This window comes from Beta vulgaris, chromosome 4, assembly GCF_026745355.1.
Source record: "Beta vulgaris subsp. vulgaris cultivar EL10 chromosome 4, EL10.2, whole genome shotgun sequence".
NCBI lineage: Eukaryota > Viridiplantae > Streptophyta > Magnoliopsida > Caryophyllales > Amaranthaceae > Beta > Beta vulgaris.
In genome coordinates this window covers 4,379,364-4,523,542 of record NC_079205.1, presented here as the reverse complement: position 1 = coordinate 4,523,542, position 144,179 = coordinate 4,379,364, and the positions used below count along the sequence as shown (strand labels likewise).

At 35.8% G+C, this 144,179-nt stretch overlaps 9 protein-coding genes, 2 long non-coding RNA genes and 2 other non-coding genes across 18 annotated transcripts; 4 read left to right on the top strand and 9 right to left on the bottom strand.

The window, feature by feature from the left end:
• Positions 1 to 18,269: 18,269 nt before the first annotated feature.
• Positions 18,270 to 22,728, bottom strand: LOC104900769 (uncharacterized). 4 transcript variants are annotated; one of them, XR_008968912.1, is made up of 6 exons: positions 22,465 to 22,728; positions 20,883 to 21,094; positions 20,655 to 20,805; positions 20,421 to 20,539; positions 18,831 to 19,186; positions 18,270 to 18,618 (listed from the first exon to the last, which is right to left on the bottom strand). It is a non-coding gene; the product is annotated as an uncharacterized LOC104900769 (long non-coding RNA). The 4 variants fall into 4 exon arrangements; XR_007273148.2 differs by having other exon boundaries at positions 20,655 to 21,094; XR_008968913.1 differs by having other exon boundaries at positions 18,270 to 18,612; positions 20,655 to 21,094.
• Positions 22,729 to 24,701: 1,973 nt separating this feature from the next.
• On the bottom strand, positions 24,702 to 25,868 carry LOC104891650 (fatty acid desaturase 4, chloroplastic). Its single transcript, XM_010677373.4, has one exon. The coding sequence runs from the start codon at positions 25,783 to 25,785 to the stop codon at positions 24,862 to 24,864; it is 924 nt and encodes a 307-aa protein (XP_010675675.2). The 5' UTR covers positions 25,786 to 25,868; the 3' UTR covers positions 24,702 to 24,861.
• Positions 25,869 to 50,300: 24,432 nt separating this feature from the next.
• Positions 50,301 to 52,038, bottom strand: LOC130590933 (uncharacterized). The gene is made up of 2 exons (XR_008968834.1): positions 51,660 to 52,038; positions 50,301 to 50,631 (listed from the first exon to the last, which is right to left on the bottom strand). It is a non-coding gene; the product is annotated as an uncharacterized LOC130590933 (long non-coding RNA).
• On the bottom strand, positions 51,264 to 51,345 carry LOC125497217 (small nucleolar RNA Z101). Its single transcript, XR_007273851.1, has one exon. It is a non-coding gene; the product is annotated as a small nucleolar RNA Z101 (small nucleolar RNA).
• On the bottom strand, positions 51,442 to 51,533 carry LOC125497216 (small nucleolar RNA Z101). The gene has a single exon (XR_007273850.1). It is a non-coding gene; the product is annotated as a small nucleolar RNA Z101 (small nucleolar RNA).
• A 2,056-nt stretch (positions 52,039 to 54,094) lies between the features above and the next one.
• Positions 54,095 to 58,852, bottom strand: LOC104891652 (cellulose synthase-like protein E6). Its single transcript, XM_010677374.4, has 8 exons — positions 58,163 to 58,852; positions 56,656 to 56,757; positions 56,391 to 56,534; positions 56,044 to 56,256; positions 55,834 to 55,933; positions 55,525 to 55,703; positions 54,924 to 55,271; positions 54,095 to 54,831 (listed from the first exon to the last, which is right to left on the bottom strand). The coding sequence occupies exons 1-8, from the start codon at positions 58,778 to 58,780 to the stop codon at positions 54,277 to 54,279; spliced, it is 2,259 nt and encodes a 752-aa protein (XP_010675676.2). The 5' UTR covers positions 58,781 to 58,852; the 3' UTR covers positions 54,095 to 54,276.
• Positions 58,853 to 73,652: 14,800 nt separating this feature from the next.
• Positions 73,653 to 82,265, top strand: LOC104891653 (hypothetical protein). The gene is made up of 7 exons (XM_010677375.4): positions 73,653 to 74,387; positions 75,683 to 75,823; positions 75,910 to 76,275; positions 79,132 to 79,377; positions 80,605 to 80,697; positions 81,019 to 81,219; positions 81,846 to 82,265. The coding sequence occupies exons 1-7, from the start codon at positions 74,079 to 74,081 to the stop codon at positions 82,059 to 82,061; spliced, it is 1,572 nt and encodes a 523-aa protein (XP_010675677.2). The 5' UTR covers positions 73,653 to 74,078; the 3' UTR covers positions 82,062 to 82,265.
• A 1,789-nt stretch (positions 82,266 to 84,054) lies between these two features.
• LOC104891654 (protein FATTY ACID EXPORT 6) lies at positions 84,055 to 87,071 on the bottom strand. The gene is made up of 3 exons (XM_010677376.4): positions 86,693 to 87,071; positions 84,849 to 84,936; positions 84,055 to 84,383 (listed from the first exon to the last, which is right to left on the bottom strand). Exons 1-3 carry the CDS (start codon positions 86,889 to 86,891, stop codon positions 84,311 to 84,313), a joined length of 360 nt encoding a protein of 119 aa, XP_010675678.2. The 5' UTR covers positions 86,892 to 87,071; the 3' UTR covers positions 84,055 to 84,310.
• Positions 87,072 to 88,051: 980 nt separating this feature from the next.
• LOC104891655 (uncharacterized) lies at positions 88,052 to 89,595 on the top strand. Its single transcript, XM_010677378.4, is given in 2 exon segments — positions 88,052 to 88,800; positions 88,802 to 89,595. Coding segments are annotated over 2 exon segments (1,155 nt in total). The 5' UTR covers positions 88,052 to 88,248; the 3' UTR covers positions 89,405 to 89,595.
• Positions 89,596 to 91,299: 1,704 nt separating this feature from the next.
• Positions 91,300 to 94,138, top strand: LOC104891656 (CRS2-associated factor 2, mitochondrial). Its single transcript, XM_010677379.4, has 5 exons — positions 91,300 to 91,851; positions 92,761 to 92,888; positions 92,988 to 93,213; positions 93,294 to 93,421; positions 93,493 to 94,138. The coding sequence occupies exons 1-5, from the start codon at positions 91,377 to 91,379 to the stop codon at positions 93,604 to 93,606; spliced, it is 1,071 nt and encodes a 356-aa protein (XP_010675681.2). The 5' UTR covers positions 91,300 to 91,376; the 3' UTR covers positions 93,607 to 94,138.
• A 113-nt stretch (positions 94,139 to 94,251) lies between these two features.
• LOC104891657 (purple acid phosphatase 18) lies at positions 94,252 to 99,354 on the bottom strand. The gene is made up of 5 exons (XM_010677380.4): positions 99,062 to 99,354; positions 96,788 to 97,456; positions 95,378 to 95,566; positions 95,208 to 95,296; positions 94,252 to 94,772 (listed from the first exon to the last, which is right to left on the bottom strand). Exons 1-5 carry the CDS (start codon positions 99,209 to 99,211, stop codon positions 94,553 to 94,555), a joined length of 1,317 nt encoding a protein of 438 aa, XP_010675682.2. The 5' UTR covers positions 99,212 to 99,354; the 3' UTR covers positions 94,252 to 94,552.
• Positions 99,355 to 102,266: 2,912 nt separating this feature from the next.
• LOC104891660 (uncharacterized) lies at positions 102,267 to 122,744 on the top strand. 3 transcript variants are annotated; one of them, XM_057393877.1, is made up of 8 exons: positions 102,267 to 102,587; positions 106,600 to 108,219; positions 108,307 to 108,466; positions 109,466 to 109,620; positions 114,484 to 115,178; positions 116,039 to 116,821; positions 118,728 to 121,816; positions 121,933 to 122,189. In XM_057393877.1, exons 2-8 carry the CDS (start codon positions 106,671 to 106,673, stop codon positions 122,036 to 122,038), a joined length of 6,537 nt encoding a protein of 2,178 aa, XP_057249860.1. In that variant the 5' UTR covers positions 102,267 to 102,587; positions 106,600 to 106,670; the 3' UTR covers positions 122,039 to 122,189. The 3 variants fall into 3 exon arrangements, with proteins under 3 accessions (XP_057249860.1, XP_057249858.1, XP_057249859.1); XM_057393875.1 differs by having other exon boundaries at positions 102,269 to 102,587; positions 118,728 to 122,744; XM_057393876.1 differs by having other exon boundaries at positions 102,269 to 102,587; positions 106,569 to 108,219; positions 118,728 to 122,744.
• A 1,507-nt stretch (positions 122,745 to 124,251) lies between these two features.
• LOC104891661 (probable disease resistance protein At4g27220) lies at positions 124,252 to 138,116 on the bottom strand. The gene is made up of 2 exons (XM_048642627.2): positions 137,949 to 138,116; positions 124,252 to 127,919 (listed from the first exon to the last, which is right to left on the bottom strand). The coding sequence occupies exon 2, from the start codon at positions 127,879 to 127,881 to the stop codon at positions 125,839 to 125,841; it is 2,043 nt and encodes a 680-aa protein (XP_048498584.1). The 5' UTR covers positions 127,882 to 127,919; positions 137,949 to 138,116; the 3' UTR covers positions 124,252 to 125,838.
• Between the last annotated feature and the right edge of the window lie 6,063 nt (positions 138,117 to 144,179).

The window sequence follows — 144,179 nt, the reverse complement described above, 5'->3', positions numbered from 1 at the left end:
TTTGTTCACTAGTTCCCTTGACAACGGTTTTGTAAACGTATCCGCCAAGTTCAAACTAGACCGAACAAAATTAATAGTTATACAACTATTCCTTATCATTTCCCGCACATAGCTATGTCTAACTCCAATGTGCCTTGACTTGCCATTGTAGACTTCACTATATGCTTTAGCTATGGTTGATGCACTATCACAATGGATAGCAAGAGGTGACATTGGTTTCACCCATAAGTCCACCTCACTCAACACATTCCTTAGCCATTCCGCTTCTTGGCAACAAGAAGCCAAAGCAATGAATTCCGATGCCATAGTGGAATCCGTTATACATGTTTGCTTCTTGGATGCCCATGAAATGGCACCTCCTCCAAGAAGAAACACCCAACCACTAGTGGATGAATAATCTTCCTTATTCGAAATCCAACTAGCATCCGAGTAACCTTCTAAGATAGAAGGTTCTCTTTGTATGTTATGACATAATCCAAGGTCTTATTCAAGTACCTTAACACTCTTCTCAATGCTTGCCAATGCAACATACTAGGATTACTAGTATACCTACTGAGCTTGCCAATAGCAAAGGCTATATCCGGCCGAGTGCTAGTCATAGCATACATCAAGCTTCCAATTAAGCTTGCATACTCCAATTGTGAAATTGGAGTACCACTACTCGGAACCAAGTGAATACTAGGATCCATAGGAGTAGCAAAATGAGTCGAATTTGACTCATTATACCTCTTGACCACTTTCTCAATATAATGAGATTGTGATAAAGAAAACGACCCTTTCCCTCTTATTATTCTAATACCTAGAATAACATCCGCTTCACCCAAATCTTTCATGGAGAAGCTAGAGGAAAGGAAGACTTTGGTCTTTTCCACTTGTTCCAAATCAGTCCCAAAAATAAGCATATCATCAACATATAAGCAAATTATAACTCCTTTACCGTTATTATCAAATTTGCTATATACACACTTATCGGACTGATTTATTTTGAACCCACTAGACAACACAACTTCATCAAATTTTTGATGCCATTGCTTAGGTGCTTGTTTAAGACCATACAAAGATCTAACTAATTTGCAAACTTTAGTTTCTTGACCTTTAACCACAAACCCTTCAGGTTGATTCATGTACACTTCCTCCTCCAATTCACCATTAAGAAAAGCAGTTTTTACATCCATTTGGTGAATTACTAGACCATGAATCGCAGCTAATGCTATCAATAGTCTAATAGTAGCTATTCTAGCTACTGGAGCATAAGTATCAAAGTAATCGATACCATATCTTTGCCTAAAACCTTGGACCACTAACCGGGCCTTATGTTTTAGTATGGTTCCATCGATTTTCTTTTTCCTTACAAAAATCCATTTACAACCTAGGGGTTTGCAACCGGGAGGTAAATTAGCTAAAATCCAAGTGTGATTACCCATTATAGAATCCATTTCATCATTCACTGCCTCTTTCCAGAAAGCAGAATCATGAGACTTCATAGCCTCATCAAAGGACCTAGGATCCTCCTCCATATTGTAACAATATGAAATTTGAGTCGAAATTGACTCCCTTGACCCTTCAACTAAATATAGTTGAAAATCCGGTCCAAAAGATTTCTCTTTTCTAATTCGTTTACTTTTCCTAATTTCCGGTGTTGTAGTATCATGATCATTTGAAATGTCATCTACAACATTGGAACTAGTACTAGGTATCATGTCCTTTGGTCTTGGAATCGATGAGAATCTAGTCTCATCAAATATTGCATCCCTTGACTCTATCACGGAGTGAATAGAGACAAAGTCATTGGGCTCAATGACATAAAACCTATAGGCTTTGCTATGTACCGCATAGCCTATAAAAATGCAATCAATTCCTTTTTCACCTAAAGTTTTCCTTTTAGGTTCCGTCAATTTGACAATTGCCCTACAACCCCATACCTTAAGGTAATTGAGATTAGGCTTTTTATTACACCAAAGTTCATAAGGGGTAGTCTTATTCCTTTTATTAGGAACTCGATTTAAAATGTAAATGCAGTTAAAATTGCATCACCCCAAAAACCGTCATTAAGACCCGAATTAGAAAGCATGGTATTAACCATTTCTTTTAGGACCCTATTTTTCCTTTCCGCTATACCATTACTTTGAGGTGAGTATGGGGCGGTTGTTTCATGAATTACACCAATGGAACTAAAATAACTTGGATTATAATATTCACCACCCCTATCCGTTCGAAGTCTTTTAATCTTTTGATTAAGTTGGAGTTCCACTTCGATTTTAAAGGTCTTAAACTTTTCTAGTGCTTCATCTTTAGTAAATAATAAATATATGTAACAAAACCTTGAAAAATCATCAATAAAAGTTACAATATATTTTTTTTCCTAAAGAAGGTGAACTATGAAAGTCACACAAGTCACTATGCACCAATTCAAGCAATACCGTTTGTCTAGTCACACTAGGATAAGGATTTTTTGTAATTTTATTTAGCACGCAAGTGTGACACTTCTCTAACTTTAAATCGAAAGGAGGTATAACCCCATTTTAGACATGTCATATAATCTACGATAATTCACATGACATAAACGATTGTGCCATAGAGAAGAAACATCAAGCATGTAAATAGAACTAGTACCAATTTTATTATCAATACTAAATTTAAACATTCCATTACAAAAGAAACCTTGTCCAACAAAAATACCACCCTTGGAAAGTACAAATTTATCCGACTCAAAAACAACTTTAAAACCATACTTATTCAAAAGACCTCCTGACACAAGATTCTTCCTAACTTCCGGTACATACACAACATCCCGGAGAGTTAAAGTCTTTCCCGAGGTTAACAACAATTCTACTTGGCCTATGCCTCTAGCCTTTACCGTAGAATCATTCCCCATATACAAGATTGGACCATCATCCAAATCTTTCAAAGACTTGAAGAAATCCTTGTTATTGCACACATGTCTAGAGGCTCCCGAATCTATCCACCAAGAATCATCAACCTGCACACACATAATTTCAGAAATCATAGCAACAAAATGCATTTCTTCAATTACATTAACATGTGCATTGTTACCTTGGTTTTGAACAACACTAGGTTGTGTGTTCTTTGTCTTCTTCTTGTTGTTAGAAGGACAATCCCTCTTAAGATGAGGACCATTGCATATCCAACAAGAGAGGGTCTTCCTCTTCTTGTTTGCAACATTGGTTTTTGTTGTTGTTGTTGTTGTTGTTGTTGTTGTTGTGGATTTCTTGGTCTTACTAGACCCACCAACCTCTACCAAATTAACGGTAGATTTAGGAATACTAGGAGTAGTATCCTTAACCCCATCTTGAGCCCGGATCCCCTCTTCAATACGAAGATGAGTTCCTAATTGCTCCATGGACATGTCTTCCTTTTTATGTTTTAAAAGATGTTTTGTATCTTTCCAAGAATTTGGTAATTTGTCAATGATTGAGGCAACCGCAATTGCCTCATCCATCACCATACCATGTGATCTTATTTGGTTCAAAATATGATGAACCTCATGGAATTGCTCCATAATAGGCCGATCATTAGTCATTTTAAAAGAATTAAAATTACTAACAAGGAATTTCTTACTTGAAGCATCTTCCGAAATGTACTTGGCCTCAAGAGCATCCCAAAGTTCCTTTGCACTCTCCACATTTTGGTAGAGATCAAACAACGGGTCGGTGAGAGAGTTGAGAATATGACCACGACAAATGTAGTCATCATTCTCCCACTTTATCCTCTTCCTAGTAGTCTCAAGAGGCTCTTCCTCTCCATCTTCCGGGAGTGGTGGCATAGGAGTTGATAAAACATACACCACATTCAAGGGGTCAACAAGAAGTGCATCTTCTTTTGCCACCTCCGATACCCACCCCCTCAAACTTATCCAACTTTTGGAAGTTCATAGTCATGTCCTTGAGTGATTGAGCCATATCCGAAAAGAAAGAGAAATTAAACTAATAGATTGTTAGAGTGATCAATGAGAGAACCGGATATCCACTCCAAGGCACGGAAACTACGCTTTCCTATTAGTTTAATTTCGCCCCTCTAGGATCACCGGGTTAACACGAAATAACTAATGAGATACAATGGAGAGAAACAATCCACTTAGATGATCTTCTAAGTGAATCAACAAGAACTTGTGTTTTTGTTGTGAAGAACACTCAAGAGAAGATTGCAAGGTTTCTCTTAAGCAAAGCAAGAAGTATTTTAGAGTATAGAAAATCTGATTTTTCTTCTAACCCTTCACTCATAGGAATCCAAAGGTTATATAAGCATAAACAACCTTTCATTGACTAGAGTGGTTAATCACATAACCCCCATCTTAATCACTCATCAAAGGCCTTTAATCTACTGATTTAAGGACCTTAAAAGTCATTAAAATGATCAGCATAACATCACAACGGATATAAAACCGTCAAGGCATCTTTTCGTATTCCAAGGCAGAAGACGCGTCGCGACTCGCGAAGAAGCTCGCGAGTCGCGACTCGCGGCCAGTCTTCTGTCTCCCTTGGTTTATCAATGCGTTTTTACCACTTGATGAACTCTAATCTTTTGCATACTAGACCTCCTTCTCTTCTAGTATATACCCATATGAGTTTCAAACCTATTACCCTATAAATGTTCCAACATAAATTACTTTTACGGATATTAAAATTTAAAAATGCCATATATGACAAAACCGTGATTTACCAAATTAAAGGAGAGGAGGGATTATATTTTTTAATAATTTAAGAATTAAAGTTAAGTAGCTATAAGTTCTGAGATTAGCACTTTTATGAATATTATGATGAGGAATTGACGATTAAATACAATATTTATTTTAGTGACCTTAATAAAAGTACGATCTTACATATATCAGAGCTTTTTTGCGTTTTATTTTTCCATTTGGGGTTCAACTACAACTAGCACGCCTTCTCTTCACATAGGTTCCCTTAATCCTTATTGACTAAGTGCATTATTATCTCACAAAGCAGCAAAATTATAAATACCGATCATTACATCTCTGGTCTTATACATAATATTCCGATCCATGGATATAATATTTTACTTTGCGTCCAGCACTGCATGAATTGGCATTACATGCATGATTTGTTAAACTTGGTAGTGTAACACGTGAATGACTCGGTGACTTAGCAACAGGAGTTGGTGCTTCTCCGGTGGAGGGTGGCTGAGCAACTGGAGATGGCGCCGCTGTTTCGGTCGAAGGCGGTTCAGCTGAAGGAGATAGAGCTTTCCCGGGTAAAGAAGGCTGAGGAGGACAAGTTCCCCCGTCGCAACCCACATAATTCTCATGAGCAACCAACGTTGTACCTGTGGTTGTTTTCAAGAAACCCCAAGAGAAGTGGAAAAAATTGTTTTAATAACGAGTACAAATCTTATTGAAAAAAATATATACCACTGTCTGAAATTAATTGTGATTTTTAAATTATAATGGTGAGAGATTATACTTGAACAATAATTTTGAAAAGAGTACAACAAATTGATGGACCCTCAATAGAAGGTTGTAGAAACAATAATGATATGAAAGAGGGTATGTCGAAAGTGTTTGATCTTATGAACGATCATAATTTTCCTATGCCATAAAAGAATTTTTATATGTATTTTCTTAGTTTGATTTCTATTGGATATCGTATGACATTAAATCAACGAATTGTTATTTTTAATTTCAATTTTTTTGGATAAGTGTAGTAGTTGTATAAGTCTACAAAGATACCCTAATATGAAAGTCATTGAAAATTTCGAACTAGTACAATCTATTAATGCATATGGAAATTTTTATTGGTTAAAGTTTATTATTTGTTTACCACAAAACTTGAATGGTTATTGCTTATAGAGGGAGGAATTAATATTTTAAAGAGAAAAAGTCTTAGTCACAAACAATGGGAGGTCTATTTTTAGACTCACATAATTCTCTTTTAATTTTTTTGATAATGGGAAAAATTGCATTATTTTAGAAGTGACTTCTGAACAAGTTTAAGCACACAATTCAGGCATATATATGTTGATGGTATGAAATAAACAATTATGGGAACCAACACAAAGGTTTAATGGGAGCTCGTTTGGTTATCATTGGAATTTAATTTTCATGAGAAGTAAATTTCCTTGTCTATTTCCAAGAAAATGGCTTTTGGTGTTTGGTTGAGCATAAGAATTTGTAATTGACACAGGAATTTCTAATTACTAAGGGGGATTGGTGATTAATTTCTTACATTTCATAGGAATTTTCATTTTCTTGAAAATTCTATTTCCCATGAATTCTCTATTTCCAGCATACCAAACAACTATCCTATTTTGTATTTATCCAAATTTCAATGGAATTAGAAGTGAACCAAATGACCTCTTAATATTGACAAATACACAATGTTATAATATTAATACAAAATTTAGAGTATATTTCATTCTACTACTACCAACATATTAGAAAAGAATACCAATGTAGATGAGAACCAAATTTGGTACTTGAGGCCCATGACCTAGCTTAGCTATACTTTCTAGATGTTCGTTTTTTTACTTATGTTTTGCGTTAGTTTCTTTCCATCCTGTAAGTTTTCATGTAGTAAAAAAAATAAAAATAATAAAGTAGTAGTATATATTGGTACTAAAGAATGTTTTCGATCAGAATACTTCTAATTGTACCCAAAAGTGTTTAGTTAGTACCAACTACCAACTAAACTTGTAAGAGTCTAAGTTGGACTCCTAAGATAGTGATTCGATCAATAATCTTCATGATTAAGGATAAAGAGATGAATTAATAATAAAGCATATGTATAATATTAGTAGTTGGCAAGAATTGATATATAAATTACCGGAAGAAGTTGTAAGGAGTAAGCTGAGCATTAGGATGGGGAGAAACGCAAATGTCTTCATTTTAGATCACCGTTAATTAATTTTGAACAGATTTATATAGTTTGGTTTGTGTTTATCAATTGTTACGTTGTTGCTATGCGATTATGTGACGAAGATTGCTTGAACAACAATCTCTATTTATATTGAAGGTTTGGCTACTTGCTAATTTTTTGTGTCTTGCGCAACGTGACAAATTGAAGATCATTTTGGGGTGACCACTAGTTAATGCAAAACCAATATCTGGTAGATTTTGATATTTAAAACTATTAATTTTTGACTTCCATGAAATCCATGTTATTAATACGAGTATACAACCCTTTTTAAAACTATTAATAAACACACAAAATCTCATTAATTTGTGAACTTCCTATCTATAGGGATATTGTGCAACTGCATAAAATTAAGGAAAAATTGGTATTAGGAATCGCGACGTTTACATGTCTTTTCAGAATAATTCCAACGGTTGATTATTCCAAAATAATCCCAAAGTGCTTTCTTAAATAGTCCGAAGTATTCTTTTTTTTTTTTTTTTTTTGGTGAACCATACCCGGTTTCCGAAATCCATTTTGGATCCCGACTAATCCGGATTCGAGCCGGGTCAGGTCCCAATTGGGGGGAAAGCTCTCCCAACACACTCTGCTGCGTTCCCAGGGCTCGAACCCGAGACCTCTGGTTAAGCTAGAACAACTCCCTTACCAGTTGATCTAAGCATGTGTTGGTAGTCCGAAGTATTCTTTTACATACATATCAGCGATTCAAAGTATCTCAAATATATAAGTGAAGGGGGGAGGAAGATGATGTCCCCTTACAAAAAGTTTGGTATTACCTTTAATGAATTCAAATTACAATATATATTTGCTTCTTCCTACTTGCTACATATATTGAACAAGTTAACAATGAAATGAAATTTGAAATTTCGATTTAATACTCCCTCTGGACTTTATTAGTTTACCCCTTTCTTTGGGCACATTTGTCGAGACACTAATTTGAATCTTAATATCTCTAATTTTCGATAAGCAAAAATTACAAAAAGTTGATATTTGGATAATACACATTGAGACGAATCCAACAAGATCTCACATGACTATATTTTTCCTTAAATACAAATTACAAGAGATAGTCAAAGTCATGTATGTGAATAATGTCAAAACGGGTAAACTAATAAAGACCAAATGGAGTATTAAATTAAGGAGAATAATTTTCTCTTCTTAAATATGTGTGAAAAACTCTGATAAAAAATTAAATTAACAATATAACTTGATTGACACAATAACAAGAAATAATAAATAAATTGAATTTCATATTAATAATTATGCTGATAATATTTTAAAACCTAAATGTTGATTATTATTCGGTAATCTCTATTATATAAATCAAACCCTTCCACTTTATTAATATTCAACGATTGAACCTAATAACACAAATTCTTCCACTGTATTTAAGCGCAAGTTTTTTTTTCTGCTTTACATTTTCTTCTTTCAAATATATTTGAATAATGATGAGTATTAAATAACTAAAAAAACCAACATAACATTATACTCTCTTCGTATTTTTTTATCTTTCATACTTTGACTTTGCACGTTTGCCAATGCATTTATTCAACATTAAATATCTTTCACTACATACTAGTAAAATTATAATAATTGAATATTAACAAAATACTCATTAGACGAATCAAACAAGACCTCACATGACTATATTTTTTCTTATATATTGAGAAAAATATAAAAGATTCTCGTTAATTGTGAATAGTGTCAAAAGTAAAGATGTCTAGAGAGAGAAAGAAAGAGAGAGAGAGAGAGTGAGAGAGAATAGCCGTGAGAGAACCCCCGCTCCCTAACCACCACCCCCCCTCCCTCCACCTCCCTTTGAAGCCTGGACTAAAGTGTATCGAAGAAAAGCAAAGAGGCCTCGCCCAGCTGGCATGGCAGCCAAAACCATCTTCATTAACCATCTTCCTCTAGACACCCGCCCCTCTGACCTGAATAGTCTTTTCTGCAAATTTGGGCCTATAGTCCACATTGTTGTCCCCTCTTCATCAAAGCCATCAATCAAATACCGCTATGCTTTCATCAGATTCTAGGACTCAAATGCTCAAAAGGCGGCCATTATGGAGTTTCATGGTGTTAAACTGGAGGGTCGAAGACTCCTAGTACAACCTGCAAAATCTGAAACCTCAACCAAACCACCCCCCACCCATCTAAACCACCCCAAACAACAAAAAAAAAAAAAAAACAATCAACCAAAACTTAAAACCATCCCTGGCCATCATCGCCCCTATTCATCCTCCTTGCGAGACCACCGCTCTTACAAGGATGTTTCCTCCTCCCAAACCCATCCTGCCTATGCCAACCCTTCCATTTCACATCCTTCCCCCCAAATGCAGCCCATAACATTGAAGAACCCATCCCTGACTTCTTTGTCGAAAACCCCAGTGTCTCAAAGATTGCTAGTACCAAACTTCTTGGTGAAGCCACTGTCGAAGCCAGAGACAACCTCTCTCCAGCAGAAGTAGAAGACGAACCTACTCTGGTCATAGAGGGGTCCATTCTATATGATAATCAAGAATTTCACCAAAGGAGTATTTTTGCTGTGGCTATCTCGTCCCAAACCTCAGCGGAACTCATGGAAATGTTTTTGGCGAAAGGAGTGTTTGGTATGTCTATCAAGCCCGTGGGTGGTTTGTTGCATGTTATCACCTTTGAATCAGTCGAAGAAAAAAAGGCCATGATCGCCAGCAAATGGCTGGATCAGTGGTTTGCAGTGATTCGGGATATAGATGATTCAGTAGCCCCGCAGTGGAGACAGACGAACCTCAGAATCCATGGAGTTCTGTTTGTGGCCTGGAACTATGGAAATTTTCATAAAATTGCAAGTATCTACGGGAGAGTTATCTCCATTGACTACTCCAATTTTGACTGTGCAAAGGTTATGATAATCACAGATTGCATGTTCAAAGTCAATTGTAAAATCCATTTGAAGATAGAAGACCCTTTCTTCCCAATTCATACCTTCGAAGATGACTCACATCCCCATCACTTACCTTGCATGTATGGGTGGTGACAATCCACTGAACATTCCAGGTAACAATCCTAACTAAATTGATCAGGTTGACCATAACCATCCAATCCCAGACTCTTCACCTTCTCCTTCTAGCCCAGTCGTGTTCTCCGGGGGCATGATTAGTTCTCCTCGGAAACAGGAGAATGATTTTGAAAACATGCTAAACCCCCCCTCGAGTCACATGCCTTTAATGATGGAATACAAAATCTAAACTCTCCTCAGAACACTTTTCTTGAGAACAGCCCCCCATTATTACCAAATAATGAAAAGTCTGAGAACCAATCAACAACTCTGACAAAATCCCCTATCAAATCCACTGACCTATCCTTAGCCAACTCGAAAAAATCTCAGTCTGTCCCGTCAGCCTTAATGGGCTCAAATACTTCCACTCCAGTAAAGTCCAACCCAAAGCCTCCGAAAAAACCTCCAAATCCCAAAAATCCAAAACATTTAAGCCCAATTGCAACCTTCAATAAGTTCTGTCCCCTTTCTAAACCAAACAAAAATCTCCCTTCCTCATCCTCCTCTATGTCTGGGATCGTATCCCCCTCTCAATTAAAAAAACAGAAACTGCAAAAAAGCAGGCCCGTAAACTTCTCAAAAAAGCCAAAAAACAAAAACAAAATCTCTCCTCCACCATCTCTAACCATCCCCCTTCTCAGCCTTCCCCCAGCTCCTTCTCAAAAAAATATGATGTAAATTTTCATAAAGTCACACCCACTGATGTGATGAACCTTGCCACTTAGTTGGTCTCTCGTTTCAAGGCCCCTCCTCAGAACTCTTATCTCGAATTGAGGCAGTTTTAAGGAGTCAAAAGCATGATTGGGACTCTAGTCTCCCATGAGCAATGCCACTTCTCTAAAAATTTACCCCCATTCCCAATGAAGGTGATTTCATGGAATATTAGAGGGCTGAACGCCCGCATCAAACGCAGTTGCTTAAGAAAACTGATAATCTCCAACAATCCAAATGTTATCCTCATACATGAAACAAAGATGGAAATGATCAACAGTAAGATCTTAAAATCCTTCTGGAATAATGATCATCTTGACTTCCTTTTTAGCCCATCAAATGGAAATTCAGGAGGTATTCTTACCATATGGGAGCAAGATTTCTTTGAAATTTCCTCACACAAGATCGCCACTCATTGGGTGGCAATGCAAGGAAAAATTAAATGCTCGAATTTCGAAGGCTGCATCATTAACATATACAACTCCTGTGACATTGATACCAGGGCCGCAGTCTGGCATGAAATTAGAGAATTTTGCACCTTCATAAACAAGCCATGTTTCATTTTGGGTGATTTTAATGAGGTTTTGGACGCCGCGGATAGAGGCAGTAACTTAGCCTCCCAAAGGGGTATTGACGACTTCTCAAGCTTTATTCATGACCTTCATCTAACAAAAATACCACTCTCAAATGGGTGGTTCACTTGGTTCCGCGACCCATCTAAGAGCAAGCTAGACCGCCTTTTTGTTAACCCGGATTGGATATCCTCCTTCCCCCACCTTCAAGCCTCGCTTTTAAAAAGATCCCTCTCAGATCACTGCCCACTTTTGATCAATTCCTCACCAAAAAACTGGGGACCCAAACCCTTTAGATTTCAGAACATGTGGCTCTCTCATCTGGGTTGTTTAAAACTCATTCAGGAAGTTTGGCTGAATAGTGGTAATGCTCAGCTCAACGAGAAGTTTCATAATGTGAAATGTAAGTTAAAAGACTAGAACTCCAAAGTCTTCGGTCATATTGACCGCAACATCTCTGTGTTGGAAGACACGATCCACAGACTTGACCTTGAGTGAAACTCCAAAACTCTTGATCAGGATGAGTTAAAAGAAAGACGCCTGGCCCAACAAAACCTGTGGCTATGGCTAAAAAGGAAAGAACAATTGTGGGCCCAAAACTCGAGAGCTAAATGGCTCAAGGAGGGAGACAAAAACACCCGCTATTTTCACACCCTAGCCTCTATCCGAAAAAACCGAAACACTATAACCTCATTAAATATTGATGGCACTAACATTTCTGATTGTGCAGGTATTCAAAGAGAAGCAGTAAAGTACTTTAAAAATATTTTCAAGGAGTATTTCACATCTAGGCCAGTTTTTAATGGACTGAATTTCAAAAGATTATCTCACCAGGAAGCCTCTTCCCTCAACTGCCGCCTTCTCTAGGCAGCAAATTGATGATGCTATGGCCTCTTGCAACCCGCAAAAAGCCCCCGGGCCTGACGGTTTCAATTTCAGTTTTATAAAGGAGTCGTGGGAGTTCATCAAAGAGGATATCTACAAGATGGTTGATGATTTTTGGTCAAATCAAACTTTGCCAAAAGGTGCGAATGTGGCTTGGATCGCCCTAATTCCCAAATGCGAGAATCCAGATGGTTTGAAGGATTTCAGGCTAATTAGCATGGTTGGTTGCTCATACAAAATTATTGCCAAGTTGCTTGCAAGGAGACTCCAAAAGGTTATGCCTTTCCTTATCGGCCCTCACCAATCCTCCTTCGTTAAGGGTCGTCAAATTCTGGATGGAGCCCTCATAGCAGGAGAATTGATAGATTCTTGCAAGCGGAGGAAATCAAAAGCCACAATATTCAAACTGGACTTTCACAAGGCGTTCGACAGTGTTTCTTGGAGTTACCTGGATTGGACTTTGGATCAAATGGGATTCCCACCTCTTTGGAGACCGTGGATCAAGGCTTGTTCCATGGATGTCGCGGCTTCTATCATAGTGAATGGTTCCCCCACTGTTCCATTCAAGCTACATCGAGGTCTTCGTCAAGGGGACCTCCTATCACCTTTCCTCTTCGACCTTATTGTGGAAACCCTTAGTCTGTTAGTCCAAAAAGCTACATCACTGAAGCTTTGGGAAGGGGTGGAGGTGTGCGAAAATGGGTCGAACATCACACACCTTCAATACACGGATGATACAATATTGTTTGCCCTCTAAATCTGAGTTATTTATTGAATATCAAAAAAACTCTTATTTTGTTTAACCTTGCTTCAGGTTTACAAGTAAACTTTCATAAGAGTTCTCTCATTGGAATCAACGTGGAGGATGGATGGTTAAAGAACGCAGCCAACTGCCTCTTGTGCAAGATTGGCGCTATCCCCTTTACTTATTTAGGCCTCCCAATCGGGGGTGCCTCTTCTCGGCTGAGTACATGGGACCCTATCATCTCCCGTATGTCAAAGAAGCTTGCTTCATGGAAGGGAAAATGTTATCACTTGGAGGAAGGCTCACTCTCATCAAAGCTTCGTTCTCCAATCTGCCGCTCTACTTTATGTCTCTTTTCCCGGTTCCTAAGGGAATTATTGAGAAGATAAGCAAAATCCAGAGACAATTTCTATGGAGTGGAAGTGATAGGAGATCTCTATCTCTGGCGCCTTGGAACATGGTGGAACTGCCAAAGCAGTTGGGTGGCTTAGGCATGGGCTATTTGTTTCACAGGAATTTTGGCCTCTTATTTAAATGGATATGGAGATTTTTTATGGAACCTTCAGCTTTATGGAGGCGTGTCATTCACGAGAAATATGTTTACTCACCATCTTTCACTATTCATGATTTGTTTCCCATCTCAAAAGGTGGGCCTTGGCAGTCACTATGCAACTCCATCCTCAACTTCCCAAATGCAAAAGACTTCCTCAAATCCAGAATAAAATCCAAGGTAGGAATGGCGCCCACACTTATAAGTGAGAAAGATAAAAAAATACAAAGGGAGTATTAATTTAAGAAAAACATATTTAAAAAATTAAAAATAATTATAAATGTCTGTTCGAATCAAAAAAAATTGTAACACTGATGAATAACCAATTGAGAAAAAAATACGTTAATATAATGCGTATATATAGCGTGCAAAAAATACTAATGTTCATGGACAATCACGATTGATAGGTTTCCCGAGAGGATGTACCGCCTCATTCATGTTCATGGACACATCATTTACCATCACTAGGAGTTCAATTAGAACCTTATTTTTACAAATTTTAATTGGTCGTTCGTCGTTTCATTGTGGAACCTCAAAGGCTCCTTTTTTTCTTTGACCGGAAAAACACGTTAGCATTTTATTAAATTGGAGAATCATCTGTTACAAAAACCCCAACATCAGCAGGGACGATATAATTTGCCTAGTTTCTTCAACGTAACATCAGTAGTAACATTACAAAATACTAGAAAAATGACAGAGAAGTGTTATTTGCGGATAAAGGAAGATGGTGCTCATTAAATGATGGGTTTATGAGCAAAATCGGAGCATTTAATAAGTAGCACAGTAAAATAACTTTTTTCTACTAGTGTAGTGTTACATTTTGAAAAATTTCTTTAAGAATATATCTTCATGTATGGAATTTCAACCATTTTCCACTAAAAATTCTACGTTATGAATTATATATGACTAGTGATAACGTTGTATTCCTCTTCGAGTTAATTTCATATCGATGATCTATAACTAAAATTGAACCTAGCTCTTTCTTGGTCAATAATCAATGATCGACAAATTGCATGGACATATCTGAATAGATACCAACATGTGAGATTTGTTAATTTTGTAAAAAAGGGTTGCAACTTCTTAATTGGTTTCGTGACATTAGAGTATATATATTTGTCCTTGTTAATTTGAAATTACGTCTGAATTTGACTAATATATGATGTTAATCGACTTCTTACTTGATCCATTTTTACTTTCTAATTACAAAATTACTATTTTAAATTGAATGAGGAAAAACAGATCGAAGGCAACAAAACAAATGGCTCTTCAACTAAAAATCAATTAGATTTTTGCCAATAATATGATGTTAACCTAATTTGAAAAAATTTCTAAAAGGTGGAGGAGGGTAGAGAGACGGGGACAAAGAAGGAGAGAAGGCGACAAGAATTGAGAATTGAATTCATGATTTAATTTGCATCCTGCATCGACCGTTACGAGATATGATAATTTGTTTTCTAAAGGAATATGTCTTCTACAATTGTAGACTCGTATTGGTCGTAACAAGACTTCAATATTCGGATGATGTATAAAATCGGAAGAACCCAACTTTTTCAACCTTTACACTATGTTCGTTCTTCCACCAACAACTTTAATACATACTCTATTCCATCTATTTAGCGAAGAAAAGTAAAAACAGGTAACAACAAAAATTACAAAGCATATTGCCTATTTACCTCAATCTGTTTTTGAAAGTAATACACAGTGACAATTTCAAAAAGGAGGAAGCTAAAAAAATTGATTTTGCATATTAACATATCTATACGCCAAATGAATTACCCTAATATTTACATACCACAACAACACATATTCATGTCAGGAACAACCATACATCCTCCAGCTTGACCATAAGTTGTGAGGCAATCAGAAGTACAAGTCTCATCGTCACATGTATTCTCCGTCAAGAAACACGGCGGTTCGCCTTGGCCGTCGTTGCCATCTGGTGCTAGCCCTGGAGCTCCAGTAGGTCCATTTTGGGCTTCTATTGGTTCCCATATTGGTAAGAAATCTGCGTAGGACTGAGCTAAAGTAGTGCCTGTAAATTTGATCATTTTCAACCAAATTAACTTTTACATGTTATATAACAACATTTATATTATGATAGGTAAGGAAAACATATGAATGAGTATAATTGATGGGTATTTACCACAAAAACTAACAAGGAATGTTAGTGTCAATACTAGAGGGAGAATCTTCATTGTTGGAAGATATCAAAATTTGAAGTTTTATTTAATCTTGTTAGATACCCTAGATTATATGCATGAAAAGTTTGTTTTCAAAAATCTTTATATATACTTGGAAGCATTGCCAACTTTGCAACTTATTGTGTTCCTTGAAAACAAGAGGGAGATAAAATAGTAAATGTTGTTTTACCATTTATTGAGAGGTGTAGGAATTTGAGTTTATTATCCCCTCATATTTTAGAATCTAAAATAAACTTATGAAGTATGAATATGTTAGCTTTTACTACAAATATTTATATGAAGGAAATTTGTATGAGAGGTGATTTAAGCTAAGATATGGCATAATTTTTATAGAGGTGGCGTGAGGGATGTTAATTGGGGGTGGTGTGGAGGATGGTCCCTACGCACCCTCACCTGTCCAAAAAAATCAGCCCCATCCCCCGCCCCACTAGTCATTGCAGGGAAATTGGGAGACCATCTTCGCCTTAATGGGTACATATTTTATAAATCATCATCGCCCTACCACTCGCATGGGTACCCACACCTATTTCATACCCGCCCCAATTATATATCCTATCAAACACGTTATGTAAGTACCGCCACAAAGTAAAAGGAAAAAAATTATATCTAATCAAAACTAAATCTTATATTAAAGGAGAATAATAAATAATTGGTTAATTTATTTAAGAAAAAAGAGTGATTTAAGGTACAAATTTATCTTTAATATAACAGATATAAGATGAAAATAGGTGTATATGGAGGAGAAGCCAGGGTGGGCAGGAAAGGGGCGGATATTATAACATAAAATCCGTACCTACTCCAATGCTCATTGTGGGCACGTTTTTCATCCCCATTCTCGGCCAAACCTAAACTAATTCCGCCCCAATTGGGTAAGGATGGAACATGTCTCGTGCTTGACCCACCCCACTGACATCCCTAGGTGGCATGATGTTTCAACAATTACAAAGGATGGCTCTATTGACTTTTGTATGACATAGAATTTAGTGACTATGGAAATTTCTATTGACCTAAATGGTCTTTTTTTAAGAAGAATACCCTTGCAACAAGGGGGAAAATTGAAAATTCTTTTTTTAAAATGGTGAAAATCAAATCCCTATCACAAAGGTAGGAGGGTATCACAGCCAGTAGATCAATCTTGATCCTGTCTAGTACTCAAATGTTAATAGAGTGATTAAGGTGTATTAGAAACATCTAGCACAAAACCCCAAGTTTTATATTTACGAGTTTGATAAATACTGTAATAAATAATCAATAAAGATAATTAAAATTATTAACCTAGTATTTTTGACAAAAAAATTACTCTCTCATCTACCCTATGTGACTTACTATGTGTGAACCCAAGCTCCCTAGACTAGAGGAGGAAGAAGAACTGAAAAATCATAATTGGTCTCTAATTCCTACCTCCAAATTTCCGTCCACCTAATGGCCACCATGTAATTTACTTAATCCTTCAATTACCATCAATTGTTTGTCATGGATATTTGAAAAACAAATAATACTTGTATCTCATTCATTCCAATGACCCCCAAAAGATAATATACTTTAATTTATGAGTTGGATTTATTTTATAATTAATATAGTTTAGTCTAACTTAAATAAAACAATCATATCTCTGATTCAGATTATGCTACTATTATATTTGTCAATGGTAATCGCTCCAAATAGTCCTCAATATATTGATAAAGTACAAACAGGGCAATATTTTATTTTTGCTCTGTTTGTTGTAGATCAAATAAGACAATTGTGTTTGTCTTCCTTGTTTTTGAGCAAAGGGGCAAAGTATTGCCCTTTCTGATGATCTAGAGGGCAACTTTATTTGCCTTAGTTGATGAAGCAAAGAGGGCAAATTTTTTTGCCCTTTTTTTATTGGATCAAAGAGGGCAAAAACATGAGTTTTGCCCTTGAAACCTAATACAACGGGGCTAAAAGGGCAATGGAAGGGCAATTTTAAAATTGTCCTCGTAACCTATGAAGGCAAATTTTGTATCAAAGATGGCAATTTTAATTGCCCTCTTTAAAGCTGTTTGTTGTAGTGATATATATCTATCTTTGCCTAATTGGTTTTTTTATTTGACGGGATCTTTGCCTAATTGTTATTTTCTCATTTTCATGTTGATCTCTTCAAATAAACCTCATATTAGCTCTTGTCACTACAACAAACAGCTTCAAAGAGGGCAATTAAAATTGCCCTCTTTGATACAAAATTTGCCTTCATAGGCTACGAGGACAATTTTAAAATTGCCCTTCCGTTGCCCTTTTAGCCCCGTTGTATTAGGTTTTAAGGGCAAAACTCATGTTTTTGCCCTCTTTGATCCAATAATAAAAGGGCAAAATTTTTTGCCCTCTCTGATTCATCAACTAAGGCAAATAAAGTTGCCCTCTATGATCATCAGAAAGGACAATACTTTTGCCCTCTTTGCTCAAAAACAAGGAAGACAAATACAATTGTCTTATTTGGTCTATAACAAACAGGGCAAAAATAAGATATTGCCCTGTTTGTACTTTATCAAGCGGGGCAAAAATAAGATATTGCCTTTTTTCTACTTTATCAAGCAGGGCAAAAATAAGATATTGCCCTCTTTTTACTTTGTCAACCCCTGCTAGTCATCCATTAACAAGATAGAAGTTGGGAAATTTTGCAATTGCTAAAACTGTAGGAAAGCGCGTACCATTAACACCAGATATCACGTAATACACCTTGCAATTTCTGAAATACCACATGTCTCAATAATAAGAACACAGTCTGATGTATCTACACTACCAGATCACTATTTGACATTTTCTGCACCAACTAAGCTTTGTAGCGGCTAAATCTTTACACTCTCAACTAAAATGTTCAATGTACAAATCAGATACCACATAAAACCAGAAAATTCTAGACGAATCACATTTTCTGCACCTGAGACTGAGATAGTCAGGAAGAGTCCACTAACATTTCTTCATAGCAAGAGCACCATGCTGACAAGTCACCAAAAAATGTGAGCCTCAGGAACTCGGTCACAAGATCTCTTCATCTGCTCTATAAAACTGATCCTGACAATAAACAATTTCATACAACATATCAATATATATGCAGTTCTCAATAATCCATAATACAGCAACAAGTTCAAGTCCAAGTCCATATTCGGTACAGCTAAAGCCTAAAAGCTCTTATTGAACACTCAAAAGAATCAAAAGGAAACAATTATTTTACACATGACGAGCAAAAGCAACAAAAAGAATAGAGTTTGAATTGGAGACATTACCTGATCAAAGCCCAAGTGAAGTCATAATGACCTCAATCTTCTTTTCCAGTCTTTCCTCTCTTTCTTTAGCCTCCTTTTCCTTTCTCTGACTTTCAGCTTTTAGGAAATCTATTTCAGCTTGCATTGCATTGTTATTACCTCTTAGTTGTTAAATCTCAGCCTCCAATTCTGCTTTGCCTTTCTTCCCACCCTTGTCCACCACCGGATGTCCTTTACCAAGGCCTCAGGCATACCCCGAGGCCCGAACAATGGCCAAGCACCTTCATGTAAGCCTCGTCTATGGAAAGATTATCTATGCCATTCTCTTGAATTTCTTTCTCGTGTAACGTTTTAAATTCGTTGAACTTTGCTTCACCCTATTCATCAAAACTACCATCTTTATGCCTTCGGTAATCCATCAAAAAATTCATGATGATAGTAAAAATGTGGATTATTTGAAAGATAAAGATGATGATAGAACAGAACAGAACATGTCTACTGATCACAGAACATTACAGAACAGAAGAGAAGGAAGAAGCCATTTATGAGTGGGAGTCAAGCAGTAGGAGAAAGGCAGAGTTTCAGCTGGACAAGCTTGAGGTTTTTAACTTTTTTTACTACATACTACATCATTAAAAATAAAAGAAGTTACAGCATGATAATCTATTCCGTTTTGTATATTTACTAATATATAAAACAAATATTTTCAGTTAGAATGTTATTAAGTTTGTCTTCATGTTTATTTTCGAAAATATCAGATGTTTTATAGTTTCATTTTACAAATTAACAAGTAAATGTTATGTACTACCTGGAAAGTTACAAGTTTACAAAAATGAAACTCAAAGTCGTACATGAACTAATATGAAAGTCAAAATGATTAAAGTAGAAAACCGGCAGGTATAAGTGTATGATCCAATAAATATTAGGCCAAACTTCCATTTTAAGCCATTAGAAAAGAAAGGTAATAAGACAATTTTTTTTATTAGATTTCAAACTTTCTCATGTTTCTCAGATACTCTCAATTAAGAGTTTATCCTATAGAATTCTACAAGGTCTTCTAATGTGCTTACAGATTTGAGATACTATTTATGGTTAGCGATCATGTATACGCCAAGCAAAAGATTCTATACTGTAGGTTGAACTTTGCAGCTTATGATAGTTTCTTCAAGAGCAAACAAATATCATCAAGCTTAACTTTACCATCAAAATTAAAACCAATACTGCAATATAATAAGTAATTATGTATGTAAGTTTTTTATGTGGAGGAGTTGATTATCATACAAGCCTTATTATGTCACCTGTAGGCAGTTGAGCTTAGCTCCTGCAACATTCACCGTCATTTTCAGTAGAGGAGAGAATTACTCCATAGAACTTACGGTGCAACCTCCATATCCCCAAGACTCAACTCAATGCTAAGAATCTAACCCCATCTACTGTCTAACATAAAAGGACAAGTCCATACATGATACATCTAATAATTTTGCCAATAAAGTCATAGCTTTAGGACATTTCATTTCTTATAGGAGGAAGGGAAGCCCAGATTCAATCAAGCATGCTAAAATTGACATATCATTTGCTCAATAGGACATGAATTATGCTGAAATAACTTACTGTTTTGTTTTTCTCCACAATTTCAAATACATTGGGTCATTATCATCTTTTGTTTGCGTTACGGTAGTAGAAGTAGATGTATTTGCTTCAGAGTCATCCCCATTCTCGGCCTCAACCTCCTAAGTAATGAAAAGTACATGAAAGATGAAACCATGTTGTTAAATTTCTACTTTTGGACTACATATTATGAGAGTTTAACTTAGTCAACCCTTTAAAAACTGCTAACTAAAGTACCTAATATAACCATTTCAAGCTGAAAAAGTTTATAGCTGAAAAAATGGGTATAACTTAACAACTCGTATATAATCCTAGCTCTGGATTTAGCCCCGCAAGCTGATTGTATCTTCTTTGAAAGTGCATTTGCACAATTCTTTTCACTTCTTTCCTAAATATCATAAGACAATTAAATTTCCACCTTGTTAATATATCAAATATTCATAATTTGCGCTTCATGAGGCTTACCATCTGTTTGCGAGTGCTCCAGTAGTTATAAACCAGCCACTTCCATTGGTTAAGATCAATACGTTGTGGGCAAGCATGTTCTGCTTCCTTTAGAGATTTGCACTTTGAAAAATGATCACTCTTCAATCTCTCTCTCCAATGCCTATAGAGGCTTGAACATTGTGTCTTTAAAGCATCCGTAATGTGGCACCTTCACCCAACGCAAATTTTGCCTATACACAATAATAACACACATAAATATATGTGCACACATGCCACTGCTACAATCTACTCCAGCTGTGATCTTCAATCACTAGTATATGTTCTGCATTCTTTCTGATAAATTAACACAGTTACAACGTGCAGAAGAACATCATGTTTAAATTTTCCATGAGACATAAGCCAATGTAGCTTATTGATCTGGGTGACATCTGCAGCCTTGATTCTTTTCTTTTTTTTCAATGTAAGTAAAATGATTTAGAACTATCAATGGACAAGTAGTGACCATATATCTCTGCCAGATTCTCCGTTTTGTGTGTGTGTGTGTATGTTCATGCACAGATAAGATAAGAGGGATACTAGACCAGTTTATTCCTAATGGAGTTGAAAGGTCCACTTCGTTTCATTATATCTTGGACTGTAATGGACAGAAACAAAATGACCTACTCAACTACATGTGATCTTTATTTTATAGTAGCAATGGTTTAACCAAAGGAGGCTCAATATTGTTCTAGATATAAAGTTATAAAGTTAATGGTTTCCTAGTGTAGCATACATGTCATGTATGGGATATACTGGTCAAACATTTACACTGTATGCATATGGACCTTACATGCTCCTTCTGGAGAACATAAATCTATTATAAACAAAGTACATGAGTTGAAAGGATGATCATCATGTTCAAATGTGGCACCTTCTGTCAGCTGCCTTTACTAACAGGAAAAAGGAAACTATATCTGGTAGAATAAACATCTCAAGAACACAAAATGCATGAAAACGGAAGCATACAACAGAATTTTAACATGAGATTTTGAATCAAAGTATGGATTCTGCAGGTTTATTGGAGTAGAATTTGGAATTTTATTTTCAATTTGAGGCATCTTAATATGAGATTTTGAATCAGACATGAAGAATTTAGATTACTAAAACAAATAAACCAAATGAAGTAATTTCAAGAAAGTGAATCAGATCAGATGTCAGAACTCAGATAAACAATTAGAAACAATAAGAAAAAAAAAATAAGTGATTTAGAGATTCTAATTCTGCAGATTTCAGAGAAGAATGAAGAAATTCAGAACACAGAATCAGATAAAAACAACTCAAAGGAGGAAGAACGAATTGCAATAACATTTAAGGATAGATTTCAGGAAGTAATTTCAGTATTCTCAATCAACGATTTCAATCAATCAATTTCGTATAACAAGAACGAAAAAACAAATGGCCTAATCACTAAATATAATCGATTCATAAAAATCATTATCCAATCACTAGACCTAAATTCGTCTGATTTTGTGGGGAAAGTTAAGAAATCACTTACGAAAACTACTATTGCTGAAACAATCATCCATACGCATAATTTAACAAGCTGAATTGAATGATTTACCTGAAGATTGCGAAGAAAAATCTGCGAGAAACGTCCAAACGTCCAAAATTGCGAAGAAAAATCTGCGAAAAATCCTAAAACTTGTAATGAAGATGAACGGTTCCCTTTCAATGTTCGATTGAAAATTACGATTGAAGATTTATGCCAAAATCACTGGAGATTGAAGATTTTTTGGGACAAATTTTGTAGATATTCATACTTTGTTGTTTGCGGGAAGTTTACGAATAGAACATTTTTAACAAAGTTTGTAGAACGTTCTGAGTGTCGGACTATAATGACTTTGTTGTTTTAATATATTTTTTTTTTCCTTGACTCTTATCAAAGACGGCAAAACTTATAATTGTTGTTTTAGGTTAATATTAAATAGGGTAAAACTTTAAATTGTTGTTTTAGTTTAACATCAAAGAGGGCAAAATTGCAAAACCGTCTTCTTAGTTGGTATCAAACAGGGCAAATTTGAAATTGTTTTCTTAAGTGATAGCAAACAGGGCAAAACAATATAATTGTCTTCTTAGTTAATATCAAAAAGGGGGAAACATTTTTGTCTTCCTTGATACTATTAAATAAGGCAATCAACTAGTTGCCCTATTTTATTCAAATAAATTGCCCTCTTTGATCACATTTCTTGTGGTGTGTGTAGTGACATTGTGACAAAGGGTCGTGGAACCCTGCCCTTTCAAGTAATTGCATTATGCTTTATGCCCTCTCAAGCCATTGCCTTGTGTTCATTGTTATTATCTTTTTTGCCATCTCATTACAATTACTATTTTCTTATGTTCATTGTTTGTCCAATTCTCAAGTGTCAATATCCAACTTATCACTTTCAACACAATTCGATTTCATTCGTAAATACAATAGTTTTGGAATTAAAAAACATTATTAATTTTCCCTTTCACCCCTTACTTTTCTAAAATTTAAGATAAATACATTATTGATAAGCTCGGCGTATCTTTCTTATAGTGGATAAGGTAATATAATAGCTGTGCTTGGCAATATTAGCTGAAAATAAACTCAAATTGATAAGTTAAGTGAAACTGATAAGATAAAGCTGAAACTAATAAGGTAGTTGATTACCTTAATTGTTCGGCAAAATTAGTTGCTTGTATTGATAAATTATTTTGGCAAAATTAGTTGATATCAAAATTTTAAAAAGATTTTCCAAATTTCAGTCACCTGATTTTTGAAAAGGTAAAAAATTAACTTATCATTTAAGTCATTTTAACCATCTGAAATTTTATTTTAGGTACTCTCCGAGTAATACTAATCATTTGAGCAACTAAAATATGTTTAATATCTCATCATTTAAGGTAACTAATATGTTTCCCAGTTAAAACCTCTCTCCTCACTGTACGAGTGCATTCATCATAAACCCGAGTGTATACCATATACATGGTACATTTCAAAGCTATTTTTTGCTCATTTGAAAGTATACCTATTATGTGATTATACTCATTTTGAAGGTTTCAAATAAGCAATGAGCAAAAAGATAACCTTATGAGTACCATGCTCATGGTACACACAGATTTATGATAAAAATTGTATTATTGTACTCCTTAATAGCTTTTGTTACCATATATATATATATATATAACCTTATACTCCATGTGAGAGTTTGGAGACTTTGTTTTTTGAATTTTTCCGTAATTCAAGATTTTGATTTGTTGATTGAAAATTGTAACAGATGTCAAGACTTCATTTACAATCACTTGAATTAAATGCAGTTCTACTTCAAAACTACAAAAGATCGATAGACCCCCTTGCAGAAGGCTGCATCAGACATCGATGTGAAAGACGATGGTTTTCAGAAGTGTTAGATCTATTCAACGATCGTGGTTCTGTTATATTAGAATTGTATTTATTTTATTTTGATATGTATTTGTTTAGTTTCTACTTCTTTTATAAACGTCGTATGACTTTGAATCAATGAATTAATGTTAATTTTGTAAAAAAAAAAGTGCGTAACATTCTCATCGTAAAAGATAACTTCTCCTAATATCTTCTCTAGTTCTCTATATCAGCATTCATTATTCAAGAAATATAGTTTTCATCACCTCATAAACAAAAAAAAAAAAAAAATTAAAAAATACACCTTTATAGTTTTGGTAATTGGTACGGTATTTAGATATTGACCTTGCGGCAAAGGTCGACTTCTACCGACTAATGTTTTGTGAATTTGCATCCAAATAATATAAGATGAATAATCAAAATCGGCTATGATACACGCTGAATGGCAGATATAAAGAAATGGTCATTATAATTAACGTAATATACTTTTCACTATGATTTTATTATATACAATAAATTGGAGAAAAGACTTCATCAATTATTATTGTACAAATTACAATGTTCAAAAGTATTTTGAGAATTTAAAATAAAATAAGAATTTAGAAAGAAACTTTACTGAGTCAAGGAAGAGGGTGTAGAACTCTCCTCAATCCATTCCAAGCTAGGCTCACTCCAAGATCTTGGCCTCAATCCTAATTGAAAGAATAATACCATTTCAAGTACCTCAAAAACCTTATTTTCATCTAAAATTTTGTTCCAAACTCCACTCACTATGCAATAATTACAATTATAAGGAGATCGGTGATGGTCAGCATGTTGTGTACGTGACACTAGTACCCCCAAATCTTGCAAGGCTACAACTATTGGGGGTAACTTGCTCTTTGTTGAGTGGGACCATGCATGAAATTGTTGACTAAACATGATACAACCCGAGAACGATCCGATAAATGCCATTAGGGTCGGGTCGTTGAAGACGAGGTTCATGGGTAAGACTGTGAAGGTCATGACCCGGGCTAATGCATGGAGGTTGTTGGCAAATTGACGCTTTGTGATGGTCCAAGGCCATTTATGGTGTCCTTGGAAGGCATCAATTTGGGACCCAAATATTGGGGTTGTAGCATCTCCATAGTTGTCAATTCCCCAATGATAAACTCCGGACCCGAGATCAGCCAAGACGTACCCGGCTAGACTAGCTAAAACGGGCTCAACCCATATATGGGAATCGGCTGAGGCTATTATGGACTTTGCTAGAGCAACTAATACAGTAGTACAACCACTAGCCAACCAAGCTCGATGGGCCCACGTGGATTTTAAGGTTGGATCATCGGGCCTGGGTCCTTTTGGGGTTGGAACTTGAGATGGTGTAGGAAAATTATGACTTGGTTTTACTACAAGGCGGGTCGGACCAAGGTTCGGCTTTACCGGGGTTGTGGCTGTACATAGTACCCGAGTCGGAATGTGGATGATCCGGTAGGTTTTCGTAGCATATTGGTATTGAGATTTGAAGAAATTATTTTGTTGTGGTAGGATTGACATTGGACATTTAGATTGAGGAGGGCCTAAGCCCTTAGGGGATAATATAAGTTAGTATGGTACCTTAAATAAGTGGACATAAGATTGTGGAAAATAAATACACGTAGAACAATAATAAAGAAAAACAAATGTGGTTGGAGTTATGAGATGGTAACGTGTGGTGTGTGAGAACTAAAGAAGTGATTGAGTATTGTGGTAAGAAGAGAAGGTGCGTGGGACTATTGAATGTCTCAAATATTAAATTTTTTTATGGTGAACTGGGTGTCACTCGTTTCTTGAGGTTATTCATTGATGATGATGTCAATTTGAGATCCTTATTGCTTGTTGGAGTATAGTATGTGCTTGTTACAACTTGCCAAGAAAAAAAAGAACGAAAGAGAAATGAGATACGGGAATCCTTTAATTTGTCAAACTGTTCGTCTTTGGTCTACATTTTAGAGTAGAGATGGCAATGAGTCTTGGATTTGACCTCGATCCATTTATAAGGGTTTGGTCCAGAAATTTTAGACCTAATGGGTCTGGGTCGGGTCCGGGTCTCGGAGAGTATGGGTCGGATCCACATATGCTAGATCCAGACCCGATCTGTAAACCCATTTACATATTAGAATTTTTTTTTACCGAAACAATAAGGTTTTTGTGAGTCGTGACTTTGTGAACTCGTTAGTTTTGTAACACAATCTAAGATTTGTAACTTCGTAAGTTGTAACATTTTCTGAGTTAAAATTTAAAATTTTGTTTAGATAATGATTTAAGATTTAACCATGGATGCACACTTATATATTAGGGCGAAATTTTTTAATTACATATATTAAAAAATATGATGAAAACTTAAAACTAAAATGAACCATTTAGGACCCAGTTAAGACAGTGAACCCACTAGATCCAGCGAATTTGGGTATGGGTTTGAAAAATCTAGTCCCAACAGATATGGGGTGGGACTGGATCTGTAAAAAATAAACGATTCTAGGTATGGATCCAGGTAGACCCGCCCTATCGTCATCCCTGCTCTAGAGATGCTATTGGAGCATGTTCTAGGCGAATAAAAGGTAATATATCCGATATAATAACATGATACAAACCAGACACAAGATGAATTAATGTTGTAATTTTTCAATTGTTTATCTAAGTGGATTTAATAAGAGTTTTACCGTTTAATAAATGTATTGAATTAGTATTGAAATTTGCAACCCCTTTAATGACATATTTATATTTTGTCCACTTTTCTTACTTGCAATTTGGAGCATGATACAAAAATTTAGGAGCAAAAATATTAAAAAGGACTCTATGTGCTAGGAAACAAATAGAGAGAATACAATATCCAAAATGTCAATGTTATAAGTAATATTTTTTATTTTTTTTCAAATTTGGTAAGATAAATTACATCAACGTCTTCTCATAGGACACCTAAATACAACCTACCCCAAAACCCCCTGATGAGAATCGAACCCACAACCTGTGGGTGGAAGATGGAAGGGCTTACCACCCTTCCACTCCCTCATTCTCATGCTATAAGGGGGTGTTTGTTTGGAGTATTATTAATAGAGTGGAATGGAATGACATCCATTCTATTGTTTGGTTGGGCATATTTAGGATAGAGTCTCATACCCAAGGGTATCTATCTCCACCCCATTCCCCTAGAATCCCAATCTCCCCTCCCTCCCTAAGTTTCTAACTCCATTCCTTTCAAGTTTCAAACCCTAATTGTGTGGAAGGGGGAGAGAGGTTAAATTCTAGACAAGAGACACCAATCGTCCCGACCATCCTTGCTCGCCGTATTCCTCCCGGCGCTGGCGCCGACGCTGAAGTCCTCTTACCGGCATTTTTCGGTTTGATGATGTCGGTTTGTCTTCAAATTGTTGGTTGAATTAATATAAGTGTCAATGATTTTTGGGATTGAGGTGTTAATTGTTAATGGGTACTCAACGTGGGTCAATGTCGGCAATGTGATTCATTTTTCAATTTCTGTCTTCTTTTTCTTACTTTCTGTCTTTTTTTATATAATTTTTTGTCTTTTTTTTAATATAAATTTATGTCTTTTTTATATATATATAGCAGGTATAATTATATATTAAAATAAAATATGGATAGCATAATCCATTTCAAAAGTGAACCAAACAGCAGAAATGGACATTGAATCCATTGCAGGATTGAACCAAACAATTTGAAACTGGTATGGGGTTCTGGATCCATACCACCCTGGTATGGACATCCATACCATTCCATTCCAATTCAGTGAACCAAACAGGCCCTAAGTAATATGCAACTTCATAACATGTAAAGTATTACAAGTAAAAAAGACAAAAGAAGTACATGTTTAATTACAAAAATTTCTATAAAAAGCAAAAGAAAAGGAAAAATTTAGTCTAACAAAAAAATTCTAAGGGTTCTTAACCTCAATAGGCTCAATTTGGTTTTCTTTTTATTTCGAATTTTACTTCCTTGTCTTTCTTCCTTTGATGCGTGTAGTATTCAATTTTAATTCCCCATTTCACCAAAAAAAAAAAAAAGTAGTATTCATGTTTTTTTTTTTATCACATTGGGCTTGGCCCACTTTTGCAATTCTTGTGCGTTAACAAAGGAAATCCAAATCTCCTTTATACTAATTCTTAATCCATATTAAACCATTAGGAATTCTCTTTGAATGTTGGTGCTGTTGCTCCCTTAGTACTTTTGCTATGAATAACATCCTGCCAACAAATAAGCAATTAGTGGAGGTTTACATATGTATTCATTATTTGTGACAATAACACCCATAGATCCTTTATTATTGTCTAGTAAAAATGCAAGTTACTACTTATTGATATTATTTAGGGGAAAAATAAATAGATATAAGGACATTATATCATATAATATTTCCCAAGTAATGCTAAAAGAGAAAAGAGTTTTGATTTGATATTGATTTGAAAACCATTAACTTCGGATGGGCCGGAAAAATCGCTAATTCAATTGGCTCATTAGACAAAATAATTTATTTGATTTTTTAAAAAACAATTCCTATGTAATTAAAAATTTAAAATTTTATTTGACTTTTTTAACAAAAATTATTTGGTTTTTCCGTGTATATGAACTAAACCGCTAATTGAATTAGTAATTTACCTTATACAACCACTAATTGAATTATCTCAGTTACCGATTTACCTTAGAACAACATTGAATTAAATTTTTTGCCTTGAAAACAAACTCTGAGACTTCTCCCCTAATATAAATTATTTTCCAAAATAGTGTAAAGTCGGATTTTTTTTGCCTATTATAATTCTCTAGGAAAAAAATTCAATCAAATCATTACCTCCTAATAACAATACTAGCTTTTAACCCGTGCAAAAATGCACGGGAGGCCATATTTATATGAGATATTATAAATTATTTATTAGACAAAAAGACAAATGTTATTAATGTCAGCAACATTTTTGTTTAATGAGATTGATTGAAATCAAATTGAATTGACAACACATTATGATAAACAAACAAACAATTCACTATCTAAATTGATATATAAAAATTGGGTCAATTACAACTCAATACACGATTTAAACATTTTGAGAAACTTCCTTATAAACCACATTGGTTGAAACAGATGAGTTGCCACAATCTTTATCACATATTAAGATTTTCATACCCTTTTTGCTTGTAACTGAAATAGTAACATATAATTGTCCGTGGTTGAATACATAACCCAGCTGAAAAAAATGGGTAACTTTATTCCCTAAATGCGTCAATTTACTTATACAAAGCTGACTTGTTTAACATTAAAAGTACCCATTCTGAATTAAAAATACAGTAACCCATTTCGACGTGAAAGTGACTTGTTTTGACCAAAGTGAAATACTCTGACTAAACTTATTGTACTCCCAGTACACATAATAGTAATTGAATATAAAACCTACTAACCCTAACACTCTAATCATCCACCACTGTTTATACACTCTCGTTCCTCATTCCTCTTCCTCATTCTCTATCTTTTCCTTCAAAATTGCCAACTCAATTTTTTTCATACCGAAATTGCCAAAAATTACAACCTTAAATTTTTGATCTATTTTATAACAAATGATATTTCGATTTTTTGCACCTAAAAAAATACTTAATTTTTATCAATTCTATTTTCAGTTGTTTGATATTTGAGATTCGATATTATCTATATCATTTACGTATAGTTGTGATTGTTACTTGTGTTCAATCAGATCGAAAAGTTGATTAATATTTCACCTCAAATTTTAGTTTTATAATATTTTAAAATATGTTCCTTAAATCTTGTGTAAATAATTAAATATTTAGTAAGATATTGATGACTTAAAAGTCTGACATTGTAATTTATCCTATATACTAAATATAAATTAACAAAAAATAAAGTATAAAGACATTTTCCAATTCAATTTATTAAAAAATAAGTTTGACTTATTACATGTATAAACAATATATTTCATTATTTATATCTCACATCGACTGCTCCTTACAAAATTGAGATCAAGATTTCGAGCACCAATCAGTGAATTTCATAATTATAAAACAGGTAGTTTGCTTAAAGAAACAAAAACTTTATAATTTATATTAAATAAATGAATAGAGCAACATGAGTAAAGTAGAAGTTATAGGTTTTATTATTATGTTCCAATGAACTTGTTATCATGAATTTTCTAAGTTGTAATACCTATGTTCGATTTTGATTATTAAGTTAATATTAAACTATTAATTAAAATTGGACCTCGATGTGGAAAGTCTATGGATATTATGCCAAATGTGTATGGTGTGATAATATAACTCATGTATATATATATGTTATCTCGTTAGCAAGTGTATTAGCCTAGAGAAAAATTGATTGAATATTTATGGTTGCACCCACGCATTACGATCGGTCCCATAATGTCAGAAACCACAACATGGTTTGCATATCAGAAGTTGATGATTTAGAAGTTAAAAATTGATAAATAAATTCATATTAGTTTAGAAAAATAAATCCAAAATGTTAACTATCTATAAGTTCGACTAAAAGTACTTCACAAAATCAAAATTTTACATTATCCACGTTGAAATATCAATTTTTGTTTATTTAATTAAAGGAATGTAAAAATCCTTTTAATCTATTAACATTAATCTAATAAGCTCCTTTTCTTTTAGTTTGAAATTTAATTATGGATTATGATAACATCAGTTACGTTTTAACTTTTCATGTTTATTAACTTTAATGAACTTGTAATGAGCCTTCAGTTTTATACTACACTCATGACAATAATCAAAATAGACAATAAATTTAATTATATTATGCCTTAAAAAATTCACCCAACTTAAATGACTAAAATAATATAAATATTACTTCTATCACATTATTGATAGGGTAAACATATAATCTTATGTATAAAGTTTGATGAAAATTAAACAATTATCTCAAGGCTATATGTATTCCATCATCCCACTCAATAAAACTCTATGTAAAAGCCTTGTTTGTCTATCATTAAATAAGGCTAAAAGTCTGGGTAAAATACAACTTATTAATACCCGTAATATATATATATATATATATATATATATATATATATATATATATATATATATATATATATATATATATATATATATATATATATATATATATATATATATATATATATATTATCAATCAATTTTGTTGAGCAAAAAAAAACAAATTGATATCTAATTCCACATGTTAAAGAAACCCATAATACATTTATCGACTAATTATAACCTCAATGACATATTAAGTTATATGTTGACGAATTGTAACCTCAATGACATCTTAATTCGCACATAAATTCATATCTAATATGAGTTTATGATATTTAGATTTGTACAGAAAAAGTACAACTTAATTTAAGTTAGTATAGTTCATTTAAAAATCAACTATTTTGCATATTGAATTATTCCATGTAAGTTTCATAAGATAACCTCAATAACCTAGCTCTTTCTTTCCAATTGTGGCAATATGGATGTAACCACACAAAAAGGTGCATAATCATTTTCAGCCATTTGCGTTTATAGAAGAAAAGTGTATGTAAGCAATGAATTGGTGAAAGCAATATATGTAAACATTTATATATGATCACATAATTACTGCTATACGAAATAATTTAAGAAAGAAAGGTATAAGCATCAAGCAATGATATGGTGAAAGCAGGATGGTTGAAAAATTGGGGACTTTTATTTTATTTTTTCCTTTACTGATTTTTGTAGACTGAATATCATTTCATGTATATTTATAGAGCTAAATGAAGGGCTTTATAATAAATTCCATATAAAAAAAAACCTCCCATAAAAAGAACAGGCAATTGGTGCATTGATTGATTATGATTGTCAATCAGTTATACTAATCGTATATGCAAACCTGTAATAATTGACATTATTAAAGAAGGATGATGCTCACTTGCACTCCTTATCGCAAGACACGTGGCATGTAGCAGCAAGAATCATGACACGTGGCAAAATGTATTGGTTAATTGCCATGTGGCAAGAATGAACCTTGTTTTATATATATATATAGAATAGATATGATATATATATAAATTTCTTAAATTTGTTAATTAGAATTTAAATTGGTCAATAAGTTAATTATATATACAGAAACAAAATCATTCAAGATGATTGCAATACTACCTAATCTATATTTGTATGCTATATGATCATACGTTGATTGCATACCTATATAAAAATTCAGCCTAAATCTTGTAATTCAATGCAAATCAAACGAAATCAATGGGTATAAGAATGTGGCGTATGGACAAAGCCATGACACGTGGCAAAATAAAATGAAGAATGATTGTGGGCATAACACGTGGCATTGATGTCTAAATAGATGACAACTCAGCTCATTTTTCTAGGTTTATATAGATATATAGATACTGGAACGTTAAAGAATAGTAAACATGAATGGATACAAATTGTAACAAATCGGACACAAGAATTGCACATTGGGGCCATTTACTAGTGGGAAAACGGTTTACCTAGAACACTAAAGTTGCGGTTTAGTTTAAAACGAAGCACATACAGAGCTACGGAATAATAAATAATATACTCCAGTTAATCAAAAATCGATATTATCCCTCCATCTTCATTCGTGGGATTATTCACTTGGCAGTTTTGTCCTTTTTTATTTTATATATATTAAAAAAAATATAGTCATACGAAATCTTATTTGATTCCTCTTAATGTGTACTTTTTAAATATAATTTTTTAATAATTTCTCTTATACATAATTCAAGATATTAAATGGTGAGAAATGATGGCGGTTGACATCAAATCAGTTATTAAATGGTGAACAGTAACTGTCAAATCAGTTACTTTTTGAATTTTCGACATGTACACTGGATGTAAGGGGAATGTACATTGGCTGTCAAATCAATTACTTTTTGCATGTTGAATGGTGCATTTCATTCTTCTTGCCTTGCGTTTTGGAGCTGGTGTAGGATGCTCATCCTACACCTCGGTCCAGGATCTACTAATTGCAATTCTTGTGTCCGATTTGTTACAATTTGTATCCATTCATGTTTCCTCTTAATGTGTACTTTTTAATAACTTGGTTCTATATAACCCTAACCATGAACTAATTAAGGACTAGATGAGATAGTGATGAGGTCTTGAGGAAGATAGGAGTATAGGACGAGTGACGACCAACAGGAGGAGATTGAGCATGAAATTGAATTGAAGGCATTAGCGACTTCTTGTGTTCGTCACAAGGAAATTGAGCTTGAAATCGAAGGATTTGGTCGACGAGAACTGAAAGAGATTAAGAGCATGTTTGTTTCACTATTTTTGGGGTCAAAGAAACGGTATCAATTACCGTTTTCCTTCATTCTTGTTTGGTTCAACACTTATCAACTCACTACCTTGCTGGTAATGAACTCTCTCAATTTGTTACCTTTCCCACCCCTTAAGTAAAAAAATCCATCACTTTGTGGTAATATTATTATCGTTCTCTTTTCATTCCATTGCTTAAACTAACCAAACACCTAATGAAAGTAGCCATTTTTATTACCATTCCTCTCATCTATTTGTTTTCATTCCCTTTTCATTCCATATTTAAACCAAATGACCCATAAGAGGATAAGATTCTTGCTAGCACTTACGGCTCCACTTTTCCTCTCAAATTGGACCTCGATTGTCAAATTCTTTCTAGGTGTTATTTGCAATTCCTTTCCTTCCTTAAGTGCCAAGTTTTCTTAATAAAATTCATGTCCCCCTTTTAGGTCACTACAAAAAAATTCTATTTAGAGACGGACAAAATCCATCCCTAAATAGGTCAAATCCGTCGCTATATGGGCTTAGAGGCGGATTTTGAGACGGATAATGTCCCTCTCTAAAACCCTCGTCGCTAATTCGAGTTAGAGACGAATTTCGGAAATTCGTCTCTAAACTTTAGAGACGGATTTTCAAAATTCGTCTCTAAGTTTGGAGACAGATTTTCAAAATCTGTCTCTAAATTCACTGAAAATTTAAAAAATAAACAAAATTGACAACAAGATATTTCCTAATATTATCGTGATTATATTTAATCACCTACTATTACCTACCCAGTTCGAGTTGATCTCATTGCCAGTTCGGAATATCACTCAAGTAACCCCGGTTCAGCTCTACAAGGGAAAGGATAAGGGGAATCCGCAATCACAAGAACCGCTGTTCGTAGGAATCGAACTTGTGACCTCAAAGAAACGAGAAGAAGCTCCAACCAACTACACCAAATGCAACTTGTATACTTCTCTACGTAATATTGGTAATACGTAGAAGAAATATTAGAGATGGATTCAAAAATCCGTCCCTAATTTAGAGATGGATTTTTAAATCCGTCACTAATGTAGAGACGGATTTTCAAAATTCGTCCCTAAATTAAAGATGTACAATAAAATAATCATATCTAAATTTAGAAACGGATTTTAAAAATCCGTCCCTAAATTAAAAATTCCGTCTCTAAATTACAAAATTGCAATAAAATAGTTATTTTTAAATTTAGAGATGGATTTTTTAAATCATTCTCTAAATTTAGAGACAGATTTTTGAAATCAATCCCTAAATTAGAGACGAATTTTAAAATCATTTTAAAAACCTGTCTCTAAATTAGAGACGGATTTTTAAAATCCGTCCATAAATTAAAGAAGTGCAATAAAATATTCATATTTAAATTTGGATAGAGACGAATTTTTAAAATCCGTCTCTAAATTTAGAGACGGATTTTCAGAATCCGTCCCTAAATTAGAGACGGATTTTAAAAATCCGTCCCTAAATTAGAGACGGATTAAAAATCCGTCCCTAACTTAAAGAGAGATTTTAAAAACCCGTCTCTAAATTAAATAAGTGCAATAAAATATTCATATTTACACTTAGAGACGGATTTTTTAAATTCGCATCTAACTTTAGAGACGGATTTCTAAAATAGAGACGAATTTTAAAATGATCCGTCCCAAAATTAGAGACGGATTTTTAAAATCCGTCTCTAAATTAGAGAAGTACAATAAAATATTCATATTTAAATTTAGAGACGGATTTTTAAAATCCGTCCCTAAATTTAGAGACGGATTTTTAAAATCCGTCCCTAATTTAGAGATGGATATTGATAATCCGTCCCTAAATCTAAAGACGGATTTAAAAATCCATCTCTAAATAAATTTAGAAACAGATTATCAATATTCTTGTCTCTAAATTAGAAACGGATATATATCCGTCGCCAAAAATCCGTCGTTGTATGAGCTTTTTTGTAGTGGGTCCCCCTTGCAAAAAAATACAAAAAGAGGACCTTCCTGCTAATGTAGGTTGGTTCCCCAATATTGTGGCACACCAATAATAGAGGAAGTTTCCCATAATGAAGGCAAATAGCGAGTCGCCACGTGTAAAGTGAGTAGGATTAAAATCCCGCATGATGTGTGAATCCTAGCAGCATGTGAGTTATTTTTTCTAAAAAAAATTAGTGCGCCAATAATAACATGACACTTGTCACACGGTGCATGCACTAGAGGACGGACGAATGAGGACATGCCATGTGTTGCTGCTGCAACTTTTACAACGGTTATATTACTGTTTACAAAAAAATAAATAATTTTTAAAATATAATGAATATATATATATATATATATATATACCAAAGTCCATATTTTGTTGTCCTCTATAAATAGAGACCAATCTTGATATGTTATCAACACTTTAAAAAATTCATAATTTCTCATTAAGTATTTCATAAATATTATATGTTTGATAATTATGGATCATAATCATCCTAATTATGGAATTAGATATCAACAAAATGCAAAGAACCGACAAAATCCAAATTACCAACAAAATTCAAATTACGAACAAAATCTAAGTTCCCAACAAAATCCAAATTTCCAACATGATTCAAATTACCAACCAAATCCAAATTACCAACAAAATCCAAATTCCCAACCAATTCCAAGTACTCCTTTTGATCCAAACATAGTAAACAATCCTCGATTCCTCGCAATGTTCCAAGCCTTTGTACGCTAGAATGCTCTTCAAAATTCTTCATGTGGCATGAATCTGGGAGGAGACGAGAGTAGCAATAGAATGCCGTTTGAAAACCAATCTCCAACACAATCCCTCGGTGATGATGAAGATGAAGTTCAGTTGAAGTTCAAAAACCGGAAGTAACTAAAGGTAAGAAAGCAAAGCATGCGAAGGACATGTGGATTGCAGAAGAAGATAAACACTTGGTGTCAGCTTACCTTAATTGTTATGATGATACCGAAAAAGGAATAGATCGGGAAAAAGGAGCGTTATGGCTTGAAATCAAAGAGGCATAGGACGCAGCAGTTGCTAAAAGATCGAATGTCATGCACAAAAAAACCATGAAAACTATTAAATGGCATTGGGGTCAAATCAATGAAGGTGTTACTTTATGGGTAGCACAACTTGCGATAGTTGAGCGTATGCGAGCTAGTGGTGAGGTCATTAACGACATAGTGGCTAAATCACATGATTTTTACAAACAAAAATGGGTGATACATCTTTCTAATATTATCATTATTGTTGGTTACCAATGCACCCAAGATGGATGTCTGGTAGAGATTCATCCGTTGTGAGCGATGGGAGTTCTAAGAGATCAAGCGCTGATGCTGGAATACTTGCATTCGAACAATCTGAAAAAAGTGAAAGGTGTTGCAACAAGCTTGGATGAATTCAACAACACTTTAAGCGGTAAGCAAATTGCAACAGTTATCTTAGAAACTATTGCCGATGGTGATTTTTGGATATGACACACATTTTTTGGAACACCTGGAACTTACAATGACATCAACATGTTGCAACAATCTCCGATGTTCGATGATTTATATCAAGGTAAATAGCCCCTCAAGTGAACTTTACAGTCAATGGGAACACATATATATACCAAAAGATACTATCTAACAGATGGGATATATCCTAAGTACTACTTTGTGTCCTTGCCATTCGACTCTCAATGAATCCCGTGGATGAGTTGTTCACTGAGCAACAAGAATCGGTACGAAAACATGTTGAGCGGGCCTTTGGCATTCTTCAATGACGTTTCACTATAATACAAAGACCAGCTCTTGTATGGGATGAACACTTGTCATGTGAGATAATATTGGCTTATATAATACTTCGTAATATGATTATTGAGGATGAGCGAGATACATATCAGAATTATAATGACATGTCAAAATTTGAGCAAGAAAATAGGACAATGATTAGTAGATCAACACGTACAAACTATTCTATGCAACCTGGTCGATTTAATGATATTGGAATGAAATGATATATGAAAAGGCGAGCTGATTCATGGGAAAGAAATGTGCAGAACGCCTTACAGTGAGACTTGGCTCAACATATTTGGTAACATAATCACCTGTCTACCGATGACGATTGAAGATCTAAATTATTGTAATCTTTTATTTAAAATTAATTATATGGTACTTTGTTTAACTTCATCTATGTTTTTAAAATGAATTTATGGTTTTTTTGGCGTATTTATTTGTCATAAATATCAATGTTAAAATCGAGTAACTTATTGTAGTTAGCAATTAGTGTAATTGTCAATTTAAACAGAAATTATTAAAAATAAACGAGTAAATTAGTGTAATTAAAAATAATTTTTTTCTTAATGTAATACAATTAATAAATTAATTAGAAGGTAATTATTTAATTATAATTATCATATTTTCATTTAATAAATTTTATCTAAAATAAATGTGATAAATTGAATTATTTTATTGATATTGGTGAGGTATGGAAAGTAGGAGAGAGAACAGGTGATGGGATATGGAAAAGTAGGAGAGAGAAGGTAAATGGAGAGGTTAATGAGTGTAGGTAAGAATTGTGAAATGGGAATGATAGGTGATAAAGTTAGTGGAAAGGGATGTGAATTAATGAGGCGAGGAGAGAGAGAAATAATGCGGAGCCTCATGAACGTGGATATGCTCTTAGAAGAATGTTTTATAATGAAAAGGTAAACATATAATGATCGATCCCTTATCCTAGGACGAAAACTTAACACTATTACAATAAAATACTAAAAGAAAGAGATAACTTTTGCTGAAAAAGAAAACAAAAACAAAGAGACACTTAAGTTACCCGAAGGGTGTATATATGATTACTTTATTACATAATTTTAATAATCAGATGAAAACTGAGAAAAACACATGAGCCAAACAAATGTATGTGGATTCAACCTCTAAATATTTTTTTATGCATAACAACAACAAGCAGAGACACCTGGACCAACTCTATAACACACACTTCTATTACAAGGCAAGAAGAAATGACATGGATTGGAGCAATCTGAAACTCGATAACATCCTTGTCGAACCTTTATTGATGATAATCCCGGTGCTGAAGCCATTTGATAATCTAAATGATCTCTAATTGACATCCCTATTTTAAATAATATAAATTAGAAATCAAGTGAACACAACAAAATAAAGTGTTAGATATTTGCAAGGAATTTAATTTAGCAACAATTAATAATAACATAAAATATCCTACCAGGATGACTAATAAGTAGTAGCACCAAAAAGAGTGAAAACAATGTAGAACTCTTCATGCTCAAAAACTTCTCAAACAAATGCTATAATTTAAAAAATGTTGAAGTGTAGAAAATATGTTACCATGGTATTCAATATATATAATTGACTTTGACAAAACTAGGTGAAGATTTGGAAGGAAATCTTTTTATTTCTTTCACTTTTTTCGTGATATATTTCCTTTTAATTACTATCACAGATAGGAAAACTTGATTTCCTTCCTTTTTGAGAAAATTCCTTCTAATCTTTTTTATTCAACTCACTAGTTATTATTAAAAAACTAGTATTAGTGTCCGGGTGTTGCTCCGGGTTCGTATTATTTTACAAATTTGATATACATTTTTTTTCCATTCCCATGAAAATATATATTAAGGAAAACTCAACATTTAAAAGGTACAAATATAATAATGTGGACACTTAAATCATGATTAAAAGTTGGTTGAGATGGTAATTTTATCATATATAATTGCAAGAGGTCTTGGGTTCAAATCTTGTTGCAAGCTAATTTTACTTTTGTAATTAACATGATTTGTTACTTGGACAATTCTAGTGGAGTAACAAAGGTGCCACGTGGCGTGTATACATTGCGTGGAGGTGCCACGTAGCGTGTATACATTGTCACGCACACCTTTTAATATATTTGTATAGATACATGATACACATGAGTGTATCATCAGCGCTAGCGTGATCCTTCCTCTGTTTCCTAAAGATCTTCCCTCTTTTCGTTTAAGTGCGTTTCGAAAAGATCTTCCCTCTTTTACTTTATTCCTTATTTAGAATATTTTTCCCCTTTTTTACCCTCTCATGTGCCGATCATATGGTCCACCATTACATTATTAAATCAATTTTACTCCATTTGTCTCTTCTACCTTAACTCTTATTTATTTATTTATTTATTTATCTTAACCCCGTTGTCTCTCCTACTTTACCACCCCATACCCCATACAAATGGATCCTCCTTGGTATCTGTAGGAACAGTAACAAGGAAGATCCTTAGGAAACGGATGGAGTATACCCCAAGGCTATTTTTTCATCAACTTAATGCGAGATTAAGAAATAAGAGGTAAGTAAAAACATATCATTATCAGTATGAAATCAACACAAGACATTCCTCCCTAGGGTGGATTACCTGAAATATACAAATATCTAGAGATTCAGAACATTGTTTTTATGTTTTCATAGAGCTAAGGATATATTAAAGACCTAAATTTTCACAAATTTTAGGATTAAGGAATTCATTTTTTAATGTTTAGGGTTATGGACCTTAATGGATGAAAGTTATACTTCGTTATTTTTTCATACACTGAGTTTAAATGATGAATTGCCATTTACCACTTTAAACAAAATAATTAATATATTGCACATTTTAAATGATTGTTGCAATCAACCAAAATAAAAGTAAATTAAACAAAATCTCTCCACACGCAATACAACTAAAAAAATATTCCCTGTGTTTTTTTAAAATAGATGACCCACTTTAAATTTTACATCACTACGTTTCAGGGTACTTCGATGAATATTGGGATAAAATTGCCACCACTACATTTCAATATTTTGACCAGGAAGCTAGGTGATCGCAGGATCTCTTATGGAAGCTAATTGTGTAGAGTTGGTGTGTTGCTTTCATTGATGTTGTAACTGTTGTATTTTTCATCAAATAATTTTTTCTTGCCTTTCAAATTATACTTTTTATATGATTTAACCTATGACATCGATATGAAAAAAATTAAAAAAATGAGAGAGAGAGAGAGAGTGAGAGAAAAGGCCCTAGAGCGAGAAACCCTAATGACTGGACCATCGTGAAACGACGGAAAGAATCAAACACCACGAAAACCTTCCAATCAACCACCAAGACCATCTTCATTGACTTCCTACCTCTAGATATCAAACCCCATGAACTGGAAAAATTATTTTCATCATATGGAACCTTAACACTCATCGACATCCCCCCCTCATAAGACCAAATTGACGGCACAAATACGCGTTTGTTAAGTTTCAAATCAGCCAATCTCTCCTACTCGCCATTAGAATGGAAAATGGGGAATAATTCACTCAAAGTTTTTCCTGCAAAGTATGAAAAGCCATCGGAAATATCCCAGCTACAACACCCAACACAAAAACCTTCTCGCACCTCCACTGAATTCAAGCCGGTACCTCGCCAAATACAATCCTTTCGCGACCACCGCTCCTACAAAAAAGCCTCTTTGACAAAACCAACCCTCAAACCCCTCACAAATCTAGCCCAAACGACCAACCCACAAATCCCATTAAACTCAGATCCGAAAAACTCCACCTTCCCCTCCATCTCCTCATGTCCAGATAACTATGCCCTATTGTGATGTGGAGCCGCACCAAGACTTTTGGAAGCAAGAAATGAGCTCCCACATAATTATGAGCTTTAAAGTACTGGGTGAAGATACATTTGACGTAACAAAAAATGTTGAAATTGGTGAAATTGAAGGAGACTATGTATGTGTGATAAAAGGGGAGAGAAAAATAAGGACTAAGAGGAATTACTTTGCAATAATGTCATCGGGGTCTCATCCTCACCCCTATCATCAGAACTCATCCTAGACCAAAGTCTGGCAGAAGGTGTCCGATGCCTGACAATCAAACCCATGGGAGGTATGTTACATCTCATATCTTTCGAGTCATTTGAAGATAAAAATGTATTCATGGAATGTAAATGGTTGTTGAACTGGTTCTTGGAGCTGGGAAATGTTAATGAAATGAGTGCCTCCCTTTGGAGAGAAACATGGATCCATATTTATGGCGTTCCTTTAATTGCTTGAGGCTACGACACTTTCTACCAGATTGGGTGCGTCTATGGGAAGGTCATGTTAGTAGATTACTCCAAGTTATATTATGCAAGAGTAATGGTAGTTACAGACTGTCTTTTTAAGATTAACAATAAACTCCTCTTCGATGTGGAGGAGCTAGAAAAGATTTAGTATCTTTGTCTTTGAAGAAAAGGATCAAGCGCCTCTACATGGTCGTCATGAAAACATCATTTCTTCAAAACAGTCAAAGTCCCCAGATTCTTCCCTTGCAAACTCTGAAAATGCTTCACCTCCCAAAAGCATGGTAAATCCCACCAATAATGACATAAAAAACCAAAAAGGCGAGCTGATGCATGGGAAAGAAATGTGCAGAACGCCTTACAGTGAGACTTGACTCAACATATTTGGTAACATAATCACCTGTCTACCGATGACGATTGAAGATCTAAATTATTATAATCTTTTATTTAAAATTAATTATATGGTACTTTGTTTAATTTCATCTATGTTTTTTAAATGAATTTATGGGTTTTTTGGCGTATTTATTTGTCATAATTATCAATGTTAAAATCGAGTAACTTATTGTAGTTAGCAATTAGTGTAATTGTCAATTTAAACATCAATTATTAAGAATAAACGAGTAAATTAGTGTAATTAAAAATAATTTTTTTCTTAACGTAATACAATTAATAAATTAATTAGAAGGTAATTATTTAATTATAATTATCATATTTTCATTTAATAAATTTTATCTAAAATAAATGTGATAAATTAAATTATTTTATTGATATTGGTGAAGTATGGAAAGTGAAGAGAACAGGTAATGGGATATGGAAAAGTAGGAGAGAGAAGGTAAATGGAGAGGTTAATGAGTTTAGGTAAGAATTGTGAAATGGGAATGGTAGGTGATAAAGTTAGTGGAAAGGGATGTGAATTAATGAGGCGAGGAGAGAGAGAAATAATGCGGAGCCTCATGAACGTGGATATGCTCTTAGAGGAATGTTTTATAATGAAAAGGTAAACATATAATGATCGATCCCTTATCCTAGGACGAAAACTTAACACTATTACAATAAAATACTAAAAGAAAGAGATAACTTTTGCTGAAAAAGAAAACAAAAACAAAAACAAAGAGACACTTAAGTTACCCGAAGGGTGTATATATGATTACTTTATTACATAATTTTAATAATCAGATGAAAACTGAGAAAAACACATGAGCCAAACAAATGTATGTGGATTCAACCTCTAAATATTTTTTTATGCATAACAACAACAAGCAGAGACACGTGGACCAACTCTATAACACACTTCTATTACAAGGCAAGAAGAAATGACATGGATTGGAGCAATCTGAAACTCGATAACATCCTTGTCGAACCTTTATTGATGATAATCCCGGTGCTGAAGCCATTTGATAATCTAAATGATCTCTGATTGACATTCCTATTTTAAATAATATAAATTAGAAATCAAGTGAACACAACAAGATAAAGTGTTAGATATAATTTGCAAGGAATTTAATTTAGCAACAATTAATTATAACATAAAATATCCTACCATGATGACTAATAAGTAGTAGCACCAAAAAGAGTGAAAACAATGTAGAACTCTTCATGCTCAAAAACTTCTCAAACAAATGTTATAATTTAAAAAATGTTGAAGTGTAGAAAATATGTTACCATGTTACCTATATATATATATATATATATATATATATATATATATATATATATATAATATATATATATTATATATATATATATATATATATATATATATATATATATATATATATATATATATATAAAGCTAGAAAAATTTGCCTATGTGTCAAGCTATTACTCATTTCGCCACATGTCATCATTATACTTATTCTCATTTTTTTAGTGCCATGTGTAAAATGGATCAATTACAATCTTTTAAATTTGGTTAGTTTCACTCATCAAATGGAAGTACTTTACAATCATATTAGTTCGTGTATAATTCCGGCACAGTTGCTAACTAATAATAAACAATGTTAATATTGATATAACTTACCATTTTACATTATCATTTATGTAACTTACCTGTAGTCGTAGATTTTGATTTATAATGTAGACAATTTATTTTGGAGTTGCGGGATTGATAATTTTCACAACTTTTTATATTGCTTAATATTACTCCAGTAGAGTACATTATTATTAGATATTATTGTAGTATACAATAATTATCTTTACGTGTCATTTGTCTGTATTAATAATGTAGGGGCGGTAGCAATAAGTTCGAGTTGGATTAATTTCAAGTTCACCTGATTTCTATTTCGGGTCACTTACCCCTAATCCAAACTTGACTTGATTCTGATTTCAGGTCGAAAATTTGAATTTGAACCCGATCTTTTCGATTTCAGGTTGACTCGAAACCAACCCAAAATGACCTGATTTTAAATTTAATCATTGCAATAATTCAACTATTGAGTGAGTCTTGAATTCAAATACCAACTTAATCAAATTTAAATATTCAAGAAACGAGTTTGGTCTAATACAAGTTAGATAAACATAGGTTGGCATGCCTTGAAGTTGACCCCACTTCAAAGTCAGATTATTCGTTTTTTTTTTAGGTTCAAAAATTCAACCTGAACCTAACCCATTATTTTTTCTGGTCGGGTTCGGCTGACCCATCTTTTTTTTCAGGTTGAAAATTTTAACCCAAATCCGAAATTTTCAGGTTAGATTCGAGACGGGTTATCATATTGGATCAGCTTTAATTTTGACAGCCCTAATGAAAACATTATATCATGAAATATAAATTTATAATTTATAATCTTTCAATTTTAAATGTAGTCATTCCAATAATTTTGGAATTAAAAAAACTATTTGAGAACTAAAAAAAATCCATGTGCATTATGCACGGGTCCAGATAATCTTAATATAAATTATTTCCAAATAGTCAAGATGTAAATTTTTTGCAAGTCAATAGTAACAAATTTTAAAAGCCATCTAATCTTTTATTTCTCATTTATATCTTTCGTAAATTATTTCAATATTTAGTTGTGTATGATCACTTCATGATTCTAATGTAAATATCACAAAATATTCAATTTCTAAATTGAAATATTTTGGGTTTTCATATTTTTTCTTAGATATATGTTATTAATATTAATTATCAGCACATATTTTGCTGACCCGCAAATAAAAATCATGCTATCTAGGGGGAATAGATATTTTTTTTTAATATGTAACAATATTGATATAAACAATTAGATTCATTGTAAGAAAATTTATGTGAGCTTAAAGCGAGTTTGAACAAGTTTGACCACTAAATGTTACTCAAAGTTAATTAAATTAACCTAAGCAATGTATGTGCTATTAACTTAGTACCATTTAATCATTTATATGGATTATAATAATATCTGATTATTATAGATAATTTATATTTCAGTATAGTGCATCGCACGGGTTGTAAGCCAATTTTAGACTATTCTTAATACAATATTATATCATTTTAGATAACAAGCCCATTTAGTTATTTTGTTTAAGGTTAAACCCATTTTAATTTATACGATTCTCATTACAAGATCATAATATCGTGTAGATATTTCTATATTCATTTCTTAGGTATATATTAGAAGAAAAATTTTACATTACAATATATATTTCATTTATATATTACAATATACATGAAATTTTTTCTATAATAATAATTATGATTAAATGGGTTAACAGGTAATTCGTTTATCAAATAGGTCGGGTCACGGTTGAGTATTTCAACCTGTTTATTAAATGTTTAGTAAACCCGAACGCAAATCCAACCAAACCTGAACTGATTGCCAGCCCAACTTGGCTGCCTACTCTACTTTTATGTTTATACTATTTCATTACATATTTATATAAATATATATACCATGATTTTAAGGGACGTATTATATAATTTTAAATATATATTGTCATATCAAGAGTTATTAGCAAAAAGGGTTTGATGAACATTAATAACTGATATTTCTATATTCATTTCTTAGTATATATTAGAAGAAAAATTTATACATTACAATATATATAATTTATAAATTACAATATACATGAAATTTATTGTCTATTTGATAGATGAGTTACATGTTATTTTTTTAATAAACTAAATTGTAAAAGTATTTTTTCTTTAATTTTTTTGTTAATTTACATTTACTATACAATGTAAATTATAATGTCACTACTTTATGTAGGGTTTGCAAAAGCTAACTCAATACGAAATACGACCTGAACCTAACCCAAAATAAGCAGGTTAGGGTTGGAACTTTGACCGATTTTCTAACCCATTGATTAAACAGGTAGGTTGAGGTTGACATTTTCGACTCGAAATTGACATGCTTTGACTTTATAACTTACATATATGTAGAAAATTCTCGAAAAATATATTGATAAATCTAAAATTTGGTTAAAAAAGTAAATATTGCTAAAATTGGTCACAATTATTATAAGAAATATTAAACATGCATACTTTCAACAGTGAACTCTCTATACTTTTAAGAAAATAATTAATTTTTTGTATAATACTAATTATGATTAAATGGGTTCAACGGGTAATTCGCTTATCAAATAGGTTGGGTCAGGGTTGAGTATTTCAACCTGTTTATTTGATGTGTAGTAAACCCGAAAGCAAATCCAACCAAACTTGAACTGATTGCCAGCCCAACTTGCATTGCTGGTTGCCTGCTCTAATTTTATGTTTATACTATTTCATTACATATTTATATAAATATAGATACACCATGATTTCAAGGGACGTATTATATAATTTTAAATATATATTGTCATATCAAAAGTTATTAGCAAAAAGGGTTTGAAAAACATTAATAGCTGATAAAGAACGTGAAAACTCAAATGTTACCACAAATGTATAGTATAAAGACGTGGTTCAAAATGTTTTTAAAATACTCTTATTATTATTGTCATTTAATAATTCATTTGTGATGTTCATTCACTTCGTTGAGATAAAAGGATTTTTTCGTGTTTCCTCTTCAATAAATGTTACACGTAAACTTGCAGTGTTTTACCATGTATAACATAATATATACACATTCTTATTTGATATAAAAATTAAATCAAAAAAATAAACTTCCCGTGCATTTTTGCACGGGTGGAAAACTAGTAATGGTTATAAAAGAAACCTTAGCTCCCCTAACCCTCTTTCTCTCTTCTCTCCTAAACGACCTTAGCCTCCCCTACGCCTTTTTCACAAATGATTTTATCCATGCGCTTTTTCCCCTTTTATTTTTCAGTTTTTAATTCATTTTCTTCTTTTGTTGAATAAATTAGTCTCTCTTTATGAGATTCTTTTAAACCCTGTTATGGGGATTTTGGAGATCTCCTTCTCCCCTACGGGAGTTGTGAGTATGATTATTTATCTTTAGATCTGAGAAATTGTTCTCATTGGTTGAAGTTCGATAATCGACATGAAGGCATTGGAATCTCATATGCGGTCAACATGGCTCGATCAAGAATGCTCTTTCCAAACTATGTCATAATGATAGACTTCCTCAATAATAACCGCTTGATCCAACAAACTTTAATGCCATGTTGAACACAAAATAACTTAAATGGGCTATTATCAAATTCCCGACCATGATCACATTGGAACGCTTTGATGGGGCGCTCAGATTGAGTCAGAACATATTGGCGAAAATTTAAGAAGTTTTGATAGACCTCATATTTTAAATTCAGAGCAATGGTCCACATAAAATGAGTAAAATCATCCAACAGAACTAAATAATATTTATGTCCTTGAGAACTACGTATAGGAGAGGTCCACAAATCAGCATGAATAATACCAAAAGCAGAATGAGTAGTACTATTAGATTCATAAAACAGTAAAGGATGATGTTTGCCTACTTGACAGGAATTACAAAAATCAGAAGAAGGTGTCGTATGACACTTTATGAAATTGCTACTCCTAAGAAAGCTTAAAACTTGGGATCCTGGATGTCCAAGGCGATCATGCCAGGTGGTGGAGGTAGTGGCCGGTAGGGCGGTGGCGAGACAGGTAGATGGTGTGGGCTGAGTGACTAGATAAAGCTCCTCCAAACTATTGCACCGTGCTATGATAGTCCCCGTGCGAAGGTCCTTCATAGAAAAACCATAAGGATCAAATTCAATGAGGCATTATTATCAGTGGTAAATTGTCTGACGGAAATTAGATTTTTGATTATTTGTGGGGCAAATAAAACATCACGGAGAGCTAAGGGCGGGTGAGGAGGCGGAAGGAAGGAGTGACCATAACCATGAACTTGAATGCGATGACCATTACCAACCAAAATATGATTAGGAGTGCTTAAATTAAATAGAAGCATGAGATTACCTGAGGAGTTAGACATGTGTGCTATTGCACCCGAATCCATGTACCAAGAGTTATCCTGTGGGAGAGTCATGGTAGCAAAGGAGTTGGCCAATTCCGTTGGAGTCATGAGAGGGCCATAAGCAGGATATGTCATGGGATAAGCCTGCTGTGGGAGGTTGATGGGCCGTGGAGGTGGACTGGGCCCAAGAGGTGGCTGCACTGGGAGTCGGTTGTGGGACATTGGATAAGGCGAGGGTGCTGGAGCCCATGTGGAGGGAGACCATGTTGGGGGAGGCTGCCAAGAGGTCGCGGGTGGGTCGGCCCACTGGGAAGGAGTGGGATGAAACGGCTGGGCGGCGTGTTGGGGCTGCTGGGTTGTTCCGCGCCCACGTCCCCTTCCCCTGCCTTGGCGGCCACCTCGGCCCCGACCACGGCCACCGCCACCGCGCTGATTGGGCGGTTGTGCTTGGGGTGGTGGTGCGGTGGTGGGGGCGGTGGTGGGAAGATGTTGTGAGGCCGTCGGATTCTGAGCAATAAAAACAGAATTTTGTGGGCTCGAATCATTAGCAAGATGAGTTTCTTCAAGAAGATTACGCGAGCGGGCCGATTCAAAAGTGGGTAGAGGATCGGTTTGTTGAATCATAGTAGCCACAACATCGTAATTAGTGTTAATGAGGCCAGAAACAAGGCGCAACACCAACCGTTGTTCCGAGACAGGGTGATCAACATTAGCCAGTTGGTCTTTCAAGTTCTTCAATTGTTGACAGTATGTGGAAACACTCGAAAAATTGGAGAGATGTAAGGACGTGAACTGATTCTCAAGATAAACGGCACGTGTGACTTTGTTATCCTGAAAAAGACCTTTGAGTTTGTTCCAGATGTGGAGGCAGAATCACCACGACACAGAACGATCTGGAGAAGGTCAGAAGAAATTGTACCGTAAATCCACTGCTTCACAATTGAATCAAGAAGCTGCCACAGAGGGTCAGAGAGATATGGCGAACGGGGAACAGTTGGATCAATGTGATCCAAGACATTAAAAGCATGGGCATGTGTCTCAAATAATTCAACCCAGTTCGAATATTCGACCTTTTCACGATCAAGAATCAAGGGAATCGCATTCCTGATGTTATTAATAGATAGAGCCGGATGATACTCAGTAGGTGGAGGTTTAGATGGTCCGGCATCTTTGGGAGATGCGTCGTCGGTCATAATGCTGGGTGAAAAAAAATGGCACGCACAACCACAAAAGTAAAAGAAACACGTGGAAGACAGATGGAAGAAGTAGAGCACATACAGGTCAGAGATACAAGGACAGCACACACCAGGATAAAGAAAAGTAAATTTTGAGGCGGCGGAAGACTATGGGGGGTACGCCCAAAATTTTTTTTGGTGGAAACTCAATATACACCTAAGGCCGTGCATGCTAGAATTGGGAAAGCTCCTTAATTGAAGTGATTACTATTGATCAATATTTATAATGTACATCCTAGGATAATCCTATTTGGATTATGAGAATTATACAAAATATATCTCTAGTACAAAAACTAGGAACAAAATATATCCTATATTTATATTCCATCACATTAGTTACCTAAACTAGCACATACTATATATAGTTTCCTAAACATACATGAATTCTTAGGTCTAAACATCACATAACTCTAACAGTGACGACCGATTATTGAGAATGAAAGACAAGGAAACAAACAAGGCAAAAGGAAGGAGTATAACATAACGTACAGAAGCTGCTGGTTTTTGCAACCAATTACAATTCCCTGAAGTTTAGCAGTTAGCACTTCAATATCAGACAATTCATTGGAGTTTTCTTTAGAGCCAAATTTTATTAATTAAGATATAGATGCTCATTCAATTCTACTCCCTCCGTTTCCTAAAGATCTTCCCTCTTTCCGTTTAAGGGTGTTTCCAAAAGATCTTCTCTCTTTTGCTTTATTCCTTATTTGGCAAAACAAATTTCCCTATTTACCCTCTCATGTCACTATCATATGGTCCACCATTACATTATTAATTCAATTTTACTCCCTTTCTCTCTCCTACTTTAACCCCTTTTTATTTGTTTATTTATCTTAACCCCTTTCTCTCTCCTACTTTACTCACACCATGCCCTACACAACTTGATTTTTCTTGGTATATGTAGGAACAGTAAGTGGGAAGTAGGGATGGAAATGGATCGGGTTCGGGGCGGGTGGATCATCACCCGCATCCATCACCCGCCTCCATCCACCCCACCCGATCCATCCATCACCCGGTCAAACATCCACCCGAATCCATCCATCCATCACCCACGGGTGAAACGGATGGATCGGGTGATAATCGGATGAACTATGCTAAAATCAAAATAATATTAAATATCAATAACATCAAATAATTAAATCCAAATCCAAACTTCAATTAATTAAAATACACCGACACAAAGTTCAACATTCAACAACATCAAATAATTAAGGAGTCAAATAAAGTTTAGCCAACATATGGCAATATCTTAATTCATTATAAAAGTCAGATTATAAAACCAGTAGCAACGTAACAATACAGTAGGCTACAACACAGCAGAGTAGTACAACAACACAGCCATGTACAACAGCAGAACAACAACACAGCAGCACTGCATCAGCAAAACACCACCAATAATCACAGCAGCAGCAGGACAAGATCACATCCATGTATAGCAGCAGCAGCAGCAAACAAGGGCCTCCACTACAAGTCTACCACTTGCATAATCATCATATATTTTCATCTTCATCTCCCTACCAATAATTAAACAAACAAATGATTAAGATAAGAATAATATTTAGAAAAATAATAAGTTACTAAGTAGGAACTTAGCATATAAAATTATTACCGAGTCTATATCAACAACTTCACTCCTGAGATGGTGTTTTCAGTTCAAAAGCCTTTCTTTGTGATGAAGATGGGTGCAAGGGTGGTCGACATTTTGAGGGAGGAGGTGGTGGAGCTTGCATATTTGGTGTGGGGGAAGGAGAAACACTAGAAGGTGTTGAAGGAGGACATGATGAATCATATCCAGATTCATTACCATCATTTCCCATTTATCTACATCACAATTCACATAACAACCCAATTAAAATCAAGCAAAATCCTAAGTCCTAACCAAATTATATAGAAAAATCAACAACCTAGTAAACCACATCATAACATGCGGTTCATTCATCACCCAAAGACCCCTAACTTTAACCAATTTTCACATATTATGGGCAGTGGGCAGTGCACAGGTCACTCAACATCAAAGCAATTAGAGGGAAGAAGCAAGGGAGACAAGTAGACAACCATCATTGACCCACAAAGATTAAAATTCATCTTCAACTGTAAAATAAACAAATTACAAATTTTAGTCTGAAAATATTCAGGAAAAACAGAACATTGGCATCAGTTCTCCAAGGTGAAAATATTTAGCATCAATGAAAATCAGACGCATATAAAAGTTTCATCAAATGCCAATTCTTTGAAAGAAAAAAGAAAATCACATGAATTATCCTATTAAAAATTAAAATCAAAAGTTATATATTTTTCAAGTGAATATATGATTTTGAATTAGAAAAGGGCATCAGTTCTCCAAGGTGTATAGCATCAATGAAATTCAGACGCAAATTACCCATTTGACAAAATTTAGATTCCTCATATACCCTAAATTTCAAAAAATAATTTTTACAACAATTAATTAATTAAAAAAAATTCAATCAAACAACAGGAAAAACGAACATTTTAAGAACTGAAAATGCAAATGGTAATGGTCAATCTGAGTTTATAATCTTACTTGAGTTGAGAAGAATCCTCCGGTAAAGCTATGGCAGTCCGGCACTATGGTAATGGTGAGAAGTTGAGAACTGAGAACTGAGAACTGAGAACTTGCTTGAGTTGAGACTCAGTGAGGGAAGCTGCGCCTAGGTTAAAGTTTAATTGCTCTCTTTTGGGTCTTTGGGCCTTTAGACAGTGGACCTTTGACAATGGACTAAAGGACCCCAAAACTAAAAAAAATATATGTTTTTACTTTAAACGGGTGATGGGTCGGGTGGTAAACGGGTGATGGATCGGGTGACGGATGAAAAAATATCACCCGAATCCGACCCGAATCCGTCACCCGGTTATCCGTCACCCGGCTATCATCCGTTTAAACCGGGTTTTTCACCCACTTAATAACCCGGGTGGAGCGGGTGGTCGGGTGATCCACTGGATATTTCCATCTCTAGTGGGAAGATCTTTAGGAAACGGAGGGAGTATTCCATTATCAAAGAAGCATATACAAAATAACAAAATCCCCCCCCCCCCCACTTGTAATTTTGTCTCGCATCAATATTTATAAATTACAATACTCCAAAAACAAACTGATAGAATAAAACTAGAGAAGCATATGCATCATTGATCATGTACACAAGAAATTTTGTCCACACTTAGGCTATGTTCAGTTCACCTTATTTTTTCTATTTTCAGATCTAATCAGATCAGAAAAAATAAGTTCAGATCAGATCAGATCAAAAAAAATAAGTTCAGATCAGATCAGACCAGATCAGATCAGTTCAGATTATGCTTATATTTAAAAACTCATTATTATTATTAAATATCTTTCATTACATATTAGTAAAAATTATAATAATTGAATATTAATAAAGTACTCATTGAGACGAATCAAACAAGACCCCACATGACTATATTTTTTTCTTATATATTGAGAATAATCTAAAAGATTATATCTAATTGTGAATGATGTCAAGATTCTAAGAGAGAAAGATAAAAAAATACAAAGGGAGCGAGTATTATTATTTACTAGTACATTTGTTCAAAAGAATTATTGTTGTTGTTGTTGTTGTTGTTGTTGTTGTTGTTGTTGTTGTTGTACTTATTAATATTGGTAATTATTATTAATCTTGTTGTTACCATTATAAATGTCATTGTTATCATTATATTAAGTTATTTTGTTGTTATTAAAATAATAGAAAATTAAAAGCCACGTGTTAAGAACATAAGATTGACGCAAAAATAAGAAATATATAAAATATGATATCTCAAATTCATGACAACGAAACTACTAAGTTCGGATTACATTTCAAAATAAACTAAGTGTGAGATACAAATTATAAATTTAGATTCGGTATACCTTTTCCTACCGAATTCCAAATCTCTCTAGCTATTTGAAGTTGCATGATATTTATTTCTTTTTTGCTCAAGTCATAGTTGTTTGTATATCTTATTTTATTTTATATGGGAAAAAAGAGTTGAGTTTGCCGACTTCTCAAGTGTGAAACATTTTTTTAAAGGGAAAGTGTGAAACATTGTATAATTGCTCTTATAAATTAATAACTTGAGTTATATAATTATTTTTAGTAATAATAATAATAATTATGATTATAGTTATTATTGTTGTTCTTATAATAATGATAATAATAATAATAATTATTATTATTAAAAGTTGTGTAAAAGTTGTAATAGAAATAAAATGATAATAATAGTAATACTATAAAGAAAATCTTATAATGTATTGCATAATAATGATTTACAAAGTAATAATATAATAGTAATAATATATTTTATAAAAAATAAGACCTTGTAAATCAGTTCAGTTCAGATCAGATCAGTTCAGATCAGATCAGATCAGATCAGATCAGATCAGAAAAAATAAGTTCAGTTCAGATCAGATCAGATCAGATAAGTTCAGATCAGAAAATTTCAGGTGAACTAAACATAGCCTTAATTCTAATGTCTGGTGCGTGCAATTCTTTTTTTTTTTTTTGCAACAAGTACACATAAGAAAAAGATACAAACTCATCCATGAATTTTGACGAGTGACAGCAAGCCATCTCATAGGTCGACAAATTAAGCCTAGAACATATTTTATACTACACTAGGAATACACATCTTAAAAGGGGGAGGGGATCACATCTAAGGGAATGGAATCCTACTAACTTGCACTTACAACCAACATGGGAGGACAAGACTTTGGAGTTGCATACCGAAAGCACCTCGGCCTTGGTTTCCCCTAGAGATAGACCTTTGGGTGATCTCGAGCTGTCATTGAGTAAAACCTTGCGCATGTTAGACCTGACAATTTTAAGTGCTCTCATCCTTGTTGACCTAGCTACTTTCATTTTTGCAAACACCATTAAAAAACCCCTTCTCTAGGAAAATTAATCCTTGTGTGAAATTTACCCTAAACACTTAGAGAAAGCTTCAAATTTGCCAAGTTTAAACAAGAAATTTTCGCGCGCAATAATTCTTTATTTATTTAAGACCATGTTTTTTTCTTGAACATAGAAACAAAAAGTCCAAATGAGGAGTACAATATAGTGATATACTACTACTATCTTACAGTTTTACACATTATATTATTTGCAATGCATCACAATTCACATGCAACAGGAAAAGAGAACAAGAATTGATTAATGGAAACTAAGGATGAAATACCCTAAGATCAAAAAGACAAGAGATAAACAAGTAGATATCTTAGTAGCTGATGGTGCAATACGTGCATCGTCTTTCCTTAGCAAAATGCTCTCAAACACTGGCATACTCATAACCAACAAGTAGATTGAAAACAACATTTGAGCAAACATGGCATCCCAATTTCTTGCAACAATCAATCTTGCAACTCCACCAACAAAGCAACACAAGTTTAAGATAGCCGTGGTTACTATAGGAACAACAAACATGTTAGATGTTCTGAAGTCATATTTTCCGAGTTGATACCAATTAGTAGTATCATCATCTCCGGCCTTATTAGTAGGTGTGAATGTAGCCTCTCTAAAACCGAGTTTTGTCATGACACAATCAAGAGTTCCATAAGCATAGCATGTGAGGCATTTAACCATCCAAATCCTTTGAGCATTTAACCATGCCTGTATCGATCCTCCGCCAATAATAACAATGTCGCTTAGATACTTCAATTGGGATGATGTAAAAACAAATGCGAATACAATGAAGAAGGGATCTGAGAGCTGCATTATAACAGACATTTATGTTTTGATGTTAGTAACCTTCACAATTTTATATGAAAAAAGTACTAGTACAAACTCATGCACTTAAGTACCTTAGGGTACAAGGGGATGCCATAGGTGAAACATATGGGAGGAATGATAGCGAAACACAACACTGGTAAAAAGTCGAAACCAATGAAAGCAATCCAAGATTTGTACATTTTCTGAAGGATATGCATTCTTGATGGTTTGTAAATAAGGGGGCAATACTTGGATAAACCAATATCAGCTAAACCTCCGTACCACCTGATACCTTGAAGCAACATGTCATTGAGGGTAGTAGTTGCAGAACCTAGGAATTGTGGTCTGGATGGATTCAAGTAAACTGATCTCCATCCTTTGCTTTGCAAAATAATACTTGTCTTAACATCTTCCACAATACTACCATACTGAAAACCAACCTGCATATTAGTACATACACATACATATGAATCAGTATGAGTTCATAAATTTACATATATAGTTGATTGTGTCTAATAACTCTACATAGCATATATGATTTCAGTATCAATTTTAATAAGCAAAAATAAGGTTTAACCATTTAACGAAATATAATAGGGAGTGAACACAACATTTGCATGACATATTTTGTTAGTTTATGTTGTTTTCTGCTTAGTTTTTTTTAAGGTAATCAGCATATATAGTATTTCTTGCCTTTTGACCCCATCCTGTGCCTTCTTCATAGGGGCAAGATGCTAAGAAGTGGGCTTCTTGTAGCAAAACAGAGGATTTTTCTCCTCCCTTTATAACATTAGGCTTGTCATTTTGACTGAGAGACTTGATCAATTCATTGGAAGGGCCTAAAGATTCTTTTAGTTCCTTTAGATTCATACCTGCATAAGATTATACGCAAATCATGAGCAGTTCGACAGTTCGAATGTTCGATGCCATACCAAACATCTTCATCATCTTTGAACAAAATTCCATCTCAAAGTAGAGCAGGAGAAAATTATATAAACTTACTAGCATCAATGTTTATGTCATACAAGGCCTTCCTCCTAAGGTAAAAATTTGTACCACTTATAGTTGGTCCCTGAAGTCCATCTGCCCCTTCCCAATAACCCTGTATTAATCAATGAAGTGAGCTTCATTACAACCTTTTTCCGGTCAAGAAAAAACCTTCAGTAAGAAACAGATTAGGTACTTCATATGTAGATTAATCGATAAACTTACCGACCATATTTCTCTCATCTGACTGTTATAAATGTCAGTCTCACTAATGTTATGAAACTTTTGAGGATATTGAACCCATCCTAATGATGGGGAAATCTTAGGATCCAGGTAAAAGCACATAGCTCTTCTAGCTGACATCGGATCATTGCAGTACATGTCACAATCAAGGAGTAGTATGTAAGGGGAGTTGCTCAATATGCTAGAAACCCTCAGCTGCAACAGCGCAAAAAAAAAATTAGAATTTGTTATTTGATCATATAATGACCTGCATACATATTTATGCCTACTAAAACCATACATAATAACGCATAAAGAAGAGATGAGTTTGTATGGGAATTGAGTCATACTAGTGTATTAACAGCTCCGGCCTTAAAGTTATGTGGATGAGAAGGTCTTTTCTCACGAGCAACGTATACGAGAAGAGGCATTTCTCCTGATTCTAGGTTCATTAAGGTTGAAGCATCTTCTTCTAAAGAATTCTCATCTATCACCTGGTGTACCAAACATAAATGAACTTTGACAATATTTTCAAGGACTGTGTGCATAATGCACATACCAGGCCAAACCAAAAGAAGGTTTAAATCAAAGACGACGACAAAGAAACTAAAGGACCTGGATAAGTGGTGGATGATCACGAGAAGTTGTCTTATTATCAAATTTGCGGCCTCTTTCCTTCTTGAGTTGTACTCGTTGCTTGAAAGCCTCATATTTCTCCTGTATCATCATATAATCACTTAGTCAGTTACAACATTCTTAGTACAAACAAAAACATATTTCAGAAGTGCACATAACTCTGTTGTCCTTAAGAAATGATTCGGAAAATGGAGCAAAGTAAGAAAGCCTTGTTCACTTTTAGCTTAAATAGAATTATTCTGTTAAAATCAGTTTTGATCCATGTCAATCAGTTTTTAAATGGGCAAAATCAGTTTAAATCTACAATAATTTAGTAAACAGCATAAGATAATGTTACTATAAAATCACTACAAATGATTTCCATTTGATAAATTTCGAGCGAAGTGAAGTAACAAATTAAATCTAGTCTTTGAAGTATAATCTCTATTATATAAGGGAAAGGGAGTTATGGTGTCCCGAATAAATAGATTTACCCCCTTTCCTTTCTAAATTACGATTTCACTTACAAACTAAAGGGGGTTTCAAATAAAAATACTAGAAATAAAATTATAACAATCCCTCACAAGTCAACTAAAATCATAGAATTGTATAATTTACATTATACAAATCATGAGAAAACTTTTACAAAAACCAAAAAATTAACTTACAAACTACAACTAATATACTACAACGTCAATGCATACTCACAAAAATTTGACTTGAAATCAAAGTGTCCACTTTCTTCACAATATATGAAATACGAGTAGTATACTTAATTTCAAAATCAACTATAAAATTATAATATTAGAAATCATAAATAAATTTAATGAAAATTCTGTTTTGTTTATAGAATTAAACTTTGAAAAGTAAAAAAAAAAAAAAAAAAAAAGACCGGTGAGAGTCTGAGAGACTTAAGTGACAGAGACTGAACCAATTAAATTTTATAACTAAAAACAATTATACTTCGTATGTCTAATGTTCAAATTTTCACTTTTACTTACGTCGAAAAAAATCGAGTTTCAGTCTTGAAAAAAATCCAAACACACATCGCGTGCAAACAATGCTAGTACTCTATATAGTAGGCAATAAGGTATAATCGTAATGATCCTTAACGGCCCATTTGGTAGTCGTTAATAAATTGCGGTAATGAGATTTAACTTTAAGTGTAATTTCATTAGGGAAGCACCCTTAAAATCTCCATGGGGAGGCATTTTTTCTCCATGGGCAAGCAATCTCACCCCTAAACTTGTGTTTTTGTCTCCAAGGGGAAGCAATTTTCATTACCACTCATTACCACCTTACAAGGTAGTATTGGATGGGAATGAAAATTCAAGAAGGAAAGTGGACACTTTAGGATAAATAGCATTACCATGGGAATGTACAATGATATTTTAAACAAATTTACACACAAATTCATTCCCATTACCACCATTTATGACCAACTACCAAACGAGCCGTAATAGTTTGATTAAAATGAGAATGAAGTAGTAAATTAATTAATAGCTACCTGAACTATGTTCCTGTGGTGAATGAAGTCATCCTCTGACTGACAATCCTCCTGAGACTGAGGGTTCTGAAAGTAAGCTAGGGGACATATGGTCTTAACATTATACCTCCTACAAAAGGGCAACCACCAAGTTGCAAACACCCAAGCTTCTTTGATAGCATTCAAAGTAACGAAAGCGCCACCATCATCAGACAAATAAACACTTAGTTTATCAGCAGGATAATCCAAGGTCATAGCAGACACAACAGTGTTCATAACTTCAAAAGTTGGTTCCCTATTAGGATCAGCAGTGCATATCAGCACGTCGATTCCAGGTAGTTCTTCATTCTTGGGAAGGTTTTCAGGGAAGACGGTTCGAGTAATGGGACGCCACTGCATAGGTTGATTGATAATCCAAAGGAATGAGTATAGAAGCTCAGCCACAAAAATTATAAGCCATGGTGTATAAGAGACAATGTAGATTTTGGTTTCAGTTCTTTTAGTAAAGAAAAAGGTTCCTCTATAGTAGATAATGATTGTTAAAGCTAAGAAATAGAGGAAGCTGTATGCTATGTTGGATATTGCCCTTAGTTTGTGGACTTGGAAGTGATGAAGAGAGTGAGACATAGAGTTTTCCATGAGTTTCTTGATGCTTTCCCTTTCTTTATTTTTGTGTAGAAAATTGGGGGGGGGGGGGGGAACCGTTTAACTCTCGTTTAGTAGTGTATATATATATGGGTTTTTTGTCAGAAAGGACCTAATAAAATACAAGTTTTGTGGGGAAGGACCTAATAAAATTTTTTTTGTCAAAAAGGACCTAATAAAATACTTCCGATTGTGAACAGGAACCACTTTATGAATTTCCGGCCAAATTTACCATTTACCGGCGTTGACCCTTTTGTTTACCCCTACTTGACTCTTTAATGTTCAATTCCTATTTTAACTGACCCAAACATATTGAATTCTCACAATTTTCTTCCAACAGCGCAATTTCCATTGAAGTGAAGTATCAACTTATTCGATCTTATCCTGCAACCTTCATCAAATCCAAGCTATGTTTTGCTCTTCAATTTTTTCTCTCTCAATGTTTAAGGGTTTTTGAAATTTAGGGCTCCCATTATACGTTTTTCCCAAAAACGCAAATTAGGGTTCTTAATTTTACTGTAATTTCTCTTCTCCTCCTAATTTTACGGTAATAGAAACAGAACATTAAAGACTTAACTAAGGGTAAACAAAAGGGTCAACGCCGGTAAATGGTAAATTTGGCCGGAAATTCATAAAGTGGTTCCTGTTCACAATCGAAAGTATTTTATTAGGTCCTTTTTGACAAAAAAAATTTTATTAGGTCCTTCCCCACAAAACATGTATTTTATTAGGTCCTTTCTGACAAAAAACCCTATATATATATATAATATATATATATTATATATAATATATATATATATATTATAAATATAATAAATTATATATATATATATATATATATTATATATAAAAGTGAGTTCATATGAGAATCAATACTTACAATAGAAATGAGAATGGATTGCTATAACTCTAAAATGTTCAAGTGATGTAACTCTAATGAAAAAGAGATGTAACTCCAAAAAGAAAATATTAGAAGAAGAAAAATCCGATTTTTTTTAGGGGCTACAAGTGTTATAACTCTAATCCAATCATGTGGTTGAAATTTATTCCCATTTCTCACGTAAGGAAGCATTTTCATGTGATCCTGCCCCGATATATATGAAAGACCTGCGTCTCCATATAATCATCCTTATATAACTAAAAAATTTACTTAAAAATTAGAAAATATTGCAACTAAAAGACAATGACCAAAGTATGAAATATGGTTATCACAAGAAGTAAGGCTTGTTTTTGTGACCTTTAGATCAACTAACTTATTAAAACATTTATTCGTTGATCTGATGAAATCTTTGGATTAATTTTCAGTTGCAACTAAAGCAATAAAATGATACTTATCTGTTGAAGTGTGAACGAAGAGCAGTTTGCCGTGACGTGGATGACCACTGTTCTAAAAGACGATTTTGCGCTACCCCAGTGTGGTAGAAACCAAGCGATCGTCCTCCAGGATTAGCACGACTCCAAGATATATGTGCACTCACACACTTCGGATGAAGATCAGAAAATTGCCTAAAAACCAAATAACATTTTTGTGAAGAAGTTTGTAAATGAGAGTTATTTTTTGTAGCTTTTGACTAAAGAGAAACATCCTTTTTAAGAAAGCTCCAAAGAGAAAAATAGAAGGCTGAATATAAGGAATGAGAATCAATTAGGCTCCGGAAATCTTGCTAGCAATGGTTAAAAAATACAGTAATAATGGCAATCCAAGACTCTGGCGTTTTACGACAAAACAAAAGAAGATGGACCGCAGGCCCACAGCTCGTGCTTGCCACGAGTCCGGCCGGCGCGCGTGTGTGGCGCATCCATCCATACATCTAGCACTATATATATATATCTAACAAGAAGTGCTAAGGAACTCCTATTGATAAACAAGGTGAAGCAAAACTATTTTTCCAATGTGGGACAAGAGCATTTTACTTTGTTTTTTCCACTCTTCACTTTGAGGTTTTTCTTTTAGAGTAATTGTTGAACTTCCAACATTTTCTTCTTTAAGATTTAAATTGTTATAAAACAACAAAGAATTCAAGAACAATTTGACACACAAACTTAACGTGATTCGATCACCAACAATGTGTTAGCTACGTTCACAGGCAGTGGAGAAATCGTTTCAATTATCTTCGAGGAGAGACACTGAGAGCAAACCCCATATATTTATGTCAGCAAGACCCCTGTATTGGGTTGTTTGAAGCGGCAGGTTACATATTCAAGACAAGTTTAACATAAATCAAATTTATTAAATGGCAATATAAGCTCAAAAAAAAGTAAGAATATATATAGACATTGTTATTTCTATTTCAATTCGAAATCTTACTTGTGACACCATTGATAAATTTCCATGCAATAATCTTGAAATTATCCGAGTCTAAATACTACTTTACTCATAATACGAAGCTCACACTTTTTTTTTGAGTGTGGAGCGCCATAAGGGCAATTGATATACACAGGATTTGATCACAGATCTTAAGACACGGGCACCTCTCAAGACTTTAACCAACTAAACTAATTGACATCTACGTACTATGCTCACACCTATATGAACGTTTATTTGTAGACGAAAACTGGAGTTTATATCCAGCATTGAAGATTGTAGTAAATTGATTACTCCATTTTTAGGTGAATTAAGTAACGACCTAGAAATGAATGAGGCAGTGCTAGTTAAAGATCCATATTTATTGGGAGGATTGTAATCAATAATTGCAAGCTATACTAGTGGGCCTTTATCATATCTAGATTTCAAGATCTTCACGTGGCGATTTCCATTCCATTACATATTTACAATATAGAGTTTGCTTGCAAGAGCAAAACAATTAATACTACAATACAATATCAAAAAGAAAGTATAATTAAAACAACCGCTTAAAATTGTGTATAGAGTAATTTTCGCGAGAAACTCCTAGATGATACCGGAAATAAGAAGAAATGGTACAAGCACTGTGTGGTCCAACTACATGATGCATATGAATACAATGTGCATGTATGGCACTGTGAACTCAAAAACAAAGACTCAAATAAGAACAAATTAAAGGCTTAAATAAGACAACATAGTAGCACTTTAGCATATCGAAAGGATCAGAAACGTACAAGTTTAAACTTATACACATCCATATATGCGAGAAGTATATACTTATAAATATTTTCATTATCGGAATTCGGAAAGGATGACAACAAATGAAGCTTACCTTCAATTTACGTCCAGATATATTTGGATCTGTTGGTAAACAAAATGTGAGGAAGAGAGAAGAGGCCGAAAGTTAGCCGCATGAATAGTAGTAGCTAGAGCCTAGAGGTAAGATAACAAATTAGATTGACCACTCGATTCGCGTTGGAGCCTTGGAGGCATCTTGGAACAGTGACTTCACCCCTTCGATTATTTCCGGGAGTTAGACCTGCGTTTGAGCATCTCGATCCACCTGTCTAACTGAGATAGTGCGTGACTCTTTTCGATTCTTTTTAAGCCATACACTCTACGTAAACGATTTACAGTTTTACATGATTATCTTTGACTATCGTATATAGTTTATTAAAAACCTTGAAAATAAGGGATAGAAGAGAGGGAAATGACCACACGTAAGATATTGTATAAGTGTGGGAAAAAAATTGTGTTAACCTATTGTAGATTAAGCTGGCTTTCAATATATATAGTGTTTACAATACATACATATGACTATGAAAGTACCATTCTACTATTTACAATATAATATTATCCCTTTATATATAATATTATCCAATACACCCCCTCAATCTTTACGGGGTAAAACAACGGATAGATTGGTACGATGTTTAGTAAACAAGTCAGTAGATACGCCTTTAGTAAAAATGTCTGCAACCTGAGACTGTGTAGGAAAATGTCGAACAATAAGACCTCCCTTGGCAACCATTTCCCAAACAAAGTGATAGTCAACATTGATATGTTTGCTACGATCATGATGAACCGGATTAGCAATAAGATAAGTAGCAGAGACATTGTCGCAATAGACAATCACAGGACGACGGAGAAAATGGCCAATGTCAGCAAGAAGTTGCTTGAGCCAATTAGTTTCTGCAGCTGTGTAGGCAACTGCCCTGTATTCAGCTTCAGTGGAGGACTTAGAGACAGTGGGTTGCTTTTTCGAACGCCAGGAAATTAAATTCTTCCCAAAAAAACAGCATATCCAGTAGTAGAACACCGTGTGTCAGCACATCCTGCCCAATCTGCATCAGAATAGGCAATAATAATAGTAGGAGAGTTGTTGCTGTATAAATACAGCCCATAATCCAAAGTGCCCTGCAGATATCTGAAAATTCTTTTCACAGCATGAAGGTGAGTAGTACGAGGAGCATGCATAAACTGAGACACCATATTAACAGCATAAGCAATATCAGAACGAGTCATAGTTAAGTACTGTAATGCCCGACCATACTACGATAATCTGTGGGATCAGCAAGAAGTTCTCCATCAAGCAGAGACAATGTTACTCTAGAGACAATAGGAGTGGTAACTGGTTTAATAGTATGAAGATGGAATTTACGAAGTAAATCAGAAACATACTTATGTTGAGATAAAAATAAACCAGAAGGAGTACGCACAACCTGCACACCTAAAAAATAATGAAGATCCCCTAAATCCTTCATAGCAAATTGAGAAGAAAGAACAGATATGAATTTGGCAACAAGAGGAGGACTACTACCAGTAAGGACAATGTCATCAACATATAATAGAAGAATAATGAGATGACCACGATATTTGAGAGTGAACATAGAAGTGTCACAAATACTGCACTTGAAACCAATAGACAAGAGAAAGTTGCTAAACCGAGAGAACCAAGCTCGAGGAGCTTGTTTCAAACGATAAATGGACTTACGAAGACGACAAATATGAGTAGGTTTAGATGGATGGATAAAACCCGGAGGTTGATGCATGTAAACCTCTTCATTGAGAAAACCATGAAGAAACGCATTTTTGACATCTAACTGACGAATAGACCATTTAAGAGAAACATCAATAGTAAGAACCAAGCGAATAGTAGTAGGTTTAACAACAGGACTAAAGGTTTCAAGGTAATCAATACCTGCCTGCTGGTGATTGCCAAAAACAACAAGTCTGGCTTTGAACCGCTCCACAGAACCATCAGAATGATATTTAATCCTGTAAACCCACTTACAACCAAGTAAATTCTTATCATAGTTGCGAGGTACCAACTCCCATGTGTCATTATCATATAATATTATCCAATAGATACGACTCAACTTGAATTATTTTCTATACTGTATATATTCTCTTTAACAAAATCATTGGCCTACAATTAGACGTTCTCTATGTATCAAGTAAGGCTTGACATATTGGTAAAGATTTGGCATCATAACTTCAAGTTCATGAGATCAAACTGTTAAGAATATGTATCATAGGCGCTAACAAATCGAATACTAAAGTATAATATACGGAGGCAATAAGAAACAAAACAATAAAGAACAAACGAAAATTTAACGTGGAAACCCTTTGAATAGGAAGAAAATAAACCATCAACACTACACTAGCACTTTTAATATGAGATAATGATGCAAGGAGAAACATTTAATCTCTCTAGACTCTCTAATCTCTCTCTAGGTTCTCTAGTCTCTCTAGATTTAAGAATAATCTCTCTTTACATATATTGCAAACCACCAAACAACTTACATTTAGCAAGATAGCGCAAACCAACTAGATTGGACTTTACATCTCAATCTCAGCAAAAGAGACTATACAATTGCATTATAACCTCAACGACATTTACAAGCTCATGCACCAACTATAATTTTTTCTAGAAATTTTCTTTGGAAGAATAACAAAAATTCTACTTTTTACAACCTGTTTCATTTGCTTAACACTAGCATTAACAATAGGAATCTGATGTTGCCAAAGACTTGTCTTCCTGCATCTCTAGATGAAGTAGCTAGATAACTGCAGCAAGGACATCATACCAAACTTGCTTTAATTTCTGAACTTAGTTGTTCTTTTCCCCCTGAATCCACTGAATCAACATGTGCATTATTATCATCGCTCAAATCCTTGATACCCAACCAGAGCTTAATGTCTTGTAGACATCTCTTACTGAATTCACACCTAAAAAAGAGGTGGTTATGCGTTTCAATAGCAGAACTACATATCATAGATAGGTCTGAGTTAGAGACACCAATATCTGCCAGCTTCTCTGCTATTTGAAGCCTCCCTTGGATAGCCAACCAGGTTATGTATTTATGCTTGGGAGTATTTAACTTGTTCCAAACCATATGATTCCAATGGACATGTTCCTACTCTCCTATCATTTTCTAGTACACGAACTTGACAAAGTAAGAAGACATGCTATAAATCTCAGCCTTGGTGAAGTAATTCTTCGGAATTTTCTTAGTAGCACAGACTTTCCTCCAATACCAACTGCCACTGACTTTTGGAACATAATTCCACCAATCATCATTCTTCAAATACACATCATGGATCCATTTAACCCATATATTATCCGTATTAGCTGCTAAGGCCGATACATACTTGCCCATATTAGTCACATTTCATACGCTGACATTCCTGAATCCCAAACCACCATGAACTTTCCCACAACACAACTTATACCAAGCTATCTTCCCTGACTTACCTGTGTAGCCTCACCAGACCACAGAAAAGCCCTACACACTTTCTCCAGAGCATGAAGAACTTGCTTAGGCAAGATATACACTTGGGCCCAATACATATGAAGACTCATAAGAACATAATTAATTAATTGTACTCTAGCAATACATGACATATTTCTAGAGCTCCAAATTTTAATTCTAGCAATCATGTTTTCAATCAACACTTCACATTGAGCATTTGAAACTCTTTTAGAACATATGGGAACACCAAGGTATTTGAAAGGACGACAACTTCTTTCTAAACCCGAAACAACTACATCCCACTACATTTCATTCTCCTCCATTGCATAACAATAAATCTCATATTTATGCGTATTAGCTTTAAGGCCAGAAAGTATCTGAGAACAATTTAAAGGCTTGCAAAAGAAGGTATATGGAGGAAAATTCACCTTTACAACACAGAATTAAGTCATCTACAAAGCACAAGTGTGTTAACTTGACAAAATGACAATTTGGATGAAACTTGAACTGCTCTATTTCTCCCATCATTTTAAGCACCCTGGACAGGTACTCCATGCATAAAACAAATAGCAAGGGAGACATTGAATCTCCCTGCCTCAGGCCTCTAGTAGAGGAAAAGTAACCTTTCATCACCCTCATTTACCATCAAAGAGAATTTGGGTGTTGTAACACACTCCATAATGATCTCCACATAGTAATCAAGAAAGTCTAAATGCATTAATATCTCTTTAAAGGAAGACCTATCAACTATATCATAGGCCTTTTAGAGGTCCATTTTGATCAAACAACTAGGCTTAACTGCTTTCCTACATTACTACTTCACTAGGTCTTGAAGCACCATAATACTATGCACTATGTACCACCCATGAACAAATCCTCCCTAATTTTCATCAACAATGTGAGGAAGAATAACTCTCAGCCTGCTACAAATGAGCTAGGTAATACATTTGTATAATGTGTTACAACATGATATTGGCATGAAATCACTCACACTACTAGGGCACTTGCTCTTGGGAATAAGAGTTATGACAGTAGAGAGTTCACTTCTTTTAACAACTTCTTATGCGTAAAGAAGTCTAACACATCATATATAACATCAGATCCCACCACATCCCAATTGTCCTTGTAAAACTAGAAACCAAAGCCATTAGGCCCTAGAGCCTTCTAGCCAGGAATAGAGAGCAAAGCACATTTAATTTCCTCAGCAGTAAAAGGTGAGCCAAAATGGTCCTATATATGAGACTCATTTATCAGGGCCCATATTGAATGATTTGTTGAATCACACTCCTGCATGCTAGGATGAGTAGTTCCTAGAAATTGCTGATAATAGTTCAAGAATGCAGTCTCAACACCACTTTGTGTATCTTGCCAATAACCTTGACTATCATTGATACCATAAACATGGTTCTGAACACGCTTGCTTTAATGCTTTGATGGAATAAAGTGGTATTTTCATCACCATCTTTAAACCACTCAAGATTGGCTTTTTGCTTCAAAAACTCTAGATAAACCTTATGACTCATATGATACTCCTTATTAGCCTCCAATTCTACATCTGCAAACTCAATTCTTCTTGGATTTTGATGCATCTTATTTTGAGCATCAATCATTATATGGTAAGCTCTTGAATCTGCTATTTGCACACAATTAAAGCCCCTCTTATTGAGCTCTTTCAACTCTTTTTTCACATTCTTCAATTTATTCACACCACCATACATTTTAGTACAACTCACATCAATTTTCCAGCCAGTCTCAATAATAGAGTGATACCGTGGAGAAGATTTCCACATGTTAAAGTATTTAAATGGCTTTCTCCCTAAAACAACTTGAGGATATACTGATAACAAAGCTAGAGAGTGATCATACTCACCTTCGGGCATGAAACACACTTCACCGGTAGGATAACACTCCTGCCAAGTATCATGTGGTACAACTTGATCCAATTTTAAAAAAACCTGGCATAGCGTTACTGTTTTTTGTTCCAGGTGTATAAACTGCATGAGCACTTAAATATTATCCACTCCACACTTATCAAAGAAAACATTAATAAGGCACATCTCATTGTTTCTAACTGCTGCTCCAATTCTTTCTTTAGGGCATCTCACACAATTAAAGTCTCTAAAGATAACCCATGCCTGATCAGTTCTAAGAGTGCACAAATCAACGCATAAAGCATCTCTCTCACTAGGCTGACTAAATGCATAAACAAAGGTGCATAAATAACTAGGCACTCCACTAATTGGTTGAACATAGCAGTGGAGTAATTGACTTGTTACCTTGAGAATATTCACTTGAAAAACACCAGTCTTCCAAGCTAACATGACTCTTCCACTAGGATGATAACCAATATTTGAAAAAAAAGTTCAAGTCAGCAAACATCCTCTGTGTAACACCCCCAAATTACTTGCTTTTAAATTAATAATTTAGTAAATAATATTTGAGTAATTTGGGAGTATTACCGCCAAGTGACTAACACGCTTTCGGCAACCAACTAATAACTAACAAAATAACTTGCAGCGGAAGACTTTAACCAAAAATAATAATAATACTTTTTTATTAATAAAAGTAAATATTGTCTCAATACTCAAAATAAATAAAACACTCTAATCTAGGTGAAGATCCCCTTCCTAGTATGCTCCCATGCACATCAAAATTCACCTGCAAAACTGCTTACCAAAAAGGTAAACAGGGCAAAGCCAAATAGGAAAAAGGAAATACGCGTCAGTATAAAACTGAGTACGAAATGTACTAGATAAGTAATACATGTGTTAGTTCGTAACAATTTTTCATTTCGAAAACTCCATTACCAATAATTCAAGAATAACTCTTTAAGAATAAACTATTTTCAAACACTTAATAATAATTTAAGAATAACATTTTAAGAACAAATTCTTTCGAAACACTTGAATAATAATTTAAGAACAACCTTTAATTTTAAGAACAAACTCTTTTCAAACACTTGAATATAATTCAAGAATAACTAGGGATGGCAGTGGGGAGGGTCAAGTAGGAGACCCGCCCCATCCCCGCCCAATTGGGGCGGAGATGGGTCTAGGTTTGGTGGGGATGGGGCGGGGATGAGGATTAAAATTGTACCCGCAATGGGTGGTGGAGCGGGTGTGGATTTTATATTATACCCGCCCCATCCCCGCCCCACCCCCTCCCGCCCCGCATATTTATTACTAAAATTCTATTTATATACATATATTACTAACGTATTTGAAGACACTTTTGAAATGTAATAAAACATTTGCCTTTGTTAATGTATATTAACTTTTCTTTTACTATATTATATTGTTATTTTGTGAAGTAGACAACTATAATGGGCTTATGACAATTTTTTGGTGGATTTTTTGCGGGGATGAAGTAGGTATGACGCGGGTACAACACGGGTGCGGGGGTGGGGCGGGGGTGGGTCTAGAATTTCCCCCCGCAATGGGTGGTGGGGCGGGGATGGGGATGAAATATTTCCCCGCAATGGGTGGTGGGGCGGGGATGGGGATGGAATCTTTCCCCGCAATGGGTGGTGGGGCGGGGATAGGGATGAGAATTTAATGCGGGTGCGGGTGTGGGGGTACCATCCTCCGCACCCGCCCCGCCCAATTGCCATCCCTAAGAATAACCTTTTAAGAACAAACTCTTTCCAAACACTTGAATAATAATTCAAGAATAACCTTTTAAGAACAAACTCTTTCCAAACAACTTGGATTAAAAATAATCCTGAAAACAATTCCTCTTCTTATCACCCCTCCTATTTTGCTAAGTGTGCACACCCCCGAAGCTAGTCATCCCATCACTGAGCTATATCAAGGGGTAACTATAATTGCCAACAAGTGGACTTTGAATCTCTTGATATTAATCAAGCGGAAATAATAATAATATGACTTGTAAGTCATGAATAAACCTCCTTTCCTCATAAACAATTTTTTTGAACATTCAAAGTTCATAAAAACCAATCAACTTTCCTTGTAAAAATAATTTAATTTTCCAAAAAGGATATAAAACTTCTATTAAAAATGATTGAAAATCATTCCTTCTTTTCACTTCAAGAGTGAATAATAAAATATTGTAACCATTTCAAACCAAATTTCTAAACCAATCCAACCATTAAATCAATAAAAAACTTTATCACATAAAACATATTCAAAAGATCTACTACATACGTACCTTGATCTTGCACAAAAAGTATACTAGTACTTCACTTATTCTTATACTTGAGCTTTCTCATAACCAACCAATAAGCAATTTACCACATGAACTTAATCATGAATTTAAACATGAATGACCTATCATGAGCATAATATTTTTGAGTAAGAAATATGAAAATATTTTTCTTAAACCAAAGAAAATTGAAACTTGAATAAGAAATATAAAACTAGAATAGATAGAAGAGAAAGAAGAACTTTGAAGTAAGAGAATATGGATTCTTCAAAGTTTTTGTGTGGAAAAGATGGCTTAAGATATGGGGTATTTATAGGAGTAGAATAGGTAGTACTTAATTTCAAAAATTAAATAGTTTGTAACCTTCACCATAAATTAGGAGATTAAACCAAGATTTGTAACCTCCATCATAAATTTGGAAGTTATAGAAAAAAAACTCCCTCCAATCAACCATGAATCCCGTAGGAATATATGGCCACCAAATTTTTTTTTTTTTTTTTTGTTTTTTGAATTTATTTTTACTAGGATTTAATACCAAAAGCTTAACAAATCCAATTTTGGCGCCATATTCCAGCCAAAATAATTAAAAATCATTGAAAAAACTAAAATACCCTTTTCTTAAAATATTTATTTTAGAAAATAAATATAAAATAAATATTTTATTATTTAAATAAATGCTAAAAATATGGGGTATTACACTCTGATATAACTCACCAAGGTTAGAGGATTAAACCTTGGTCTCTAGAAGTCCAACTAACCTCACAAAGTTCTTGTGAATAAATTGTCTCATATCACTCTGATTCTTAGGATTATTAGCCCCCCGGATGTTCCAGCAAAGAACTTTATCCATTAGAAGTGGAAGGGTCCCCCCCCCTTCCCACTTCATTCTCCACAAGCACACTAGGCACCCTAGGCACACTAGTCACTACCTCAACTTCATTGTTACATAAAGCAAGGAAGCCATGATGAGCGTGAGTAACTTTAACATGGCTAAATCTCACTTTAATAGGCTTGAGAGCCTTCTGAAACCCCTCCTGGTCCACATCATCACTCCGATTTTTCTGCTGATCTTGAACCTCTGGTGGTTGCATCACCTAAATCTCTCCCCCAGACTGTTTCTATTTTAACTTCCACACTTGCCTAGTTTTACCCTTCTTACACTCACTAGTATTATGTCTAATGAGCTTACAATTTTCGCATTCAACCGACCTCCACTCATAATGAATACCCACTTGAATTGGTCCCCCATGCTCACACAAAGTGGACCTGATCAGGAAATGCTTGATTCAGCCTCACATCCAACAAAACTCGTGCATATTGCACTTTATCCCTCTCTGCTATGGCTTCATCTCTCTGAAAAGGAGCTCCAATTTGCTCAACAATCTTGAACAAAGACCTCTCCCCCAATATTTTATCCCTAACTTCAAATGAATCCATATTAGCAGGGATGTGACCTGGCCTCCTCCTTCTCAACATCCATAGCAGAATCACAACACTTCACCATCAATAATGGCTTACTATCAAAAAAATAATGTCCCTGTATTACCTTATTTCTACTTTCTATTGCCAAAAATCGAACTATATAAATTCCCTTCTTCAATAACATTACCTTATTCGCACTAAATTTCTTCCAAATTCGTTGAAAATAACCTTCCATTACTTGAATCGACGGATTCGAACCAACAACATAACAAACTATAGCTGAATTCCAAAAACCAACTTCCTCTTATTGTATATCATCAATGTCAATTTTAATAGTACTACTAGTTATACGATTCCCAATCTCATCATTCTGTTTATGTAACTCAATTAACTAGCATCATCATTCTCCAGAGGTTCAAAAATAGGTTTAGGTGAAATTCGTACCTCATTTCCTTCATTAGATCGCGTTTTGTGGATTGAATCCAGCCATCCATTAAACGTGTGTCTAATCTCCGACTGTTGCTGAAGGTTCTTCAATGACGACGTTGGCATCATCACTTCACCAATACCAAACCCAAAATCAATTGCTTCCACTCCCATTACTACATCAATGAATCGGGTTTTAAACGCATGCGAATCCGATGTTGGACCCTTAAGCTTCTCTGCTTCCTTCCCTAATCCTCCAATTTTCCTAGCCATGGCAACGGTGCACATTAGAAACGTGCACCGAGAGAAACGCGAATTTTAGAGAGAGAAGCCTATATCCTCCAGTTCCCTAATCCTTCCAACTCTTTGGATATAGTCCACTTATCCAAGAGTTGACTATTGACTTGTTTATCCCTCAGATATTTGTCACGTGACTAATTTGACATGTGGTCCAAGCAAACCTACAAAAGTCGGGACTATCACTAACTAATTGATAGATGTGACCTTTAAAAGGTGAGAACTAAATAGCTACAATAAGTGGCGGAGGGAGGGGGGACAAGGGGACCAATCCCTCCCCCCCCTTCAATTTTTTCATTTTATAAAATTTGCTTTTTAATTTTAGATAATTTTTTTTTTGATAAATACCTATTAAAATAACTATTTTTTTAGCAAAGGCCTAATAAACCTTTTTTGTTGAAAAAAACTTATTATAATACTTTCCTTTGTCACTTAAGACCACCTCATTTTTTTCAGCCAAAAAGTCAATTTTTCCGACATTGGCTTTTTCTTCCACCTCTCTTTCTCATCAAATTGGACCAACCTATATTTTTTTTCCTACCCTAAACCTTAAAATGGGAAGCAGTAGGAAAGAATTTGGTAGTTTTATGGGATCAGGACAGAAACAAAATAGGTTGGTCCCATTTAGTGAGAGGGAGCGAAAGAAAAGTCAATGCTAGAAAATTGACTTTTTGGTCGAAATTTTTTGAGGTGGTCTAATAGTCCTAAGCAATAGAGGAAAGTATAATAATTGGTCTTTTTTAACAAAAAATATTAGGTCTTTCCCAACAAAATGGTTATTTTTATAAGTCTTTCCCTAACAATAATACTAATCACTAATTTTAGTGTTCAAGGTAATTTACCATATTTTCTTTTGTGTCTCTATACCACTTGTTTTTTTGTTCTTATCATTTTTTTGTGTTTTTTGTGTCAATTATTTGTATATGTGCATTTATTTTTAGTGTTTGTAAGGTGATATAATTATAGATTTATCTAGCAAAAAAGATTACAATAATTTAGTTTTTCACGTGTTGATTTTTCTCATTGTACAGTTTTTATTTTTCCCTTGTACTATTGATCTTATATGATTTTGACTTAATTTTCTTTAGTACAAATAATAGTTTGGTCACTTTTATTGAGAAAATATGTTCCTACAAGTTTTTTTTATTAAGATATTACTGATTGGTATAAAAAAGTAAAGAATTAAAATCTGCAATTGTAATTTCGTGTGAACTTTATGTGTACTGGAGTATTTTTTTTCTTCATCTTCTTGGATTATATTAGTGCGGAATTTCGGTTATTAAAATTTTAGTTTCTCCATATTACATACTCTATGTGGTGAAGTAAACTTTTTCAAATGTATTTGTCAGATTATAACATTCGTCTTCTCAAATTGAAAATCTTGACTCCGCCATCTACTATAGTTGGAATTTTTTTAATAATAAGGTAAGGAGAAACCTTAATTTTTTTAATAATAAGGTAAGGAGAAACTTTTACAGATTGGCAGTAATATAGGGGATCCCAACTTGCCAAGGGTGAGAATCGATCCCAGCACATCCTGAAACCCGGAGGGAAGGTTTAACTACTACGCTATCCCTCACTCTCACCTACTATAGTTGGAATTGCTATTATCAATTTTAGGTTTTTAATATGGACTACAAAATGCTCATATACGAAAACCTACAAAATCACATAATTAAACTATAGGATCATGAAAATGAATTAAAAAAAGTTTAAATATATCAAAAGTAGCAATTAGTAGATGGTGCACACGTCCGTATGGTGAGGAAGGTGCACACAAGTACATGACTAACATAGGAATTGGGGTTGGCTTAAGTGATGAGCTTTCCCTGGTATTTATGTCTATAACCTAGTATTTGATGTTCATCGTAGACACCTTCCTCACCAGACGGATATGTGCACAGTGCACCTACTAATTTGCATAAAAGTAGTTATCGACAATTTATCCTTTTAAAATTCCATAAGTTTGATTTCTTCCATCTAAATCTAAATATACATCTTCATCTTCCAGATTAGTACTTCCATTTTTTTATTGAACAAAATCATACAGATCATAAGAAAGTTTCCTGTAGTTGTTCCCAAAGCAACCTCTTCTTGCAACCTCCCAATCCACGTTTATCTTCCTTAATTCCCATATAAAAAGTGTAATAATAACAGTATATCCGCATCATAAGAAAGAATCCCAGTCCACACGTCACCGTTTCAACGATACTACGAAGCACTCTAAAAATCCACAAACAATCAAACAATGGCGTGTTTGGTTAGGGAATTAAATTACTTTCTCCAATTCTAGCAAAACCCCAGAATATGAAAGAATAGTAGTAGAAGAAGATTTTATAGTTCTATTCATCTTTTTCTCCTTCACTTCTCCTCTGCAACAACAACCATGGCAAACACACCCTACACTCTAATGATTTTCTCTCTCCTCCTTCTTTCAGTTCCCATGGTTGTTCCTCTAAAAACCCCTTTTCGTGCAACAGACATTCTTCCTCTTCTTCCTAAAGAACTTTCATGGCCGATTCTTAAAAGTTTGAATAGAGCCGTTGACCTTCTTCCTACTTTTGTGGGGGCAGCTTCTTCTTCTCCTAATAATAGCTTGGATTGGAAAGGTGCTTGCTTTTATGAGAATACTGCTTGGCTTGAATTTCATAATAAAACTGGGTCAGAATTTGGTGGGGGTACTCTTCATATTAAGGTTTGACGTTTCTTTTTTTGGTTTTTTAAGATATATTTTCATGATTCTATAGTTCAATTTTGTGTTTATGTAGTTTTGGTATGTGGGTAGTTTGTAATTGGAGTTTAATTTGGTTGTTTTCTACTTTGTTTTCACTATTCTGTAATTTAGTTTAGGATTGTGTTGTTTTGTTATGTGGGTGTTTTGTGATTGGAGTTTAATTTGGTTCTTTTGGTCATTAATAAATGATCAAGGTCGTGACTTTTTAAGGAATTTGAGTAAAGTTTTTGTTTTTGGCATGAGGGTATTTTGTGATTTTACTTGAGATTGGTTGATTGTGAAGTGTTGTGGAACCCTGGTGAATGGAGTACTTTTGAAGTTGAAATGTTTGGTTGACTTTGAATAGGAATGAAAATTGGGTTTTGGATGTTTGTTTTAAGTAAAGTGAAGTGATATTTTATGGAGTTATGGTTGAAGACAGACCAAGAACAAGAAATATAGTAATTATAGACTAGTGTCTTTCCCTGTATTTGCCTCCGATCAATCCACATTGTGTTTGGATAACAAATTTGGAGGGAATGGACTCCTCTCCAGACCCCCTCGTCCATATAAGCTGTCAAATGGCGGCCTTGGGGAGTACTCAGTTGTTGAGTTGTTGGTCTGTTGCCATAATTGTGGTTCTAATTATGTATAGGATAAGTAGCAAAAGGATTTAGAAGTAGTATTCAGATTAATACTGTTTGTATAATTGGTGCAAAATTTCTAAGTAGGGATCCAATTATTATATATATACTCTGACCACTCGTCAAAATTTCTAAGTATGTGCAAATCATTGTGAAGCTGAAGCAATGATGAGAGCTAATTTTTTTTTCCAGTGCATATATCTATAGGGATCCAATCATTATATATGTACTCTGACCACTCGTCAAATTCGCAGTCTTTATACGCAGAAATATTACCTTGTCCTCCCTACTTTGGAGCACATGACTCCTGACATATGGAATTTTTGCTGATTACCTATATACTGTACCTTTGTGCATTGTGATGGGTTTTATTCTTTTAACAGACGCCTTCCCCCTTTTTTGATATGCTATTGACTTGTTTTAGGCTTGTATACTGCATTTCTTTTCCTTTTCCTTCGTACATTATGATAGGATCATGTGTTTCAAATAGCCATTTTCAGCTACTTATCTGCCCAAATCTTGTTGATTTGGGTATTCCACCTGTTGGCTACGTAACCTTGGGGATGGATAATTCTATGATCTGCAAGACTGTGTATCACACAAGTAAGCTTTTCTTTGCTGTTATATAACCAGGTTAGTGCAGCTCATAGCTGGACCTGTATGGACATTTATGTCTTTGCAACTCCGTATCGTGTGACATGGGACTATTACATACTATCTCGGGAACATACTTTGGAGTTCAAAGAGTGGGAAGGAAAAACGGAATATGAATATGTGAGTTCATTTCGCATCTCTCTCTCTCTCTCTATCTCTGACTTGGTTATTAGCATTTTCTTCATGGCACGCTACCTTTATTTCAGGTAAAAGAACATGGGGTTTCAATTTTTCTCATGCAAGCCGGAATGTTGGGGACTTTGCAAGCATTATGGGAGGTCTTTCCTCTATTTACTAATACTGGTTGGGGCGAGAACTCCAACGTTGCATTCCTTAAGAAGCATATGGGGGCTTCTTTTGAGGAACGCCCTCAGCCTTGGGTTACCAACATGACCACTGATGAGATACACTCTGGAGACTTCCTTGCTATTTCAAAAATTCGTGGCCGGTGGGGTGGATTTGAGACCTTGGAGAAATGGGTCACTGGATCCTATGCTGGTCACAGTGCTATGTGCTTGAGGGATTCGAATGGCAAGCTGTGGATTGCAGAGTCTGGACATGAAAATGACCAGGTCAGCCTGCATATTGCTTAGCAGTTAATTATTATAGCAACATGCACTTATTGCAGTGTCATTCACTCTTTCATGCCTAGTTCTTGTTACTGAAAACTCCTTATCCGAAGTTTTAGTTCTCATCTGAACTTTCCTAAACTTATCATGGCTTATTTGTAGTTGTAAATTGAACTTGGTAGTGCTTATCTGAACTATCCGAACTTTTCAGAACTGATAAACTCTTTTGGATACTTATATAAACTGACCTGCATCTAGTGCCCCATGATGCCCTCATATATCCTGGAACTTATTTTGAAGTTGAAAGGAGGTAGGCATTGTTGTGTTTTTTGCATGGTTTTTTCTAGGACATCTAGGCACTATGACTCCACATTATTATTTCTAGTTGTTGGTAATACTGTCATTTTATCCTGCTCTCATGGTTGGTTCCTCTTAAATTTACTATGACTGCAAAATGGTCACATTGCAACAACAAGCCAACCTGTATTCTTGTGTTGGAGAATTTTCAGAAAATCAAGATGGATGTAGAGTATAGGCTTGTATCAAAAGGAGAAGCACAATCCAAAACAGCAGTCAAACAATATGAGGGGACTAATAGTAGAAGAGGATGGGAAATTTTTGAGGAATGAGAGGGAATACACACCAGATCACCTACCATTAGTCTTGTGTGATAATTCTAGTGAGCCTTATTATTGTGGTGAGCTATAAAGGGATTAAGTCTTCCTTGATCACTTTCTAAACCTTCTAATGTTTCACATCTGTGGTGATTGGTTGCTGCCTGCATTTCTAATCTTACCATCTTAAGTTGGACAACCTTTGCTTAATCACCTATTTGTTAGTATTTTTCTTCTCCGAAGGCTGTCAGCAAATGAATCATCCACATCCATGTTTTCCTTATCAAAAAAAATCCACATCCATGTTACCAAAATGTGCAAATTGGTACTTTCTTTGTTCCAATTTAGTCGCAACACTTCCCTTTTAAGGAAGATTTGAATTAGTCGCAACATTACATTATTTAGTAATAGGTTATGTACTTCTCTCTATCTCTAACTTCATCACGTTCGTCCCTCTTTTTAAATATCTCTACCTTTCTCTTCTCCAAAAAAACTTGCTTCCCCCTCATGTTACAACTAATTTAGAACGCACGAAGAATGTATGAAAGCACATCGATAAAATTTTGGACTAGTTCATGAAAACTAGGTCGCGATTCGAGTTCCTCTTAGCTGTTCCATGTACCACCATCATTAGTTGACAACGATTCACATCTATGCCTGTTATAGCTCATAACATGTGCTAGTTCATTAAACAATAATCTTTCCCCATAAATTGATAGCCATCTGACGAATTTTCCCTTTGGTTATAGTGGTGTCTTCCTGATGCACAAAAATGACAAAAATTGGGCGATGATCCTTCTTGTCAGCAAACCAACGTTAATTTGATGGCAAGAGTCTCCTATTATCTCGTTGCATTGAATAATGAACTTTGGTATAACGTCCATTTGAACTTGATTCCTACTTCTAAATTTGAAGGCATTCTGGTAATCACCAAGTTGGATATAAGGGATTCCATTTTGTGGTACTTAATTGATTCATGTGGTTTAAGGGGTATTAAGTTGCAACTTGTTGATTCCTTTAAGTGTGTCATTCATCACTACAATATCTTATGCTATTAACATATACGATGAAGCATCTCCTTGGACTGTCTTGGTCAACCACCTTGCCGTTGACTCATTGATGACTATATTATGAAATGATAGGAAATCCCTTGTGTTCTATCAGAAATTGTGGAAATGCCTTTTTTAAACTTCTTGTTGAGTCACCTGTGCTTATGCTTGGCTTATTCGTGATTGCAATCAAATGTAGCATTGTCCTTCCTACCTGAAAAAGCAAAAGGCGCAGGAATTTATGACCTTAGAGTGAGGAATTATGGTCGTTAAGGAGTTGTGGAACTAAGGAGGTTTGCCTCAGATTTGCTGACAAGTCCCTACTATTTTCCTCATCATCAAAGATGTACCTCCTCCGTCCCCAAATAGATTTCCCATTCTTTTTTGGCACAAGTATTAAGGAGAAGTTCTAGGTAGGCCTTAGTTGCATAAAATTAAAATAAAAAAATTGAAGTTGGTACATTATTCATGAATTCTTTATTGAGCAGAGAGAGTGTAAGTGGGTAAGGTAAGTGGATGGGACCCATGATTGATTCATAGGAAAGCGAGTAATATAATATAAAATAGAAGGTAAACAATATTTTAATGGGTGGACCCATGCCAAATAAGGAAATGGAAAATGTATTTGGGACAACCATAAAAGGAAAAATGAGAAACGTCTTGGGGGATGGGGGGAGTATGTAACATGCCTCAATTAGTTTTTACCCATTAATTGTGGCAACACTTCATGAAATAAGGGAACAGACTCCACCTTGGGTGAAAGATTTGGATCTATACTGGTTTTTGATCTCGGGTGAAAGAATAGGGTTCGTTCCAACCTTAGAGAATCTTAAGTACTCCAAACCCTTTAATTTCATCAAAACATAAGATTTTATCAATACTTCAAACCCTTTAGTTTTGCGTTTAATCAGACATATAATGAATACATACAATTTTATCCTGATAATAATATTTGCAGATAATGGTCCATGTTACCATGTCTCCATGATTCAATGCGGATTTCATTACATCCTGTCATTTTGCTCTAAATTTGTGGAGCTTATCAGATATCAGCTCCAAAAGTAATTGTGATATCACTCGCATAATATATGTACCACTTGCTGCTTTCTAAGTGAACTCTGTCTGGAAATTATTAGCTGCCTTCACTTGATTTCTATCCGTTGATGCTGATTTTTTTTGTGAATTTCATGTTACAGGGAGAGGATGTTGTAGCTCTGCTTCCATGGGATGAGTGGTGGGAATTTGAGTTGACTAAAGATGACTCCAATCCCCATATTGCATTGCTTCCCTTGCACCCTGATTTGCGTGCCAAGTTTAATGAAACTGCTGCCTGGGAGTATGCAAGAAGCATGGATGGTCAGCCATATGGTTATCATAACCTTATTTTCAGCTGGGTAGACACTATTAATATGAACTATCCTCCTCCACTGGATGCGCATCTGGTATGACATATCTCTTATACTTTGTCCACTATGATTGGACTTCTGTATTCCTTAATATTTTGCATACGTGGTTTCTAAGTCATAATTTTTAATGGAGATCACTTGTTTTATGAATTCACTTATTTCCTTTACTTCATACTTTCGTGTAATACTCGTCTTGGTGCCCTTTCTTATAACAAGATCTTACAAACTCTTGACTTTGTATATTCACTCAGTGACAACAGTCAGTTTCTTACAGAAGTTTGCTGTAAATGTGGCTCTATATTACCATAACATGAGTGAGTTGGCAAATCCTTACCAATTAAAACAAATCGGTTTTAGAATTAGTGTGTTTAGTGGTCGCTAATAGTTTTTCCAAATACCAACATGTAAAACAGTCCATTAATTTATTGCAATTGAGACTTGTATCTATTCTTTTAGGTGGCTGGGTAAGCCGAGATAATTACATTACTTTGGGATTGAGTGATGCTCTAGGACTGTCCTATGAATCTATGATGCTATCCTCATCTGCCCCAACTGAAATGAGAGAAACATTTCAAGGGTCAAATAAACCCTGAGAGTATATTGGGGTTAGGAAATTGCATAGCCCAAACTATTGCAACTGAAATCTATGTTGTTGGACCTTGTACAAATTGGCAGGCATTTCAGTTTTCTTACAGGTATTATTGCTAGTGTGCCTTTTTGGTGATTCTATCTGTTACCTATACTGGAAAAATGGACCTCTCGTGCTTTCAGATTAAACAATGTCATGTAAGAAAGGAAGTATGAAGTTCTAATCTTTTGCATCAAAATTGTAATTTTAGGACGTCTTTGTAAGTTTAAGGACATTTTCCAGGTAAGTTGAAGGTGGTATTATATAAGGGTAACATATCTTAGGATATTACTTTCGATGAAGCTTTGTGTTACATTAGACATTAGTTCTATTAGGCCACAAAGTTGTAATTCGAAAAGTGGCAGCTTTTCAGTTGTAAATATGTACTCGTATTAGTTTTTTCAGCATCAGAAGTTTCAATATTGTCAACATGTTTATTAATTGGAGAGTTTTTCAATCAGCCTCTCTTCCATATCTCTGTCAAAAGGTGCAACTTTGGTGCATAGCTCACATGTCTATGGAATCACTTAAGGAGGGACCCATCTATTGTTACTAAATTCATGATTTGACTTATTGATTTTATTTTTTATTTTACTTTTGCTTTTATATATTTATCTGTTTTCTTTTATTTGCAGGTGGCTTCTGTAATGACAATATGGTATCACATGCAGCCTGAATATGCAGCAAACTTATGGAAAGAAGCATTGAATAAACGGCTGGGAACTGAGGTAAATGCTCCATAATTTCTCCATTCTCCCCAATTCTTGTGATTGCCTGTCATCTATTGTTTTTTCATTGCTCGATAAGTTGTGATAGGTGATTTAGGTGTTTGATGTGAGATCCCATGAATTACTTTCTCAAAAAAAAATCAGCATATGCTGCCCAATCACTGTGAATCTCATCTTGTGTGCTTCTAACCCATTTCTTATTATGAAGGAAGAAGGTTATATATTTGGCTGGGCATTTATCTTTCAATAAAATTCTTTGTTATAGTAATATGATTAGGGATGTGACTGTTTACTCATGTGCTACTCCCTTTCTCCATGCAGGATCTTGAACTTCCAGAAATTCTTGTAGAAGTCGAAAAACGTGGATCATCCTTTGATGAGTTGCTTACTATTCCTGAGCAAGATGATTGGATTTATGAAGATGGAAAATCAGTCTCATGTGTTGCTTATGTTCTTCAAATATACAAGGCAGCTGGACTTTTTGGGTCACTTTCTAGTTCCATTCAAGCAAATGAGTTCACTGTGAGTTCTTTTGCCTGTTTCAAACTTTCAATAATTCTTTGATTGGATTTGTTTAATGGGTTTTACCATGTTTAAACATGTGCGGATTATTTTATATTTAATGTGCGGCTACCATTTAAAACCAAGGGTAGGGGCACTGCTGCTGATATACTCCTTACCTAGAGAAATGGCTTGGCTTTTGAGAGCGAAAAATCGTGAGAAAACGTTGAAGGGATAAGCTTACTAAAACTGCGATGTCATATTTAATATGGGACATGCCATAGATGTATCTTTAAAATTTAATAAGGGATTGTAGAGTACAAAATACCTATCAGAGTTCTGTTAAAGGTTAAAATTTCCCTTTATTGTGTGACTAGTACTGTAGTTAGAATTGTTGTCTTCTAATTATCTTTCAAATGAAAAATATGCCAAGTTTCTCATATTCAGGCTAGTTTTTGTACCACTTGAAAAATTCTTTTTATCACTCGGGTATCTTACAATTTGGTCCTCCTTTCACTGCAATCAATATAATTCTGGCAGTATAGCTGCTAAATGTTGAAGAAAATATGAGGCACGAGTAAGATGGCATCTTTCCTATTCTTATTATTTTGTGAAACTGAGGGTTCAGTTCTTTGCTGTGATTGCAGATAAAGGATGCCTATTCATTGAAGTTCTTCGAAAATGATCTAAGTCGCCTGCCAAGTTGGTGTAATGATGGTGATAATGTGAAGCTTCCTTTTTGTCAAATCCGAGGAAGGTACAGAATGGAACTACCTGGTTACAATACCATTGATCCGTACGCACATATGAACGAAAGGTGTCCATCTCTTCCACCAAAATACTACAGGCCAAAAACCTGTTGACATTGCGTCACACTAGCAGTAGCAGGTTTTAGCAAAATAGCAGGATTTGTATAATCTGATGTTGAATTCTGTATATAATTTTCGCGTATAACAGCTTCATGTATGTAGGTTGATCGTTGATGTAAATATTGTTAAGTTGGTAACATCATCTTCTGTTCTTTGTACACGTGATTAATCTAATATGCAACCTCTGCTGTAGCTTCATTTCACCAAAACTAGTTATGAGCAATCTTTGTGTATATAAAGCTGGTAAGAATCCAGGGATGAATATAAGGAGCGGATTTTAGAGTCCCGTCGTCCACGTCTAAATGTGGCTCCATTAGGTGAGTAGATGTTTCATGTTTAGAGCTAACAAATGGGTTATATCCTGCTGAATTTGTGTAAAGAATAAAAGGTTTGAGATTTTTTTTTAACATTGAGAAAATTTGCATTAATTAGAAACTGGAGTACAACTTAATGCTAATACAAGCAAACAGCAACAACAAAATAGTAACAAGAGCCTTATTAGCTCGTACATACTTTATGAAAAAACAACTAACTATTACATGTCCAGTTCAAAAGTAGTCTATCTTGAGCGACGACGGGTAAGGTTGGGTTATACGTCTTGATAAAAAAGACCCGATATGAGAGAGAATATGTTGTGAAACGAAACTCTGATGATCTTCGAAGAAAGATTGCTGCACGCCTGCACTACATCTAGTCGACCCCAATGTCTACTAGGCACTAAATCTCAAGGTTCTTAAAAAAAAACATCCTCCTAGGATTCTACTAATTCAACGAACAATGAAGTCACGTCCTTTGGTGACTTCTGACCCTGCTTCAAGGGTACACGGAGTTTAGTCTCATTGGACTGAAACTCGAAAGATGTGGAGGTCGAAACTTGCTCCAAATCAAATTGGAGGGCTCCCATAAGATTCATTTTTTACGGATAGGGGGAAACGACTCGACTAGGGGAGGGGGAGGGAACGACTCAACGAACTTGACTCAGGGATTGGGGGGAAACGACGAACGACTCAACGAACTCGACTCAGGGATGAGGAGACGACACGACTCGGAGACAAAGCAACACGAGACGGGGCTGGGGAGGGAACGACGCAACAAAACGGAAAAAGAAAAGAGGGGAGGGGCCGGACTACCGTCGTGAGGAGCCCAAGGTAGCTCACACGGTGATCGAGCCCCTAGGGTTGCCTTTGGGTGTTGGGATTCTTAGGTTTCGACGGGTAGCTTTGAAAAAGAAGGTAGGGTTTCAGTGTACTCCCCAATCTCCTCAATTGACTAATCATGCTAATGGATTTGATATATCTATTTAGATATTTGAAAGAGTTTCAACAATAAATTTTAAGGGGAAAAAATGCATATTCACTATAGGTCTTCTCAAGTTACAATCATTGACCTATGAAGCAATACTTCAAAAAGATGAAAACCACTATGAAGGAAAATCTGCTCTTTTAAGGTACTACACAGAGAGTGCCGAGTGCCGAGAGGTGGGAAGGATAGCACACAGCAGAGATGTATCTTTTCATGTTGATTTCGTATGTAATTCTGTTTGTCTAATAAGATTCAATGATCCAAATTCCAAACTTTATGTTGTTAATATAAGATACAAATAGTTCTCGATTTTCCCCACGTTACTAGAGTGGGCTGATTGATTATACATTGAACCTCAATTTCGACATAAGTTCCGTCATTTGTTATTCTTTAGGAAGATTTGTTCAGTTTCTGCACCATGTAAATTCGCCAATCTTCAGTTTGAGCTATATGAGGCAGAAACTCAGCATACCCACTCTTCGAAGGCTGAATGCCAAGACAGCGTTAAATTTTGGAGGAATTCTCTGTCCATCTTCAGAACTAAAATCTGACAGGGCATCATACAAACTAATGATCACTTCCTGAACCAAATAGTTTCTATTCCTCCCCAGAGAAAATAGTACAAGTAAAAATGGCAGAGCAGATTGGCTACTTTTTCCGCTACGAATAAGTAGTACACAGAAGGTTGACAATAGTAATCGATTCATCAATATATTTCTATGAAGGATTAGTACCTCGGATAGCCATACATTTTTCAGATTTTAATACAAGGACAGCTTCTCAAGGGACAAGCAGCAAATCAGAGTTCTTAACTTCTCTACACAAAACTAGTATCACTGTAGGCTGTAGCTATGAGAAAAAGAATGTCAAATTCGTATGCAACAGAAATCTGCCGTAGGATGGTCAGCAGTACACTTTCATGTGAAATTAGTGTATGATCATTATTCAGCCTTGGCTGGGAAATGGTTGCCACCACTTGCTACCTTGTATACATAAAAGGCAGTCATGAAAGCACTGCAAATAAGATGAATAAGAAATGGATGAGAAATTATCAGAAATAGGGAGAAACTATTATTAAATAAAGACATTTGAATAAAATGTCTTTGATCACCAAATGCATCGATAAACTTTTTTGATACACATGAAAACTAAAAATGATCTGCTTTGGATTACATGGTTTCTCCAAGTAATTGACTAAAATCATAAGCTTTGCAAATAAATGTATAAAACTAGATATTCTACTCTTCATTTTGTGAAATCTTAGTAAATTACATAAGCATGAACTCTTCCCAGTTCTAGACAAACTTTTTGACAAAGATTTACTGGTCATCCTTCATCCGAGGGCTCGTAAATAATTGCGGAAAACTCTTTTATTAATTTAAAACCCTTATTATAATTTACTCAGTGCGAATATGCACGGAGAATATTGCTAAATAATGCAAAGAGCAAACAGAGTGACCAAATATAGTTTCAAGGTACCTGATCCCAGCAATAATACCAGCAGGCATTATCTTTGAAGTCTCCATATAGCGCTGTCCCATGACATACGTGAGTCCAGTTGCAGTCACTGTTGAGGCATATGGGATATGTTCAAATTTCAGATACTATGTTTCAAAAAAAAATATTTATTTGGATGCATGAATACAGAACAACCATGTTACTTTCAGGAGTTAGAGGAATTTTATGATAGATTCTTCAAGTATCATGAGGTGAATCAGCTACTTCAAACTGTTTCAGATTCTTGTAGTATATTCAAGAGGCAAGAAAGTATGCAAGATATTCTAAGGTATGAGAGCAATTACGAGATGCTGGAAGCAAACTTAACAATACAAGAGTGTGTCAGCATTAGCATCTCAATTCTCAAATAACACGCATACAAGTACACACCACTTTCTTCTGAGTTGCTGAACTCAAGCCAGATGCCAATTTAGCATAGAAGTACTTAGGATCTCATAATGCATCAAAAGGTAGTCTTAAGCTTAAAAAGTAAGCATCAAGTAAAGATATAAGACCCCCTCCCCTCACCCCTCCTGAGGCTAATAGTCCGTGACAAGATCAATTAACCTGGGATGATTCACTCATTCATAGATCTATTGGTCTCACATTTCAAAACTAAACACTTAAAACCTTGGAAAAAGAAACTCTGACATTTTATAGTCGTACCTAAGCAAGATTGTCATTTCCTACAAGAAGCTGAGAAGCAAAGTATACTTGAGCTATAAAATGAGCTTCCAAAGGCCAAGGTTTCAAATATACAGATCAACAAATGTGGAAACTTTCAGAAACCAGTTTCCAAAGCAATGAACAATATAGCACTTCCAACTACCTGTCAAAAAAAAAAAAAACTACCAAGTACCAGGGAGTGGAAATCCTGCCCACAAAGTACATCTGCATTTTCACATCTAAAATAATAGAGATGAGACAGCACTGCTACTATCAATCAACTAACTTTAGTTATACTGCATCTTGGCCAGTCTTTCCAAGACAATGACACATAAAAGCTAAGAGAAATCAGCCAAAAGAATGACATAAACTTCATCCATGATTAGAACACAGGGTATGTAGCTTGAACCTTTATAGCTGCCCTGCGTGATTGCGCCCATCTACGCGGTGAGCATACAATTAAAAGGCTGCTAGATTCCTAGTTGGTTATTCTTCTAAGGATCAAATAGATGAGATAGATTACCTCGCTATACCACATCTTCAGAGACATTTTCAGCTCAAAGAGTCAAAACTTAACCTCAAAACAAGGAATGACGCGGTTCGCCATTATTCCTTACCATCTAAGCCTAGAGATCACTAAGTTGGTGCATACCACTAAGAACGGACCTTGAATCAGAACACCCCCAAAAATATTTCTAATATGGGACTTAGGAGGTGGTGAAAACTAATTCACATAATAATTCTTTACATCAAATAAAAGATCATGTGATGGAACTATTTTCAGTTTTCTACAGCCTGTAAAATCAAAGTAAGTCACATAAAATTAGCAGATTCAAAACCTTCAAATGGCAAAATTAGTCCGAGACCGCGCTCGATCATCGGCATTGCAATACATACGCATGATCACAGAACAAAACCAACAAAGAACAGCCATGAAGACATTACAGCAACTCCAAAAAAGTTTCACATCAATTCATCACACAAATACCAGAAAAACACACATCAAACATAAAATAACACATTAACAAACCACATTCTCATCTGGGAATCTAATGATATCAATCAGCAACCCAAATTCAAGATAAAACCCAACTCATAAAACAATCAATCAAACAAAATTAACCAGAAAAGATGAGCAAAGAGTTGAAATTTCAACATACCCGCCTCAAGAATCAAAGCAAAGTAAGAATTTTTGCGCTTTTTAAAAGCTGTAAGACTCAAATAACCAGCTAAAATGAGCAACAAACCAGCTCCAGCACCACCACCCAGTGAAACCAAACTACCCTTTTTGGCATACCCGATGAGCCCGCCCAGTACAAGAACAAGCCCGTATGGGATTGTGAAGCAAAAATCGTGCATTTTCGACAAATGGGTTGTGTTTTTTTGTGATGATTTAAGGATTTGTGAGATCAGAATTTCATAAAAGTGGGTTTGAGATCGATGGCAATGGAGTTTTAAGAGGGGTGTTTTTGGTTTTGTGGAGTGAGAGAATTTTTGAAAGGGTCAAAGGGGAAAGTTTGGCGTAGTGGCGTGTGGCCAACTTGTTTGGTTGATTGAATTGATTAAAAGAAGAAAGAAAAGTCATAACATGGGTGAGTTGTTGATGTCAACAACTCTTTGAGTTTTGTGTTTTGTCTAAAAGTTGTTGATTTGTTATTCTCCTATGATCCTTTTCTGGTTTTCCAATTTGAACGAGTAACTGTTTGTGCCAAATTACCATTATTCATCTAGAGGTAGGGACTAAGAACAATTCATATTTGGATTGATTTATGGAATAAGTAAGACTGTCAAATTATATGACATGGACTCAGAATAAATAAGATAGAAGTATATATTGCTTGGTAATTTAAGAGATTGATTGAGCGATCCTCATAAATTAACAATTAGAAAGTTCTATTTTAAGACAGGAAACAAAAATAAAAGACATTGCAGCAAAATGAAATGAGTTATTGGATTATACATATATTATCTTTTAATAAGGAAAGTTTTTCCTAGGAACCATCTCATAGAAATCCATGCATTACACGTGCTTCAACCTTGTTACTATCAATTAACTCATTGTACACATTGCTAATAATTTCGCAAAAACTTGAAAACAAATTCAATTTTCAACAAATCAAGTAAATTACTTAACTTTTTTCATACTAACAGTTGATTAACCAAATTTATGTTCAAATATGCATAAAAATGACAAAACAAAAATTACTTATAGTACGTAAGTATTAATCTACCCCAAAAAAAGTATTAATTTGACTAATTTTTGTGCTTTTCGACATTATACCCTTGTACTTTTTTGAAAATTTAGGTTGTATCCAAGCTCTTTAAATTGCACATATTACCTCCAAACTTACTTCATGAATGCATAATGCTCCAACCATTAACTATGTATCATTAATTTTGTTTAATTTTATGCAGTCAAGTAGAACTAATCTAACTTATAAATATTTCTTGTAAGAGTAAAACTATGTACAAGCTAGATTAGCTCTAGATTACAAAAGATAATGTACGTAGCCTAACCATCCACTTTATACAACAAACTTACATAATTATTAATTACTAAATTTCACAATACAAAATGGAAGCATGTCTAATGTCCGGAATAAGATCAGTAACCTCGAGTGGACATTGCATTTGCACCAACAAATTTTCAACTATTTTTACCAACAGAATTTCAATTTCGTGTTTCTTCCAAAATACTATGACCTTGAAGTTAAAGATGGAAACCCAAAAAAATCCCAAAAGACCCACTTGCCTATCTTGTTCTAAACCTCTTTCCCTCTGTCTTTGCACTCGCATTAAATCTCCAAACTTTGACAACAAAGTTCATCTCACAATTCTCCAGCATAGTTTAGAGAGAAAACACCCACTTAATTCTGCTAAAATTGCCAAACTTGGTCTCAAAAATGTTGATGTTTATACTGTCACTGATGTTAAGTTTGATGCTCAGTTTAATGTTCAGCCATTGGTGTTAGATGATGATGGGTTTAATTTGTTGGAAGAAGAATGCACGTCAAGTGTTTGTGGAAATGCTTCTGAGAGTTTGGATTGTAATGGAAGTTTAGCGATTGAAGGATCACGGGAGGGGGGTTTTGATCAGGTTTCTGGTGTTGATTTAGGGGATGGGTTCGTTGGTGTTTCGGATTCTGAGAGGTTTACGGATGAAATCGTCGATTTTGATAAGAACGATGATCAATTGCTTGAGCAATGTGATGTTGAAATCACTGGTGTTAGTGATAATTTATGTGAGTGGAGATGCTATGGAAGGAAATCCTGAAGCTTTACTGAGTGTAACGGTTGGTAAATATGGTGGAATAAGCAATATTTCTCATCAATGGAAGCTGCAAGATGAAGGGAAAACACCCAATCTTGAGGATTTGGTTGCCTCTCCAGAGGTTCTAGAATCACTAGCTAGAGGATTTGTGGTGCAGAAGCTGCAAAAGAAGCAGAAGAGTGGGAGTGTAGAACTAGAACAATTTGAAGAGTTTCGGATCACAGTTCCTCCAGGATCAGCACTTCTGTTTCCAGCCCAAAATGCAGTACCGGCTGAGACTATCGACTTTGAGGTGAAGAACTTGATTTTATTGGACGGAACTTGGTCGAAAGCAAATCGAATGTATAATGAAAATCCATGGCTAAGAATTTTACCGTCTGTGAGGCTAGATATGGAGAAGTTGAGCATGTTTAGTGAAGTTAGGCGTCAGCCTAAGCCCGGATATTTGTCCACTATTGAGAGCATTGTGTATGCTCTGAAGGCACTAGGCGAAAGCGAGGAGTTGGAGGGGCTGGATAACTTACTAGATGTGTTTGAGTCCATGGTTGAAGACCAGAGACGATGCAAGGATGAGGCACTAAAGAAGCTGTCTCCTTTATGATATTCTTATACCTACCTGTTTGTTGGTAATCCATAATATTGTTTACTTGACTTCTGTTCCTATTATATTTATCACTTCATTCTTGCAGAATGAGGCAGTGAACGTTTACATCTACCATGCATGGCATCCTAGATTGATTTATGGAACCGATGGAGTATAACATAAGCCATTATGCCTCACTCTTGTTAAAAAAAAGTTAAGAATTATTCATGTACTTTCATATTTATATTGAGATTTTCCTTTGCTCTCTTCAAAAGGAAAAGTGCAGATTACTCAAGCGGACATTATCATACAATAATTCATAACTAGTTTTTTTGCCCGGGTGATGCCTCAGATTAGTTACAATAAACAAATATGTTATTATTTTTAAATTTCATAATTTATTTTGCTACTTTTTGTATTTTTGGTCCATTAAGAAATTGAAAAATTCACGCCACGACGTGATATGTAAAAATATTAAAAGGTCTGAGTTTGAACAATACTTTAAAAGGAATTATGTTAAGAGAATATGACATCAATATTCTCTTGTAAGTTACATAATAAGAGTGTTAGAGATGTATATACTTGTTTAAGTCTTTTCAGTTAATTATAATTATTGCAAGACTTCGTCATATTTTATTTGAAATATTGGACAACAAAATCAGAGTGTATTGATGGTTGAACTCTTATTTTTCATTACATGACATATAGACTTTCTTTCGCACATCTTTTAATATATTTGTATAGATTAGTGGACTATTATTATGCCGTCCCCTCCATCTTTTGGGGATCGTGGGCTTACCTAATCTCAATCTTGAGATGGACATACTTTATTACATCTCTGTTGCAATTTGGTTGTTGCCAATGAATAAGCCTGAGTAGTGACCCATTAATCTGCCTGAGTAGTTACCCATTAATCTCGGAGATGTATACAATATCACATTAAGTGACATTTTCGTAATAAACTCAAAATAACATCCTATAGTATTGAACTATTGACTAAATATACTATCACACTCATAAATTAAAGTTTTTAATACAAACAAAAGGAAAAACATAAATTGTAGATTGTGTATTTAAATCATAAGAGATATATAATTTTGTGTTTGTCACAAAAATGCTGAATAAGCCATGCCTGATTATCACGCCCCACTCACATCTTTCCCCCACTGAACCAAAAATCATGTCCTCAAAAGTTATCACTTACCTAATTACTTACGTTTCTTTTGCAATCTTCATCCTTTTGCCAACTCTAGTGAGTAGTGGTCTAGTGGATCACCTAAATACCTAATAGTGCACGGTGCACCACCAAAGTACTAAATTTCTATTATATAAAAAAGAGGAGAGATATTAAAAATGGTAAATCCTTTTATACGGTTATATTTTTAAGTAATATACAAATTCACCATCTTTTACCATTATATTTTCAATTAACAAAATATTTACATCATCCTTGATTTGTTGGCTTTCAAAAAACAGAAGAAAAATATACAATGAACTTTATGAATAATTTTTCGATATATTATTATGCAATTGGCCTGTTATAATTCGTCGTTTAGGGAGGAACGAAGGAGAAGAAGTCTATGCAGTCGTAGTTGGAGTTCATGTACAAATAAGATAGAGAGGAGAGAGTAAACAAAGAACTACATTTAGTTATTATTGTTATATTCTGTAGGAAAAATTGTATTACAAAAATGTATTTTCTATTTATACTACAAGTAATTCCAATATATAACAAACTAAGTCAAGTCTATGTTAACTATATCACAAACTCCAATATGATCTTTTGTTTGTTTTCGCACTCGTTATAAAAGTAGTCACTAATATGTCAATTGTGAAACATGATAAATCGGGCCACAACAAAGCCCTATAACCAGCAACTAAAGCCCACATTATAAATTGTTAAAGTGTTTAAAAAATCCAACCCTTGAAAAATTAATTCCTTCGTTCTTCAACCTGAACTGAAGCATTAAATCTCTCTGTAACATAGCCAATGCTAAAGCTCCTAATACGACGTCGTCCTTCCCCTCTAACTCAATTCTCCATCCAATCATACTCCTTTCTCTCCACTGACGCCGATGACCCTCCTTTCTCTCTCATCCCAAAACCCCTAAAAGAGAATATAGACAAACAAAAACAGAAACAATCACGAAATTCCCAAAATACCCTCAACTTTCCTATAAATTCCGACCTACCCTTCGACTTCCGCTACTCCTACTCCGAATCCGACCCATCGGTTCAGCCCATTGGGTTCCGCGAACCGCCCAAATTTTCTCCTTTTGGGCCGGGCCGGCTTGACCGTAAATGGACCGGGACGCATGCTCCGGTTCGCGGGGACAAATTAGAGGAGAGAGAAAAATGGGAGAAAGAGAAAGAACATGTCTTGGGTGAGCCGTTGTTGGAAGAAGAGGTTGATGAGCTAGTGGAAAAGTATCGCCACAATGATTGTGCTCGTCAGATCAATATTGGTACTTTTTGTCTCTCTTCTTTAGTAATTTCGATGTTTAAAAGACTGTCTTATCTTACTATTTTAACTTAACAAGGAGGTTTTATTTAAAATAAATAGCGAGACGGTCTCACCTTGGTGATATTATGTTTGTGTGTAATGGAGTTAATGTGGATAATTGGTTACTTTATCTAATTTGTTTGTATCATTCAATTTTTACACCATATAATGTGCTTTTATTTGACAAGAAATTTGGGATATCTATGCATTACTAATTTACTACTCCTAATGCAAAACTTTGAAAACATATACTTTTAGTTTTCTATTTGTAAAAATTATAAAAAATACATATTAATGAAATATATGTTATGAAGAATCTAACAAGATCCTACATGACTATATTTTCATCCGCGTATAAATCACAAATGATGGTCAAAGTAAAATATGTGAATAGTGTAAAATATCGAGGTGTAACAATTAAAATGAAATGGAGGGAGGATTATAGTTAAGTATAAAAGATTCACCACCACACTGCAAAACTATTGCTGTTTGCAAGCTTTGTGATCAGCATAATTGAATGCAATTACAACAATGTCATGGCTATGTAATCACAATGTGTAGGCTGGTAGCATTGTAATGGCTCCTGCATACCAACTTTTATCATACACTCGGGTGTGTACTGCAAGCATGGTGCCACCCAAGATATTTTTTTCCTCATTTGAAATCCTCCAAAGGAGTAAGATATACACAAAAGAGAGCTGAAAATGAATAAATGAGCAAAAAATATACTTGGGAATGATGAATGGCATGCCCGGGTGAATGATGAATCATGAATGTGCTCTATTTGCGTCCACCGTAGGATAAGTTTACTTGCTTGAAAATGGCTTGATTGTTTTGTATTATTTTTGACTCCTTCTCTTTGGGGGGCTAGGGAAGGACGGAGTTACTCATAACATGTTGGATGACATCCACAACCATTGGCGGAGAGCTGAGGCCGTGAGGATTAAATGCTTGGGAATACCAACTCTTGATATGGACAATGTTTGCTTTCACCTTGAGGTGTTGATCTGTGAGCATTATTTATTTTTTTTGTGGTGGGAAATTTTGATCGTTTAATTATTCATATATGTTGATTTTATGCTTTTGGGCTTATTCTAGGACAAATCAGGTGGAAAGGTCATCTACCGTCACCTTAATGTTCTGCTTTTATATCGGGGTAGGAATTATGATCCCAAGAACAGACCTGTAATTCCTCATATGCTTTGGAAGCCTCGTGCTCCTATATATCCGAAGCTTGTGAAGAATGTTGCTGATGGCTTGACGTTTGAAGAAACGAAAGAATTGAGGAACCAAGGCCTCAATTCTCTTGCACTCATGAAGCTCAGTATGTCATATCTCTGTTCTCTTAGATGATAATGTATTAGTGGATAGCTTAAAAAAATCTTGATTGAAATGCTGTCTTAGCCAGGAATGGTGTGTATGTGAATGTCGTGCAAAGAGTGCGAGATGCCTTCGAGACTGAGGTGGTGGTTAGACTGGATTGTACCCATGTAGGAACCAGTGACTGCAAAAGGATTGGTGTCAAGCTAAGGGTAAATATATATTTGCTTCTGTTTGGCTTCTTTCTCAAGTTCATTTGTAAATGTTCTTTTAAAATCTACAGGAACTGGTACCATGTGTCCCAATCTTGTTCAAGGAGGAGCAAATTATTATGTGGAGAGGAAAGAGAGACCAAGACAATCAAGCTAGCTGCTCAACTGAACTACCGAGTTTGTAGATGTCGTATGAGAACCCCTCTGTTTTTACACTTGGTCTTGAAAGATATCGAACAGGAAGATTATCAAAATCATAAAGTTCCTCTTTTATGAGCTGCCATTTGTCATAAAAATCTGAAGCTGCCCCATCATTGCACATATGTCTATGTAGAGGCGTCGATGACAATGAGCTCTGGTCATTGCTGCTCCGAGTTCTGATAAGTACTCGATTGGGAAGGTTGAGATGATTGGAAATGAGGACCAACTTCCAGAGGATTCTCGTCTTCATTGCATCACCAAGCGAAGTTAATTTGATGTTTGATCAATATATTTGAGACTTTGGCACAAGCATAAATCTATGACAATGCAACAAATTGTAGTGAAAGATTATTGTAGTCATAGTGATTTCCTCTCATGCTCTAGACTGTACCATGTTAGTTACAAAAAAGAGTTTTAGACTGGCCATTGTCAACATAAAGTGGCTGTAGTACATTGCCTCTATTTGTGGAGGATATTGAAAGTTGGAAGAAAAGTATTGCAAGTGTTTGTGAATGAGTTCTTGAGTCTTGTCAGTCACAAGTTGGTACAAACTTCTCGTATAAATGTTATACTAATATGTAGCCTGCTTTGGACGAATAACTGAAACATCTCCCATATACAGAAAAAACTTCTGATATCAAGAACAACAATATACATATATATAACTATAAAGGTGAAGGTTAAGATTACAACTATGCAGTTACAAACACATTGTTAGTGTTGCTGTGGATAAAAATTCAAGTACATAAGCAAGATACAGGATCTTCTGGACCTAAACGGCATAAGTTCTAGTGACGGCAGAGGTTATAAAACAAATTCCATAACCGTCTTTTTGCAGGGTACAAACACCAAGATTTGATGATGATATCTACATGGCTTTCTGCTAACTGATGATAGAAATACGGAAACAGATGCTATTTTGTAACAGACCTACGTTTGTGTAAGTAACTTCCTGAATTCATGTGCGTTGTCTGCAAGGCATCCTGAGCTAGCTAATGAGGTTATCCAGACCTCATCAGATTGAACTGGCTCATCGTCGTCATTCCTATGCCAGCTCCAGACAGCATGAGATGAGTTGACTATCTGGATTTCTCCATGGCCAAAGCTCGCTTCTCGGAACACTGACCACTCGGGGTGTGGATTTTTATACCTGAAGTCCATCAAAATTAATTACATGTATAAACAAGAAAAACTCTATTTTCCTGAACTTTTTAGCAGGGTAAATAAGAGGTAGATAGATAGTGGGTCCCACAGCATAAACTAACGAAAATGCTCGTGATAGACTCATGAGACAAAAATTTAGCCAAATAGTCATACTCTACCAACAAAGAAGTCCATACCAGCTTCGAAGCCATGTATGGACTAAAAGGTTGAGGAAATAAGTATGCAGACTAATGGACTAGTTAAAGTTACCTTCAGGCTTCAAGTATATTATCTAAGTTACAAGTCTATAATCATTAGAAGTTATAGTGCAATGACTGAAAGATAGATAAGTAATTCTTCATTTACATGAGGAATCACCAAGGATACAAGTAAAACACAAATATGCTTAAAGTACAAATGCAGAAGTTTCAGGGGCACACACCTTCGAGCTAAACCCTCAGAGTTCCCTCCATCACCAATGGTTATATGGACAGCACCACAGCGATCAGATTTACCACTAAACACCCGTTTCTGTCAACAAATCAACAAAAACTTAGTGCCAAAATTTCTTACATAGAATTACAGCACATAAGCCTATAAGATAGGTCATACCGAGCGTTCATACGCATGCACATGCCCCGCAAACACTATGTCAACACCAGCAGCATGGAGCAAGGGTTCCATAGCTGACATCATCCCATCTCCTTCACCTTGGTGAGCTTCGTTGCTATTGTACCAAGGCACATGAAACAAAGCTAGTAACCAAGGTGTTCTTTTCCTGTCTACCTTGACAAGATCAGCCTGTAGATAAACCATGGGTAAATTAATGTCAAAGGTATATAAAGAATACAAAATACTATCCAGTCTATAACAAACCACTTTCTTCCAATTAACAGTCATTACATACAATCAACAAAACAAAAGGCTACACAAGACGTTTCCCCCACTAAATTATAAAATAACAAGGCAGCCCCGAGCATAGTTTTTGCCAACCTATCAGCACTCAGCAGTTAGACATGGAAAGATATTTGTCAAATAATACTGAGAACTAGGAACCTTCCCCACCCCCTTAGATGGCGCTAGTACCATGAAGATTCACCACTTACACTTATATATATATATATATATATATATATATATATATATATATATATATATATATATATATATATATATATATATATATATATATATATATATATATATATATATATAAAACACGTAAATTGCATTGATTGGGTAGAGTGAAAAGAATAAATGCAAATTGAGGGCAGAGGATGGATGGAAGATGGGAAAGAAGATGGTTTTGCAAACCAGGAGAACAATTTACCACCCTTGGAAGAATTATATTTTCCATCCATTACAAGCCATATCAAACAAAGAAGGGAAACCTACTTTTTTCTCCTAACCAAATACTTTCCAAGTATAAGGAAGCCCACATCCTTGAACTTTAAATCTGCCACCAGTAAGGTCCGGATCAGGAAACGTCAAACTTGGGCATCGGAAAGATGAAGTGTGACGGGTAAAAAATTACAGGGCCACATTTTGCCTCTGAAATCCCAACTAAATAAATGAAAGAGAGATGAAAAACCAATGGTATTGAAAACCATCTTCCTAAAGAGAAGAACACCTTCTAAACACCATCCGACCCATCAGGAACAACTGATCCTGAATTACTATCATTTGTCTCCTTTTTGAACATGATATACACACAGAGTTCGAACTCAAAATTGTCAACTCAAAACAATCTCCTTTCTGTTCAAACATCTCCTAAAAATGGGATCACTAACTATCCCAATCAATGCACCATACATGTCAAACTTTAAGAAACTTTTGCAAATAGAGTAATTTTCAAGAAAGATTCGGCATAAATACATGACAATAACAACAATCACCCTGTTGTGGATCAAGGGATCTAGATGACTGCACTGATCCCCAACCAGTTAAGATTAGTAGAGACATCAACAATACAAAGATCAAAATTGTCTGATAGAAAGATCAAGAACGAGAAAGAAGGCTAACCTTTAGCCAACCATATTGGTCAGAATACTCATCATAATCTGTGTATGAACCGAGCATGATGACATGGACCCCTGCAACTTCAAAAGAATAATAAAGATTGGAACTTGAATCACTCTCCTCAAATGGCATTTTCCATCGTGCATTATATGATATGAAGCTATCTTTCACTAAAGGGATGTATTCCTTTTCATGGTTTCCTTGTGTAACCATCCAAGGCCTTGCACTAGCGAGTGGTTGAACTAGTTCACCAAATGTGTCCCACCTGTGCTGCATGTAATTAGCATAAGAAAGATCTCCTGGAAGCAAATGCATATCATACTTGCATTGATCTATGTGGTCCAGAGTTGATTTTGTCCAGCCTGTTTGACCTAAATCACCAGCAATAGCAAAAGTAACGGGTAGTTGAGCTGGAGGAGTTTTTAGCTGGAACTCCGGGTCTTCCCCTCCACAACGATAAAAGTATACAGTGCCAGGTTTCAGTGGCCCAATAACAGTGTGATGTATCTCCCCTGAGCTATATAAGAGATATGTATAGGAAGTGCTCTCTCCTTGAGCTTTTGCAGAGTACTGTCCTGGTGACGTTCCGTATTCAACTATAGAAGGAGCAGATGAATCATCCGTAACCCATGAGATTCGCATATGGTTGTCTCCTGCCAACGATACATGTACCTGAAAGCCACAAAAATGTCTTCAAGAATTTTTACCACTTAAAATGTACTTCAGAAGCCTCAAACCCTGCATTTTTTCCTTTTACAGAATATTGAAGATAATCTTCATCTAGAGCCATGATACAATCATGTCTCCAGTAGTCCACTTGTATACATGGGGCAAACTAGCAGATACGAAACTCTATTCATTCAAAAAAATTGAATATTTGGTTAGGCGATAGAGCCCAAATGTTTGGAGTAACAAAAGTGTTTAAATTTGTCAGCCATATGATTTAAGGAGCTCGCAATTAAGAGTAATGAGTCTAGATTACCAACAAATTAACCGAGCATGACTGTTTCCTTCCTACCTCCTTCAAATAGCAGGGAAAAACATCATTTCTGCATTGCATTTTTACAATATGTAGCAGAGCTTATAAACTTGTTCGTCCCCCATCTATAATTGCATAAAACAAAGCCCGTACAGCCTAAATCAAACTACGAGTTCAGCCAATCACACAAGATAACACCATGATAAATAAGAGAAATTGCCGCCCTAAAATTAAAAAGAAAATCATCTTTTTCATGAAATTCCCTATTTAGATTCTTAACTTACAAGTATTACATCCCTGAAAATTTGCTTTATGTGATTATGCATCAAACACAAAACTAATTGGATATATCAATTCTAAGCATACTCCTCTTAAAATGAATACAACTCCTTATTAGTGATAACATGGACAATAAAATTATGGATTCTACAATAATACAAACGTTTGCCCATTCTCTTGCAATAATACAAACTTTTGATTATTTTTTAATAATACAAACTTTACATCAAAATTCCTCCGGTAGGTCCCCCATCCACCTGAACCACCTCAGTCCTCAGCTTGTTACCTCCTACAACAAGTTAACAACTTGATTGCCCTACTAGAGGAATTTTGATCAAAAGTTTGTATTATAAAAAAATAATCAAAAGTTTGTATTATTGCGAGAGAACGGGCAAAAGTTTGTATTATTTTTGTTAAAAAATCCTAAAATTATTGGCTCATGATAAGAAATGTTAGACAATATAGGTAAGAGGTTCTCTTCCAAGGTTTAAGATATAATATCTTAACATATAAGTATTTTACTAACCTAGAAAGAGAATATTCTGCGTATATTATCAATCAAGATTCAAGAAATATTAGTTCATCAAAAATACTTTTGCATCAAAGTTTTATCCTTCTCTTGATCCATAAATCAAGACCCATCACACAAACTATATTTATCTAATCATTTGCTAGCAAGCTGAGTAGCTGACAATTTCCTTTTACTTCTCTGTCTTGCTTATTAAGCAAAGTGAGATCATAAAAGTAGAATTATTTCCCAACACATAACAATCGAAAGAAAGTGACTTGCAATCCATTATACCAATAGTGCAAGATCAACTCCTAAAAGTAGACATTTTTACAAACAATCACAAAAAGAATTGAAGATTTCTACAAAAACCAACAAAAAAAAGAAGCAACAAATTGAAAATTTTGACCAGAACAATATAATATGAATAAAACCCAAGATTTAGAAAAGCATTGAAATTATCAAACAGTTGAATTTATGAAGAAAGAAGAAAGATGGATAATAAAATGACCTGTTGAGGTTGGGAGGAGCCACGATTATGCCATGGGAAGTGAAGAAGCTGACGAGGTTTTGGTCGGATGTAATGATTAGCAGAAGAAGATGAAGCAGAGAGTGTTAGTGTTACTATAATAAGTAGAAGTAGTAACCTTTGACAACCCATTTTTGGTATTTTTATTTTGGTTTGAATGATTTGCTCTGAGAAAGAGAAAAGATCCCCCGTAAATAATGGCCAGGTGGTTGAAGTGTTTTTCTGGGGAGTATGTGTGAGTGTCGTTTTTGGTTTTGAGATGAGACCAATTTTGTCATTTTGGTTTTGTAGTTTAGGAAAGTTAAAAATTGAGAACAAAAAGTCATGGTAGGAAGCCAAACCAAAAAAAGTTGATGTCGGTAAGTTAGGTTCACACGCAATGAGCTAAGGTAACTTGAATACTTGATCTCTAATTCATTTCCTATTATTTCTTATCTATGGCTATGTTTCAACATTGATACCAAGTAGTGGGTTTGGCTTATCTTTCTCCCTTACTCTTAACTCTTAAGTGTCGGGCCTATTAAAACCCGAACGGGGTCTGGACCACTTCTTCTTAATAAAAAAGTAAATTGTTTCAACATTTATCCAACCCCACGAAATATATTTTCTCGTAATAAAAATTAGTTATGGATTTAAAAACTGAAGAGCAATATATTTCTTTGCAGAGTTGGATTAATGTTAAAGTGAAACAAATACTCCCTCCTCCCTTCTATTATAGTTGTGAAAATTTTCGTTTTAGAAAGTTCTAAAATAGTTGTCAAATTTCCATTATTAAGGGACAATAACATTTAATGTGCCACTAAGCTCAATTCTGGTTGGTCAAAAGCAATATAAAAAGCAAAAACATAACACTAAATGATGTCCTCTTAATTTTTTATATTCCCAAAGTATACAGGGGTAGACGTGATCAACATGGGCTCGATTTGAAAATGGACAAGTTTTGGACGCTATTTTTCGACCTATGGTTCGGGCTCGATCTGGCCCACTCCGATTTTTGGGCAAAAACCCGAGGCACGGGCAACATAAATATGAAAAATTACGCTAAATTTTGACCCGACTCGAATTAGCGGGTTTTAACACGGGAATTGCGGTCCAAAGCTCGACCCGAGGTTTTGGCCCAAAATGGGCCACTTTAATTCATTTGGCCAAAGCCCGGCCCATGATTGCCTCTAATAGGGGGAGTATTAATTACTTGTAATAAGAAAATACAATCTTAGATGAAATGTGCCGAAGTAACTTAATCAAAGATTTAAAGTTGGAATATTCTAAGCCAGACTCTTCTCCCTTGCCTAAAGGATTAGGTTTGTCTACTGAAATGGGTGAAATTTTGGATGATCCTGAAATATATAGAAAACTTATAGGAAGGTTGTTGTATATATCTAAGTATAACAAGACCAAACTTTTCCTATGCTATACTCAACACCTTAGTCAGTTTTTGAGCTGTCCAAGGAAGTCCCATTTTTAGGCTGCTATGTATGTTGTTAGGTATCTCAAACATACATTCAACATGGGCTTGTTTTATTTAGCATCTTGTGATCTATCTCTCACTGCATACAGTGATGCAGATTGGAGCTCATGCTTGTTTAGCAGTAGGTCCCTCAATGCCTATTGCATTTTCTTAGGAAATCATTTAGTTTCATGAAGAATTGAAAAACAAAAAGCAGCTAGCAAATCTTCTACAGAGGCAGAATACAGAATTAAAAATGTCTAGCACAACCTCTGAAATTATTTGGGTTAAAGGTCTTTTGCAAGATTGGAAAGTGTATGTTACTCTTCCTATTTATATATTTTGTGATAACCAAGCTGCTGAACATATTGCACAGAATCCGGTATTCCATGAAAGGACAAAACACTTGAAGAGAGACTGCCACTATGTTAGAGAACTGCTGGAAGCTGGTTTTCTTCAAATTGCACATATTCAAAGCTCTTTTCAACTTGCTGATCTACTTACAACTCTGCCAGGAGTTCAACATCTTCATTTAACTTTCAAGCTTGGCTTTGTTAATTGCTCAACAAGTCTAGCTTGAAGGGGGAATATGAAGATTATTGCTTAAATAAAGAAATAAGTGGATTTAGTTTATGTTACTAGTTTATGTTATAAGCTGTAATAACTACAACTATAAATAGCTTTTACTTTCCTCTATGATAGTCAATTGAACAATTTCTAATTCAACACAACATTTTTCTCTCCTATTATTTTCTTTCTTTCTCTCTCAATCTTAAGCTGAGATTGCTTAATTCTCAATAATCACAAGGAAAAATTGTGAAAAAGTACCTTTTATAACACTGATTTTGTGAACTAGTACCTTTATTGTTTAATTTTGTCAACTAGTACCTTTAAATTGTTTAATCTTTTATTTTCAGTACCTTTACTAATATTTCCGGCCAAAATAGTCAACATTCCGATGTTGACTCCAAATTTCCCACTAAATTTTGCCTTTTTTTGCTTCTGATGGAGTGGCTCTCACTCTCCTCTTTTAACTCCATCTTTACTTTCTCAATTTCCCACTAAATTTTGCCTTTATTGTTCAATTTTCCACTCTTTCATCTTCCATCTTTACTTTCTCACCAACCTCTATTCATTTTCAGTAAATTCTCTGTCTCTTCTCACATTCTCTCTCCTCTCCGTCTCTTTTTTCCTTTGGGTTGTTCTGCTAAGTTGAGTCATCATCCTTGTGTGTAAAGGTACTGAATTTTGGCTTTGGGGACCACAAAACAACGAATCTAAACAAAGGAATTCTCTTTCACAAGGTAAAATTTAGGGTGAGGCAGGGAAAATTTTGATGAAATCGGTTAAGGTTTCTGTTTTTTGGGAAAGAGATTGATTTAAATGGGAGAAGAATTTTGGGCGAGTGGGAGCAAGGAGTTAAAAGACGTAATGTGCAACACACGCGCAAAATTTGGTGGGAAATTTGGAGTCAACATCGGAATGTTGACTATTTTGGCCGGAAATGATAGTAAATGTACTGAAAATAAAAGATTAAACAACTTAAAGGTACTAGTTGACAAAATTAAACAATAAAAATACTAATTCACAAAATCAGTGTTATAAAAAGTACTATTTCACAATTTTTCCTAATCACAATCTCTAAATAAATATATTAACATACCCTTGCCACCCGTACCATTGAATTACAAACAAGAAACAACACATTACCATTACCGAGTCGGCAGTACCCGATCCTCAAAAAGTCTCAAACAGTCAAACTACTCCAAAATCATGTCACTCTCGTTTCTCTCTCCTCAAAATCAAATTATTTTGTGTTTGACTTTAATTTACAAGTCCAATTGCGTCTCAAAAATGTTTGCTTCCGTTTCCGGTCACTTTCCCTCACCGCAAATTGGATTATTAGACTTGTTAATCTCTCTCCTCTTCCTTCTTTCTCTCTCACTCTGTGTCTCGTTGACTTTATTTCCACTTCCAGTTCAAAAATTTGGCATTAATATGCATATTGCTTCCGCTGATTCTCCAATGGAAGACAACAGCTAACCATATATTTCTTTTAAGGTGAGCTTTAATTTGCAGATTTACTTTTTTTTTTTTTTTTGAATAGTAAAATTAATTCATAAATAAAAAGTCATACGACATCTACATAAGCAATCGAATCAAACAAATACATAAGTTGAATCAAACAAAAATTTCCTTCATAAAAACTACGATCGTCAAACAAATCTTGCAATGTGGAACATCTCCCGCTTATATCGCTGGAAAATACAGCCTTGTTGGAGAGACAATCTAACGATCCCTTGTAGTCGAGAGGATGATTTCCGTCGGATTCATCTAACCGTATTCGAAAAATTGATAACCTTTGAGATCCCGCATAATTCTTCACCAACAAAATAATTTCACGGCAATCCATTAGATCTAGTATCCCGGATTGTAACCTGTAGAAATTCCCCCTCTAAAAGAGGAGAAAAACCCTGTCTTTCGAAGGAGGTCGAAAAACCTTGTCTTTCGAAGGAGATCGAAAAACCTTTTCTTACGAAGTAGATCGAAAACCCTGTCTTTCGAGGGAGAAATTGTTATTGGAAACCTAAAAACAAATAAAAAACCAAAGGTGGGGGCTTTCCAACGGTAAAAACCGATGGAAGCCCCTTTGAAAATCAACAATGGAGGCTAGGGTTTTTGAAAGTAGAGAGGAGAGAGGGGAGAGAGAAAAAAAGGGTATCAAATTCTTTTCATTTGCAGATTTACTTGGCTACATCTATGTGTGCATGTAATTTCTTTTCGCTTTTTTTAAGTATTTCTGTGACTGCAAAGCTTTTTCTTCACCCAAATGTCTGTATCAACTTTATCATATACTTCGATGTTATTTTCATTTTCGGGGAGAAGACACCTCAGATATAACAAAATGTTAAAGATATACCAAACATAAGACTAAGATAAGCTATGATATATGAAAAAAAGTATATATATATATATATTTGATTTGGTAAGATGAATAATCTCTATGCTAGAACTGCAGAAATTTGGAAGGAGGGGGAGTTGTAAGGGGAATTCTCCTCCAATTACTCCTCACTTGGTGGGATTCGAACCCATTGCAGTTCATTTGGTAGTTGGTCATAAATGGTGGTAATAGGAATGAATTTGCGTGTAAATTTGTGAAAAATATCATTGTCCATTCTCATGGTAATGCTAATTTATTCTAAAGTGTCCTTTTTCTCTCTTGAATTTTCATTTCCATCTAATACCACCTTGTAGGTGGTAATGCGTGGTAATGAAAATTGCTTCCCCTTATAAACAAAAACACAAGTTTAGGGGTGGGATTGCTTGCCCATGGAGAAAAAATGTTTCCCCGTGGAAATTTTGAGGGTGCTTCCCTAATAAAATTATACTTAAAAGGAAAAATTGATTTTATCAGTCCCAACTATGGGCGCCCTGATAAAAACAGTCCCAACTTTGGGGGTATTTTACAATAATGGTCCAGGTTAACAAGTAACCGGTTGAAGAGGTCAATTTTTTTCAACAATTTTTTTTTTTTTTTTTTTTACTATTTTAACTCATCTTTCTCTCTCCTTCCTCCCCTTCCCCCTCCCTTGCCACCTTTCCTCCCCTGCTCTAACCACCCCTCTCTCTCCCCTAACCCACCACCCTTAACAACCCTAGCCCCACCACCCAGCAACCTCTCCCCCTCCCCGCTAGTCGCGCCGTCCCCTCCCCTTCCCCGCCGGTCGCGTAACCCCCCTCCCCTCCCCGTCCCTTCGCGCACAGTCGGTTTTTTTTGGCATTTCAGAGGGTGTTTGCGGCTTTTGCGGGGAATGGAAGGGGAGGGGGTTTAGCGACGTTTGCGGGGGAAGGGGAGGGGGTTTAGTGACGTTTGCGGGGGAAGGGGAGGGGGTTAGCGGCATTTGCGGGGGAAGGGGAGGGGAGGAGAAGGGAAGGGGAGGGGGTTGTGCGGCGGTTGCAGAAGAAGGGAGGGGGCTGCGGGGGGTGGGGAAAGGGGGTGGGGGTGCTGCGGTAGTTGTAGGGGAAGGGGAGGGGGCTGCGGGGGGTGGGAAGGGGAGGGGCTGCGGGGGTGGGGAAGGGGGAGGGGTGCGGCAGTTGCAGGGGAGGGGACTGCAGGGGTGGGGGAGGGGTGGTGGCTGCGGGGGAGGGAGCTGGTGGACTGGTGTTGGTGGTTTCGGGGGAGGGGGCTGGTGGGGCTGGTGGGGTCGGGGTTGGTGGTGGGGTGGTGGGCTGGGGGGCTGGGGTTGTTAGGGGGTGGGGGGAGCAGTGAAGAGAGGAGAGAGGAAAGAGGAAGAAGAAGATAGAAAAAAAAAGGGAATTGTTTTTTTTGGCAAGTTTACCTGCTACAGCAGGTTAGAAACCTGCTGGGACTGGTATTGTAAAATACCCCCAAAAGTTGGGACTGAACAATAAAAAACAAAAGTTGGGACTGTTTTTATCAGGGCGCCTATAGTTGGGACTGATAAAATCAATTTTTCCTACTTAAAATTCATTCCCATTACCGTATTTTATTAACGACTACCAAATGGGCCGTTGAGCTCATGAGGTGGAATTCCTACCAAGTGAGCCAAGCTAAATTTTGGAATAAAAAAGGTAGAAACATTTTTCCATCTAATAAACACATAAAAATAAAATATATAGGTGGAGCCCCTTAAAATCAGGGCTATGAGCAGTCGCTCATGTGTCTCATGTGTGTGAGACCCCTCTGAAGCCACTTGGTAAGGGTTTCTAATTTTTAAATGTAAGGAGAAAGACCACCTCTTAACTCCCACAATTTGGTCTGGCATGTGCGGGTGAGTGGGCAGATTGATCGAGAGTAGAGAGGAGAATAAAAGGATCTCTATCCCAAACACCAGATTGGCAAGATTCCATTTTAAGACTTATATGATCGAACTTTTAAGGTAAGAGTTTGGTTAGTGACCAAATACTACCTGATAAGGTATCTAGGTAATAATTTATCTTATTTTTTCAGGTAAGATAAAAATCCCTTGTAAGTTGGAGGAATTTAAGATCCCACTTTGCAAGGGGAAATAATCGAACTCTTGTAATAGGGTTGGAAGGAGGGCCTGCAACCAACTAGGCCAACCTTAATTATTAGGTTTTAGGTAATTAGATGCTAGTCTTTTGCACTTACTTGAATACGGAGGGTGTATAAAGATTTATACTATAAAAATATATTGTTTGATTTGTCTTCAAAAATACTGTCATTGAAGTATTTTTAGAAACATAATAAGTATTAATGCTTCCTCCATTTCTAGATAAATGCTTAACTTTGACTTTTCCACAATTTGTATACTAATTTGGACCAACTTTTTTTATTGATATCTAAACAAAATGTCACTGTAAAATGTTGTTGGATTAATATCAATGTATATTTTCAAAATATCTACTTTATACAATTTAAACTAATAGATGATTAAAGATATTAATGGTCAAAGTTGTGTATTGGCAAGCGTGAAAATCAAACTGCTATGTTTATATAGAAATTAGATACAGTGAACGTATATATTAAGATAAAATAATGGTAATTATTAACTACCTGAGACCATTCAATTACATGTAGGTTGTAAATTATGCAATGGAAGGTGCATTGTATTATTAATTATAATACAGTATATGGCTTTATTGAGCTCTATATGTAGGTGTGTTCTACTGTTGCTGACCTTCCCATTATGTGATTTGACTTAGCTAAATTTTTTTAGAATCTATGTAGTTGTGAATTAAGCTTGAGTAGCTTTAATTGGAACTTATTACTTATCTGAATTTATTAGAATAACCTTGTTTAGAGAACTATAAACAAGTTATGATTTCAGATTAATTTCAATCAAGTCTGCCGAAAAAATGTTCATTAGACACTAAAAGAAGTCCAAATAAGTCTAGGTAAGTTTAGGTTTGGATAAGTTCTAGGTAAATTGAGTCATTTTCAAGTGAAAAGAATACACCCTTATTCTTCTCTTGGGATTAAGTTTTGACTTGCCAAAATAAATTAGTAAAACTTTGGATGCTATTTTTCTTAGTAATGTTTGTGTTTCAGAAACTCAGTGATACTGTTCTATCTGACATGTCATGACAGAGATTGCCAGTGATACAAGATTTGCTGTTTTGCTCCATAAACTTCAATTTGCTCCATAACTATCATTAATTATGGAAGAACTACGTATAGAAGCTGAAGAGTTGAAGCGTATAGAAAGGGAGGTGCAAGAACAACTCAAGAGAGCTACGGAGGCTGGAGAGGAGATTGATGAACAAGTTAATCAGTGGTTAGAAGATGTCCACAACGTTGGTGTCACCATGAAAACTAATTGGCTAGCCGATGAAAAATCTAAGTCAACCTCGATGAAAAGATTGTTTCCTCTTAATTGCCAAATAAAAAAGTCAAAAAAGGATGTCCTGGAAATGAAAAATCTTGTTAGCAAACTTCTTTCTCAAGGAAAGAATGTACTATGTGTTTGTTTTCCTGCAGAAACTAAAGGAATTGAACTTTTGTGGCGCGATAATTTTGTCGAATTTAGGTCTAGGAGATCTGCTTATGATAGGATTATGGAAGGCTTGGAGGATGAGAAAGTTGGCATCATTGGCATCATTGGGATGGGAGGCGTTGGGAAGACTAAATTGGTGGTGGAAATAGGTAAGAATGCTAAAGATAAGAAGTTATTTAGTCAAGTGGTCATGGCAACAGTGTCCCAAAGTCCTAATATTAGAAACATCCAAGGTATGCTTGGTGATATGCTAGATTTGAAATTCAAAGACGATACTGAGTTTGGCAGAGGAAATGAGCTTCAAAGAAGATTCCAGAAAGAGAGTAAGATCTTACTTATTCTGGATGATGTATGGGAATTGATTGACATGGAGCGTATTGGAATCCCTTCACAATCAAATTACAAAGGATCCAAGATAATTCTTACTTCACGACTTCAGAAAGTCTGTGAGGAAATGGATTGCACATTTGTAATACGTTTAGATGTGATAGAAGAAGCAGAAGCATTGGCTTTGTTCAATAAGTATGCAGGACTGCAACAGAGGCCCAACCTCAAGAGCAAGGCAAAGATGATTGTTAGTGAGTGTGCAGGCTTGCCACTTGCTGTTATTACGGTTGGAAGTGCACTTAAGGATAAAAGTTTAGAGGACTATGAAGATGCAACTCGAAAGCTTTCCAAATCTAGCTTTGTCGATGTAGAAAGCGTTGATAGCGATATTTATGCTTGTTTGAAACTAAGTTACGATTATTTGGAAGATGAAGATACCCAAAGGTGCTTTATATTATGTTCTTTGTATCCGGAGGATAGTGAGATAAAGGTGGAAGACCTAGTGAGGTGTGCACATGGACTGTGGTTGTATCAAAATGTTGAATCAGTTGATCAAGCAAGACGAAAGATTCTTACCTCTGTCCAGCAACTTGAAAATGCTTGCTTGTTGTCCTCTGTTTCTTTCACTGATCATCTTTACGCTGCCACTTCTTTCTCTTGTGTCAAAATGCATGATATGGTTCGTGATGTTGCATTGTGGATAACTAAGTTAGATGGCCTCTTTCTTGTGCCCTCCTGTTTAAAAGAGTTCAGGAGGAAAGACGTGTATGAAAAAGCAATTGGAGTTTCACTAAATTCTTGGGATATAGATGGTCAATTTCCTGAAGAATTAGAGTGTCCGAAATTGGAAATCCTGATAATGCGAATTAGTCCTACAACTTTGCCAGGTAATCTGCTCAGAAGTTTAAGACAATTTCAATTTTGTCTGAAATGGAACTCCTTGCTTATCAGAATTGCTCATATGATGTTGACAGGTAACTTCTTCAGACAAACATGTTATTTACGGGTTCTGGACATTAGTTTTGGGACTAGATCTAAATGGGACAATGAAGATAATATCGAGTTATTGGCACCAGTTTCGCTCCAACATCTTGTCAATCTCAAAACGCTTCATCTTTTAGGCCGATATATGAGGTAATTAGCCAGTTTTGAAGTTATTTCATATGCATCATCATAGTGTACCCAAATCATTGTAAATGCAGCATGGATATATAGAGTTTCACTTTAGGTTTACAATGCATGTGCTAAAAAAAGATAGAGCTGATAGCTGAGAGACATGTGAAGACCAAAGTGGCGAAGAGACACTTTTTTTAACTCCTTATCTTAGGGAGAGGGATGAGAACATGACCTGTGCCCCCAAAACCTTGGGGTTTGAAGGCAGTTGATCCCATGCTTGAGCATTTGTATATTCGTATCCTTTTCCCCTTCCTTAGTTATTTTCCCTTTTCTTTCGGCTTGTAGTACATTATGATAACAAACTACAGGTGATAATAAGGTGATATAACTTAAGTGACAACCAATATGTGATAGCAAAAGTAAAGTTGAGAACTAATAAATAATTGAGAGTGGGCAAATATATTGTGCTATGTTGTATGCTTGTCCTGCGTACAGAATGAAAAGACTAAGAGATGCACGAGATGTTAATCATGCCAAAGAGAGATAAAAAGAATATTATAAAAAAATTGGACTTCAATTACATAATCGAAGTTTATGATGGATGAAATATATGAAAGAAGAGAATAAGGGAAGACCGAAAAAGTTCACTTATGAGATTCTTCTTCCTCTCTTGGATACACTGCTGTCTCCCTGTACCCCCTCTCATGGTGTCAATGTTGGTTGGATCTAATTGGCGGTAGAGTCTTTAGAGGTTCCTGAGCCATTTTGTATTGGAGACCATGGAAAGGTTTTTTTTTTTTTTAAAAAATAAAATATGTGTGATTGTCATTTGGAGTACTATATAAATTGCTTTTGTAGTTATTTCATGCAAAGCAGGAAACATGAACATGTTTAAGAGCATCTATATGATTTACCATGCACGGATAAAAGGACAGGTTGATAGCCAAAAAATTGCCGTCGAAACTGAAAATTGGTAAAAGTTGTAGGAATATAATTATCTCGTGCTGGCTGTTTCAGGAATAGTGAAATGTCTATAATTTGCAAATTGAAGAACCTGGAGATTCTCGAGTTAAGTTTTCCTATTTCTCAAACGGTGTTGCCAGAATGGATAGGGGAGCTTTGCAACTTGAGAGTGCTGGATCTATCTGAATGCTATCATCTGGAACTGATACTGTGAAATATAATATTAGGTTAAAGCTTGCCTTTCTCATTGATCACTTTACAATATATATATGTGTACATAATAGGAAACCGCTATACAAAAGAATATTATCTACAAGGAAACTTGCCACTAAAGTATATATGCGTATCACCCCCCTCAAGTTGGACATGGGTAGGATCAAGAATGCCCAACTTGGATAATAACAAATCAAACTGTGTCTTCCCAAGAGCCTTAGTAAATATATCAGCAAGCTGGGCCTTGGTGGAAACATAAGAAGGAGAGATAAGGCCATCAATGATTGCATCCCGAACAAAATGACAATCCACCTCAATATTTGTTTGCGCTCATGAAAAACAGGGTTCTTCGCAATATGTAAGGCAGACTGACTATCACAGTACAGAGGAATAGCCTTGGGATGATGAACACCCAAGCTCAATAACAACGCCTTCAACCACTTTAACTCACAAGTGATGGAGGCCATAGAGCGATACTCAGCTTCAGCAGACGAGCGAGAAACGGTGTGCTGTTTCTTAGTCTTCCAGGAAATAGGAGAAGAACCTAAGAAAACCAGCCAACCCGAGAGAGAACGACGGTGATGGGACATGCAGCCCAATCAGAATCACACCACCCCTGCAAGACAGCGCACTGTCGGCGCGCAAAAAGAATACCCTGACCAGGAGTACCCTTCAAATAACGAACCACACGTAAAGCAGCATCCCAGTGCTCGCTACGGGGTTCCTGCATGAACTGAGACAAGACATGAACTGAGTAAGCTAAATCAGGACGTGTGACAGCCAAGTAAATGAGGCGACCTACAAGACGACGATAGGCCGCAGGATCTGACAGCAAGGGGCCAGAAGCAAGAGCAAGCTGATGATGCTGCTCAATAGGAAACCCACACGGTTTAGAACCTAACAAACCAGTCTCAGAAATGATGTCAAGAGTATACTTGCGCTGACAGAGAAAGATACCAGAAGAGCTACGAGCCACCTCAATGCCAAGAAAATACTTTAGCGACCCCAAATCCTTCATTTTAAAGCAATCAGACAAGTAAGCTTTGAAGGACGAAAGCGCTGCAGAATCATTACCAGAAATGATGAGGTCATCAACATAAACAAGCACATTAAGCTGAGTAGACTGACGAGTGTAAGTGAAGAGAGAATAATCAGAGTAAGACTGCAGAAAACCATAATCACGCAAAGCGGTAACCAGTTTAGCAAACCAACAACGAGGAGCTTGCTTCAAGCCATAGAGAGACTTGCGGAGACGACAAACCAGATTGGGATTAGAAGAAGCAAAACCAGGAGGAAGCTTCATATAAACCTCCTCCTCCAAGTCACCATGAAGAAAGGCATTATGAACATCCATTTGATGAAGTTCCCAATTTTTGGAAGCAGCAATAGCCAAGAAAGCCCGAACAGTGGTCATTTTAGCAACAGGAGCAAAAGTCTCAGTATAATCAATGCCAGCCTCCTGATGATTACCCAACACAACCAGGCGAGATTTGAGGCGCTCAACCTCACCAGTAGAATGAAATTTGTGCATAACCCACTGACTCCCCAAAGCTCGTTTCCCAGGAGGAAGCTCCTCCAGAGTCCAAGTACCATTAGCTTCTAAAGCCTGTATTTCATCCTGCATGGATGCCTGCCATCCATCACTTCGCATAGCCTCCTTGAAAGACGCCGGTTCAGGTAGAAACAACAGCTGCAACAAACTTCAAATAATTTGCAGAAAAAATTTGAACAATTTATGTAATGAGCTATAGGATAGGGAGTACCTGAAGGAGAAGATGGAGAGGCAGTAGAGACAGAAGGGCCATCAGAGACGACAGTGTGCGTAACATAATCTTTGAGCAAAACGGAAGGGACCTTAGTCCTCAACCCACGGCCCAAATCATTTGGAGGCAGAAAAAGCGGCGGCCCCAGGTGCAGCTGGACCGGGTGATGCCGCGGGCGGCCCAGCAGGTGCGGGCGAAGAGAGAGGAGAGGCAGGTCCGGACTGCTCGGGCGATAGGGGAGAAGAGACGGTTGGGCGGCGGTGGATTTATGGGCTGAATCGGTTCGGTTGTGGACCGAGAGACGGGAGAGGAAAGCTCATTTGTGGGCAAGGGCTCATTTGTGACAAGGGAGAAGGTGGAGGATCATTTGTGGGCAAGGGAGAAGTGTAGGCTCATTTGTGGGTACATTTGGGTACATCGTGGTGGGATATGTGAGGGCTCATGAATAGGATCAAACTCAGCAAAATCAAAATGCACCAAGTCATCATAAGGGCGCACCACAGTGTGAACATCAATATTAACATCATCAGGAGAAGCAAAGGGATACACATCTTCAAAAAATTTAACATCCCGAGAAACAAAAAATTCTTTGGAGTCAAGATCATACAACCTCCATCCCTTCTTCCCAAAAGGATAACCAACAAACACACATTTCCGACTACGACTAGCAAACTTGTCACCTTTGGTTTTGTGATTATGAGCAAAACAGAGACACCCAAAGGTACGAATAGCAGCATAAGCAGGGGAAAAACCAAAGAGAATATCAAATGGAGATTTATTTTGTAAGAGAGGAGAAGGGGTGCGGTTAATTAAATGAGCTGCAGCAAGAACACTTTCCCCCAAAAATAAATAGGAAGATGAGCTTGAAAGCGAAGAGCACGGCCAACATTCAAGATATGTTGATGTTTGCGTTCCACTCTCCCATTTTGTTGAGGAGTAGCAACACAAGAGGTTTGAAAAATAATGCCAGAAGCAGAGAAATAATCAATCAAGCAATTGAATTCAGTTCCATTATCACTTTGAACAACTTTAATAGTTTGAGAAAATTGACGCTCAACCATAGCTACAAAATTCATAAACATACCAAACACCTCAGTTTTATCCTCCATCAAATAAACCCAAACAGCTCTAGAAAAATCATCAACAATAGTCAAAAAATAACGAGCACCACAAGATGATACATGTCTGTAAGGACCCCACAAATCACAGTGAATCTTTTCAAAAATTCTACTAGCCTTACTATCACTCAAAGGAAACTTGTCTCTAGTATGCTTAGCACGAAAACAAACTTCACAAGCTTTATTCGACAAACTACCCACATGACCACATAGGGGAGGAAGTAACTTCACCACTTTCTCCGAAGGATGACCCATACGACGATGCACAAATCAAACTCCGCAGAAGCACCATTCACAGCCACTGAATGCACACTGTCACCTCCGTTGAAGTAGTATAGCCCATCCACCCTACGACCCGTTCCAATCAGCTCCTTCATGCGGTCCTGTATAGCACACATGGAAGAGTTAAATTGAACAAAACACTGCAAATCATTAGTCAGTTGTGCAACCGAAAGTAAACTACAACTAAACTGAGGAACAAGAAGAACATTATGCAAAGTAATAGAATCAGACAAGCGAACCGACCCCTTTTGAGTAGCCACAACAGTGCTACCATTGGGAGACCAACAGGGCAGGAAGAAATAGAAACCAAATCAAACATGCCAGAGATATCACCAGTAACATGATGCGTAGCACCACTATCAATAATCCAGGAAGTGGAAAGAAACGTACCGCTAAGACGATCATCAGAAACCTTAGCAGAACCAAATATACCAGCTAAAGCTTCCACTGCTCAGGAGTGAAAATGATGAGGATCATCGGTCGAAGAAGGAGTAGCCACAGCATGAGCCGTGGCTTAACAGCGCCACGCCCACGGCCGAGAGATGGCTTCGAGGCACGAGACTTGGGATCCATGCCCTCAGGATAACCCACCAATTCATAGCATGTACTAACATCATGGCCATGCTTTTTGCAATGAGAACAAGCTAACAAAGTCCAACAACGAGAAATATCGTGGCCGGTTTTGTGACAATGAGAACACGGGGTTCGGTCCGTGGAACCCCTGCCACGGCCAGCAGCAGCCCGGACAGTGAACCGAGAGCAGGTGGGGCGTCATCCACCGTGGCCTTGGCCGTGCGTACACGCTCCTCTTGCACCACTAAATGGTACGCACGGTCAAGGGAAGGAAGGGGCTCAGTAGACAATATTTGGGTACGCAAACGAGCATAAAATTCAGAATATAAACCCATAAGAAAGTCATGTAATTTCTGCGTTTCCCGACGAGCCTCATGTTCGGCCCCGCTTGACACGCCACACAACAAGTACATGTAATTAAGGGTTCATGTTTCGATAATTCTTCCCACAATACATTCAATTTGCATAATACGTGGAAACACTCATGGATTTAGTTTGTTCACACTTTGCAATACTAGATTTTATTTGATGAATTCGGGGGCCATTAACAGTAGCAAAGCGAGTTTTAAGATGAAGCCATAATTTACGAGCCTCACGAAACTTAGTAAGCGTACCTTTAACCTCAGGAGAAATAGTGTTCATCATCCACGAAACCAACATGGCATTAACCGTGAGCCAATCGGACTCGGTGTAGGGGGCGACGGGGCCGGTGATGGTACCGTCAAGAAAACCGATTTTGCGCCTGGCTTGAAGCGCGAGCAAGAGATCCCCCGACCAATCTTCAAAGTTATCGTGCGTAAGACGAGAGGGGGTGATAAAATCGCCAGGACGATCGCCATGGCTGAGAAAAAAGGGCTATTGATATCAGGTTTAGGAAAGGACGACTCGCCGGAGTCTTTGTCGCCGGCCATGAGGCGGCGGCGGCTGGGAAAAAAAAGGCGGAAGCGAGAGAGAGAGAAAAAATAGGGCTCCGATACCATGTGAAATATAATATTAGGTTAAAGCTTGCCTTTCTCATTGATCACTTTACAATATATATATGTGTACATAATAGGAAACCGCTATACAAAGAATATTATCTACAAGGAAACTTGCCACTAAAGTATATATGCGTATCAGATACCCTGCAACTTAATATCAAGATTATCAAAGTTAGAGGAGTTATATACCCCTATACATCATAACACAAACTGGAGTAATGCTTTTCTTTCTGATCTAAGGTTTTTGCCTTGTTTGACTGTCTTTACCGGCTGGTTTATGACTTCTCGTTCTCCTATTCCGTATTGGATTGAGAAGTTGCAAGATGACCTTAGGAGGTCAAGAATATTGGGACTGGTTGATCTAAATGAGTTGCCAATGGAGGTTTTGAAGCAGTTGTTGCCAGGTGTAGAGCATCTTGAGATACACAAGGAACCAACGCAGGGAATCATAAACCTGTTTCCTCAACTTGATAATTCAGGTTTTCAGAATCTTAGGCTACTCCGTCTGTGGAGTTTTGAGAGTCTTGAGTGTCTTATCGATATGACGAGGACTGCGTCTCTTAACAACAGCAAAGTACTACCCAATTTGGTTGAACTTTCGTTATGTAGAATGCAGCAGCTGCGCAAGATGTGCTATGGCCATCCTTTAAACTACCTAGGAAACCTAAGGCATGCTCGGATCATGGAATGCCCTCGGTTGGGGAACATTGTTCCGGACATTCTTTCACTTGCACCAGAGTTAGAAGAATTGAATATATCGTCCTGTGGCACGCTTAAGTATGTGTACAATGTGGAAACAATAAGAGCACATCAGCTGGCATTAATCCCCTGTCAATTGGTATGAATAACTCTCAATCAACACGATATTGCATACCTTGTTTCATCAATGTTTTAGTAAAAATATTTTCTTTCACGACTTTAATGCTGTTAGAATTACTCCCTAATCAGAAAATTCTACACTTTATTTTTGGAACTTTTGAAATTGTATTAAGAATTCCTCTTTATAAAAGAAAACAACCCCTGTTCCACTCACTCTCTCTCCTCTATTATCTACTCCTTTCTCATTCCCCCTCCCTTTCTCTTCTCACCTTGGCAGGGGATGGCTAATCGCGGTAGGGAGGATTTGTCACAGAAGAAGACGGAGAGTGGAGGGTTCGGGGTTAACAGACATAGGCAACGTGGAAAGGGAAGGGTGTTTTTTTTTTTTTCTTCTTTTTCTTTAACTTCGAACTAGATATTTATTTTTAAGAGAAACTAAGGTCTGTTCTTTTGGACTGCTTTTGGACTGAACTAAACTGAACTTAATTTGTAACTAAACTAAACTTTATTCGTCTGAACTGAATAAAATTGAATTAAAACTTGAAAGGAAACTAACTGAACTGAACTGAATTTGCTCCACAAAATCCTTCCCTGTTTTACTTTATTCCATATTTAGTAACTCTTTTTCACTTTTATCCTCCCTCGCCACACCATATAGGTCCATTTGGTTTAATACATGTTTGTAAACAACTTTCTCTTTCCACCCAAAAGTCAAATAGAGGACCCACTTTCCTTTAACTCTCTCATTTCCTTGGTTCTTGTATTCATGGATTAGAAAATCATCTTAAATGCTTGTGAGCTTATGTGTCGTTGTATGGTTTGTTGCAGTTCACCCAATACAATACTTATGATGAACTAAAGCTAACTTTTTTCTTTTAGGAGGAGCAGGAGCTCATCAATGAGCATGGTGATGCTCAGTTGCGTACCATGATTCTTGAAGCAATGCTGAGAAGCCTAATCTCTTTAAGTAAGGTGATAATTAGTGATTGTCATGCCTTGGAAGAGATTTTTCCACTTCTAGAAATCAACAATGAGAAATGCGACGGGAAACTCACAAACTTAATCGAGTTACGCTTAAAAGGCTTGCCTGAATTGAAGTGCGTATGGAAAGGCTCTCAGCTGAATTACTGCCTCCACAAATTAAAAACACTTGAGCTTTATAAATGTGATAAGTTGTCAAATCTTTTGACACACACTCTTGCCCAGAGTTTGTCAAAATTACAATATTTATCAATAAATAATTGCAGGGCACTAGAAACTATCATATCTCAAGATGATCAATATGATGCCTTGGGGGGTCTACCTTCCTCTACGCCACAAACAAGCTTCCAGAATATCAAAAGTATCTGGATAGAATCTTGCGACAAATTAAAGAGCATCCTGCCAATGTCTTTTGTTGCTCAGGGCCTTCCAAAACTTGAAACAATGTACATCAAAAACTGCCCTATGCTCGAGGATATATTTGTAGATAGCCAAAAAAACTTGGCTAAAAGTCGTGACATCTTGATGAAGAATCTGACAATTTTGGAGCTTGTGGATCTACCAAGACTGGTTCCTCTGTCAGCATTTAACTGGCATCTAATATTGGCATCTCTAGCTCGATTAAAGATAGCTGGAACAACATTCAAACATGCTTCTGATGTCTTACTTGCAGTAGATCAGGTATGCATCTCCCTTTCTCAACTTCACCCTCTTACAGTTACAGGAGTAATTGGTAAATATACAGGACTGAATTGTCACAAGTTGTAGTTGCCGACCCACGATGTGAATATCAATGTACATTGAAATAATATCACTGGTTTTTTTATTTGAAATTACAGTCACTAGTAATTCCATTGGTTTAAGCAGTTCATGATTTTTAGTACATGAATAGAATGAGGATGGGGTTCATAACAACCGATATGTACTGTGCTTATGGCGAGTGCTGAGACCATATTTCCTAATAGAACCTTGTTTTGACCTTTAAGTGAAACGACACGATGATTTATGATTTGTCTACTTAACCAGTGTCTCTGAATACACATCTCTTCATGCATTATAATAGGTCCTTGCTGGTAAGGCTTACATGTTATCAGTAAACTGCAATTATTCTAATATTGGTCGGTCTCGATTTCTACTCTTTAAGTCCGAAAAAAGGTGCCACCTTAATACAGTGTTGGTTTGTGATAAGATTTCCTAAATGTGACCACTTAAACTTAGTGATTGAAAGGAAAAAAAGATGATCCAACTAATAGGAAAGAGGCTCTTTGTAATGTAATCATATGTTTTTAGTTATGTAGGGTTGCGATTAGGTGGGAATAGGGGTGAAAACTGTAAATGATGCTAGTTGAGCTCGAGTTTGGCTAAACTCGACTCAGAATCGGAATCCAACATCTAATCTTGACTCGACTCGAAAAATCACGAGCTCGACATTATCAAGCTCGTATTGAACTCGAAAACCAAAAATCGAGGTCAAACTCGTAATCGGTTCAAGCTCGAAACTCTAGTTCGTAAATTTACTTTTTCATTTTTTTGTCCTTAGCCCATTGTTGACTCTTAAGTGTTACTAGTCTGTGAAAGTACATGGCGTTTTTTGGGCAATACATTACTATTTTCAATTGAAAAATAACCATCACCTGATCCAAGACAAAATGTAACAAGAGTCGAAGATCCACCATAGTAAAAAAAACAACCAAATGTCTTAAGAAGATAAAACAAGATAAATGAACGGCTAATATTTGTTTTTAGGTTTTCCTTACATCTCATGCATTAGAATAATAATTATTAAATATTCTTTGTTTACCTTTTGCGATTTACTTTTCAAATTTTTAGCTTTTGTATTTAAGTTTAATTTTATTTTGTGGATTTTTTTAATAGTTTGACAATAATTTTTTATCATAAAATTTTACATATTTTTTTAGATTTTCTCGCGAGCTTTTTGAGTCGAGTATTGAGTTGTTCAACTCGAATCATTAATTGTCGACTCTGTTGAAATATGCCTTGAATTAATTATCTAGCGCTAGGATTAACCTAGCACGACGGTCTCGCCTATTATTAACGTCTGCTGTCGTATTATTCTAAAATTTATACTCTCTCCTAAACCTAGTAAAAACTGTTTCTCCTCAGCTCTGGATGTAGCTAACACATTGTTAGTGAACCACGTTAATTCTTGTGTAGATTGTTCATTATTATTGGTTTCGTTGATTGCGTCTGTCACAACAGACTCGAGCCTAATCACGTTGATCTCGAGAAACTTGCTAGTTGCCTCGCATAGTTGCATCATTTGCTCCCTGGGTGGGAATAAAATGAAATTCTGACAAAAGAATATCTTTTGAACATGTAAAATTTAGAAAATGTAGTTCTCATGACATATCAATCTTAACGATAAAAGTGTTGCTAATAGAGGTTCCTGAAACGAATCAAAAGAAGTACATTCTTCTTTATTTGTCATTTAAACATCAACCATCCCAAAAATTGTCTCTATTGTCGACTATAAACCCGAATTTGTTTATAGAACAGGAATGCACTCTATATTTTCTAGGAAGAGGGGTCTAACGGATAGAATGTAACATTTTTCTTATACTTGTAGGGTGAGGCATCTAATAAAATTTTACCAATTGGAGTGGGACAAAGCTTATCGTATTTGGAGGTGGAACCTGACAGCTACTTTACCAATGTAGAAGAGGTGTTTCATGTTGAAGAAGCTCGACTGCCTGTTCTCACAGAGTTACGAGCACTTAAGGTGGGTCACATGCCCAATCTGAAGTATTTATGGAAGGGTCCCACAGAGTTTATCAATCTATGTAATTTGTCGGAGATAGAAGCACACAGTTGCCCTGAAATCAAAAGTCTCTTCACAGTCGGCATTTCTCGGACTCTATGCTCCCTGAAAACTTTAAGAGTTTACAACTGCAAGGAGTTGAAGAATATCATTGAGCCTGGTGATTGTGAAGCACAATATTTGAACGAGAGGTGCTTTTGTGAACTGGAGAGCCTCTATGTAGGTAATTGTGAAATGTTGGAATGTGTTTTCCCTGTCTTTATGGTCCAAAATTTCCCATGCCTAAAGTCTCTTAAAGTTGAGGACTGTCCAAATCTAGAAAATATATTTCATGCTGAGATGGCATCAGCAAGAAGGAATTCGATGAATTTGGAAGTGATCCCATTACAACAAGTATACAACTGCAAGGAGTTAGATAGTATCTCTGATTCTATTGGTGAAGAAGAAAGTTTAAGTAGTTTCTCTAAGTCTAGCAGTAGTGATGAAGAATCCGTAGAGAGTATATATGAGCATAGTTGTGAAGAATTGCTTTTAGAGACTAGCTTTGAGCCCATTGCTCGAGAAGAATATTGTGCACCACAGAGTAACTTACCACACGCATGCTTGCCATACTTGAAACAAATACAAGTTGAACGTTGTGACAAGTTAAAAACCCTGTTTCCTCTCTCCATTGCTCAACACCTTCCACGTCTCAAAAAGGTGCACATAAAAAGAGCATCACAACTTGAGCAGTTGTTTATTGAAGATCGGGAAGCATATGAAGGAGATAAGAATATTATGCTACCTAAGTTGAAGATGATCGTATTGGAAGAACTTCCTTACCTTATCAGCATTTGTCCTCCAGATTATGTCTTGAGCTGTCAATCATTTGTACAGCTGCCCAGGGTGGCTATTGAGAACTGCAAGATGAAAGTGATTTATAACCTTCAACAAAATCATATCGCACAATATTGTCAGTCTGTTTTTCCAAACACAAATACCTTATGTCAGTTGGTTAATTTATCCTACCTTCGCCACATAACACTAAATGATTCAAAGTCCTTCCCAAAGTGTATCTTCACACATTCAATGGTTCAAACCCTGCAGTATCTTGAAATTATAGAGGTGTTCAACTGTATGGAGTTAGAAAGTATCTTTGATCCTGCAGTTGACCAGAAAGCCACTGCATTACAACAGAGCAACTCTTCTGCTGTGACATGCTTGCCAAATTTGAAGGCTCTCCTTGTCCAAGGATGTGATCGGCTAAGAACCATCTTCCCACTCTCTGTTGCTCGACGCTTGCCAAAACTCGAAACTGTGTATGTGAAACGAGCTCACCAGCTGGAGGAAATCTTTAGTGAAGACCTAGAAGGACATGTGGAATGCAAGTCCATTGAGCTTGCAGAATTGAAGCTTGTGCATCTTGAAGAAATTCCTTTCCTCTCCCAGATTTGGCCAGCAGGTTATGCTTTTATCAGTCCATTATTTATGCTTGAGTTAAAAGAGTGCCCCATCAGAGAGCCAGAAAAGTTAATTTATCTCCCCTTTGTGCATTTTGAGAACTGTAGCGTGGAGTTTTTGTTTGATCTTGAGCAAGTTCCTGCTCAAAATGGACAACTTATACATCTAAATTTAGAATTCCTGTGGTTGACCAACACACGCAATTTATCATGCATATGGAAGGGGCCCACTGAGTTGATAAACCTTTCCCAACTTAGACACATTATACTAGATGATGGTGGGAGCTTGCAGATGAAGAGTATTTTCACATGTACCACAGCTCAAACTCTATGTTTCCTTGAAACTATTAAAATTGTTAACTGGAAGGAGTTGGAAAATCTAATTGAGCCTAGTCACAATGAAGAATGTGTTGCTCTACACTATATCAATACTTCAGCCACATGCTTCCCTTGTTTAAGGTCTCTCCAAATTGAAGGTTGTGTTAGATTAAAAAACATCTTTCCACTCTCTGTTGCTCGATGCCTGCCAAGTCTCAGAATCGTGTACATAAAAGGAGCACATCAACTGGAGCAAGTATTCTATGAAGACCGGGTGGAAGTATATTTGCAGAGCAAGTTGATTGAGGTTCCACAGTTGGAGCTTCTACAGCTCTTAGAATTGCCATGCCTCTCCCGAGTCCTCCCAGCTGCCTATGTTCTGACATGGCCACCATCAGCAGTGCTGCATCTGGAAGGCTGTGCAATGGTAAAACCAAAACTTTTTCCCTATATGCACAGTGTACATCTTGAGAACTGCAGCATGGAAGTGATGTTTGATCTTGAAGAAGAAGTACTCGGACATAAAGAACCTGTGCTGGTAAACATACAGAACTTGTGGTTGAACCACTTACCAAATTTAGCACTGATATTGAAAGGGCCCATCGAGTTAATCGATCTATCCCAGCTTCGCTTCCTTAGATTAGACAAGTCTATGGCTTTAAGAAATAGTCTCTTCACACATACTCTGGCTAAAACTCTATATTCACTTGAAACTTTGCTGATTTTCAACTGTGATAATTTGGAAAGTATCATTGCACCTGCAGCTAATGAGGAAGATTCAGTTGTATTACGTGGTGCAAGTAGTTTCTCAACCACATTCTTCTCCTGTCTGATGTGTCTTCAACTTGAAGGATGTGACAGATTAAGGAATGTCTTTCCACTCTCCATTGCTCAAAGCCTTCCACAACTCCGAACAGTGATCATAATACGAGCATATCAATTGGAGCAAATATTTTATGAGGATCAAAATGAAAAAAATGTAGGATCAAAAAAGTTGATCGAGCTTCCTGAATTACTGACCCTGCATCTTGAACAACTCCCCTGTCTCTCCAGCATCTGCCCAGCAAGTTATTCTTTGAACTGCCGGCCCTCATCTTTGCACTTGCAGATAATTGAATGCCGTTTACTGGACATCCGAAAGTACTTCCCAAAACATCCATTTTCGCTTGAAATTTTGAATTTGCCAACTCTTAATATGTACGCGAGATGGGCTCCTCCTCCTCCTGGTTATGTGACCCTCAATATTGCTGGTGCAGTGAATTCTACCCAGGGTTCTGCTGGTGCTGGGGGCTTGCTGCGAGATATGCGGGGATATTGGATAAAGGGGTTTTCATTTCATTTAGATGCTTGTACTGCTATTAAGGCTGAACTTCAAGCAATCAAAGAAGGACTGGAGATGACATCAGACTCTGGGTATAATAAAGTCATTCTGCAGACAAGCTCAGAATCAGTTGTTGATCTTTTGTTGGGAACATCCGATGAACTTCACCCTTTGCACCACTTGATTACAATCTGTAAAAATATGCTCATTACGTATGGGAATGTGGAAGTAGAACCTGTTCAGCCTGTGGAAGTAAGACTTGTTCAGCACGAAGCGAACAATCCCGCAAACTGGTTGGCTTTCTTCTCATTTAATTTAGAAACTATTGACACTGTTCATATCTTCAGAAGCATTCCTAGAGGTCTGAGGCGTTTAATTTATTATGATCAGGAGGGAATAATCTATGACCCCTCTCCCTCCTATTGTAAATGATATTGTTGTGAGCTATGTAGCATGGGTACTTCTTCTAGGTCACGTATTCGTACCCGTACCCGATACGATACGTATCCAGTATGAGTACGCATACCCATTCCTAAAAGTTCAAAATCTCGCCGTTTTATGTCCCCATACCCGAATCAGCACCTGTACCCGTATCCGTCTATGTGCAACCTAGGTTGTGAGTACGAATGTAATCGTCTCCATGAGGTTCTGCTACCTTTCAAGCTTGCTGTGGCAACTTGTGGCTGCTATTCTGTATGAAACTTGCAATGTCTTTGTTTTGTTAATAAAGTTGTTTAATTTCTTCTATTTCTTGTTGTTATTCGAATTCTCAAGCCTTCACTCTGTCATAAAGTAGTGTACATAAATTCACCCTGTTAACTTGAACTGCCATCCTTGCCGTTTTCAGAATGCTCCCTACTTTCATGAAATATTTTTGTGGGCTTTTTGTTTTTGTTTGTATGTGTGCAGTGTGCTTATATTGTCTGATTTCAGGGAATTGTTTAACCATGACTGTTCATTGTGGATTCTTTGTCAAGATTTTACGTTGTCTCTTTGTTATGACCGTGAATTTGAATGGTTCTTATGTTCCATCCAGGCACCCACATAGCTGATGAGTTACACCTTCCTTGGAATATGATTTATTTAATGGGCAAATTCATGCTCTTCACTTTTATGCCTGCTACTGATGATTCAACCTTCTTCTGTGGATCTAACTTGGAACTTGCTATTCGAGGAAACATTTGTTATACTTTTATCTTGGCCACTTTATTTACTTGTTTTTCCCATTGGGTGCTGTCTCGTGGCAGGGGTGATATCAAGGGTTTCGGGTAATTGGGTGCTGTCTCGTGGCAGGGTGATTAACTTAGTTGTTTCCGGTGGGATTTGCTGGCTGGAGTGACTATCTGCCTTGAGGGCGGTAGGGATGTTGTATTTTGGGGAGGGAGGGAGTTGGGGTGGAAGGGGCCGCAAATAAGTACATGCATCCAAGTGCATGTAGAGCATGATGCACCCTTTTATAAACTATGCACAATTTTATCATTTTTAAAGTCTAATTTTAAAAAATTATTGTTATTTGCTTTCTTAAATTTTGCAACTAAAAATTTCTTTTTCAAAATATAAATTTACACGTTCTTTAATTTTAAGTTGTGAATTTTTTTTTTTAAGTAGAAAAGTTGTTGAAAAAAAGTTCGTGTTCTTTTATGTAAATGGTATGTTCTTTTTGGGTGCACAAGGAGCATTGTGCACCCTAGTGCATAGTCCACAGTCCACGCTTTGGGAAGGGGCTTCATTCCCAAATCTGGTATTGACCAATGAAATTGGTGCTAGTTTTAGAGGATGTACTTCTCATGTAGGTAGCTAAATTAATTTGGTTGAATTGGACTAATCTACCTCCCACCCAAATGTCATCAACAATATTTGTGTCTTTTCCGGAACCAATTTTCCTTGCTATGTTTTCTTGTTGTTTGACACCTACTGTTTAAAATAAATTAAGTACAAATCTCAATTTGTTGGTTCGCTGGTATGATAATCAAACGAAGACTACCAAGAGAATAATATAAGGACATAATGAAATAAGCCAAACAAAGTTAGATTTAAGTATGGAAATAATATAACATAATGTTGGTTAACCTTTTTATGTGTTGGATTCTAATCAAAGCTTAGATAGTGTACACGCTAGTACATAGAGCATGGTGTGCAAATGTACATGATTAACAAGTCAAATGTACATGGATAACAAATCAAATGAACTTATGTACATGCATAACAAGTTAAGTGTACATGATTAACAAGCATTGGTATTGGTCTGTGTATACATAATTTAGTCTTTCATGTTCACAGTGATCATGGTTCTCATCCTACGGACGTGTGTACGTACTAATTTGGGGATTGCGATTCAAAAAGAATTAACAAATAATATGTTAAATATAAATTTAAGTAAGATTGTGATCTCAAAGTACACGCAATCAATTTAGCTCTTGAACTTTATAAAATCACTAGTGGAAAAATGAAGAAGGGCTGCGCTGAAAAAGGCATGTAGGGCTGCGCTTTTTGACAGCAGCCCTTTCAGTAGCAGCCCTTCACTTTTTAAGCTTGAAGGGCTGCGCTTTTTAGGTAAAAGCGCAGCCATTCCTACCAAAAAAAAGAAATAAAAAAATTTTTTTTTGACATTTTTTTACTCATAATCTCACATTTTATGAAATTATACAGAAGAGAAGAGAAACGAAACGAAAATGAAAATACTAAACCCAAAACAAAAAAAAGAACGAAACGAAAATGAAAAAAAGGAACAAAAACTAATATACAGAAGAGAAGAAATTATAGATCTGAAAATATAAGAACATTAATCAATACAAAGATGAAAATGCAAGAACATTAAACAAAACGAAGATGAAAATACAAGAACATTAATCAAAACAAAGAGAAGTATACAAGAACATTAATCAAAACAAAGATTAAGAAATTATAGATCTGAAAATACAAGAACATTAATCAAAAACTACAACCAAACATTGACCTAATAATGTTTAAATATGTAAAACAAAACCCTAATACATAATTAAGGAAATAATAAAATTCGGAAATACTTAAAATGCCTATTTGGAGCCTTAAACGAACTCGGATGGCTTAAAAAGCCTATAGGTCACAACATAGCGGTGAGTTTGACTCGTTGGCCCGTTCCGCTTCCGAAAAGGTATCACAATAGGCAATCGGACTCCGTCACAACGATTAGTGCAAATCATTTTAGGCTTTTTGTCGCGTTTGTTGCGTTTCTGGGCGTTTTTGAGAGAGAAGGAGGAAAGGGAGGAGGGTCGTGAGAGAGGAGAGAGAAGGAGGAAAATGGATGAGGGACGTGAGAGAGGAGAGAGAAGGAGGGATAATATATCTGAAGCCCCGCTCAATATTTGAAAGCCCGCGATGTTTTTTTCAAATTTTTTAAAGAATGGCTGCGCTTTTCTTCAAAAGCGCAACCCTTCTGAAGTAAGAAGGGCTGCGCTTTTTCTAAAAGCGCAACCCTACTAAGTGAAGGGCTGCGCTTTTCTTCAAAAGCGCAACCCTTCTGTTATGTAGGGCTGCGCTTTTGCACAAAAGCGCAGCCCTTCACTAGTAGGGTTACGCTTTTATCAAAAGCACAACCCTTCCTTTTTTTTTTCCCCTAGTGAATAAAATCTATATTTCACTTAATTTATTACAATAGGTTGCCTTAATATACATAATTTTTCATTCGATTAACTTTGTAAAAAATTATATATGTACAAACAAATCAAAACTGAGTAAAAATTAAAATGCAAACTAAAACAATGATAAAGGAAGTTGCAATTCAGAAAAAGAATCCAACTCATATAAACAATATACTTGCAACCCAAAAATAAATTTTACGTGATGCAAGATTAAAAGCTACTTAGTCTTCATCATAAATTATATCTGATATTGGATTATTTGGTGGATTAAGACCTTCAACTCTTAAAAGTAATTGACTTAGAACCACTGAATCGAAGCCTGCCAGGGACTTACAGGCAGATAGGTCGAGGAACTTCAATTCCGAAAGTTCCACTAATTCCATAGGCAATTCATTGAGGACACTTCCTGCAAAGCTTAAAATTTCAAGGCTACTTAAACTTCCGATAATTGATAAGTTTCCTTTTAATTTCCATCTTCTAAGATATAGAGTTCGAAGATTTCGAAGAAGCTGAAGTGAAGATGGCAATGCTAATTCAAGAAGGTATGATGCTATTGCTGTCATATCCAAAACTCGAAGATTTGTCATCGCATCAAAGCAAGTGTCTCTGACATTTTGCAAAGGTACACGCTGAGCCAACAGTAACATTTTAAGTTTTGAACATTCTGTTGGGATTAGAAGATGTTGATTCATTGGACAAGCAAGTAGGGAGATTGCCATTGTATTCACTAATTTAGGGTCCATTATCCATTTATTCTGCGAGGGTATTGGAACAAGGAATACCTCTTCACCTTTGGAAGTAATCCATATTGCAGCATCACGGACCACATCATGCATTTTGAAGCGTTCCGACATACTATCTGGTTTTAATAATAAACTGCATGCTAATAGATGGCTTATAATTATTTTCACTTGCGTCTTTGCTGTCATGTAGGAGTCAATTGAAGTATCTTGATCAAACAAACCATATCCCAAGGCATATCTGGTTAGCATTTCTATACTGATCTCGTAGTCCTCTGGAAATAAAGAGCACATTAGGAAGCATTTTTTTGTGGATTCTGATCTCAAAAAGTCATAACTTAACTCGATCCGTTGATATACAGCAGTTTCAATATCTTGAATCTCCTCAAGTCTGGAACTTTGAAGTTTCTTCAGCGCGAATTCCCATTCTTCTTGACTCTTATCTCGGAGAGCACTTGCTACCACAATGAGTGCAAGTGGCAAACTGTTGCATTCTCGAGTTACTTCTTTTGCCACCACTTCAAGTTGGGAAGAAGGGTCACTTAACATAGTACCTGCATGTCTTTTAAATAGATCCCATGAATCTTCATCATTTAGTAGACTTAACTTAATAGGTTCTTTACAACCCATTAATGAGCACACGCGCTCAAGACGCGTGGTGAAAAGAACTTTACAACCCTTGTGATCATCACCATTTGGAATCCCAATAATTGTCAGATCAATTTTGTTCCAAACATCATCTAAAACAACTAAGATCTTCTCTTCAAGTTTCATCCGATTCTTAAGTTGTGTTGCTCTACCAAGTTCCGTCTCCCTAGAATACCTTAGGCACAATTGGTCACCAAGTTCGCCTTGAATCTTGTGAACATTTGGTGCTTGGGAAACCACCGACACAACCACCTTGCTGTATAATTGCATTTCCTGAGCTGCTGCAATAGCTTTTCTCACCAAAGATGTTTTTCCTACGCCTCCCATTCCATAAACTCCAATCATGCTTTGGTTTTCCCTTTTAAGTGCTCGCATGATGTCATCAAAAGCCCATTTAACCGATTCAAAAACAATATAACCATAACCGGAAAGAAGTTGTATTCCTGTAGCAGGCGTAAGGCGGGATATACGTGACAAATTTTTGCCCTGTTCATACATGTCGACAAGTTTTGCTCTCTTTCCTATTGCATTCTTGCGCTGTTTATGTGCCCATACCCATTTATTTGTGCAAACTGCAGTGCAACTACCAGATGTGTTTGTTTCTGAAAATGATTCCTGAAGCCATTGCTCAACCTCTATTGAAATGGTTGTAGTGTTGTTTAACCATTGGTTGACATCCTCTACTACTTCATCACCATCTAATCTAGCTTGTTGGCAGCGACTTTTTACTTTATTGTGCAACTCTTCTAATTGCTTGTACTCTTTGCTTGTCTCCTCAATTATGGATTGAGGATTAAAAACAATGTTCACACCATGCTTGATCGGATCCATGATATACTCAGCGGCTTTTGCAGCTACAACTATTAGTATTTCCATTGGACAAATCCACCTTGTATCTAGATTTACAAAGTATTCTGCAAGAGTTTGCCATCATTGTATTAAAATATAAATCATTTCAAAAGAAAGAGCCAGGTGTACGAGGACTTTTGAACATACTTCCTGTGTTTAGAAATAGTTGCACCATTTATATTTTATGCACTATTCACATCTTACACATAGATTGTCTTCGGTGATTTATATTTTACGAAAAACATAGTCTTGTGAGGTCTTGTTAGATTTGTCTCAATGTAAATTTTTTAATATAAACTTTTTATAATTTTTATTTTTATTGATAATTAAAGATATTAATGGTTGAAATCATACATCAACATACGTGAAAGTTAAAAAAGGTGCAACTGTTTCTAAACGAATGAAGTATATTGTATCCTCGATGGGCGTAAGAAATGTCTCGCACAATTCGAGGGGATATCTCAGTTATGGATCCTTGCTCTCTTTCTAGATTATACTTCATCCGTTTAGAAATAGTTGCACCATTTCATGTTTTCACGTTTGCCGATGTATGTTTTCAACCATTCATATCTTTGATTATCAATAAGTAAATATTATTAAAAGTTGATATTTAGAAAATATATGTTGAGACACATCTAACAAGATCCCACATGATCATATTTTTTCTACAATATAAATCACCAAAGACAATCAAAGTGTAACATGTGAATAGTACATACTATGCAAACGGTGCAACTATTTCTAAACGGAGGAAGTATATTGAAGATAATTTTTAAAAAAAAATCTAGATGTTGGAAGAATTTAAATATTGGATGACAAGGAAGATGTGAAAAAGAAAAAACGAGGTTCTAGCAAATGGCAAGAAATTATCTAAGAGACCACCAAACTCTGACAACTATATATAGGTGCATGGAGTAATTAGACGGGACCGTCCCAATCATTATGGAGGCCCTGTGCAACTAATAGAAAATGGACCCTTAATTAGTAATACCATTTTCTATCATTTTTGTTTTAAGTTGATGGTTGTCTTTGTTGTTGATAATTAATCATTTATTAAATATATTTGAACATTTTACTAAGCTTAAAACATTATTTCATCATCGAATCAGATCTTGGAGAATTTCTTTCTTCTACATTTATCTTATTTATGAAATTAGTATACCGTCATATATTCATATTAGTATTACTATCAAAGTATGATTGGTTTTTTTTTTTGGTGTTACAAATCGACTAAGGGCTATGATATAGATTTGATCCCATCAGTTCAAACTTATATACTAAAGTCTTATCCACTAAACCAAGTAATGTTTGGTGTTATAATTCTAAAGTAAAATATAAATAAATGAAAATTATAATGACCCAGGGAATAACCCGGGACTTTAAACTAGTTAAATTCTATTAGTATCGGGTAACTACCCCACTGGGTTAACTAAGTTTTATCCCCAAGTTAGATGACATCCACATTAAAGTATAATTAGTGGCTGCAAGGGATTGAGGTTCTCAAGAATAATTATTGAGGGTAGTTGCTATTTACTAGGTAGTGTTAGTGATTTATTTAATTCACATAAAAGTAAAAACAAAAAACAAAAAATTTAGGCGTTTTATTAATTGACTATTTAGTTCAACTGCATTAACTAAGGAAAATGTGTAAAACATAAATAACATAAATACGATAAGCATTTAACTTAGGGAAAGGAAAAATAATTTGGGCATTAATAGGTTTTAAACGCCTGCACTCATGCAATTTGAAGAAAACCATCAATCTCCAACACCATTATGCTACATCCACCCATTTCAATATATGTTGCAATAAATCGTATACATTAATTGTTTATGCCTAGAAATTGGTCAAAGGAGTGATGTGTTGCTGAGAGTTTAAAATCCCGAATTAGAGCTAAATTCCGAGTCTTGTCACCGGAGGTCCTGCAAAACACTCAAACTGGCCCGGAGATTTTTTCGGGATTGCCCCCCCGACACTCAAGTCAGTTGAGATTGAGGTAGAGAGAGAAAGTGAGTAAATATAGAGCGAGATGCTCTGATTTTGGTCGGGTAGAACTGAAATTATGTTCATTGATGAGACTTGCTCCTTTTGTAGTGTTGGTGATTTCCCAGACAAAAAAACCTAATAGGGGACATCCCATCTTCTAAGAAAGTTATCGCCTTTTTAAGGTAAGAGTCTTTTCAGCTTGAAAAAGACTGATGGGCTCCTAGTAAGCTTCTTACTTTTTTACCTCATTATTGGTGGGATTTTTATAAAATATTATATGACCAGATCATAGGTCCAAACAATTAACCCCACACTAGATGAACGGTTTAGGGGCGACCTTTATATATAAGGCAGTCATCTAGCGGAATTACCGAGCAACACTTGGATGCAGTTACTTAGCTAATCCCGAGATTGAGGGATCGTGGCGTGGTCCCACCTTATTCTCGAGGGGTGGTCAGCCGCGAGGACTTGATGACCCCGATATGGGGCGACTTGGGGTAGCCCTGGGTTTCTCGAGTGCTATTTGGTTATGAGAACTTTCATCATCCCTTAGCATTCCCGTTGTCCCAAGTTACAGAGCCTGATGTCCGACTATCCTCGAGATGGGGGACCTTGGGGGTAATTCCTTTGCTTCCAGAGTTATATTCGGGCTTGTGCTTGTAACTAGGGATGGCGATTGGGCGGGGTGGGTGCGGAGGATGGTACCCCCACACCCGCATTAAATTATCATCCCCATCCCCGCCCACCACCCATTGCGGGGAAAGATTCCATCCCCATCCCTGCCCCAACACCCATTGCGGGGGGGGGGGGGGAAATTCTAGACCTACCCCCGTCCCACCCCCGCACCCGCATCGTACCCGCGTCATACCCACTTCATCCCCGCAAAAAATCCACCAAAAAAATTGTCATAAGCCCATTATAGTTGTCTACTTCACAAAATAACAATATAATATAGTAAAAGAAAAGTTAAAATACATTAACAAAGATAAATATTTTATTACATTTCAAAAGTGTCTTCAAATACGTTAGTAATATATGTATATAAATAGAATTTTAGTAATAAATATGTGGGGCGGGGGTGGGGCGGGCGGGGATGGGGTGGGTATAACATAAAATCCACACCCGCTCCACCACCCATTGCGGGTACAATTTTAATCCCCATCCCCGCCCCATCCCCACCAAGCCTAGACCCATCCCCGCCCCAATTGGGCGGGTCTCCTACTTGACCCGCCCCACTGCCATCCCTACTTGTAACCGATCCCGAGATGCAGAGCCGCAGGTCCCGAGTGTAAGTAACTTGGTTTTCCCGATTGATATTCAAATTTTCTAGAATTGGGATTTTTAAGGGAAATACTTGACCGACTTCGCCAAGTAACAATCCCTTTGAAAGGACCCGTGATTTTACCAAATCAGGAGGCTAATGAGCCGACTGAAATCTCGAGTTGTTTAGAGATGAAAAGCACTTAGTCATTTTTTGCTAAGTTATTAGCCTCCCGGGCAAGGCCGAGAGGATCATGTACCAACTCGAGGGGCTAAGGAGCCACCTAAGTCCCCCAACTTGGGTATATGGGAGGTACTTAGCCAATTTTTGCTAAGTAATGAGCCCCCTCACAAGGCCGAGAAGGTCATGTACCGACTCGAGGGGATAATGAGCCACCCATGACCCCGAGTTGGGTATACGAGAGGTACTTAGCCAATTTTTGCTAAGTGGTGATCCCCCTCATGACGTTGAGAGGGTCATATTGTACCAATTTGGGGGGCTAATGAGCTACCTATGATCCCAATTTGGGTATACGAGAGATACTTAATCAATTTTTATTTGCTAAGTGGTGAGGTCGAGAGGGTCATGCATGTACTAGCTCGAGGGGCTAATGAGCCACCTATGATCCCGTCTTGGGCATATGAGAGGTACTTATTAGCCAATTTTTGCTAAGTGGTGAGCCCCCTGACAAGGTTGAGAGGATCATGTACCAACTCGGGAGGCTATTGAGCCACCTATGATCCCGAGTTGGGTATATGGGAGATACTTAGCCAATTTTTTTAAGTGGTGTGCCCCCTGGTTAGGCCGAGAGGGTCATGTACTAACTTGGGAAGCTAATGAGCCACCTATGATCCGGTCTTAGGCATATGAGAGGTACTTAGCCAATTTTTGCTAAGTATATGATGATCCCCCCGACAAGACCAAGGGAGTCATGTACCAACTTGGGGGGCTAATGAGCCACATGTGATCCCGAGTTGGGTATATGAGATATAGTCATTCAATTTTTGCTATGTGGTGAGTCCCTGGTGAGGCCGAGAGGGTTATGTACCAACTCGGAGGTTAATGAGCCACCTATAATCCCTTATTGGGCATATGAGAGGTACTTAGCCAATTTTTGCTAAGTGATGAAGCCCATGGCAAGGCCGAGAGCGTCATATACCAACTCGGGGGCTAATGAGCCATATGTGATCCCGAGTTAAATGTTTACCGAAGTTAAGCTGGGCCAAATCAAACCTTGCCTTTTTCATCTGACTTTGACGGTTGACGTTGACTATCTCTTATATAAGATTGGGTCTCATCATTTGGGCTATCCTCATAATGGGCCTGCTAGTTGTTTTTATTGGAGATTGGGCCTTAGGACTATTTGTTGATATTATTTTTAGGCCCACGAAGTGTGGTGCAGAAGTTGTCGTGGGTCGAAATTTTGGAGGAGTCTATATAAAGGGAGAAATCCTTCGTATCCATACTTCTCCAATCATTTGTAATTTGTCTTTTTGAGACTTTCTCTCTAGAATTCGCTCGCTAGAACTTTTATCTGCAAGATGTTGATATTTTCATCGGCACTCGAGTCTCCAAACGAGGTTCTAGCCCCGAGTTCGCATTTACCCCCTAGAAGGTACGCTTTTCTTCGATCTTTGACTTTTGAATTTTTCAGTACTACATAATCAACAATTTGCTTCTGCCTACTTGTGTCGCATGCAAGTGGTCAGGAGCAGGTCGCATGGTCATAGGCATCCGATGCACATGATATGAGGATTTACATTGAACGTGCCTACGATATGATGCAAATCCTTGAATCAGGCTATCTACATCGGACTTGAATGCTCATCCGACACAGATGAGTATAGCAATTAGTTTTTGTATCCGGGGATTTGCATCGAACATTAGCATCGTGTGACGCAAACGAATTTCATGCCCTCTTATTAGGATTCAATTTGCGTCGGACTATAGGAACTAATCCGATGCAAATTAAACCAGGCCCGCCTCACTTTTTTACTTTAAATCCTGCAACAGTCCTCCTCATTCTTCATTCACTTACCGTCACTTCCTCACACCACCATCTCTCTCTTTTTTCCTCTTTGATCCGCGACATATCTAACTACAAACGACGACCGCTGGTGAGAGTGAGACCATCAACCATGCATAACTAAGTCAAAACTGTTGAACGACGATCAGACCGAAACTGAAAACGATGACATTCAGTGTTTGTCACTGAAACTAAGGCGAAGGGCGATTAGAAAGAAAGAGATGACAATGAGTCAAGAGTACTAACAAAATTTCACAGAAAGATAAAAAATGGAGATGAGAAGTAATAAGAACAATTTTTTTTTGGAGAAAATTATGAAGAAGTTGAGATTTGGGGGAGTAAAGTTTGGAAGTATTTTTTTCCTAAAATTAACGAAGTGTTGGAGATACTTTAAAAAAAATCTACATATTGAAAAAATTAAAATATTGGATGAGAAGGAAGATGTGGAAAAGATAAAAAGAAGAAGGTCCTAGAAAATGGCAAGAAAATATATGAGGAAAGCATCGACCTATGACAACTATAAATGGTGCATGGAGCAATTAGATTGTGATGTAGGAAAACAAATTAAAGAGTGGTATACCAAGGGATGAAGAACAAGGATTTTCACCATATAGGTTGAGACAAAGTGGTAGACCTACATGTTTGTCCCAGTTGCTTACGTGACCAACCAATATTTATGGAAAAGAATAAATCAAAATGAGCGGTCATTTCACTTTCACGCTAAACTAAACCCTAACTCTTTCTTTTCTTTCTCTTTCTCCTTCTCGAATCTGGCCACATCCCACGATCCACCACGCGTCCACGCCGTCACGCGTTACTTCATCGTCGACAGTTGGCGATCGACGGTCATTCTTCAATCTATGTGCTCGCCACTCTTCAATCCTTCGTTCAACCACTCGTGACTCATTGTCGTGCTTTAGATCTTCGTCGTTAGTCATCAATCGTCGCTGCTATTCGTCTTCAGTTCTCCATTTCTTCTTCGTCGGCAGGCTGGTAGGCGGCAACGGCGCAGGCACAGCGCGCATGGCTCGTCTACTCACTCCGGGCCTCCGGCAACTTTCATCGTTAGTTCTTCAGATTTCGGGTATTCTTCTTAACCTTCTTGGCTTCTTTAGTTCTTCATTTGTTGTTGAAAATTGATTTTTTCATTTGTGGCTGAAAATTAGGTATTTAGGTTACTAAAGATTGTGTAGTTTTGTCATTTGGATTTCATTTGTCGCTGAAAATTGAATCATGATTTGATTTTATCATTTGGATTTCTTTTGTTGCTGAAAATTTGTCATTTGTAATGTATTTATTGCTGAAAATTGAAATCATGATCGTGTTGAGATTTAGGAATTAGGTTAGGATGTCAAATTGGCAAATGATTGTGTTATGAGTTTATGATTTAGGAATTAGGTTACCAAGGTTATGAATTTGTGAAAAATTAATAGTAGAATGATTGTGTTGTGATTTAAAAATTAGGTTAGGGTGGCAAATTATTATTTAGAAATCATTATTTTGAATGATCCATCATGTATGATGTGCTTGGTTGTATTATGATGGTCTTTTCAATCGACTTGTTTAATCTCATCCAACTTATTATTTTAATTTTCATAATGAAAAGGAAAAATACGAGTGATATTTCAAGTTTTTTTTGTTAAAAGAGCCCCCCACTCAAAGTCCACCTCCTCCTCCTCCTCCTCCAAATCTGACACCACTTCAAGAAAATGAACAAAATCTTTCTTCTCCATCTCGATTTAGATGAACAAGATCCTCCTCGTCAACAAAGCGAATAACATTCTTCTCCATCACACAATTCCAAAACCTATCTTGTTGGTGAAAGATTAAGTGAATTTGATATCGCTAATCTTCCTCAAGACCATGGGAAGAGGAGAAAGATGAGTGATTTTCATCCTGATGATAAAAGTTTGGTAAGAAGAACATATCTTGATAGAAAACCTTGCCAGCCTAAAAATTTTGTGTTTCCTCAAACAATTATCGGGACGAGAAACCGTCGATTTAATGTAGATTGGTTTGACACTTGGCCTTGGCTAGAGTATAGTGTTGAAAAGGATGCTACATTTTATTTCGCTTGTTATTTATTCAATGATGATAACACGATTGGAAGTGATGCTTTTGTTAGCAATGGTTTTAAGTATTGGATTATATTAGGTATAATAAAAAAGCATGTTGTAGTCATAAGAGTGCTCATAATAATGTTATGATTGCTATGGAACTTTTCAAGAACCAAAAGAGTAGCATTACTACTGATTTTTCAAAACAAAGAAAAGAAAGCATGAGTGCCTATCAATTGCGCCTAGAAACTTCTGTTGAAACTATTAGGTGGCTTTTACTCCAAGGGTTGCCTTTTCGTGGTCATGATGAAGAAGAGAGTTCATCGAGTAGAGGTAATTTTATTTCATTACTTACTCTTGTTTCACAACATGATCATGCGTATCCCAAAGTAGTTTCCAAAGTGGCACTTGGCAATTTTCAACTCACTTCTCCAATTGTCGAAAAAGACATTATCAATAATGCTTGTGCAAAAGAGACAACTAAAGTAGTGGTGTTTTTTGCTATTCTTGCTGATGAGTCTGTCGATGTTTCCGATAAGGAACAAATGGCTCTTTGCTTGAGATATGTTAATAAAAAAAAAGGATAATTATGTGACTATGTGAGTGTTTTCTTGGTGTTGTGCACATTTCGTTACTACTTCTTTGACTCTTAAAGGTGCTATTGAATAATTACTCATGGAGTACCCTTTGACATTCTCACAAGTTCGAGGGCAAGGTTATGACGAGGCAAGCAATATGCAAAGGTTCAATCAATGGCCTCTAAACTTTGATATTAGAGGAATGTCCTCAAGCATACTTTGTGCATTGTTTTGCACATCAACTTTAGTTGACACAAGTTGACCTTGTTAAAAAGAATTCAGATTGCGATTGGCTTTTTGTTGATGTACTTGCACCTCTCTTGAATTTTATGAGCGGTTCACCAAAAAGGAAATAATTTCTTCGATAGAAACAAGCTCAACGAGTTGTAAAAGCATTATCGTTACGTGAACTTGAATCAAGAACAGGTTTAAATCAAGAACGTGGCTTAGGTAGACCTTGTGACACTCGTTGGAGGTCTCACTTTAAAATAATTTTGAATGTGCTTAATTTGTATCCTTCAATTCTTGAGTCTCTGATAAAATTGGTGAAGTTTGAGATGTAATTAATTCAAATAAAGCACAAGCTCTTACACACTTGTTGATGTCATTTGATTTTGTGTTTGTGGCACACTTGATGGTTTCTATATAATCTTGAATCAAAAGACATTGTAAATGCTATGGCCATGGTTGATGTAACCAAGATCAATAATCTACAAAAGACGAGAGATGAAGGATGAGATTCTCATATGGAGAAAGTTGCTTCTTTTATGTCTAAATATGACATCGGGATTCCAAACATGGAGGAGAGATATATCATGTTCCTGGAAAAAGGATGTTTAGAGGTAAGAGCCCACAAGTTACATATCTTCATCATTTTCAAGTTGAAGTTTTCTTAAGTGTCATTGACCTTCAATTGCATGAACTCGAGAATCGATTTTTGGAGATAAGTAAGGAACTACTTGTGTGTATGTCTTGTTTTAATCCTACTAATCGATTTTCTTCCTTTCACAAAAGAAAATTATTTCAACTTGCCAAGTTATATCCCAATGAGTTTCCAAGTACCGAAATGTTATTTTTTGATTGGTCACTTGAAAATTTCATTGTTGATGTTAGAGGAGATGAGAGATTTTGGAATTTAAAGAGTCCTCACAAGCTTTCAATGAAACTTATTGAGACGGAGAAGTCCGAAACTCATGATCGTGTCTACTTGCTTTTGGAATTGGTGTTGGTTCTTCCCATTGTAAGTGCAAGTGTAGAGAGAGTATTTTCTGGAATGACGCAAGTAAAAGATAAATTGCATAAATAGCATGGGAAATCAAATTTTGAATAATTGCTTGATTACTTATTTTGAGAAAGATTTGTTTTTGAATATTTGCAAGGATGATATTATATATCGATATCAAAATATAAAAACTCGTTGAGAACAATTGTAATATTTTCTAAGTAGCTATTTGGTGTTTTAATATGAATATTTTGCTTTTGGAAACTTCATGAACTTTTTTTAATGTATTGTGTCATTGGTTGTATTACAGACTTGCGTTAGTGTGACCAACCATTTTCAAATTCTTAAATCTGCCACTATTGAGACATGAGCTCAAACTAAATACACCCCCACATATAATTAATAAAGGTGGGCCATGAGCTTACCAGAAATAAAAGTATGAGATCGTTGTGAGACATGAGCTCACACCAAAAAATTTACCAATTGAACACTATCAATAATAGTTCATTCGTTTCTATTTAATCTACATACTTGTATGTTATCACTGTTCACATACTGATTTAACATGAGAAAAAATATAGAGACGATGTAAGATCTTGTAAAATTCGACTTGAAATATATTTTTCCAATTATATGTGTCTAAATGATCAAAAATTTCAAAGTAATGCGTTTATTAACAAAAAAAAGTTGGATAAAACTTGGCCATAGATAGTAAGATCTAAAAATAAACATTTAAAAAGATAAAGAAAATTGGTCCATACTTTTTTTTAAAGAAAAAAAAAAACCCGAAGATTTTTCAATTTAAATCGAATTTTGAACAACCCTACTGTTCATTAAGAACGAACAGTTGGAAATGAATGCGAATGCCCATTATGGATATGTACAACTAGACAAATTCTCAAATGTCAGCAGATAACTAGAAGTCTAGAACTCACTGGACACAAGAAAGTCTGTATGCCTTACCTTAATCTCGAAGAAATATGGGGGGAAATGAAAATCAACAGCAGCCCAACAACCCATGAACTTCAACGCCTAGGAGAAACTTTTCACGAACACTATCAATAAGTTAATATTGCTCTGATTTCCAAGAGGAAGCGAAACTTCGAGGTCAGGACTCAGGTCCCGGAAGAAACAGAGAAGGGGAAGGAGGGTGGAGGTTGGGGTGATAATTACATTGGCCTCAATAATGCAGAAAGTGAGGACAAACAAGCTTGGCTGTACCTTGATGTGAAGAGTTGTTAACTTCTATTCGTTAATTTAATACGAGTGCTAATTTGTTTTGATTATTCAGTACTCAGTACTCACCCATCAAGTTGAGGTGTTTGGCTAATTAAACTGAGCGTGTACATGTAAGCACTAATAATTGAATCATACAGTTGACTTTAGGATACGGCCGGTGATTATACCAACAAGCAGCTTGTGATGAATTTGGCAGGAACGTGCAATTTTAAAACAACTAATCAATAATGTAGCAAGTGATGACGAAGAAGCTTAGCTCTACCTTGATGTGAAGAGTTGTTGACTTCCATCCGTTAATATAATACGAGTGCTAATTTGTTTTGATTACTCAGTACTCACCCATGCAAGTTGAGACGATGTTTGGTTAATAAAACTGAGCGTATATGTACGAACTAATTGAATCATACAATTGACTTTGGCGTACGGTGATAACCAACAAGTAGCTTCTGATGAAATCAAATGCGTTTGGCAACTTGTAAATAAGGATTGAATTCCCAACTTTTGTTATTTCATTAACTTTTGTTATTGCGGATGTAGTTACCAACTCTGTAATGCTTCAGTATGTTTTTCTTTTTCATCGACAAAAAATCTATAAAGTAACCAAAATTCAAACGGCTAAATGGGGACTGGGAGAGTATAAGTTAGTTCCTTCATTAGGAGAAGATTGCTCTACTTTTATTTTAGTTTGTCCATACAGGCATACAAGATTGCTTCATGTCGTTTTTGGGTAACATGAACCTCACAACCTTTCCCTCTACTTTATTTCTTACCCCATGTAGAAATTAAATTAAAAAGGCAAAATTACATATTTAAATAATTTAATTCTAAAAAAAGTAACAAAATGGTAATGAGGTAAACAATAAGAACCGCATGGAGTACTCTAACTCTAAGGAAAGAAGAAGTTATGAAATGGGGTATCTTATGAATTATATTTAGAGATTGCTTTCTAATAAATTCATTATTTAATTTTATCAATAAACTAGAGCTAGGTATATATGGTATTACAACGCAACTACAAGAAATATAACTATATTGGTAAAGGACTACTTAATTGAATTAAAATGTATGAATAATTCTCGAATATAATACTCCCTTCACCTCTAGTACAATAGTTTCAGCGCGTCGTGTGTGTGACCGTCTACACCGTCAGGCCACGTGCGTCAGCTCCATCAATTCATTTTCAAAAGGTAATCTTTCAGTCGTTTTTCATCTGAATTGAGCTTTTGACTATGCGTTGCAAAGCCATCGAGCCAAAATTTTATCTCCAACTTGAGTCTCCCCAAATTTTTGAGTTGGCGGTGAGAAACGTTCATTTGAAGTTGACCCTTGTGTCAAACCCTTCCTTTGGGCATAAACCCTTACAAAACATCTTGTCAAACCCTTCCTTTGTGCATAAACCCTTGCAAAAGATCTTGTTTTACCCCGATGAATCCTTATATGCTCAGTGTGTGGGACGATGATGACCTTATTAGAGGCAACACCTAAAAGATAAAAACACAAAAGGGTGCAAACTAAATTCTAAAAACATATCGAATATACTAATGAATAAAAGGGGTTACTCTTATGAGCGGATGGAGGTACGCGTATTGTAACACCCTCTCTAACACCCCCGCCGACTCGAACCCTTCTTTATTCGATAAAACTCGGGTTTTGGGGAAAATAAATCCCCGAGGGTTCGATTCGACGGGTGGCTACCGCCACACTTATCTCCTTGGAAATTAATGGAAGGCTAAATCAAAAACAAACTAAACTCACATTCATTAATAATCTTTACAACCAAAGTAAATCGTTCGTTAAACATTACGAATTAATTAAGTGTTTCAAAGTTCCAGCGGGAGCTAATCATATGCTAAGTGGATGAGAACTATAAATTATCTCCCTTTTTATTCCCCCGATCGATCACCCACCTGCACAAATACATTGAAAAGAGACAAGAGAGACAAGCTCCCAACAATCAGATAAACTGAGTAATTCCAACTCCATCCCGTAAAATACTTAAGTTGAAAATACTTTTTAAAATAGTAGATTAATAGTTTTTTGGAAGTCATAGCACATATACACATATATATACATTGAATAATCACATCATTAATTCAATTAATCCAGTTATTCAAGGAGAGGAAAGAGAACGCCAATAAGCCGGGGCTAACCCCTGTAACCACTTACTTCAACATTGTAGGCCGGGGTAAACCCCTATAACCACTTGCAGGCCGGGGCAACCCCATGTAACCACCTACGAAAAATCATAATGGCCATAATAACAAAGTCCCTAGTGTGCACACCCCTTCTACTTGGATCACAACAAGATAGAAGGAAGACAGGTTCAGAATAATCAGCATAGTAACCAGAGAACCTATAGGGGCCGCTGAACCACTCATACAGGACAACTTGTTCATCATTTCCCTCCGATATTTCACCTTACGTGATTTACATCTTTTAGTTCACGTCATCACATAAATCACGTACACATTTACGTCATCTTGTTCAATTTACGTCATCTTATTCAATTTACGTCATCTTGTTCAATCCAGTGTGAACATATTCAATCCATCATAATCTCAATCCATTCGTACCGGTTTCAATAACTCATTTCATAAACACAACCATCACTTGATTTCATTTATCACTTCATATTCATAATCATTTCATTATCACAAGTTCTTATTTTCATATATTCCCATAATAATAATAATAATAACAAGGGATAATCCATTTGGTACCATTGAATTTTTGGCTTTTCCATTTGGTACCACTGTTATTTTAGAATTCCACATGATACCACTCTAATTTAATATTAATCTTTATCATACCAGTTTTTAAGTAAAATGTTAGTTAATGGTTGAATAAGAATTCGATTTTTTTTGGGTTTGTATGTTTCTATTTGCAGTTGCAAAAATTTAATAAATTAAGATTTTAGGGTGTTGTTTTAACCCTTAAAGCTCTATTTTTCAGTCAAAATTTTCATAAAAATGATCATAATATTCTATGCCTTTTTATTGTCAAATATGACATCAACTTTGATCTTAACGACTAAAACGATTACTAAAACCTTAACGCAAATTAAAACATGTAAATCGAAGTAAAACTCTAGCCTATTCTAACTTAAATTAACACTTTACTTAGTTGAATGCTACAATAGAGAATAAAATCAGATTATAGTGGTACCATGTAGAATATCTGAAAAATAGTGGTGCCAAATGGAAAAGTCAAAAGTACAATGGTACCAAATGGAATATCCCTAATAACAATAATAATCATAATAATTAGAATAACGATATTAATAATAACGATAATAATAACAGCAACAACGACAACAACAACGACAACAACAACAACAACAACAACAATAATAATAATAACAATAATAACAATAACAATAACAATAACAATAACAATAACAATAACAATAACAATAACAATAACAATAACAATAACAATAACAATAACAATAACAATAACAATAACAATAACAATAACAATAACAATAACAATAACAATAACAATAACAATAACAATAACAATAACAATAACAATAACAATAACAATAACATTATTAAATGACATTAAGTGATTTTAATAACATTATAATAAACATCTTTGTCATATCGTACATCGTCCATAGTCATGATTCATAATCGAAATCCATAATCGTTGTCCATTTTGTCATTCATATTCATCATTCGCATTAGGTCGATAATCCATGATTATAGTCCATACTTATAAATTTTATAAGCACATAATCACTTAATCAATTCATTTTATGCTAACGAGATCTGTGTTTAGATGGACATCAGAGATTACACCTCGTGACGCATGCCCAAAAGTTAAATTCACCGAACGGATTAGCACTCTTGATATTCCTCATCTACAAAATCGGAGTCTACAATAGATGTTAACGAGATCTAAGTTAGTTCCTAAATAACCCCTTTTTACATACATATAAAAAATAAACGATTTACATAATCCAAATAACTTCAAAAAAATTCTTAATGGTCTTTAAGAAGGTTCATAAATCAAAGTTTACGATTTTCAAATTATTTTAGAGATTGTTTTAAGTACTCACAAAAATTACTTCAACTTAATTATTTTGAATATAGAAAACTAAGTTTATTATACTCTTTATTTTATTTTAGAAATTTAAGAAACATCTTCACGTTATAAAGGATTAAGTTAAAACTAAAACATAGTACTAACTTAATTAATGTAAGCTAGCAGTTTAGGAAAGTTTATAGGTTTTGATTTTTTTTAAAAATAAAAATATACTAAATAAAACTAATAAAACCAATTAACTAAAAAGAAAAGAAAGAAAAATGAGTTCTAAAACAAGGAACTCAGTTTCTTAGACTGAGAATGAAATGAGGAACGAAAGAAGGAAGAACCGGGGAGGCCGAAGCAGGGGAGAAGAAGGAGGAAAAGGTGGTGGCGGTTTTGGCCGGCGCACGGCAAGGCGAAGGGTGGCAAAATTCAGGTGGGGTTTCGCAGTGGCTGGCGCGGAAGCTGTAACGACAACGGGGGAGTCGCGCGAGAGAGGTAAGTCTCGGCTGTGATGGGTTTTGGGGATGGCAGTTGGCGTTTGTCGCGGTGGTTGGCCGCAATTCAGGTGGTTCAGGCGGTTTTTCGAGTGGTATGGTGGTTCGAAGGTGGTGCGGTGGTGAAGAGGTGGTGCGGTGGTGAAGAGAAGCAGAGGAGTTAGGGTTTAATGGTGGATTCAAAATTTTACTTTGCAAAATGAAAATCAGAAATTAAGGGAGAAGAGAAAGATTGGAGCAAACCTTTGAAGTTTAACTTGTTTGCTTGAGCAATTTGGTGAGTAAAGTTCAGTTTTTATAGAGAAGTTTGGTATTTGGGCTTTGGATCGCTAAAGTAGATGGACAATATGTACAAGACTACAAGGATACCCACAACCCAATTTAAAGAATTTAATTAATTAGAAATAATGAAATGAATAATAAAACAAGTAAATGATTTATTTTAAACTTGTTAAATGAATCAAAACTAAATAAAATCATTGTTTCAACATAGTTATCAAATAAAATCTCATTATCATAAAATAATTTTAAGTGGAATAATATTAAACATTAATAAATGATAAAATAATCTTTGAAAATTTGGGGTATTACACCCTGATAATACCCCGACCCCTAACGATATCGTGTTTATTGTCGCCAATGCACATCTACGGCCAACAACTATCCTTAATAGCCAAGACAAATTCTTTGAGCACATTTTGTCCTCACACTAATGGACTAAACCTCTAATGCTCTGGCTTTTTAGGTCTTAAATGCTCCATATGTGACCCGTAGCAGAAGTTGCATAAGCATTTGGAACTTTTACAAACAGGAGCATTTAGTTCTTAATAGAACAGAGCATTTAAGGATCGAAAAATAATTAAAAAACAAATTTACTCATGTGTACCCTGAGAAACTTCCTTGGAGGTCACTCATCTAAAGACTACTCCTAGCCAAACACGCTTAACTTTGAAGTAACTTAGGAAATAAGCTCCTTAAAAAAAGATAAATATTATTGGTATAAGTAGCCTACTAAATCCCTTTTACGACAATCATGAAGAGTATTACAAATACCCCCACTTGAGGACAACATTTCCCTTGTTGTGGCTGGAGACTTCACATCTTCGACCCAACCGTATGTGGGTAGCCCCCCACCTAGAAACTAATTACATATTCGACCGCAACCGGTGATAAAGCCCGAGAATCCTCCCACACTAGGCAACCGACCTAGCTCGGATCTCAAATCCACATAACCAGCACACTATTTTAGGTGTTGCTTTGCGCTATTACCATTTGCAACACCCCGACCCTTGACGGAGTTGAGTCTATCGTCACCAATGCGTATTTAGGGCCAACAACTATTCTCACAAGCCAACACAAACTTTTCCGACGTATTTTGTCCTCACTCATGTACACACTGAGAAACTTCCCAGGAGGTTACCCATCC

Bases quoted from the DNA above. Each gene is read 5' to 3' on its own strand.
- LOC104891656 (XM_010677379.4), top strand. From the start codon at position 91,377: ATGCTAAAGCTCCTAATACGACGTCGTCCTTCCCCTCTAACTCAATTC. The intron at 91,852-92,760 runs GTACTTTTTGTC...TTGGGGGGCTAG, and splicing joins TGCTCGTCAGATCAATATTG to GGAAGGACGGAGTTACTCAT. The intron at 93,422-93,492 runs GTAAATATATAT...TAAAATCTACAG, and splicing joins GGATTGGTGTCAAGCTAAGG to GAACTGGTACCATGTGTCCC.
- LOC104891654 (XM_010677376.4), bottom strand. From the start codon at position 86,891: ATGCACGATTTTTGCTTCACAATCCCATACGGGCTTGTTCTTGTACTG. The intron at 84,937-86,692 runs GTATGTTGAAAT...ATGCCTCAACAG, and splicing joins TGCTTTGATTCTTGAGGCGG to TGACTGCAACTGGACTCACG. The intron at 84,384-84,848 runs GTACCTTGAAAC...TCTTATTTGCAG, and splicing joins GGTATTATTGCTGGGATCAG to TGCTTTCATGACTGCCTTTT.
- LOC104891657 (XM_010677380.4), bottom strand. From the start codon at position 99,211: ATGGGTTGTCAAAGGTTACTACTTCTACTTATTATAGTAACACTAACA. The intron at 95,297-95,377 runs GTATGACCTATC...ATTTGTTGACAG, and splicing joins TGCATGCGTATGAACGCTCG to AAACGGGTGTTTAGTGGTAA. The intron at 94,773-95,207 runs GTGTGTGCCCCT...GATGGACTTCAG, and splicing joins TCTGAGGGTTTAGCTCGAAG to GTATAAAAATCCACACCCCG.
- LOC104891660 (XM_057393875.1), top strand. From the start codon at position 106,671: ATGGAAGAACTACGTATAGAAGCTGAAGAGTTGAAGCGTATAGAAAGG. The intron at 108,220-108,306 runs GTAATCTGCTCA...TGATGTTGACAG, and splicing joins TAGTCCTACAACTTTGCCAG to GTAACTTCTTCAGACAAACA. The intron at 109,621-114,483 runs TGTGAAATATAA...CGTATCAGATAC, and splicing joins CTATCATCTGGAACTGATAC to CCTGCAACTTAATATCAAGA.
- LOC104891661 (XM_048642627.2), bottom strand. From the start codon at position 127,881: ATGGAAATACTAATAGTTGTAGCTGCAAAAGCCGCTGAGTATATCATG.
- LOC104891650 (XM_010677373.4), bottom strand. From the start codon at position 25,785: ATGTCAATCCTACCACAACAAAATAATTTCTTCAAATCTCAATACCAA.
- LOC104891653 (XM_010677375.4), top strand. From the start codon at position 74,079: ATGGCAAACACACCCTACACTCTAATGATTTTCTCTCTCCTCCTTCTT. The intron at 75,824-75,909 runs GTGAGTTCATTT...CCTTTATTTCAG, and splicing joins GAAAAACGGAATATGAATAT to GTAAAAGAACATGGGGTTTC. The intron at 79,378-80,604 runs GTATGACATATC...TTTTATTTGCAG, and splicing joins CTCCACTGGATGCGCATCTG to GTGGCTTCTGTAATGACAAT.
- LOC104891652 (XM_010677374.4), bottom strand. From the start codon at position 58,780: ATGGAAAACTCTATGTCTCACTCTCTTCATCACTTCCAAGTCCACAAA. The intron at 56,758-58,162 runs GTAGCTATTAAT...ATGATGATACAG, and splicing joins ACCACAGGAACATAGTTCAG to GAGAAATATGAGGCTTTCAA. The intron at 54,832-54,923 runs GTACTTAAGTGC...GTTATAATGCAG, and splicing joins GCATCCCCTTGTACCCTAAG to CTCTCAGATCCCTTCTTCAT.